At 34.9% G+C, this 144,179-nt stretch overlaps 7 protein-coding genes and 5 pseudogenes across 10 annotated transcripts; 8 read left to right on the top strand and 4 right to left on the bottom strand.

Annotated features, from left to right (window-relative positions):
* Positions 1 to 7,668: 7,668 nt before the first annotated feature.
* Positions 7,669 to 9,580, top strand: LOC120137141 (annotated as a pseudogene).
* A 1,394-nt stretch (positions 9,581 to 10,974) lies between these two features.
* Positions 10,975 to 11,663, top strand: LOC120137187. Of its 2 annotated transcripts, XR_005517416.1 has the most exons (3): positions 11,138 to 11,187; positions 11,279 to 11,321; positions 11,402 to 11,663. XR_005517416.1 is itself a non-coding variant. In XM_039153002.1 (2 exons), exons 1-2 carry the CDS (start codon positions 11,064 to 11,066, stop codon positions 11,323 to 11,325), a joined length of 171 nt encoding a protein of 56 aa, XP_039008933.1. In that variant the 5' UTR covers positions 10,975 to 11,063. The 2 variants fall into 2 exon arrangements, 1 of the variants encoding a protein (XP_039008933.1); XM_039153002.1 differs by lacking the exon at positions 11,402 to 11,663 and having other exon boundaries at positions 10,975 to 11,187; positions 11,279 to 11,325.
* Positions 11,664 to 11,913: 250 nt separating this feature from the next.
* Positions 11,914 to 15,725, bottom strand: LOC120137184 (UDP-glucuronic acid decarboxylase 5-like). Of its 2 annotated transcripts, none has more exons than XM_039152997.1 (13): positions 15,637 to 15,725; positions 15,112 to 15,231; positions 14,214 to 14,300; positions 14,012 to 14,099; positions 13,709 to 13,800; positions 13,568 to 13,632; positions 13,398 to 13,486; positions 13,051 to 13,128; positions 12,878 to 12,971; positions 12,595 to 12,661; positions 12,438 to 12,501; positions 12,307 to 12,347; positions 11,914 to 12,215 (listed from the first exon to the last, which is right to left on the bottom strand). In XM_039152997.1, the coding sequence occupies exons 2-13, from the start codon at positions 15,199 to 15,201 to the stop codon at positions 12,036 to 12,038; spliced, it is 1,035 nt and encodes a 344-aa protein (XP_039008928.1). In that variant the 5' UTR covers positions 15,202 to 15,231; positions 15,637 to 15,725; the 3' UTR covers positions 11,914 to 12,035. The 2 variants fall into 2 exon arrangements, with proteins under 2 accessions (XP_039008928.1, XP_039008929.1); XM_039152998.1 differs by lacking the exon at positions 15,637 to 15,725 and adding an exon at positions 15,356 to 15,463.
* An 809-nt stretch (positions 15,726 to 16,534) lies between these two features.
* LOC120137186 lies at positions 16,535 to 17,049 on the top strand. Its single transcript, XM_039153001.1, has 2 exons — positions 16,535 to 16,673; positions 16,758 to 17,049. Exons 1-2 carry the CDS (start codon positions 16,549 to 16,551, stop codon positions 17,047 to 17,049), a joined length of 417 nt encoding a protein of 138 aa, XP_039008932.1. The 5' UTR covers positions 16,535 to 16,548.
* Positions 17,050 to 24,912: 7,863 nt separating this feature from the next.
* Positions 24,913 to 25,919, top strand: LOC120137185. The gene has a single exon (XM_039152999.1). The coding sequence runs from the start codon at positions 25,012 to 25,014 to the stop codon at positions 25,891 to 25,893; it is 882 nt and encodes a 293-aa protein (XP_039008930.1). The 5' UTR covers positions 24,913 to 25,011; the 3' UTR covers positions 25,894 to 25,919.
* A 29,160-nt stretch (positions 25,920 to 55,079) lies between these two features.
* Positions 55,080 to 56,920, top strand: LOC120137170 (dof zinc finger protein DOF2.2-like). 2 transcript variants are annotated; one of them, XM_039152989.1, is made up of 3 exons: positions 55,083 to 55,363; positions 55,523 to 55,597; positions 55,717 to 56,920. In XM_039152989.1, exons 1-3 carry the CDS (start codon positions 55,313 to 55,315, stop codon positions 56,533 to 56,535), a joined length of 945 nt encoding a protein of 314 aa, XP_039008920.1. In that variant the 5' UTR covers positions 55,083 to 55,312; the 3' UTR covers positions 56,536 to 56,920. The 2 variants fall into 2 exon arrangements, 1 of the variants encoding a protein (XP_039008920.1); XR_005517415.1 differs by lacking the exon at positions 55,717 to 56,920 and having other exon boundaries at positions 55,080 to 55,363; positions 55,526 to 55,604.
* Positions 56,921 to 58,605: 1,685 nt separating this feature from the next.
* LOC120137140 lies at positions 58,606 to 61,102 on the bottom strand (annotated as a pseudogene).
* A 25,361-nt stretch (positions 61,103 to 86,463) lies between these two features.
* LOC120137155 (18.2 kDa class I heat shock protein-like) lies at positions 86,464 to 86,940 on the bottom strand. Its single transcript, XM_039152976.1, has one exon. The coding sequence runs from the start codon at positions 86,938 to 86,940 to the stop codon at positions 86,464 to 86,466; it is 477 nt and encodes a 158-aa protein (XP_039008907.1).
* Positions 86,941 to 110,538: 23,598 nt separating this feature from the next.
* On the top strand, positions 110,539 to 112,750 carry LOC120137160 (annotated as a pseudogene).
* A 1,732-nt stretch (positions 112,751 to 114,482) lies between these two features.
* LOC120137122 lies at positions 114,483 to 115,526 on the bottom strand (annotated as a pseudogene).
* A 5,535-nt stretch (positions 115,527 to 121,061) lies between these two features.
* LOC120137121 lies at positions 121,062 to 122,353 on the top strand. Its single transcript, XM_039152961.1, has 2 exons — positions 121,062 to 121,771; positions 121,880 to 122,353. Exons 1-2 carry the CDS (start codon positions 121,370 to 121,372, stop codon positions 121,883 to 121,885), a joined length of 408 nt encoding a protein of 135 aa, XP_039008892.1. The 5' UTR covers positions 121,062 to 121,369; the 3' UTR covers positions 121,886 to 122,353.
* A 487-nt stretch (positions 122,354 to 122,840) lies between these two features.
* LOC120137139 lies at positions 122,841 to 124,794 on the top strand (annotated as a pseudogene).
* Positions 124,795 to 144,179: the final 19,385 nt, after the last annotated feature.

Genomic DNA, 144,179 nt, shown 5'->3' with positions numbered 1-144,179 from the left:
AAAAAATAACAAATAAGTAATGAATTAGGAAGAATAAAATAATAAATAAATAAATGAATATAAATCAAATGGCAAGAATTTTTTTAAAAAAATACTAAAGTCAAAATAAATAAAAGAATAAAAAGATAAAAGGTGAAGAAAACGAGATAGGGAAAATAAAAATAAAAAATAATATTAAAATAATAATTAGAACGAATATTAAAAACGTTAACTTTTAAAAGTAATAAAATAAGAGGAAAAGTGAAAAGTGTAATATGGGAAAGAAATAACAATAGTAAAATAAAATAATAAAAATAGATAAAAAAAAGGGTTAAAGTTTGAAATTAGAAATGTTAGAAAAACAAATAAGGTAAATAAATAAAAGGATCAGAATGAATTAAATTGGACCTTGTGCACTGAAATTGATACTAAAACCAAACTGTAAAAAAAACAAATTAGAGGGTTAATTCACAAAATATAAAAAAGTGTAAAAGGTGACCAATTTGAATGAATTGAGAAACCAGAGACGAAATTACAAGTGATGGCCAGATTGAATGCGATTTAAACTACCAGGGACTGCGGAGAGAATTAAAGAATCTTCTATTTGCATAATGGTCCCTACTATATATATATACGAAAACACTCTTCTCCCTTCATATCTCCCATTTCTGATTTTCTCTCTCTCTCCTCAACGAGAGAACAATCTGTTCTCTCGCTACATCCTTGTTGGTTCTCTCTGAACCAAGCCTCATATCACGGCCATGTACTCCGCCGTTCGCCGCCACTCCGGCCACCGACTCCGGTGGCCGGAAAAAATCTAAATAACCTCAAGACGCTCCCCTCGTCTCCGTAGAACCAAAACCGTAGCCCAAATCACCAAGACCCCTATAGATCGACGTAGATCTAGGAAAATAGCCTCGACTTTTTACCTTCTCCGACGACCGTTCGCTTTCCTGAAGTTCTCTTGACGCGTACTGTTTTTGCTATTTTTGCGTGTGTGTGTTTGGTATTTGGCTATTGTGGTTTGGTTTGCCTTCGATATTTTGTTTTCGTTGGGTGTTTGGTTATTTGGTTATGATGATATTCTGATGGTCACTGTTTGGTTTCGTTTGTTGGCCGTATGTGGGTTCTGTTATTGGCTGATGGGTTTTCCTCTGTGTGGCTTTGGTTTACCGTTCACGTGTGGTTTCACTGTTTTGTTCTCGATCGTTCGATGGCTTTGTGTTTGGTTTCCCCCCTGACGATGGTGTTCTGGTGGTATTTATAGGCCTCCACCGGCCGTTGTGGTCCCGAAATAGGGGCGCTCGTGACCGGTCACCTCGGGATGGGTCAGTCCCGGGGATCTCGGCCGCGTTGGCACTGTTGCCCGTCTGTTTCGTGTGTCCTTTGGTTGCCCGGGTCGTGCGGCGCCTTGGTTGAGTAAACCCTAATTTTAGGGTTTAGGCTGGTTCAGGCCCCAAATCTATTGGACCCGAGTAGTGGACTCAGACCTGATCGTAGATCTGGACCACAAAACAAGATAAATAAAATTAAATGAATTTAAATTAACGAATAAATGAAAAAATAATAAATAATAATAATAATAATAATAATAATAATAGCGTATATAATATATAAAAATTTTTTTAAAACTATATATTATACTTAAAAACGTTTTCAAAGCTATATATTATATAGTTTTCAAAATGATTTAAAAAATAATATAAGTTTTTCAAAATGTTTTTTAAAACTATATATTATATAAATTTTTCAAAAATGTTTTTTTAAAAACTATACATTATTTTCAAAATGATTTCAAAAATATATATATAACTTTCAAAATGTTTTAAAACTTATATATTGTATATAAGTTTTCAAAAACATTAACTATATTATATATATATTTTCGGAAACCGTTTTTTTGAAAACTATATATTATATTTTTCAAAAACATTTTTTTAAAAAATATACCATATTACTATATATATATAGACGAAAATGAGTGTTTACAATATAAACACACACACACACACACACACACACACACACACACACACATATATATATATATATATATATATATATAATATATATATATATTACTTAATTTACTTACAGTGGATCATTATCATACCTAAATCATATAACACCCAATTATTCCTCATAAAGTTATACTATATATTCATATAATCTCATATTATCCTATAAGTAAATACTTATCTTATGGTTTGGTATCATCATTTATACTCAATTCCCTTCACTAATATATTATTTTCATATTACTCTATAGTCTAATCTTATTTAACTCATCACCTTTCTCATGTAGTCATATAAATCTATTATATTGATTCCTATAATTGATCATGTATACTATATAACATATATGGTCACCTATTACATAACCTATTTCACATTCCCATGTAATCATATAGATCATTCATATTAATTCTTATAATTTATCATAATACATATATTCACACAAATCATTTAATACATACTGTAATATATATCACATATACCCAAATCAAACATATGCATATGATCATAAATTCATGCATTCTAATATAGGAAATAGACTCGTCGCAAGTCTTATTTCCATTAAATATCATAAACTAACTTGTATACACTCACCTTGGCCTCACTAAGTTCCAATCCCCTTTTATCATTTCCTCTCTTTTGATCGAATCTTAACTTGATACTCGTTCTGGAACTTGTTCATGTTTAATATCTACATAATCATACATTGATACATATCAGTATTTAATTGATATACTCTAATCTATCATTTCTTAGACCAAAAGAAATGTCTATTTCAATTTCCCCTTGAAGTGCATCGATGCATTCTACAGTGCATCGATGCATTCTTTAACATGTGCATCGATGCACTACCCATGCATCGATACACCAATCACCTTCGATGTTTTCATTTTAAGGGGGTGCATCGATGCACTCCTAATGCATCGATGCACTAATTGCATTCGATGTTTCCATTTTTAAGGGATGCATCGATGCACTTCTTGTGCATCGATACACTCTGAAAAATTCTGGAAATTTACTCTTAATGCATTGGTGCACATTGAATGTGCATCGATGCACATAGCCCAGAATTCATTTTTAAGCCCGAAAATCTACTCAATTCAACTCAAATGCTTCATCTTTCATCCCCTTTCATGTTCTCAACTCATATACACATGTTTTAACTCATTTATGTTCATTTACCTCTTCTTGAACCTTAATATTCTCTCTTCTTTATTAACTTCTAGAAACATACCAGATTTTCAACATGTTTTAAAACTCATTTTATCACTTCATATCTCTTAATTTAACCCTTGACAAGTCAAATTCAACTTCAAAATCTATTAACTCCTTCTATTTCACTAATTCACTTAAAAACTCTTCATATTTAATCCTTCATAACTCATCCATTTTGAAGTTTCAACATACTTTAATCTCTAAATAATCTTTCTTAGCACCCCAAGAATCAAAACTAAGCTTAAAACTCAAGAATTAACCAACTGAAATTAAACTTACCTTTGTCATGAAGCTTACGGGAAGAGAGGAGGAAGGGGATAACCCAAGCTTCAGACTTTTCTTTTCTTCTCATCCTTTTCACGTGTTTTATAACCTTAAAAAAAAGATAAAAATCTTTATGGTCAAATGACCATTTTACCCTTTATTTCCTTTAATAATTACTAAAATAACATTCATTATATATTTCCAATAATCATTAAGCTATTTCATTCTTCTACTTTAGTCACCAAATTCTAAAACTTTACAATTTAGTCACTAACCCGATATTACGGATGTTACAAATTTAGCCACTAATTTTTTATTTTGAATGTGAGAATTTAATTATTGTTAATTTACATCTTAATGGGCGGTTTGATTTATTTATTTTAATTTCCCATTTTGTTATTAATCCTTTCATTTCTTATTTATCCTTTTTTGCAATTTTCTCAATTTATGTATCTTATTTTATTTTATTTTAATCCTAGATTTTTAACTTTGTAGATTGAACCTTTAGATTTAGGTTTCTCTTAATTTAATCATTAATTATAACCTTAGACTTCAAGTTTAGCCCTTTAGATCTAGATTCTTTTCACTTTAGCCCTTGGACTTTTTATTAGGTTTTCTCTTAACATAATTAATTAGGTTTTTAATTAGAACCTCCACATTAGGTTAGATTTCACTATATTTTTTTTTAATTTAGGGAGTAATCTGAGTTGGTCATCTCCTTCATGCTCAAAGGACCATCTCAGTTATTCGATTCAATAACTGGTTTAAATAAAAAAGGGATTAATATTAAAGCCTCCATTTCTTGGTTTAGTCCCTTAGGTTCTTTAAATCACATAAATTGACACTTTTAGTTAGAAAAAACCTTAATCAACCCTTAGTTTAATTAGGTTTAATAATAAATTGTTTGATTGCATCATGTTTTCAAACCCAAGGTAATGTTCACTTATTAATGAGTCAATAGTATATCTCCCGCAAGTATGTTCAGGGGGTGATTACTAGTGATCTCCGAAGTAGGTCGACATCCTTTTCGAAAATCCTGCATGTTTACAAAATTCCAAGGAAATGTTCGATTATTGGGCATAATAATTGATCACCCGCATTCAAGCTAGGGGCAAACAATATTGTCTTAAATAAACAAGCATCCTTTTTCAATTGTGCATCCATAGTGAATTTTTAAATTAAATAAAACCTTGAACTCAAAATTTTTCCCCACGCGTAACCGACTCTCGAACTTGATTTTTGGTTTTCACATACCCAAATTTTATATTTTTGATAAAAATAAAATATTTTATTAAAATTACCCGATTTTTGGTGTTCTAATCACACCTTAAAATGATTGGTAGTGACTTATCACATTTCAAATCTTTTCAAATAAAAACCCTAAGACATACTAGTTTTTTTCCCACCCGGGCGAAAAACGATGACGACAAAATCATATTTCTTATTCATTTTAAGTGTTCAAAGATATTTTTTGTACAAGAGGTATCAAATGTTTTTTTCATTATCTTTTTAGGTGTTTGGTCCATCATAGTCATTAAAAAAATCAACTACTCAAAATATGACACATGTATATTTATAAAATTTTGAAATTTTTATTTAAAAAATCTTAAAATTATTATAATTTTTTTAAAAATAAAGTTTTAAAAATATTAGAAAAATCTTAAAATCATTAAACTCAAAGCATTAACTCCGTCGTCGACAACCATCATTGCAACCGCTGTCATCGGTCGCCTACCCACCGATTGTCAAACTCTATGACTGACCAATTCTTTGCCGTCGTCCCAAAGTTCTAAATACACTTTCAATAATCAGATTAATCGACAATTAGAACAACCTCAGTCTTGCATGAATGAGATAAGTTATCCAGTCTCTCCTCAACTGTATCTGACTTTTCAATTAAAGGAATATTTCAATCATGTACATAATTGAAAGGGTTTTGGGATTTGGATATTTATGATTTAGAAAGATTTAGGGATATAGGACAGCGATAAAGGGATAGTAGTAGAGTTTAAGGATTAAAATGACTGATCAACATGGTTGTTTCACACTTGATCAATCATTTTAACGTGTCACGTCAATATTTTATCACTTTAATAACATCTTGATGGTGAATGACCGATTTATTATAAATAAATAACATTAATAACCAAATAAGTTCTTTTAAAATATCAATAAAAAATACTTAAACATCAATAAAATCCCCTAAAATTGAAATATCCTTTGAGAAATATCAACTTTTTAACATAAAACTTTTAATTGTACCTACATAAAATATAACCTAAAATCAAAATATCTTTTGAAAAATATCAACTTTTTAACATAAAACTTTTAGTTATACCTACATAAAATAAAGCATAAAGTTATTATTTTAGGGGATTTTGGGCTATTTCATTTACTTTTCTTTTAATCAAACCCTACCAATCCTAAGCATATGTAACATGAATTGTATGCTCAATAGTATACATAAATATAAAATATGCTATCCATATGATTTGTCCATTTGGATATATATAAATATGGGTTAGGATCCACTTACACAATGTAAAACTATATAGTTTGACACATATTTTAACATTGTAAATTGTAATATACCCTCTCTGTTAACTATTTAATTTTTACAGAAAAATATTAATATTTTTTTAATATTATGTTAAGATTTGATGATTTAAGGAAGGAATGGCATTTCATATTTTTTTTTGTCAGATATGTGATTTCAATACATAAATATAATATCAAAATTAATTAAAATATAAATCATGAATTAAAAATTAAAAGTTCATCAAACAATATCCAAATTCTATTATCTAATGTCTTCAACCAAGATCTAAAGCTCAATTATTAATGTATGGAGTCTAATGAACATTGTTCAAAAATGTAAAAGTATAAACATATGATATTATATGGATTTGATGTCATCAAAATTCATAAATAAGTTCAAATATTTATTGTGTCAATTTGTTCGTCTATAATAAATCTAGATTAATATAATCAAACATTTATGATGTCATTTATTGTCTTAATGACTCAAGATTCTTAGCTTACAAATATGATTATAAACCAATTATATATATGGGCAACTTCAATTTCATTGTTCATTTATTAATTTTATCAATCATATCACTTAATTATCTAAATAATATTAATTAAATCACATGCGGTTAATATTTATTTAAAAAGTAATATATCAATTTAAAAAATATTATAATTGCAAATTGGATCTTTATATTAGTTTAATCCTAATTTCAAATTGATTTAATAAATTTGATCATTCAATCATATAGTGACACATGTGAAAAAGATACAACAACTTTGATAATTGAATCAAGTCATTTTATTAGATAAAGTTTCACATCAATTTTTTTTGAAGTTAACTCAAGACCATTGGGTGTGAAACAAAAGGCATTATCATTGAGACAAATCCAATGTTTATAGAATAAACTGATAATAAATTATGTAGTTCAATAATATATTTTTTTCAAACTAATCTCAATACGTACTAAAATCTTCTTCAATCCACTCTAATCGCATAAACATAGAACACACTCCATAAAAAATAACTTTACGATAAAAAAACACTAAACATAAAGAAAATACAGAAAAAGAAAAATGTTCTTGGCTTTTGTCTAAAATTTAATTACAATAAAAATTTAAGATGGCTTACAAAGCGAAATTTTTTTGATTAAGCTAAGGTAATTATAAATAGTATTTATTCTAAATACTCTCAATCATTTGACAATGAACGCTCAATCACTCTTATAGTCGCTAGTGCTCGAACCCATGACCTCTAGGAACAACAATAGTTCTTTTAACTACACAGATAAGTTGGTTCATACTTTCAAAGCGGAAACTAAATTTGCAATATAATCTCTTATATATATATTTATATAATTAAAATTTATTATTTAAAATCTGTTATTTTAATTACACCACTACTTCATTGCGATTTAATCATTATTTGTAGATTACATCATTGTTAAAATTTATACAATATATATTTATGTAAAATGTTTTATTTCGACAAAGATAAATGCGGCACGTCTTTCTTTCAAATTATAAAATTTTTAATGAAAAAGTAACAAATAATTGGCTAAATTATAAGCAAAAAAGGAAATGAGTCTAATGGGCTGTAAAACTGGCCAAGAATATAAATAAGTTGCAAGCATTGATAGTTGGAAGGCCAATCAGGCAGCCCCGATGGATTTCTTCATTTTCATTGTCACCATCTTTTGTTTTTGCACCTTTATCGTCTATCTCTTTCATGTTCTCTGGCTCAACGGAGAGAATCGTCGACTGATTCTCCGAAAGCAAGGGATCAAAGGTCCAGTACCTACCTTCCTTTTGGGCAACGTTCCTCAAATGAAGCGAATGCTTCCCCCTGCTAAAGATCAGTCCCCAAACATGCAGGCGCAGGAGCCCTTGTCCTCTCGTCATTGTTTAATGAATCTCTTCCCTTATTTTATGCAGTGGACTAAACGATACGGTATCTGTTATATATATAGCCTAAATCCTTCTTCATTTGTCACAATGAATAATCCACTTATTAAACATGATTCTGGAATTCGAATCCCACAGGTCAGTCGTTCTTGTTTGCACTTGGGAGGTCACAGTTCATGTTTGTAGCTGACACTTATTTCGTAAGAGAAATAAACTGCTTCACGTCGTTGGATATGGGGAAACCTGCTTACCTACAGAAAGATCGTGGAGCTTTGCTAGGGAAGGGTCTTATCACCACAAATGGCCCAGTCTGGTATTATCAGAGAAAAACTATAGTTCCCCATCTTTTCATGGACAAGGTCAAGGTACAAATTAAAGTTCAAAGGCTTAAGCTTTCTGTTAATTATACAATACATTTCCACTTAAATGAATATCTTGTGGCTGTAGGATATGATGAAGCTAATGGTGGAGTCCGGCGGGAAACTGGTGAAATCATGGGGGAAATATAATTGAAGCTAATGGTGGGATTGCAGACATCAGAGTGGATGACTGTGTAAGAAGCTTCACTTCTTATGTCATTTCGAAGGTGGTTTTTGGAGATGAGTGGGAAAAGGGAATGGAAATATTTCCAAAATCACTAGCTCTCATTAATGCCATGAGCTCACCAACAATACTAAGTGGTATCCCTTTCTTCAGGTAGTTTGCTGGCATTTTGAGTTAAAAAATCTGTTACAATGCTCAATCTGATTATTTATCCCCCCCCCCCATATTAGATATCTTCCCACTAAGAACAATAGAGAGATTTGGAGGCTTGAGAAGGAGATTCATTCGATAATTATGGGGATAGTAAATAAGCACTCTGAGAGTGAGACCGCTTGTAAAGATTTGTTGCAAGTGATGATTGAAGGTTCAAAAGGTAATCTCGAGCCATATATAGCAGCCGACCAGTTCATAGTCGACAACTGCAAGGACATCTGCATCCCTGCCTCCGAAGTTACCGCAGTTTCCGCCATATGGGGACTAATGTTATTGGCTTCACATCCGGAATGGCAAACTCGTATTCGTGCTGAAGTTTCACAAGTGTGCAAGGATGGCGCGCTGAATTTCGACATGCTTCACAAGATGAAAGCGGTGCGTAATATGACTATATATGACTCGAAATTCTGGCCTCAAACTCTAAATTTCTACATGTTTATTGCAGTTAAAAATGGTGATTCTTGAGGTGTTGAGACTTTATCCAGCAACAGCATTTGTTTCAAGGCAGGCTTTGCAAAATCTGAAGCTGGGTGACGTAGAAATCCCAAAAGGGGTTAATATTTGGTTTATGGATGCTAGAATTGCACACCGATCCTAAATTCTGGGGACCAGATTCAGAAAAGTTCAATCCTGAGAGGTTCGGCAATGGCATTTCAAGAGCATGCAAAAGTTGTCAAGCCTACATTCCTTTCGGTTTAGGGGCTCGAGTGTGTCCTGGGCAGAGCCTTGCCATGACTGAACTTCAGGTGTTGTTTGCAATCATCGTGTCCAACTTCAGCCTCACCATAGCTCCAACCTATCGCCACTCGCCTCAATACGCATTGCTGATCCAGCCGGAATTTGGCGTAAATCTCCTTGTTCGAAGGATATGAGCGCGATTTGTTCCTCCTGTCGGTAATGTCTGTTAGAAAATAGAGAACTGTAAAACAAAATTGTTAGCATTGAATAACAAATAATAATAAAAGAAAAAAAGATAAATAAAATGATTTAATGTATTGTGGTAAAATGATTTAATTTTGTTTGGATTGATGTAATCCTGAAAATGGACGTTGCCTACCAAAATTAACACAATCTTTCAAACCTCGTACACTCGAAGTGAGGAAATGAAACTCACTTGTGCGGTTGTGATGCTCGCTTTGATAAGAAAATTCCAAGAAAGAAATACATAAATCATCAAAATGTATATATGATTAGGAAGTGAACAATCCCTTTTATGGGAGTGGTAGAGGGATAAATTTATCAAATGACAATTACCCACTCCACCCACTCACTAATAGTCAAATATAGGTAACACAACCCCTAAAAATAACCTCCCATTATTTGCTTTATAATCAATCCCACACTAATACAAATAACTAGACAATTTTAAATACAAGAAAAGAGTAACAATGAAGTTAGTCCCTTAAGAACTAGTAAATGTATCTGGAACTGATTCATAGTGGAATAAATATTTCTTTTCTTAATAAGTGAATGAATCTAGAACTTGTTAAAATAAGAGTAAATTCACAACACGCGAGTAACTTCTTCACCAAGTGAGTTCCGCGATAGATAAACAAATTTAGCCAATATACCTCGGGATGCTAGTAAGTGTTCTAGAAAGACCACCCAAAGTCTTTCATAAAATGTGGCTAATCTTTCACATTTACATAGGTGATTTCATCAAAGTTTGTCTCAGTATAAACCACCCAAATAAATGATACAAAATCATTAAGAGTACTCAGAAGCCTCAATCTCAATTTTTAAGGTGCATTGAATTCATGAAGTCTGTCTCACAAAGACCACCTGAAATATGAATTCAGTAAGAACATTTAATTGTTCATGTGATATCTATAACTATATCTAAAAATTATGCAATAAATTATATATATAATGTTAATTATATTATTCAAAATTGATTTGAATTGATATTTATTTACTTATTTCTAAATTCATACTTATATTTAGTTTAATATTTTAAATTAACATTTATATGTTTTTGTCCAAATTGATACTTAAATAATGAATTTACATTTTCCACACATCTTGATGCGTTGTTATCGTAGTCAAATAAATATATTCAAATACGTATTAAAAATGTGTGAAAATTAAATTAAATTTAAGTGTTAAGTTTTATTAAAAAATATAAATAACAAGTTGAATCATGAAACTAAATTCAAATGTTAATCAAGCCTGTACTGAAAAAACATCACTCTAAACTTTAATATCTTGATAAACATTAAATTTTAATCTAGTGTGACCTAGCCCATGAAATAATCACTCCTAAACCCAGCCAATCATCCAATGGCCGTGATAAATCATTGTTAACAAAAACCCCTTCTCCTCGTTCACACTTCACATCCACCAAAGCGAAGAGAAACAGCGCTAGAGTACGAATCAGAAGATAAAATAAGGAAAGGAAGATGAAGAGGTGGTTCGATCCTTGGCCTGTTTTCTTCAAGAGAGAGTTCAACCGGACCTGGCCATTCCTTGTCGATTTCGCTGTAACCGGAACCATCATCACCAAGTTCTCCCTAGGTCTCACTGGTAACATCATTTTATACGCTCTTTTTCGCTGTAAACGTGTTGTTCGTCTCTCTTATTAATCACCTTTTATTTATTTATTTTTTTTTTGCAGAGGAAGATGTGAAGAACTCACCTTTCGCCCAGAAGCACAAGAAGTAAATAAGCCCTAGATTCGGATTCCGTGCAGTTCATTTTTTTAAAATGAAAAATGATTGAATTCGCGTTTGGTATGCAGGTGATCTGCAGATTACAAATGCTCATCTGGTTTGACGCTTCCGGTTGTTTTCATTATCTTCGTTTTTCGACGAGCTCCGGTATAAGAATAACGTCAAGAAATCACCAGTTCCGAATACTCAAGTTGCGAATTGTGATTCTTGTGATATCATTAATGGTTGTCTTTGAACAATGTTGAAACGCCATCTGCGGTTAGTGTTTAAGCCTTTATTGTATTATCATTTTGAGAATAATAAAATGACAATGTTTGCCAGTTTTATCAACTTAGAGATGGTCAAAGATGCATAGCTTGCCGTTCAAGATCGTTGAAGTGCGTCATTTCACCCAATTTTGGGCGGAGGGGTTGTTGAAAAGAGCATAACTAAAAGTAGGGAGTTGTTTGAAGAAAGATACTTTTTTTTATTAACAGCAGCAGCAAACAAAATTCATGGCATTCAAGACCATCATCCGTAAGGACCGAAAATTAAAATAGCAGCACAAAATTCCCACGTTCAATGGTTATGGTTTTTCTTCTTCTTTCTGGTATGATATAATAAAGATCAATCTGAGGCGAAGGGAGAACACACAGATTGCAGATATGTTCTGGCCAGCAGTGAATATCATTCCTCTATTAGTATAATTCACTAATGGTTTGGTCACGCTTTGGAGATTCCTAGCCTTGATCGGAAGTTTTCCACCATGAGCGGAAGCCCATCCCACAACGTTACTTGTGGCTCCCAACCTAGCACTTCTTTTGCCTTTGTGATGTCGGGTTTTCTCTGTCGAGGATCATCTGGAGTGTTCACCATATTTATCTCCACTTCAGGATTAATAAGCTGTGCAATATATGCACGCCATAAAACAGGATCAAGATAAACAAGTGATGCATAGAGGGTAAAAATAAAACAGAGAGAATATGGAACTCACCTCCTTAACTGTCTCGGCAAGCTCTAGCATTGTAAATTCACCTAAAACGGTACAAAAAGAATCGAAAATCAGAAAATACATGACAATGGCCATACGCCAAAAAGATAATATCACAGTGATCGTTAGATAACCTGGGTTCCCAATATTGATAGGATCAGTGTTCTGCCCCTCCATGAGACGAATAAGGCCGTCAACCTATATATATACACAAATACTCTAAATTCTTTTCAGGTAGAGAGATATCCGAACGAATCAAAGCCAGTCAAGAGATTTACAGCTGTCACATACCATGTCCGAGACATAACAGAAGCTGCGAGTTTGTGACCCAGGTTTTTGAACTGTAAGTGGTTCACCACTACAAAGTGCAAAAGGGATGTCAAATGAGAGATTGTACTTGCTCAGTAGAAAATCAAGGAAAAGTGTTTAGATGATCGACTAAAAGGTGACAGAAGCTGTAGTGGATAAGCGAATGGTTATATCATTGGCAACAAACCAAGAAATAAGCTGTAGTGGATAGGCGAATGGTTATATCATTGACAACAATACAGCGCATTAAAAGAAAAAAAATTACCGAAGTGCTTGAGCAATGAAGTTGCTGACAACACGCCCATCATCGATGTTCATCCGTGGCCCATATGTGTTGAAGATTCTAGCAATGCGTATCTCTAGGTAAACAATAAAAGGACAATTTCAAGACTAATAATTATAGGATAACTTCGTATAGGCAAACCAAGAAATTTTTACCTATCCCATGTTGCCTATGATAATCAAACATTAGGGTCTCAGCCACACGTTTCCCTTCATCATAGCAGCTCCGAACCCCTATAAGACAAAGAAGGCATTCAGTGTCCGAGTAATGCATTCATAAGATTAAACATCCTGCGAAGCTAACTTCCAAAATCCAATTCGACATTATACAGTATCAACTAGCAGCAGATTTGTATGAAAACAAGCTAAATATATTAATGGCAAGAATTTATCTTCTAGAGAAGATATTATATCTTCACGAGTACAGAAGTTTCAAGCAAAAACTGTCCAGCAAGATGAGTGAATTCATAAACGTGGCTCAGATTTCAATTGAAGAAACTTACCGATTGGATTAACATTACCCCAGTATGTTTCCGGTTGTGGATGGGTCAGGGGATCTCCATATACCTCTGAAGTTGATGTGAGCAAGATCCTGTTCCACAAAATCTCAATCAAGTAAAGCCAGTGTAGAAGGGTAATGTAGATAAATTTATAATGAACAGCATTCCCTAACCTTGCTCCAACCCGCTTGGCAAGTCCCAGCATGTTTAGTGTGCCGATGACATTTGTATTTATTGTCTATGGAAATATGTAGTAAAATTAAAGAAGTGCTTACTAATATTTCAGAAAACAATCGAAACACACCAACACCGACCTTCACGGGATTGTATTTATAGAAAATTGGAGAAGCCGGGCATGCAAGGTGGTAAATCTGATCAACCTCAACCAACAACGGCTCAGTAACATCTGCCGAGAAGAAAAAGTCTGATTAAATTACCAGAAACCTTTTTTGTATCAGCCAATGAACTTATCTCATCATAATTAGGAATAATTCATAAAAACGCCAAATTTCTCAAAATTGTTTGTTCTAATATATAGTCTACTATCATCTCAGCAGTATTTAAGTTCAGTTCAACAGTTCAAGTCTAAGCGCAGATGGTTAGAAACCATAAGTTACCATGACGAATAAGCTCAAATCTGGGATGATCTATCCACTTTCTAAGATTGTCCTTTGATCCAGTGAAGTAATTATCAACAACAATCACCTGGTATAATTGTGTAGAACATAATAATCTTAGTACATGGGTCAAATACTCGTATCAACTCAGCTAATAATTTCATAACAAGGGAGGTTGGATGTGATAAGAAAATTTCCAAACCTCGTTTTTCTCATTTTCCATCAATTTGTCAACTAAGTGAGAACCGATAAAACCAGCTCCTCCGGTAACCAGGATCCTCATGTTGGCCTATCGATAACAGTAAAATATAACATTAGAGATAAAAATGAAACGTAAATGACAGAAGAAGTTAAACTGTAATCCAAACTTAACAACAAGAACTTTATGTAATAAATAAGCAATTAAATAAACAAGATATCGGGCAGTGTTCACAAAACTAAGCTGAATACTTAACCATAGTAAAGGATTCTAGAACCCTAGAGCTACTTGATCATGAGGTACAAGTACGTTAGGATTCGTTCAGGAATCATCTTGAACATGGTTATAAACAAATCTGGATGCATGGTTTCGAAGTATTAGTTACTTTTATGTTACTCTAAATTATCTCATGGCAATTATTCAGAAAAGACAGAAAATTACACATCGAGCAATCAAGAAACAAGAGAGGTCGCTTTTTCGAACATGGCCTGCCAATAATTTTCTTTGAACATTTTACAAGATTAACAATCATTGAACAGATACACTACTAAATAAGAATTTTAACACGCAATCAAACATATTAGTGAGAGTACAAATTCAGAAAGAGGAATGCCATTGTATCTTCACACCCGAATCGATCATTATATCTGCGGGCAGTTCGTAGTCTGCCCTACTTAAAATTAATCTAATTAAAGCATCGTCCTAAGCCATAAGGCCATAACCAAAGGCTAATGTCATTCAAGCATTTTAACAGGTTGTAATTCACAAAGAAAAGCTACCACCCAGCTCCAGAAAACATCACAGTCTCTAGCTATCAATTAACACAAAGAAACAAAAAGCTGCAATAACATGATAGAGAATAACAAGATTTTAGCATTAAATTAAATGGCAAAAAACACACCTGAAAAAACTTAGAAAAGCGCAATGGAGATGGCAAGGGTGGTGGCTTTGAGGATGTTTGTTGTTCCCCATTGGATGAATTTGTCGCCATTGTTCAGATCTTGGGTTTTACCTCAATAACCTGCCAAAGAAAGGGACATGATTGAGGGGAAAAAAGACAAAAGAACAACTGAAAGATAACTTTTTCATGGATTTGAAGGGGGAAAAAGAATTAGTTTTTCAGATCAGAGATTAAAATAGAAGACCCGATTAAGAATTCGAGGCAATGATCAAACAAAAGTATTGAAGTGAGATTGATCTCTTACATGCACAAAAATAGCCTTATTTTTAGCCTAAAGAATGGTTCCATAATTCGAAACGTAATCCCCAAAAAAGATTTCAAAATTTCAAAATTGGTTGAATCGAAAACCCTTTCAACATTACGAAAAGCGAAAGATTTCATTTATGTATACTCGATAATAATCATAAAAATACAGATCAAACTAAAAGCCCATATTCCAATCATTTAATTTTCCATCTTAATTACCTAAAACAAACACGATTGAAGGGTGGGGTTTTTTGAGATTAGAGAATGGAGAGATTAGGAATTGGTAAATCAATAGTTACTCTGCTCGGTAAGTGTGTTTAAGGGGGAAATGAAGGGAGGTTATTATACATTATAATTATGAGTGGTAATTAATGCGGATTCTTTGCGTTTGCGTTTACAAGACAGAAATAGATGTATTTTCCTTTTTCTTTTACCGTTTTACGTGAGTTGTCTCTTGTAAGTTGTACTTGAAAGCCTACGTACGTATCTGGTAGCTGCCACGTGTTTAAAGTCAACGTGAAAAAATATTCACCAATTCAATTGGTAGAGCACAAGGTTCTTAATTTTAAAGTCGTGGGATCGAGTCTCATGGAGAGTATTTTATAATTTGGAGGTCTCTCACGAAAACTGCTCTCAATCTAATATTGAGGACAATCTACTATCTTACCTCCCCTTACCACATTACATATGAAAACAAGGAACAACCATTTTTAATCACAGTTTAAATTTCTCTACAATAAAATTCTAATTCTAATAACTATATTCATATAAAATAAAAATAATAATATTGATACATTTTTAAAATTTAAAAATATAATAATGAAAATTTTCAGAGATCGGGTACAAAAACAAAAGTACTCCTTAAGCTTTTTTTCTTCTTCCAAGACTTGGATCCGGTGAATAACCGATAAACTGACGATCGCCATAAGCCAGGTGCTAGTTCTTGAATCAGACAACATTTGCATGCATGTCACGTGTAGCCAAATTACTGCACACGTGTTATAACCTAGTATCAACTCAAAGCAAACAAGTATAGAAGCCGAAAAAGAAACTGTGTTTAAATATTTTCTAACATCTAGCTGAGATCAAGAAAATCAATCATATTTTTGGATCAAAAGAAGAAAAAAAACAATGGCGTCTGGTCTTAACCCAGTTCTGGGTTACACCATATTTTACGTTAGGGACGTAGCCAAATCTGTTGATTTCTATGAAAAAGCCTTTGGTTACAATGTTCGTCGCTTGGACGAGTCTCACAGGTCTGTATATATATCTGCATGTGATTTTGGAAGTTCCAAATGGCTTTAATGAATTATTTTGTATTTGTGGGATTAAAATTGCAGATGGGGAGAGCTGGAGAGTGGACAGACCACCATTGCCTTTACCCCAAAGTATCAACACGAAACCAATGATCTAACTGGTGCAGTCCAACTGCCTAAATCTGATCTCCACCGCCCCCCAATGGAACTCTGCTTTATTTACTCTGATCTTGATGCTGCATTCAAGCGGGCGGTGGAGAATGGGGCCGTGCCAGTGAGCCAGCCGGAGGAGAAGAAGGAGTGGGGACAAAGGGTGGGGTATGTGCGTGACATTGATGGCATGGTGGTCAGGATGGGAAGTTATGTTAGGTCTTAAATTATGAATAAACTACCATAACCCATATCATATACCCTTTTCTTTTCATTAGACAACTCTGTAATAATATAGGCCGTCTCACCTTTTTATGGAATTCATACCTTCTCTCTTTCTCTCTCTCTCTGATTTGGATCTTTCCTGTGATTTTGAAACATCCTCTTACGCCGCTCTTCCAAAAAAAGGGAATATCCCTAAAGCTAAAGAACATAATACAGTTATTGGTTATGAAATGGGGAAACTGGCAAGAGATTTTCTGGTGATTTTCATGGTTAATTGTGAACATATATTCATCAAAACTTAAAATTTTATATGATGGATATATTATTCAGAAAAGAATTGGACTAATCTGTAAAGCCACTTTCAAATTTTCATTTTTGGGACCCAATCTCAAAATTTAAACTATTTTTAACTGTGCAAGCTTCAATCCTATGTATACACCTACAGCCACCGACGGCAATGCTCAAAGCACGCGCTCAACAAAAACTAATACTAGCATAGCATGTAGTAACAAATATTGGATGCAATGATCACCCAGAAATGATGACATAGAATAAGTCAATTCGCAATTAGCAGACACAGATTTCTCAATCGTATCAATCATGTAATGGCATAGGATTCCCTAGCACCTTTAACAAAACATTCCTACATCTATTTTCAAGTTTGGCTATGATTAAGGCAAATGTATCAGATAAATTTGCTCCTTCGCTGCAGCACATACCACCACCTGCATAAGATGAGAGACCAAATTCTAATCTATCTTCTACTACCATGCCTCATTCTTGCAGTTTCTCAGCTCCAGGACTCCCAAATTAATGTTCAAGCTATTGAATCAGGCAAACTTCTCTCTCTGTCCATCTCTTGCTTACAGCCAAATAAATTGCATGTGACTACATGAAGTAGGCTTTCACATATTGTTGTAGGTTCTAATGCATTTATCTTTTTCTTTCAGTGCTAACAGTTCACTTCAACTTCAGACCTATAAGCCCCATGCCAAGGTCACGTAACTGTGTAAGCACCGAGTACTCTCTTCAGCTAGAATTATTGTGTTTTATCCCACCTAGTACAAAAACACATTGACTAAAACCTTTTTTGCTACTGTAAAATAATGAGAAAACAGGTTGAAATGAAGAAGATTCATAAATCCCCATCTGGACCCAACCCAGTAGGCAATCACCGCCCACCGTCTAGGCAATAAAAAAGCGGATGCAACGGCCAGCACTAGAACGGAGTATACACGATTGGGATTGCAGATCAGATGTCCTCATGTAGGCCTTTTTTTTATGCTTGTACAAAAATGAATTTTACTTTTGAGATCATATTAGAAAGAAAGTGTTGGTGTACATATGCGCCTATTCTCACACGCATGTATTTAATGTGATTGAAGGTTTGTAAGAATTCTCATAAGGATACATATAACTTGACATGGTAAGTGGTAACCGGTAATCACCTTGAGTTCACATTTCATCAAATGAAAGTTGACAGTAGGCGACAAACAAAAGGGGAAAAAAAACTATTAACAGGGGAAAGGGGCTGGTCACTTGATCAAAATATTATAATTTGCAATCACTTTTATACTTCACATTACATAAATTATTCTTAGGCTATTATCCAGTTAAAGTTTACGTGGAGGCTACCGCGTGGGCTGATGCAATCACACTGCCTTTTGGCTACCAATTTTCTTTAATATTCTCTTTCTGACATCGTTTGACCAATATTTTCTGAAGTAGCACCCTTTCTGCTGAGCTGGCGAAAGGCGCGTCTCCGGGGACGCGTTTTACCCGTGTTTTCGCTGAGTTGGATGCCACGTGTGGAAGGCGCATCCCCGGGGACGCGCCTTTTGCCAGCTCGACTGCCACGTGTGGAAAGCGCATCCCCGGAGACGCGCCTTCCATTAAATGCCATAAATGCCCCCATCCATTTTCCCTAACTACCCCTCCTCCTCCCCTATATAACCCCCTCAACCCTCCCTCATTCTTCACACCAAATCATATTCTCCTCTCTTATATAACTCAAATTCTCCAACTATTTGAGTTTTAAATTTGTTATTAGTGGTAAGAAATTTATTTTTATGTTAGTATTTTTTTAAATAGTTATTATATTTTATATTAATATATTAATGTAAATATTATTTGTTATTAAAATAATATTTATATAATTATTATTTATTTAGAATTATTATTTTTTTTGCTAATTATATTGTTTTGTCTACAGTTATAATGGAAAACGAAATGCTGTTGCGATTGGATATTGATCATATCTCCAGACATTTTAGTGATATGGTAATATTTTTTATAATTAATGTTAATATTTAAATTTATTTTTATTTTAAAGTTATTATGAATTTATATTCATTTTTATTTTTTATAATGTATATTATTTAGGATACTGATCATATTTTAGAGACTTTTATTAAAAATCCACGTATACCGATACCAGAACGTATTTTGCCATATTTGGCTTCTGCTGGGTTCGGGTATATTGCAACAATTATAGGCGGTTGCAAACTCGAACCTGTCCTAATTTCTGCACTAATTGAGAGGTGGAGGCCCGAGACACACACTTTTCACCTTCCATGTGGAGAGGCCACAATTACATTGGAGGATGTCTCTATGCATCTGGGGCTTCCCGTCGACGGAAATATGATGTATGGTATGGCGGATGGTGATTGGCAATCAATGTGCATTGATTATCTTGGAGCTGCTCCGCCAGAGTTTAATGGAGGTAGAATAGCTTTATCTTGGTTGAAAGCAAATTTTGAGGTTTTAAATGAAAATGCTTCAGAGGATAAAGCAAAGGCATGTGCTCGGGCATATATTCTACGAATAATTGGAGGAATATTGATGCCCGACAAATCTCGCAACCAGATGCATTGTATGTGGTTGCGGCATTTGATCGATTTTGATGAAGCTGGAAGATATAGTTGGGGCGCTGCAGTTTTGGCATTTCTCTTTAGAGAAATGTGTCAGGCGACGAATTATAAGAAAACTGCTATCGGTGGATGTCTTCTGCTTCTACAATCATGAGGGTGGTTCCGCATGCCTTTCTTATGCCCGATCGTGAATGAACCATACGTATTCCCCTTATTGTTGAGGTAATTTTCGAACTAAATTTTGATTTAAATATTTTCAATTAAATAGGGTTATATTTAGTTTATATTATAATTCATAGGTGGTCGATGAAAGAAAGGACCATAAAAGTATACCTACTGGGTTAGAGGAAATTCGTTTACTTATTGATACGAAGCTGGGTCTGAGGTATGTTTTTAAATTTGTTTAATATTAATATTTTAATTTAAAATGCTAGATATAATTAGAATATTTTATTTATTTGAATTGTATATTTATATTTCAGTTTCAGTGGATACCTTATGCGAGCGATGAAGTGAAAGCTTGCATCTCACCCCACCTTAGTGGGTCATTAGAGGTATGGATATCGGTTATACCTCTTATATGTTATGCTATTATTGAGTGGCATCCAGTTGATCGCGTGCTCCGTCAGTATGGTTGTACGCAATATATTCCTGGAGCACCTAGGAATTTAGACGACGTGCATAACATAGATAGACGAAGAAAGAAAGATGTTAACTGGGTGGTGAGACACAGAGATTGGATTGCGCTTTGGGAGAACTGATATACACTGTTGGCCCCTCGACAATATTACGCTGAAACTGGTCATATGGTTACGGATAACTATATGGACTGGTTTAATGGAAATGGGAAGCCGTTTCTACTTTCGGCAGAAGCACGAGGGGTTAACATTCCTAGGCGCCGAGAAAGACGTCAACCAATATCATCGTCCCCCGACGCGTGGACGGAGAGAAGGCGCTACCGGTTCTGCATCAGTCCCACCACAACATCCTTATTCGTCGATGCCGCAGGGGTACATGCCCAGCCCTCCACTTCATATGCGAAGCCCACCAGTTTATATGCCATCTCCGCAGGGTTACATTCCGAGCCCGCAGGGTTACATTCCGAGCCCGCAGGGTTACATTCCTAGCCCGCCAGGTTACATGCCTAGCCTGCAGGGTTTTATACCATATGGAGGTGCATATACGACTATGTTTAATGATCCAACATATGGTTCATATGCATCTTATTTGGCTGGTGGTGCTTCTCCGCAGACACCTCAATCTCCATCTGGATCATAGACATCGATGCCAATGTTTCCACAGTTTTCACAGTTCCCTGGGAGCGGTGGGATTGTTACTAGCACTCCTCCAGGGTCGTTATTTTATACAGGGCCTTCAGCCCCTTCAGCGTCATCTACACCAAATGAAGAAAATGCTGCTGATGATGATAGTGAATATGAGGAGACTGAAGAACAAGTTCCACGAAGAAATCCTCCACGAAATAGACAACCACCTCCATGTGGAACTCATTCGAGAAGACGACATCGGTGATCCAGTTGTATTTAATGTTATTTAAATAATTATATTTCAGAATTTTATGTAATTTGGTTATGTTATTTAAATGTTTCATGGTTGTTACATACATATTTTTAATGTTATTTTTTATTCACATTTAACATTAAATGTTTGATAAATGTTTTTAAAATGCAAATTATATTATTCGAAATTTAAAATAAAAATAAAAATAATATTATTCAAAATTTAAATTTAAAATATAAATTATAGTATTCGAAATTTAACATTAAATTTCAACTTAATATTCCAATTGTATTCGAAATTAAAAGTTATATTACAATTATAGTTCACAATACTTAAATTGAAATTAAATTTATCCATACATATGATTTTATCATTAACATATATATTAAAACGTATACATTAAAATCAACTTATGTTGAGTTAATCGATCGACGGAATCGGCCAAGAGGGGGGTGAATTGGCAATTTATTCAATGTCACATTTCAATGCTCATTCCATACAATTTCAATGTCACAATCAACTTATCACTTCACATTTATTCAATTTATCCATAACATTTTATCTAATTTATTCAAACTTCACATAACGTTTTAATTTAAGTTATTCTTAACTTGCTGAACTTTCAAAAGAAGTTAAATTTTGGTTATAATTTACCTGATTTACTGATATATCTAGTGTCCCCGAGGGACATGAGTGACATAATAGGGCAATGATAACATATTCTCTGACAAAATAATGGAAGGCGCGCCCCCGGGAACGCGCCTTCATGTGAATAGTGAAATAATAGGTACTGATATATCTAGTGTCCCCGAGGGACATGAGTGACATAATAGGGCAATGATAACATATTCTCTGATAAAATAATGGAAGGCACGCCCCCGGGAACGCGCCTTCTTGTATGGGAAATAAAAGCAAGTTTTATTATTGGTTGTGGTCCAAGATGGAAATCGCAATATTCTTCCTGTTGCGTTTGCCCTCGTTCAAGGAGAAGACACTGAGTCTTGGGCTTTTTTCCTTAAAAATTTACGTTTACATGTTGTCACCAGGGAACGAGTATGCATTATTTTAGACCGAGGAGCCGGGATAAAAGCAGCAATGGACTCTTTGGGTACAATGTATAGACCTCCACATGTTCAACATCGTTATTGTGTCCGTCATATTGCTGCAAACTATTACGGAAAATACAAGAAGAACGATGAACGTCAGTTAGTCGTGTGGATGGGTATGTTACTTTTTCCCAATTTTTCTATCAATTTCTTATTACTTATTTATACTTCATATTAACTATTACATATTCCTAATGGCTTAGGTTACGAACTCTTACCTCAAAGGTTTGAGTCGATGCTACAAGAGCTGTTTGGCAAAAATAAGAAGGGGTGCGAGTACATTATGGACATCAGCAAAGAAATGTGGACAAATGCATACGACGGGGGGTATCGCTATGGTCATATGACAACAAACTTGGCTGAAGCAATAAATTCAACCTTAAAGGGGGCGCGCCATTTACCAGTCACGGCGTTGGTTAAAACGACTTATTTTCGTTTGGGTCAACTCTTTGCAAAGCTCGGTGGAAAAGCTCTTACTTGGATGCAAAACGGACATATTTACCACCCAAGACTAGTAGTCGATTTACAGAAAAAAGTGGCTGCATCAAATGGGATGTTAGTTACAAATTTTTCTCGCACCCGTGAATTGTTTCGTGTAACCGAAATGCCACGTCCGCTGCAAGGGATTGAAGCTAACTCTTTCAGAGTTAATCTGCAAGAGAGGTGGTGCGATTGTGGTTTCTTTCAAGCACTCAAATATCCATGCTCTCATGTCATTGCTGCTTGCTCACATTCGCATTTGGACTACAAAAATTATGTTGATCCCGTATACCAACTTTCACAAGTATTCAAGGTATATGAATTTGAGTTTCCGCCCATAGGAAACGAAAGAGACCCAAATGAGATTTAAACTTGGCTTACAATTGTACCAGATCCATTGCTATTGAGGGACTCAGGTCGTCCAAAATCTACTAGAATACATTGTGATACGGATATTCGGGAGAAGTCAACAGAACAAAAACGATGTGGGCATTGTAGAAACATTGGGCACAATAGAAAAAAATGTCCAGTTCTGTTATCATCATATAACCGTTAACTCTTATGTAATTAATATTGTATTTAAATGAATGTTTTTGTTTCTAATAATTAATGTTATTGCATTTATAATTTGTCAATGTATGTACACCTAAATAATTTTTTTAACTTTTAAATACATAAATATTTTTAATATATTTATTTAATATAATAATTAATATTATTAGTTATAATTTTTTTTAAATATAATAATAATTTCACCTTCTAAGTAGAGAAAAATATTAAATTAAATAAATTAAAAGTTATTAAAAAATTTATGTATACGATGACACATTTCATGTTCTGATTGGAGGATTAAATTTATTAAATTAAATTTTCAATAAGACTAATTTCATAAAAATATGTAAGTCTTGAAGATTAAATATGTAATTATACTAATTTATTAACTTATGCATCAATATTTTCGTTAAATATTGATATGAGATGACTACATTGATAACATTTAAATAATTAACTGATAAAATTAATAGATCGATAATCAAAATCAAAAATAATAATATAACCATATGTGTAATATTATAATTTCATACATTTTTCCTATAACTACAATAAAGTCAAAATTGGTTTTCATATATTGTTATATCATATTAATATAGATAATTCACTCCACATTTAACACACATTAACAAAATACATTTGATAATTCTTACATTATAATCGAAACATTTTACATAATATATTATTAATTTATAATAATAATAAAAAATAAAATATTTATTATTAAACAAAATATGTGGCAGTCGAGCTGGCGAAAGGCGCGTCTCCGGGGATGCGCCTTCCACACGTGGCATCCAACTCAACGAAAACATGGGTAAAGCGCGTCCCCGGGGACGCGCCTTTCGCCAGCTCAACAGAAAAAATGCTACTTCGAAAAATATTAATTAAACGGTGTTAGAAATAGAATATTAAAGAAAATTGGTGTATGTCAAATAGCCCTGCCTTTTTTATGATTTTCTTTTCAAAACCTTTTGGTTGTCCATCCCCAATCATACTACTTTTTTAATTTGCTTTCTCCTTTTTCCGCTTTTAACCGTTACAATCTGTCTTCAGCTTCCACTATATAATCATTTTTTTTTGTTTCAACCGGCTATAGTCAATACTGTTTTCAAATGTTTGCTGAGAAATTTTGGATATATAAGGTAATTTGATCCTTTCCTATTGATTTACCACAACGAATCTTAGCCCGTGAACTGCAGTAAAAGTGAAGCCTTCTTTCCTTTAGTTACTTCGATATTCCATTGTTGTTTCTGCCTAACTTCACATGAAAATTCTGGCATGATTTAAAGGTCCTTTTTTTCTTCTTTCTCCTTACAGTTTTCTATTATATATGATACAGACAACCCGAGAGGAAGGGAAATCTAGTGCAATTTGCCAAACCAAATTTAATATTTAGATTATATTTTCAGGAGATGTGAAGCGATTTTCGAAGCAAAGATGAAATCCTTCAGTGGCTTAGGGATTGGTTTAAGTTTGGTTTTTGGTTGTCTTTTATTGGCTCTTGTTGCGGAGCTTTACTATTTGCTTTGGTGGAAGAAGAAGAGAGTTGCTAGCTCTGATGTTGAATACGATTACACCAACTATGCGAAGGAGCTTGTTCAACTCTTCTGCTGGAAGAAATCATCAACTCCTCTACATGCACCCACCATCCCCAACCACCACCAAGATATTAATGGTGTCGAGCCAGACCTGGAACTTGGATCGACCAAGGGTTTACTGCTAAAGGGGGGCTTTGGAGAAGAGGGCGTTGAATCAGAGCTGATGAGGCTCCACAATCTGGCTGGTCCACCCAGATTCCTTTTCACCATCAAAGAGGAAACAAAGGAAGATTTGGAGTCTGAAGATAAAGGGTCAAGAAGAAGGAACTTGAATGATGTGATGCTACCTATGGACACTCCTTTCCATAGTCCTTTGTCTTCTCCGCCATTGAAGTCACCTTTGGGTTCTTATTATCAGCCCCAAGGGTTCAATACTCTCTTTGAATCATCGACGGATGGTGAGTTAAATAAGCTGAGACATTCACCTCCTCCTAAGTTCAAGTTCTTGAGGGATGCAGAAGAGAAACTTTTACAGAAATTGATGTTAGAAGCTGAGAAAAACGGTTCCTTTCAATATTCTGGTGTTAAAGCTGTTACTAGTGCTACAATTTCAACAGAAGGGACAATGATAGAAGGGTCTTTCCTTAAGTTCATTGTTGGTAAGAACAGGGAATCTCTCCAGTATTTACCACAGTATCCTTCAAGTTCTTCTCGGGTGCTGCCATTGGCTTATTCTCCTACAACACTCAGACCACCAGACAAGAAAGACAGTACGCATTAGTTTCATGCTACATGAGTTTATTTTTTTTACTTCTTTTTTCAATTTATTCTTTTAGTCTACCAATTCATCTTGAATTAAGAAAAATTGACATTTTCTAATATCAATGTTTAGGATGTTGGTTTGGTTAGTTCAAGGTGGGGGGCAATCTGGTTTTGCCCCCATCTTCCATGTCGCCTGAGTCTCACTTAAACTGCCATTCCTTCATTGTGCTACATTTCTTAGAATTGATTCTTAGCCAGCAATATGAAAGTGATTAAAGTTTCCAGACATTGTTAAAGGCATGTATTTTCAGGAGCTAGTGATATGTAGAAATGGTGTACAGCTAATTCTTTGTTGTTTTCCCCGATTCAAACAGTGGAACCCTGTCTGATTATACAGTTTGTCTTCTTGTCAATCAAAAGGCGGCAAACAATGCATGGTGTAAACTGACGCTTTCCCACTATCCTAAACCATCACTCCTGTCCAATGAATGATTAACAAGAATCTAAATATTGTATTAATTAAAATCACCCTTTGTTGTAAACAGTTTATACTGATTAGAAAATTCAATTAATATTCGACCAAAAGCTTGACATCTCCTTTTTTTCTATAACTTAAATACTAAGATTTATGTTTTTCAAAATTCGAATCCTTAAAAATGGATGGCAGCATCTGCTGCAACGGACAGCATTTTAAATGGATAAAGTGAAAAGATCCAAGCAATAGGTGCAGGGACCAAACCAGTGAAACCAGACATTAGTTAGAAAAGTGGCCCAGAATGTTTTTAGGTCAATTTTTGTTTGCTCTATTTCGGGTACTTATGCTGTGGGGGCACTTAAAAAAAAAAGTTAAAAGACTGCGTTACTAGTTAAAATTTAGACTAATTATGTTATATCATTTAATTGAAAATATTATCAAGTATAATAATATATTAAGTAGCGATTATATAATAAAATAGGCATTTAACTTAAAATATTATCAAGTACAATAACATATTAGGTAGCGCTTATATAATGTAATAGGTAACGGTTATATTGACATATTTTATAAGTAAACCGATATATTTATACCGGTAACATTGTAAATTTACCTATTACATTATAATTATCGGTTTCGATGTTTTTTGGATCGATACAATTTTAAATGTATCGACACTTTATGCGTGCACCTCGTTGGGCATTCATTCTGGAAACAAGTATCGACACAAACTTAAAGAGTGTCGATACATTATTTATACCTATTTTTTTTTTCATAAAATCGGTATATTTCTATCGGGTACATTGTAAATTTACCTATCACATTGTAATTATCGGTTTCGATGTTTTTGAGATCGATATTTTTAATAAATGTATCGATACTTTATGCGTACACCCGTTTGACATTCATTATGGACAAAATGTATCGACACAAATTTAATAAGTGTCGATATTTTATGATGACCTATTTTCTCATAAAACCCGTATATTTATATCGGTTACATTGTAAATTTACATATTACATTATAATTATCTATTTCGATTTTATTGAGATCGATACTTTTAATAATTGTATCGACACTTTATGTGTACACCTCATTTGGGCATTCATTCTGGACAATAAGTATCGACACAAATTACACAAGTGTCGATACATTATGTTGACATGTTTTCTAATTAACCGATATATTTATACCGGTTACATTGTTAATTTACCTATTACATTATAATTATTGGTTTCGATGTTTTTTGGGTCGATACTTTTAGAAAAAGTATCGACACATATTTAGGTAGTTATTGTACACACCTAAATATATTACGCGAATTTAATGTTGTACACACCTTCAACTACCACTACCAATACCACATCCTATTGAAAGCACGACTGAAACATGTTGAATGAACCTTTACTTACATCTCCATCAACTCTAGGACCACTGAACTTGCACAACAATATTTTTGCCATGGATCATACTGATGCAGACAATGTTAAGCCAACCGAGGAATGCCATGAAGTACATAATGTTGATGAATCTGACAGATTGGTTGGTCAGCTCTTCTCTTCACGTGATCAAGCTTGGTACTTTTATAAGGGATTCGTACAGGAACATGGGTTTAGTGCATGTAAGGGAACAACACGGCTTGATGTGGAAGAGAATCTGAAGACACAAGAATTTTGTTGTTCCAAAGAAGGGTTTCGAGTATCAAAAGGCAATAATGTTGATCGTCAACGTGCTTATACGCCAGTCACAAGAACAGGATGCAAGGCTAGAGTCGTAGTTACAGCAACAAATACAAACGATCACAGGGTTATATGTAAGTCTTATCAGAAACATAATAATGCATTGTGCACACCTGCTATGATACCATTTATGCGTTCTAATATAGCTGTAAGTAAGGCTGATATCGATGAGGCAACAGCATTGAAAGAGGTAGGTGTTGGCACGTCACAAGTAATGAACTATTTAACGCAACAGGCAGGGGGCTATCATAATGTTGGATTTACATATAAAGATCTCTACAATGCACTTCAAAGAGGTAAAGCAAAGGAAATCGTCGATGGGGATGTGAATGCGCTTATTGCTTACTTTGGTTATAAGAAACATGATGATCCCGAGTTTTATGAAATACTCGATAGACGAATCATGAGCATTGCATAATCTTATTTGGTCGGATTCTACATCGAGATCAGATTACACATGCTTCGGTGATGTAATTGCGTTCGACACAACGTAAAAATATAATTTGTACGGTCGACCAATTATGCCTATTGTCGATTCAATCATCGCCATAACAAAATTATGTTTGCCACTGCCATAATCGCTGATGAGACGTCCCAATCTTTCGAGTGTGTGCTACAGAATTGTTTAGAAGCCATGATGAATAAATCGCCTATTTTAGTTGTCACCGATGGGGATAGGGTAATGCAGAGGGCTATTAAATCTGTTATCCCTTATGCTAAACACATATTATGTTCTTGGCTTCTTTCTCGCAATGCATAAGCTAACATTGGTGACCCAAAATTTACAACAACATTCTCAAAATGCATAGCTTCCTGGTGGACAATCGAGGAATTCGATATTCAATGGCGTTCGGTTGTTTCAGAATTCAACGTCGAAAAACATCCATGGGTGATTGAGAAGGGAAATACTCGGCACGTATGGGCACAAGCATATATAACCGGTCATTTCTTTGCCAATATTCGTTCAACACAAAGGTGCGAGTCTATGAATGCTTCACTAACGATTGCACTGAAAAACAAGAAGACATATTTAGATGATGTTCGTGCAATTAAAGATGGAATTAGTAGAATGCGTATGAACGAGTTGAAAGCGGATTACTTAAGTTCCCAGATGAAGCCCTTCCAGATCACAAAACTGGTTGAACTTGAAAGCCATGCTGCTGAGATTTTTACCCGCGAATCTTTTCGTACGCAAGATGGAGACATTGTATCGGATTAAGGAAGAGATTCAGTCCTTATCAGATGAATGTCAACATTATATTTTGACAAAGTACAAAGAAAAAAATATAACATTTGAAATTGGTTTTGATTATCGTACGAAAACCCTAATTTGCTCCTACAAAAAATTCGAGACCGTTGGACTTCCGTGTCGCCATCAACTTCACATTTTGAAGCACTTAGATTACTCATATTTTTCCAGGACTTTAATTCAAAGTAGGTGGACTAAGGATGCGAAGGCTTCTGCACCCAGTTATGTTGACTTGAATGTACCTCCAGAAGTGATGTAAACGGCAAGGTTCGCTGCTCTACGTTCAACGTCAAGTAGGTTATGCTACATTGCATCAAAGATAAATACGCCTTTCAAAACCGCAAGAGATGAGATGAAAAGACTAATAGAAGAATTTGAAAACTCGTTTGGTTTGAAGGATTCAGTCAACCAGAGCAGTGTAGTAAACAACGTTCACGGCCCTCAACGAAAACAACGCAAGCGAAAAGAAGTACCGAAGAACAAGGTCGAGAAGAAAATTAGGCGATGTGGGTACTGCAACGGTGAGGGAAATAACAAACTAACATGTCATCAAGTCAAGCTTAGTTTGAATACAAGCACACAACCTACATCAACTGATTTTTTCGAAGACAGAATGGAATGGCCATTCAGTCCCGCACGTGATGACAACGATCTATATATATCGTAAGTATCAACATGACTCCTATTGTGTATAAGAAACATGTACAACAGCCTATTGCTAACTTTTCTCATCTCATACATAATTACATTCACATAAAAAATTATAAATCGTATGTAACTTATACAAAAGTAACCCTACATTAACAAAATTTCATCTCTTAGTCTATTTTGATTGTGGCTTACGAGACCGTTTAATATTTCATCCGCATCATCACATAAATGCCAAACAATCTGTAGACTATAGTCTCCCGCAATCATGGCCGGAATCAGTTCTGTAACTGGGATTATACAGGTTAATCATGTTGATTGCATAGCCAATAAAACCTGGTGGTAAGCTAGAAATTGGTAAGGCAAGCTTCATTTGAGGGTTTAGAGCCCTCCAACGTAAGGAGTGCATGATTGAACATTACGTATAATAGTTATATTCAGTTGTTGAAGAATTGTTCTTAATTTTATATAAGGATAGTTGTTATGATATACGTTCACGTTTCGGGACCAATTAGTTAGATGCGTGCAATAGCCTATATCCTCGAGGCAGAGCACATGAAATATGTCACTTAAAGATTTACCAAGAGCGGTAGCTTTTGCTCTGAATGAAGATAAACCTAGAATCAACTTTGCAATTATGCCTATCATGCTGAAGAGAACCTGCTGAAAAATAGGATTTGCATACAACTGCAAGCATTTTAAACGCTAAACCCGACTCCTCACATGGAAATTTTTCCATTAAATGATTGGCATCTCTGTTGCATAATTTTCAATGTGAGTAGTTGGGTTTAGGGTTTAAAATACTTGCAGTTGTGTGCAAATCCTATTATTCAACAGATTCTCTTCAGCATGATAGGCATAATTGCAAAGTTGATTCTAGGTTCGATCTTCATGCAGAGCAAAAGCTACAGCTCTTGGTAAATCTTTAAGTGCCAGATTTCTTGTGCTCTGCCTCGAGGATATAGGCTACTGCACGCATCTAACTAATTGGTCCCGAAACGTGAACATATATCATAACAACTATCCTTATATAAAATTAAAAACAATTCTTCAACAGCTGAATACAACTATTATACGTCATGTTCAATCATGCACTCTTTACGTTGGAGGGCTTTAAACCCTAAACCCTCAAAAAAAGCTTGTCTTACCAATTCCTAGCTTACCATTTGGACCCTGCAAGGGGTTTTATTGGCTATGTTGTCAACATGATGATGAGCTTTCTTTATCCTTTCGCATTGAGTAAGACTGTAGAGATTTGAAGGTCATCATCTTCGCGAACAAAGATTGAACTTGCAACCTATAACCATTCACAAACAACAAACTTTAAAATCTAACCCCTCTTTTTGAAGAATTTCTAAAAAATTAGGGTTTTGACAACATACCTATCGAACACAAGAAGGGAAAAATGTCCAATATGGAAATCAATACCATAATATCGAAAATTTTACATGAATAACTAATCGTAACTGTTATGAACGCTGGTATTCGTCACAGAGGAAGAGAAGAAAATTACCTTTAGGGTTTATCAATTTATAGTTTATATCATTACATATAAATAATGAAGGAAGAAAAAACGCGTTATTTACAAGCATCGACACAAATCTAAAACGTGTCGATACATTATGTTCACATATTTTCTCATAAAATCGATACATTTATACCAGTTACATTGTAAATTTACCTATTACATTATAATTATCGGTTTCGATGTTTTTGGGATCGATACTTTTTAAAAAATGTATCGAAACTTTATGCGTGCAACCCTTTTGGCATTCATTTTGGACAAAAAGTATCGACACAAATCTAAAACGTATCGATACATTATGTTTACCTATTTTAACATAAAACCGGTATATTTATACCGGTTACATTGTAAATTTACCTATTACATTATAATTATCGGTTTCGACGTTTTTGGGATCGATACTTTTTATAAATGTATTGACACTTTATTCGTTCACCCTTTTGGGCTTTCATTCTGGACAAAACGTATCGACACATCATTCAAAAGTGTCGACACATTATGTAGACCTATTCTGACATAAAACCGATATATTTATATCGGTTATATTACAAAATTACCTATTACATTATATTTATGGGTTTCGATGTTTTAAGGATCGATATTGTTTAAACATGTATCGACACTTTATGGGTTCACCCTTTTTGGATTTTCCGTGTGGACCAAAAGTATCGACACAAATTCCACAAGTGTCGATACATTATGTATATCTATTTTCTCAAAAAATCGATTTATTTATACCGATTACATTATAAATTTACCTATTATATTATAATTATCGGTTTTGGTGTTTTTGGGATCGATACTTTTTATAAATTTATCGACACTTTATGCGTTCACCTTTTTGGGCATTCATTCTAGACAAAAAGTATCGACACAACATTCAAAAGTGTCGACACATTATATAGACCTATTCTCACATAAAACCGGTATATTTATACCGGTTATATTACAAAATTACCTATTACACTATAATTATGGGTTTCGACGATTTTGGGATCGATATTTTTTAAAAAAAGTATCGAGACTTTATGGGTGCACCCTTTTTGGGCATTCCTTCTGGACAAACAATATCGACACAAATTCCAAAAGTGTCGATACATTATGTAGACCTATTCTCTCATAAAATTAGTTTAGTTATACTGGTTACATTATAAATTTAACTATTACATTATATTTATGGATTTCGATGTTTTTAGGATCGATACTTTTTAAAACTGTATCGACACTTTATGGGAAACTTTAAGTTTGGAAACTTTATGTATGAAAACTTTGTTGTGAAGATTATAGAAAACGATTCTTTAATAATGTGTTTTGATACATTTGCACGCATATGTAAAATACATTAATAACTAGTATTGATATTTCAATAATCCTCAAATGTATCTGTATACAGAGAAGCAAATATGGAATAATCAATGATAACATGCATATTAGCTAAGTCAATAAGTTTTGAAAAATGTAAGTTGTTACCTTATAAATGAAATTGCATAATTGATTCCTACTGTTCAAGTAACATACGTTATGAACCATCAAACGGGTAAAAGACAATATTGATTGAGTTCAAAGCTGAGTTGTGAGTTGATGGGGTTGCCACACTTGTCACATGGTGAAAATAAAGTACTCACATGGAAGAGATAGATAGATTATTTTGTTATGCACAGCGCATCCCATCCGAATGAAGATATACACACAATATAATCAAACCAAAACATACATACACAATAAATTTATACATAACAATGTTCAAATAATGTTTCAGATAATTTATCCACAACGAAATTAAATCGATGAAAAATGGTTATTTCTAACGAAGTCCGAAACATTAGGCGCCTTCAACAAATTTTCCAAATACTCTCGTATGTTACCGCATTTTTCTGAGGACATATATAAATAATTTCAATTATCAAACTAATGAGGTGCAATTTTACTACTAAATTCGTATAACCATGAATAAATTTGTGTCATACCTAGAGCATTGTCACCCGAATGGGAAACATCGTCAAAGGAATGTGGACATATGTAATTGTATTTCTTTATAAACATATAAATTGTTAATCAATCAATGTATGAACACTTGTTTAACTGGAAAAACATATTGCATAAATGTAACTTACCGGATTATAAATCATTTTTTCCGGTGAATCATCGACCAACAATGTATTTAGGTCGTTAAAATAAGGAAACGCGTTCCAAACATCATTGAGATCTTTATAGTAGGTAACATTATCGTATATTTTGCAATTTGCTTGATCCTGTTCACAAACAGTCGAACATAAATATGTAGGAATAATAGACAAATAAAAGTCAGCAAACTGTAATGAGATTCATTTTACCCAAGTGAATAAAAAATGGTCATACAACAAAGGTAGTTTCTCAAGTACAGGGTCGATGTTATGCCTGAGATTGAAATCAAGTTTGAATGTTAACATTTAATTGTATATTAACGATTTTGGCTACAGTAATTCAATTGCTCAACAATTCTAATCTCATCTTAGAAGACCAAATGGCAACAAAATAATTGTCTACACAAAAATGTATAAATTCATCTAATCCTCTTCTGAGGACAACATCTACAACATGAAGAAAATGAGATTAAAGTTTTACGCTTATATGTTAAAATAATAGATACAAAAGAACATAATTAAAACCTTTTGGCTGTCTTGTGATGTAGGCAAGGACACCATTGACATAAAAAATTATAAGTTTTCTTGCAGGCGGCGTTGTAGACACGATATACTTGTTTGGATCATCATAATCATCATCATCATCTTCATTGACCTCTTGGTTGTCCACATCTGTTAAAATAAAATAAAATGCATTTCAGAACATGTAAATGTTTAGAAACATAAATAATTAATTACCTAACTCATTTGATTTCGTTGACGTAATTCGTCACGTAACATGGAAACTTCATCACGCAATGATGAAATATCGGCTCGCATTCCACTCACAAGGGAATCAATATGCTCTCAAAAATTGACCATGTATTCCATCACCGTCTTAATTGTGACATCCTCTCCAACTGGAGCTTCTTCCATCATTGTGTCTCCAATTGGTTGGTCGTTTTTATGGCTAATGAGGTTCATTTCCTCCCTCTCTTGATCTAATATGACCTCCTTGACACGCTTCCAACTGACTTTTTCAACAAAATCATATCCCGCTTTTTTAATAAATAACATATCAATCTTGCAGGTTAATCGAACAGGGGAATCATGTGAAAAATCAACTTCTTTCTTATTCAACAGATGGGTGATGACACATCCATATAGTAGTGAAGTTGAAATTGTTGCTCCCTTTCTAACCATATATATAATTATATTAAATATCAGTTTAGCAATGTTTGGAGCCCTTTTGAATTTATACTTTGCTATCCACCAATAATCGTTGTCTCGAAGCGTTGAATGTTTTCCCCCAGTAGGCCGGATATACCAAGAGAGCATTTTGTGAAACACTCTCGACTCTATATCTAGGTGAATTGAGCTATTTCTAGCAACCTGTTGTATTGTAGTATCTAAATTATTTTCATCTGAATCCCCTTTATTCTCAACACCTAGACCCTCCGCAATAGTTTCCGGAGATATATATATATATATATATATATTATTCCCCATGACATGGGTATTAATTCATATTATATTAATCTTATTAGGCTCGTGCTGTAAGGAAGCATTGTTGCAGAAGACTCTAACTAGGTTGGGGGTAATATTTTGGTTATACACCAAGGAATTCAAGCCAACCCCAAGATGTAAATATGGATTTAAAACTAAATGCATATTTATCATCAAACAAGAAACCCAGGTCAATGACACGTTCGGGACGAATCTTCTTTACTTTAAATATCGTCTGCCATCTTTCTTTCTCCGTATCGGATCTAAAGTTCAGAGTTTTGAACGACCTGGTTTTCTCAGAAGAAGCGATTGTTTGAGAAGGAGGTTGTGGTTGAGAAGACCTAGGTTGAGAAGAGCTTTGAGAAAGACCACGCTTCTGACGCTGACGTTTTGGAGTCATTTTGGGTGTGGATGCTATTACATTGGAACACAAACACATTCAGAGAAAAAAACTCCAATGTGGAAATCAATCAAACCCATAAAATAATGATAAATTTACCTAAATATCTAATCATCATTGTTATAATAACGCTAGTATTCGTCGGAGAGAAAGAATTCTCTTTTGCCTTTAGGTTTAGGGTTTTTTGATAAGGAGTTTGTATCGATTATAATATATAAATAATGAAGGGAGAAAACACGCTATATTTAAAATGGTATCGACACAAATTTAACAATTTTTTATACTTTATGATGACTTATTTTATCTTAAAATCGGTATATTTATATCGGTTACGTTGGAAATTTACCTATTACATTATAATTATCGATTTCGATGTTTTTGGCATCAACACTTTTTAAAAATGTATTGACACTTTATGCGTGCAACCCTTTTGGCATTCCTTATGGAAAAAAAGAATCGACACAAATTACATAAGTGACGATACATGTTGTAAACCTATTCTCTCATAAAACCGATATAGTTATACCGGTTACATTTTAAATTTACCTATTACATTATATTTATGGGTTTCGATGTTTCTAGTATCGACACTTTTTATAAATATATCGACACTTTATGCATTCATCCTTTTGGGCATTCATTATGGACAAAAAGTATCGACACAAAATAAAAAAGCGTCGATACATTATGTAGACCTATTCTCACATAAAATTGGTATATTTATACCGGTTATATTACAAAATTACCTATTACATTATAATTATGGGTTTAGATGTTTTTGAGATCGACACTTAATGGTGCACCCTTTTTGGGCATTCCTTCTGGACCAAAAGTATCGACACAAATTACACAAGTGTCGATACATATTGTAGACCTATTCTATCATAAAACTGGTATATGTATACCAGTTACATTGAAAAATTACCTATTACATTATAATGATGAGTTTCGATGTTTCTGGGATCGATACTTGTTTATAAATGTATCGACACTTGTTGCGTGCACTCTTTTTGGGCATTCCTTCTGGACAAACAATATCGACACAAATTCCATAAGTGTCAATATATTATGTAGACCTATTCTTTCATAAAACCGATTTAGTTATACCGGTTACATTGTAAATTTACCTATTACATTATGTTTATGGGTTTCGATGTTTCTGGGATCGATACTTTCAATAAATGTATCGACACTTTATGCGTTCATCATTTTGGGCATTCATTCTGGACAAAAAGTATCGACAGATAATGAAAAAGTGTCGATATATTATGTAGACCTATTCTCACATAAACCGGTATATTTATACCGGTTATATAACAAAATTACATATTACATTATAATTATAGGTTTCAATATTTTTGGGATCGACACTTTTTATAACTGTATCGACACATATGCATACCTATTTTTTGGAAACTTAACGTTTGGAAACCAAACTGGATGAAATGTTGGAAACAAATCTTTGTGTTTATTAATTTTTCATTAAAAAAGTCTATTTTTACCAACTACATTGTAAATTTACCTTTTACTTTAAAGTTATTAAATTTTGTAGTTATTGTACATACCCTCTATATGGAATGGTCATTCAGTCCCGCACATGATGACAATTATAATGACATTTGGAATAATGCAGACAACGATCTCCATATATCGTAAGTATCAACATGACTCTTACTGTGTATAAGAAACATGTACAACAACCTACTGCTAACTTTTCTCATCTCATACATAATTACATCCACATACAAAATTATAAATCGTATACAAAATTATAAATCTTATACAAAATTAACTATACATTTACATCATCGCTTCCTTTTGTTATTCTTGTGTCTCATGCCATCTTTTTTTTATCTTCTGACTTCGTTGATTTTGATTGTAGCTTACGAAATCGTTTAATATTCGCGATCGATCCCACTCTCCAACATCCTATATTCAAATTGTCAGTACGTTAAGTATTGTAAACCACAATATTCAATCTACGACTTTTAACAATTTAATCGCAAACTAATTTTTAATTCCACTTACAAAATCACTGCCCCTGTAGAATCGATCGATTCCATCCACATCGTCGTATTTTTGCTCTACATAGCTCTTCATCTCTTTTATTTCACCCTTTAATTTTCCCCTTCATCCAAGTATTCGTCAACCACCCCCTTTACCCCCGTAAGTTCACTCCTCAATTCCACAACCTCTTTCATCACTCCATCAATTTTTTCACCCCTCACCATCTTAAGTTCACCCCTCAACACCTCAACTTCTTTCACCACTTCACCCCTCAACACCTCAACTTCTTTCACCACTCCATCTATTTTTCCTTCCACTTCCCCCTTATGTCTCTCAAGTGTGTCTTCGACTCTCTCAAATTTCTCTTAACCTCTTGATTGTCTTTGCATGATATCAAATTGAATTTTTTTGATATCAGCCAATTCAGACATAAAAATATCGAATTTACTCTGTTTTCCCTCACCGTCATCCCCTTCACCGTCATCCCCCAATACAACCATCTCTTATTCCTTCTCATCTATCTCCACTGCATCCTTGCCAATAACCTTCAAAATTAAATTACAATATTAAGACATTGATTATATTCTTAATATTATTTAATTACATTTATTACCCTTTCTTGCTTCCTCGGTCTATCCAACTTCAACTTCGCCATCACTCTAACCACCTTTTCCTTCCCCCATGCACGGATACGTGACACTTCGGTTCTTACATAAGCCGGCACTGCCTCACAGCCCGACCAAAAATCGAACAGTGCAACATGCATTTATAATAAAATTTATAATTTTATATAATAACTATTGTAACACCCCAACCCGTACCCGACCGAATACGAGTCTGAGGTGTCACATTGACTTTTCAAACTTTGACTCTTTTGAAAAACAGAGAAATTTAAAACTTTTTTTAAAGCAAAATACGTTAATTTACATAAAAATGATCACAAAATACAAACTCCATCAGAGTACCGTAATTAACGACTTATTACATGCCAACACTCTATACACCCCAAAATACATACTTTGTCGATTACTTCTGATCTGATCTTCTAGTAATAATACTGTCCTGGCCACTTCTATTCTTGCTCTTTTCGTTTCTTGGTACCTACGTGTAAATCACTTACACGCTAAGTCATAGACTTGGTGAGGCAATAAATAAACATTTAACAACCAATTTATGAATATGCATTCTTATCATTTGATCATGACATTTCAACATGCATGTATCTATTACACGATAACATATATATAAGCATGTCATGTACATGTAAAACTTACCTTCTTGTGCCACTTTCACTTTAATTTATCTTTCAATTGTATTGCCCATGTATATTATTGAGAATAGAGGTATGCGAGTATACTGAGGTTGTGCACACATATGCTGTCACCACAACTCGTACAAATGTCCCGAAGGACCTATCATCCCGAAGGATGTCATCTGTGTCCCGATGGACCTGTCATCCCGAAGGATGTAATCTGTTTCCCGTAGGACCTATCATATGTCTTATAAGACATATGTAACCCTCGACTCTTGGCATGCCAACTATACCTATAACTCCCGTATCATATACTATGGGCATTTATTATGAATACATTTCTCATCACTTGTTCTTTCTCTTCTATCACATACCACATGTATGTGTAACCATGTATTTCATATCATATCACATGTATCACGTATTACATATTCATATGTCATTTCATATCATATCACATGTATCACGTATTACATATTCATATGTCATTTCATATCATATCACATGTATCACGTATTGCATATTCATATATCATTTCATATAGTCACATAGCTTATCTTATTTCACATTGGTCATGTCTCATAATATATATCACATATGCATATTATGTAACATATATAATAACCTATACTCATTTCATGTATTCATGCACATATAAGAATCACCAATCAAATAACATTTTAGGAGTCACTTCTTACCATAGTAACTCCATCACTGACTCATCACAAGCCAATGTTCGTTCAATAATATAAGTACAATTAAAATTGCACTCACCTTAGCCTTGTTTGATTTGAATCAATTATAATCCTTTGATTATTCCAGAACTTGTTTAGGCTTAATATCTACATAAATATAACATTTCAAAACAACTATCAAAAGCCTAAACCTTAACCTTGATGTTAACAACTTAAACCGGTTTAATGAATCAAATTCCATTTTTATCATTAGGGGGAATCGATACCCCCCAGGGGGAATCTGTTCCCGGGGAATCGATACCCCCAGGGGGAATCTGTTCCCGGGGAATCGATACCCCCCAGGGGGAATCTGTTCCCCCTGCACATACTGGAATTTTCGTCCAAGAGGGGGAATCGGTTCCTTTCATAGGGTATCGGTTCCCTCTACCCAGAAATTGTATTTTAACCCCGAAAATCATCAATTCTTCACTTAATTCTTCTATTTTAAACCCCTATCATGTCATTAAACTCAACTACCATTACTTAAACCAACTTATATCCATGAAAATCATCTATAACTTCAAAATCCTATCATTCATATGTAATTCAAGAATCATACTCAAATTTCAATATGTTCTAAATACAATTCTAGCACTTCATATTCCTTAATTAGCATGATGACAAGTCAAATTTTACTTCAAATTCAACTTATCAACTCTTTTCCATGATTTCATATAAAAACTCATTTTCTTAAATCTCTTATAACTTCTTCATCTTTTGATTATAAGACAACTTAAGCTTTCCTTAAGCTTAGTTATCATCTAATGATCAAAACCTAACCTTTAATTTAACAAATAATCAACAAATCAGAAAACCCTTACCTTTGCCTAGCTTCCACGGTTGGGAGAAGAAGAAACGAAGAAGAAAGAGTTTTCAGATAACTCTTTCCCCCACCCCACGTGATTCATTCATATTATTAGGGGAAAAATATCTTTCATGTTAAATTACCATTTTGCCCTTTAATTCTTTGGATAATTACTATAAACTTTTAGGAAATATTTTCGAACAAATCATTAAACTATTCAAATATCCTACTTCGATCACCAAACTCTGAAGTTTTATAATTTAATCACTAACCCGTATTTTGGGATGTTACAAATCTCTCCCCCTTAAGAAAATTCGTCCTCGAATTTTCATTGTACAAATAGATGGGAACTGTCTGATACCACACCTCTTTTAAAGATCCATAAGGTCCAATGAATGTAGGACTGAGCTATACTATACAGAGAATCTTATTCGGAACAAGACATTAATAAATACTTTATCACTTATCTAGAAATTCCATTTTTTTCTTTAAATATATATATAGAACTTCTGTTAACTATACACTATCTTAAATTTTTTTTTCACTTTTCTTCCACTTCTTTAATCCAATCCGTCCATACAAAATCTCAATATTTATATTCAACTAACTTAATAGTTTCCAGCATTTCTTTTACACAATGTCACAAAAAAAACTATTTTGATATCTTTCTTTACTTGCGAACCTATTACTCATTAAAAAAACTCAATAATAACTCTTCCTATGACAACATTATCTGACCTTAAGTCTTTAACTTTCCCTTCTTGGTTGCAATTACTAAACTTATTTTCAATCAACAAGGAATTACATTCATTCCTATCTTTTCACTCATTCGATTCTACACCTTTTAATCTTTATAAATTCGTATAAATATAATGTTGCTCATCATGGAAATAATAAGGTTCCATCCATACGTTAATCTCAATGCTTATCACTCAACATCATGAGTCCGTTGATTTCTTTCATCAATCTCTAATGACTTACAACATAAACCAAACATTTATTCTTATACAATCTTCATCCAAATTATTATACACCTTTCTTTCTAAATTTTACTCATATCAATCTTGAAATTGATGTCAATACTCTTTTTATCATCTCAAAAGTAACATGCTTATCTTTAACAACTTGATTAGAGAGAATACTATCATTCAAATATATCTCAAGTTTCCTTCATACATATAAATAAATCCTTATCTCTTTTACTATATTTACATGGTTAAGAAACACAACCTTAAACCAATACATGTTACACTTGGTTAACTTAGTCCGACATTCTTTTTCGGATCTTTTAAACTCTATTATACTCTCCCCTTTGCATGATTTTTTTTTCTAATACGATACTTTAAGAAAAATTTATCGTCTTCATAAAATTCAATTTATTTCTGCCTCAAGTCTGCCTAATACTTCTGTCGATTAGATGTCATCTTGAAATTATCTTTACTTTATCCTCAACCACTTTCAATAAATCATGGAAAATAAAATTCTGATCCTTTAACTTGAACCAAATTAATGATGTCCGACATTTTCTCCCAAATAAAACTTCATACAGAGTCATCTTAATGCTCAATTGATAATTATTATTATAGACAAATTCTACTAAAGGTAAATAATTTTCCCATGATTCTTTGAACTCAATCATACATACCCATTTTAAAGTATGAATAATATGTTAAACTCACTATTTGTCTATGCATAGATATCAATTCTACAATTAATTTAAATTCCTAAGACCTTTTCAAAGATTTCCACAACTTTGAGATAATCTTAAATCTTCATCAGATATAATTAAGACATACAATTTATAAAATCTAACAATCTTTTCATATAACCTTACATACTTATCCAATAAATATTTACCTCAGTATGATAAAGGATACTAACTTAATCAGTTTCTTCATAAACCTCCAAATTTAGTCTCTACTGAAATTCTGATACAAAATTCATAACTCTTTATCCTTTCCACTTAGAATTGAAAAATTCTTACTTTTATACCAAACTTATACTTTACACCTCATCATAACCCTTTTCATTCTTAAACCTTTAAACTCTATCATTTAATTTCCTTATCTCTTTATTCCTTCACAAATCAAAATCTCCTTGCAATCTAAATCATTTCATTCATATTTTTACTCCATTACGTTTTTCATATCTATATGAAAAACATCATAATAACACTTGTACTTATATCTGATTAATAATATATATCACATTTTCATAATCTTAATATTTAACATTATTTTCACATAACTTTATTCTTTATCATTTCTTATACTTGCATTATTTTTATTCCTCAAAGCGCCTTTTAAAACCTGTAAATACTCTTCTCATTGCCTTAATCATATATATATATATATAGGATCCAAATACCTAACCATATTCAAATCCATATCATACTTGATTAATTCACTTTATATTTTCTTCCAATCTTTTAACTCTATCACCTTTACTCTTACGAATAGTCAATAACAACTATTTAATCTAGTGCACAATTTCCAATTAATTAATCATATACCCTTTTTTTCCCAATCAGAATTATCTCAACAATAGTTTACTTAACTTATCAAATCCACATTCATTCTCATGTATCATGAAATTTTATTTGTTCACTCTTAACATTTCAACATCTTCCATCTTATACAATAATTACTGACATATCTATTTCTTAAACTTTTTCCGAAACAATATTCACATCAATAAATCTTCCATTATTCACATTACAACATTTATTTACCATATTTTAGCTCAACTGCATAGCAACTAAATTATCTCATTTAAATTCTCCACTTTATAATAGTGGATATCCTTTAACATTATTTAATAGCACCTCAATTTTTAAACGAAATCTTTAATTTTTAATCTAGGGTACAACCCTTATCCACTCAATCATATACCATATTTTCAATCAAATTATTATTATTTATATATATTTTCCAATGATATCTTACTCAACTTTTCAAACTTGGACTTTTACTCACACGCAATATTATTTCTCTGATTAAAATCAAACGTTATAACTTCTTTTATCTTATAAATTGTTCACCGACTTACTTATTCTAAAACTTTTCTATTACTCTATATCTTCTCTTGAACATTCAAATCATTATCTCACATACACATACTTAAACTCATTTATATCTCTTTAAAATAAAATTTTCTTGCTTCAATTTTCATAACTCCTAACAGAGCTTTTAACCCAATTCACAAAGGTTGTCTTTAACTCTGACTTGTCATCAATTAACTCCTTATTTAATCTCCAAATATCAGACCCTACTGCTTTAGTCTGTCTGACTCTCATCTGATTTGATTCTCTGGCAGAGAATACAACTAATTCATATCTGGTTTGAAGTTGAAAGCTAGAATCTCTATCTTTCTTTAATGGTGCTTAATTCTATTAAACACTAATTCTCTTAATTGTCTGAATTTTTTTTCCCAATCCTTCACTGAACACTATAACACAACAATAAATATGTTTAACTTATTAAACTTATACTCATACACATGCATGTGTAACTTCTTTGTTAATCTCATATATTCGAGCTTCATTTGTTTTATGAACTGATCATTCATGTACTTATTCATAAATTCTTCGACAAATGATAACCACGTCACTTAATATTTTAACATTCTTATGGTGACATTTTTCAACATACTTCTAGCTTACCTATGTAGCAATAAAACTACTCAATTTAACTTCTCCACTTTGGAGAAATGAAAATTTTCTAATATTATCTTCCTACCATTTAATCAAATTTCCATAATAATGGAACATTTCTCAAATTCACCCTTAAACTTAGGTGTTCTCAACTCTTTTCAATACATTAATTCTATGAATTATAGAAGTATAAAATTAAAACACATCATAATATCATTCAACATCATGAATCACTATCTAATCTTATACAGGCATTCCCTGAGGTTTTCGCTATTCTCCCTGCCTGGCCAGGGCAGGTGAATGCTATTACCTTCAGGTCTATCACCTTGCATTTCACTTTAGAAACTCTTATGATCATATATCTAATATAACATAGTATTTTAATTCTATTAGCAAGACAATACACTTACTATTCCATCAGATCAGAAGTTTTCACTATTTTGTTAGCATGTATACCTTATAAAACGCTCTAGACTCCGGTTTATGCCGAGAATCGACTAAACCTTAGTTCTGATGCCATTAAATGTAACACCCCAACCCGTACCCGACCCGAATACGAGTCTAAGGTATCACATTGACTTTTCAAACTTTGACTCTTTTGAAAAATAGAGAAATTTAAAACTTTGTTTAAAGCAAAATACGTTAATTTACATAAAAATGACCACAAAATACAAACTCCATCAGAGTACTCGTAATTAACGACTTATTACATGCCAACACTTTATACACCCCAAAATACATACTTTGTCGATTATTTCTGATATGATCTTCTAGTAATAATACTGTCCTGACCACTTCTATTCTTGCTCTTTTCGTTTCTTGGTACCTACGTGTAAATCACTTACACGCTAAGTCATAGACTTAGTGAGGCAATAAATAAACATTTAACAACCAATTCATGAATATGCATTCTTATCATTTGATCATGACATTTCAACATGCATGTATCTATTACACGATAACATATATATAATCATGTCATGTACATGTAAAACTTACCTTCTTGTGCCACTTTCACTTTAATTTATCTTTCAATTGTATTGCCCATGTATATTATTGAGAATAGAGGTATGCGAGTACACTGAGGTTGTGCACACATATGTTGTCACCACAGCTCGTACAAATGTCCCGGAGGACCTATCATCCCGAAGGATGTCATCTGTGTCCTAAAGGACTTGTCATCCCTAAGGATGTAATCTGTGTCCCGTATGACCTATCATATGTCTTATAGGACATATGTAACCCTCGACTCTTGGCATGCCAACTATACATATAACTCTCGTATCATATACTATGGGCATTTATTATGAATACATTTCTCATCACTTGTTCTTTCTCTTTTATCACATACCACATGTATGTGTAACCATGTATTTCATATCATATCACATGTATCACGTATTACATATTCATATGTCATTTCATATCATATCACATGTATCACGTATTACATATTCATATGTCATTTCATATCATATCACATGTATCACGTATTGCATATTCATATATCATTTCATATAGTCACATAGCTTATCTCATTTCACATTGGTCATGTCTCATAACATATATCACATATGCATATTATGTAACATATATAATAACCTATACTCATTTCATGTATTCATGCACATATAAGAATCACCAATCAAATAACATTTTAGGAGTCACTTCTTACCATAGTAACTCCATCACTGACTCATCGCAAGCCAATGTTCGTTCAATAATATAAGTACAATTAAAATTGCACTCACCTTAGCCTTGCTTGATTTGAATCAATTCTAATCCTTTGATTATTCCAGAACTTGTTTAGGCTCAATATCTACATAAATATAACATTTCAAAACAACTATCAGAAGCCTAAACCTTAACCTTGATGTTAACAACTTAAACCGATTTAATGAATCAAATTCCATTTTTTTCATTAGGGGGAATCGATACCCCCGCAGGGGGGAATCTGTTCCCCTTGCACATACTGGAATTTTCGTCCAAGAGGGGGAATCGATTCCCTTCATAGGGTATCGGTTCCCTCTACCCAGAAATTATATTTTAACCCCGAAAATCATCAATTCTTCACTTAATTCTTTTATTTTAAACCCCTATCATGTCATTAAACTCAACTACCATTACTTAAACTAACTTATATCCATAAAAATAATCTATAACTTCAAAATCCTATCATTCATATTTAATTCAAGAATCATACTCAAATTTCAATATGTTCTAAATACAATTCTAACACTTCATATTCCTTAATTAGCATGATGACAAGTCATATTTAACTTCAAATTCAACTTATCAACTCTTTTCCATGATTTCATATAAAAACTCGTTTTCTTAAATCTCTTATAACTTCTTCATCTTTTGATTATAAGACAACTTAAGCTTTCCTTAAGCTTAGTTATCATCTAATGATCAAAACCTAACCTTTAATTTAACAAATAATCAACAAATCAGAAAACCCTTACCTTTGCCTAGCTTCCACGGTTGGGAGAAGAAGAAAGGAAGAAGAAAGAGTTTTCAGATAACTCTTTCCCCCACCCCCCACGTGATTCATTCATATTATTGGGGGAAAAATATCTTTCATGCTAAATGACCATTTTGCCCTTTAATTCTTTGGATAATTACTATAAACTTTTAGGAAATATTTCCGAACAAATCATTAAACTATTCAAATATCCTACTTCGATCACCAAACTCTGAAGTTTTATAATTTAATCACTAACCCGTATTTTGGGATGTTACAACTATATTATCATTTTATATAAAAAAACAAAAACGTTCTTCAACTCATTTACCTCTAAGATTGTTATGCACCCTTTGAGGTATCTCTAGTTGTCCTTTTTAAAGGTGATTATTGATTCAATCAATCTCGAATTGACATATTCAACCCAATTGAATTCACCCTTCAAGCCTTCATCGCAAATGAGCTTCATATAGTCCTTGTTCGTTGACGTATCACCCGTTAGACAAAGAAAGATCCCGACAAGGTACAATAGAACTCAGGCCTTCAGCTCATCCCCCCCGTAAGATCCACTTTTGATTTCATCTTCAAGTTCAGCATATGTCACCTTCTGCTTCAAACCATATTTAGAGGCAAGTGCTTTCCAGTTCTTACTCTTAGAGACTTCTACAACACTTTTGCCTTTATTTCTTACCCCCAAGACGGCTATAACACATGGGATCCCGAGAGGAAATGAAAAATTACCATATTTAGCAATACATTGTTTGACATCGAATTGCGCCATCAAGGATCGACACAATTCCCTCCGAATAGGTTGATCCCTTACTCCTACCAATGATCCAAACCCTATTTCTCCCAGCACATTCAACTGACCCTTCTCCTTAAGGTGTATAATTAATGAATTCACCCTTTTAATGTTGCACCTTGTCGATACTTCCTACATTTTTTATCAATATATAATGTTACAGTTTTTATATATTTTGTATCAACGTATTTACAAGTTTAATGAATACCTTCTTTTCATGTGCTTTCATCCATTCTTTGTATTCTTCACTATCCATCTTTGACTGTGCGATGTAAGGTTCCTTCTCAGCATCAGTCATCGAATTCCATTTCTCCAACACATCATTTCTCACCTAATATTAAACATAAACATTTTTTAATTAATACATTAACGCTAAATAATACTCAATGTCAATTTCAATTTACATACCGAACCGATGTGTTGGCCACCTTCCTTCATCCTTTTGCATTCGGTCATACTGTCAACATTTAAAATTTGTCATCAATTTAAAGTTCTTAAATACTTTAATCCAATTACCATTTCAACAATAATAACAAAAAGACATTGATACTTACTAGAAATACATATATCCACCCTTTGGCTGCTTTCGAGTCTCGGCCTCAATTTCAAAGTCATCTGCGCCACCAACAATATTTCCACCCATTGACTCCATTTTTCCTTCATATATCAGTTTACGCAAATCAAATCAAATACTTGTTTCATACACTTTATTCAATATACAAATATAGATAACTACTCTTGTGGTAAAACAATTTTCTTCAAAAGAATTTGAATGGTCACTACAAAATGTTTCGGCACATTTATACAACCTAAAATATCATTTTCTACCTATAATATTATATACAGGTATCCATATTTATTTTCTACCTATAATATTATATAATCGGTCCCAAATCCTTCTTGGCTTCGATTCGAAATCCCCAAACCAAACCCAAAAACCATAATCCCTATTTCCTTCAAACGAATGAGAACACTCAATACTCCAAGTATCGGCACATTTATACAACCTATAATATCATTTTCTACCTATAATATTTAATAAAAATATCGATATTTATATTTTACCTAGAATATCACTTTCTACCTGTAATCGGTCTCAAATGATTCTTTAATCCAAAACCTCAAATAACACATAAAAACCCTATTTCCAATTACTGTAATAATAAAAAACTAGGGTTTCGACAACGTACTTTTCAATTCGACTGTAGCAACAAGCAAACCAACTTCGCTTTAGAAACGCCTTCTGAAATGCAGCAACAATTACGCTTCGATTTCAAAAACTCGTCCGTTCTATCTATTTTTCAGAGGATATTTAACTATGCCCTTTATATTTTCACCGGATATGTTATTTATATTTAATCGATACAACTACAAAAGTGTCGATACTTTTATGTCATGTGTCGATACTTTCGATAGTATAATTACCTATTTCTTTGAAAATCTCAATAATTTATTACGCGTACTTATTAAAGTATGGACACTTTCATTATATCTGGTAGCGCTTTACCGGTTTTGTCATTTCGAGACTGGTTTTGTCATATTTTTACTTGTTATATCGTTGTGGACCGATACATTGTTATAAAGTATCGTCACTTTATAGGTACTAAAACTGCTTCTCTTTTAAATTCACAAAGTGTCGATACTTATATTAATGTATCGACACTTTAAATATATCTGGTCGCTTTATACCGGTTTTGTCCTTTAGATACCGGTTTTGTCATATTTTTACCTGTTATATCGTTATGGATCGATACATTTTTATAAAGTATCAACACTTTATAGGCGCTAAAACTGCTTCTCTTTTAAATTCACAAAGTGTCGGTACTTATATTAAAGTATCGACACTTTCAATATATCCGGTCGCTCTATAACGGTTTTGTCCTTTATATATTGGTTTTGTCATATTTTTACCTGTTATATCGTTGTGGATTAATACATTGTTATAAAATATTGACACTTTATATAAGCTAAAACTGCTTCTCTTTTAAATTCACAAAGTGTCGATACTTATATTAAAGTATTGATACTTTTAATATATCCGGTAGCGCTTTACCGGTTTTGTCTTTTCGAGACCGGTTTTGTCATATTTTTACCTGTTATATCGTTGTGGATCGATGTATATATTTATAAAGAATCGACATTTTATAGGCGCTAAAACTGCTTCTCCTTTAAATTCACAATGTGTCGATACTTATATTAAAGTATCGACACTTTCAATATATCTGGTAGCGCTTTACCGGTTTTGTCTTTTCGTGACCGGTTTTATCATATTTTTTTCCTATTATATTGATGTGGATCGATACATTTTTATAAAGTATCGACATAAATTGACAAGCTAAGTTTGTCGGTTGTCAATTTTTTTTAATATTTCTTCATGATTTAGACCTACTACATTATTATTACTCAACATTTCCGGTAGCGCTAAATCGAATTTATTAAATATCTTTTAATATATCCAGTAACACCGTATATTAACTCGCCTTTCCTGAGACATGCCCCTCTATTTCCCTTAAAACCTTGAATGAATGACTTGTTTTGTTTTGTGGGTCTTCACTGCAATGTGGAACGGAGAAATCTATGATCTAGGTTTTCCCCATTCCAGCAAACCAGTTTGGTTCATTGATACAAGCTTCCACACTATTGTAGGACCAGGACCAGCCTACTGCGGAACCTAGCTGGAAAAGGGGGGGGGGAATGTTATTCCCTAGTTATTTGCTCCATCAAAACCGGAATAGTATATATCTAGGATTGATCTTCACCGGCCTACAGCAGCTAATAAGATTGCACACACAACAAAAAGCAGAAAAAAAAGTTAAATGAAGATTCGTGGTAAATTTTAACAGAGAAATGATGATTGTATTCTGACAAGCTACGGCCATCTTAGCTTTGGCTGTTCCATCATCAAACTAAAACGGCTGTCGCTACAGGTATATATATAATTGTGATTTAATAACGGTGATCCGTGATTTCCTTTAACAAATTCATCATAGTTGTTGGGCAAATTTAGCATAATAATCCACGCTCTAAAATTATTTTAGGGTATACATACGGTCGATTGGTGAGAAATTATTTAGGGAATTACAACATTTGTTACAGTGAATTAAAAACTTCTCATTAATATGATGAGTTCTACAAAATATAAATTTTTATTAGGATTCATAGTAAGGATTTGATAAGTTTTAATAAAAAAATTATATTTTTATGAAACTCATTAAATCTACTTGACAAGTTCCAATAAAAATATGATAAAGTACATAAATGGTCCATTGATTATAGAATGTTATTTTGTTGAGTCTCCTAATTGTTAAAAGTTACAAAATGGTGGAGTTGTTTTGTTGAGTCTCTCGACTATTAATAGTTATAAAATGATCACCCGACTATTAATTATGTTTCGAACTCATCTTTTTTCATTAAAAATTTAACGATAGTCTGAGCTGGATCTCAATATGCTTATTGAGATATGATAAAATTTGTTCTCATAATCGCAAACGATTATCATATCTCAATCAACATATTAACGTCCAACTCAGGCGATTGTTAATTTTTTTAACGGAAAAGGATGATTTTGGAACATAATAAATAGTCGGGTAATCATTTTGTAACTTTTAATAATTGAAGGACTCAACAAAGCAACTCTCTATAGTTTAGGGACTATTTTATAGTTTTTAATAATCGATGAACTCAACAAAGCAGTATTCTATAGTCGAGTGATCATTTGTGTACTTTACCCTAGAAAATATATTTTACAAAACTCATCCTACTCGTATGATAAGTTCTTAATTTACTATAATAAATACCACATATCCTTAAATAATTTATCATCAATCGTATTTCTCTAATTCTTTTCCTACCCATAATATTTCCCTATAGAAAAACCTAGTTCTTGAGCTTACCGATGAAAGTACTTTCAGGATAAGGACTAAGAATTCTAGTAATTCATATACAAGTATATTTTTAAATTGAACTATTAAGAATGATCTATTTTGATTACCAAATTAATAAGAGTGAATTATTATAAATCTTATTTTCTTTTCATACCACTAACAATATAAGTTTGAACAAGAAAAGGGTATGTTTAAAAATCTAAATAAATTAAAATAAATTATAATTTAAGTATAAACTTAAACCAAGTTGAAGCTGTAATATATAGGCCGGATATTATGAAAGTAACCATCCTTTGAAGCATATGGTATTAGGTAGTTGATATATCAATGTTTAAGAAACAGTTGAAAACAAACCGTATAAAGATAAGTTTAAATACGAAAGAAAACAAAGCAGAAGGAATCGTTTTCGAGAATGGGCAATTGGGATGCACTTGGACTCATTAATTTGATATATCATCTTTTTCAAACACCATTTTCTCGTTCACCTAAGCTGGGCAAACCATTTAATCATAATAAGGATTACCCATTTATGATTTGAATGGTACGATAGTCTATAAAAAATGAATGGATTGATTTTAAATTCTGTAGAAATATTTATTTTTTGAGTTCAAATTTTAGATTTTAAGGTCTAAAATTAAAATAAATATCATGTGTAAAATCAAATGTATCAGATTAATAATATCAGTGTAGCCCATAAAGGCTATTGTTATGGGCTACACAAACTGAAATAATTGACCCAGCTCTCACACAGTTGATGGATTATTCTTTTTGCTACTCTGATTTGTGCACTATTAATGCATTTTCATTGATTGTTTAGAAATCTTTTTGGTGTTGCAAATAGGAACATTAATGACGTTGAGAAGAACAAGTAGAAGAAAAGTTTACATAAAAGGTATAGACTTTGACTCGTATGGTTGACCTCTATCAAAAATGTGCTTAACATTAACCATGCACCTTGTTCTAGATGTAAATCGATCTTAATAACAGTTGGTAATGATCTTTTGACTGCGTCATAGGATCGGAAAGTGAACAATTTTGACTATCCGTTTACAAGATTACAAGGTAATATATGTTTGAAATTTTTTATTAATCATTGACAACACATATTCCGTCTTTAGATACAACTATTTGAATCCAATGCTTATGAGAAAAATAACATTTTTTTGTCATTGAGGCCACTCAAAGGAATCTTAAATTTCGTTATAAGATTCGGAGTGCAAGGTTGATTTGATAAAACTAATTGATCAGTTGAATCCCAAAGTCGCATTCTAATGTTAGCAGCTGAATGGGTTTGAAGAATGCAATTTTTTGTTTAGCAATGTTGTGATTAAAGCTGGGCTTTTCTGCTTTTGCTAGTTTAATAAATATATGCAATTTGGGTTATTATTGTTTATGCGTCTTCAATCAAAACAAGTATACACATGGTCTGTCTTTACTTTTCAATCAAAATGAACATATAAGAAATAGATTGAGTTTTACCATTTTAGTTTGTAAGGAGAATAATTTTAATTTAAAAGATGTTTTTATTTGAAAGAAAGAAAGAAAGAAAAGAAGTAGGGACAAATGATGTTAAAAGCAGAAAGCCGAAACTTAGTTTTCTTTAGGCGTAGGGAGTGGGGGAAAGCAGACTTCCCCCTCATAGTCCCTTTTACTTTTTCGGAATAGATTGGAGTTTGAATGAAATACTCAATTCCAGCCCAACTTTCATTACCTAATTATAAACAGATGATATGACAGGCCACTATAAGCTCAACCAAGGAGATCATTAAGATTTTGGACTCAAATTCAAACACAAAGTTGAGCCAACCGATAAATACAAAAAAAAATGACCATGTTTTTGGCTGACGTCCTTAGCCATGAATGATTGCAAGAGTGTTTTCTGCATGTATCCACAACCATTGAAACCTACATAGGAGCTGAGTTTATGGGGAAAGTTAACCAAATGGAGACCAAGGATCCTCATCATCTGTAGATTGCATCTTTCTACATTACTGTATGTTCAAAAACCCTAGAACTCGTCTCTTTCAACAACACTGGGAACTGTATGTATCTTGGCTTCTCTTTCGGAGCTAAAAGACGGTTTGCCTTAAAAGTGATAGTTTGAGTGTAGAATCTTCTTCTTGCTGTCAGATTTTTCATGTGCAATTATTATGAGGTAAAAGTTTCGGTCAATGAAATGGAATGTTCAATCTATTTTATTTTCTCGATTACGATTTACTTTGTGCAAAAAAGGGAGGGAGCTGGTGTCTTTGCGAGGAGTCGAAATCCAAAACTAAACGCGCTGCCACATATATTTCAGTGTTTTTGGAGTTTTGACAGAGCAGATAAGGTTCTATATCCCTCTTTTCTGCACCGTGGGAACCCATTGTCGTACGACCTCATCCTCCACTGGTGCGAATATTTCGTGTCTAGTATTTTTATTTTAATATGTGTCTAGTAATTCCAATTTCATATATGGTTTAGGATTATACTAAACTCCAATCAATTTAAACCTTCAAGAAAGGGTAAGGATTTCTTAATGTTAGTTTTATCATCCGTAACACTTGCAAAAATCATTTAAGAAATATCAAACTTGTACATATAGATTGCATCTGTTATAAAAGGGAGGATTTGATTAATTAATTCAGATACTTGAGGTATATATATGTATACGCAGATTTGCATTTTTTTAACGAGGAAATGTGTTAAAGCTGCAAAATTGCTTCCTTTCCAACCATAAAACCAGTGGGACAGAAGGGGAAGCCTTCGCCTCAGCTTTTGAGTATGGAAATTGAGCGTAGTCTGTTCAGAATTCGATAGGGAATTGGATTCCAGGGCCATCAAATTCCATTTTAGATCAAATAATGCACCTTTCTACATGCATGCAAAGCAAAAAAATAAAAATAAAAAACAAAAAGCTAAAGTGATTGAATAATTAATAGCAATCAAACAAAACTACATGCACGTGGGAGATAAACTATAATCCCACTCAAGAACTATACCTATAAAGCAATGATCATTTTAGATGTTTACCTTGGCAGGCTACCCTTGCTCATATTTGAGTAATAATATATATAATCATGAGTCTTGTTTTTGCATTTCTAAATATGACGAGTGTAAAGAAACTGAGATTCCTTGTTGGAGAAGAAAATTATTGAAACTGGCCAAGCTACAGCTTAAACAAGGGCGAGGGGAAATAGGTTAAGTGTCGGTGCTTAATTATGAATGCTTTTATGTTATTGTTTATAAACATAAGCTGCCCAAAAGTAGAGATGAAATATATAATTAAGGCATTTTGTTAAAGAGTTGATCATGTTTTCAAGGAAAAAGGGCAAGTTCATGGGGGAACTCGAGAATGTACAACTGTAATCAAAGATTAATATATTATTAGCCAATGTTTAAGTAATTAAACACAGATAAGTATGATTTGAGAATTTGGTTCCTTAAACGAAATCAAGTGCATTTTCATTTCTATATGAGATTTAAAAACCTCACCAGAATGTTCATGATGTAAAATAACTTTAAAAGGGCACATTATATATTTTTAATAAAAAGTCAAATTCTAATAATAGTATTAAAAATAGTTTAAATCTAAAATATGAATAACAAATTAAACCTAAAGAATATAAAAATAATAATATAATTTTACCAAGAAATAACAAGTGTTGGTTATAGTGAGAGACTAATTATATTTCTTGAATTTAAATTCAAAGATGATATTGTTAGAATGGTAATTCTGAATATAAATACAAAATAGATATAAAAAATATCAAAAGTTTAATCAATTTTTTATCTTAGATTTATTCTTGGCGATCCCATCATATAACTATGAAATGGTGATAGTCTTCTTTTTTTAGTAAACTAAATGGTGATAATCTTTTCTTACTCGTATGGATAGGTCTCTTTTTGAGCACTAAAACCTTTAATAAATGAGAGAATAATGAAGAAAGGAAGCTTATTAGAGAAGAGAAAGCATCATCCACTCGAAACCCTAATAATATAATAAAACAAAAAGGAGAGATGAGAGAATAATGAAGGAATAATAAATAAATAAACAAACAAAAACCATCTCCTTCTCCCCACCTCCATCTCTTTAATTCTCTTTTCTCTTTGCTTTCTTGACCTCTGGTATTCTCCTCTATGATTCTCCACCTTGTGTTTGCTAAAGAACCTATCAACCTTTGGTAAAAAAAAAAAAAAGCAAAAAATTAACTATGGTTTTCCCATCTGTTTCAGTTTATTTAGATCCTCCAAATTGGCAGCAGGTAAGGGTTTTTTTTTCTTCTCTTTTCTTTTTATTCATCAATTTCTATCCACAGCTTATGCACCCAAGATAAAGCTAATTGAAAAAAAGATTAATATTCGTATCCCTTTTGAGATATTTTCCTGAATATACCTAGTGGTTTCATTGTTGTGTTTTTCAGCAGCTTAATCATCAACTAGTAGCTGGCAGTGAAAATCCTCAGCTTCCACCTCTTCGCACTCCTCCTAATCATCATGTTGGAGCTTCAGAATCCACCAACACCAAGTTTTGTTACTTCAATAACTACAGCCTAACACAGCCACGCCACTTTTGCAAGACTTGTCGACGGTATTGGACTAGAGGAGGGGCTCTTAGGAATGTCCCTGTGGGTGGAAGCGGCCGAAGAAACAAGAAGAAGAAAAACAGGAGTTCAAGGTTCCACAACCAGAAGCACCTCTGAAATGTCCACGGTGTGAATCCACCAACACCAAGTTTTGTTACTTCAATAACTACAGCCTAACACAGCCACGCCACTTTTGCAAGACTTGTCGACGGTATTGGACTAGAGGAGGGGCTCTTAGGAATGTCCCTGTGGGTGGAAGCGGCCGAAGAAACAAGAAGAAGAAAAACAGGAGTAGTAGCTCAAAACCCACAGCTTCTTCCGAGAGGCAAAGTGGTCCAAATTCAACCAATGATGTTATTCCCTCTGAAATCACTGCTCATCTGCCGCATCAAACACCTCATTTACCTTTTATGGCGTCACTGCAAAGCTTTTATCAGTATGGTATAGGAAATGTCGGCTTAAACTATGGTGGAACTCAAGGCCAGATAGGGCGAACGAGTGGCGCTATTGGGCAAGCTGATACGGGAATTCATATAGGAACCAACTCAGACATGAGCAATGCTATTTTATCAGTAGGATCAGGGAATCATCAGCAGTTCCCGTTCTTCGAGCCAACTAATAGTTTATATCCGTTACAGACTGACTATATGGAAGCATCACCTTTGATGGTGGGAGAAACCCAGCTTCTTCGTTCCACGAGTTCAAGTTCTAGGGTTTCTCAGCGAGCTCCAGTGAAAATGGAAAACAACAGTCAAGGGCTAAATCTATCAAGATCATTGTTGGGTATCTCGGATCCGAATAATCAGTATTGGGGAGGCAACAGTTGGACAGATTTATCAGGTCTCAAGTAATCATCTCTTATAGCTATAGTTTCAATCTTTCTTGATAAACAGCAGCTAAAAGCTGATCTTGATGCTTCAGCGCCTTCATTCCAGCTTTAACAACAGATGATAGTTGACATAAAGTAGCATTGTTCTTTTATCACACTGAGTCCTTCACGATCCTCAAGTCTCCAACATCGAAAGCTAAATAATGGATGGTAAAATTGCATGTTCGTTGTGGAACTTATCTCGCAACCTCATCATCATCATCTTCCTGTCTAAGAAACAACAAATATTCGTAGAATTAATGTTGTTTCATACTATATAGTTTTGGGTTTTCTTAAATTATGTGTTCGGTTTTTCTGCTTGTTTGGGCTTGTTTACAGATTTGTTTCTATGTTTGCTGTGTTTGAAGTCGTGGGATTCTTTGTCTGACATGAATGATGTAACCTAATTCCTCTTAATTTGAATATCCTTTATGTTAACTTTTTTGTTTTTCTTATTTCATTACTATTTTTACAATGGATGCAATACCATGAAAATTGAAGGAAAAAATTCTAATAACAATGTAAGTAAGCTGCATAAAATCATGGTACTATATATATATATATATATATATATATTTCAAAAAAAAGTTGATGAAGTCATAATATTCATTTTATCAGAGTGAAATTGAAACATGATATTGACACGATACATTAACAGACGCAAGCACTTGTAAATCCCTTTGATTTCGGTCCTAATTTATGAATTTTTCAGTTTACTATTTGAGATTAAAAATATATGTGGCATGTTTATTGGCTTAGCTGCTTAGGATCGATATTTCATGTTGCATCTTGCACTTTGTTGATTGTCCAATATTGATTCCATCTTTCATTCTTTTTATATAAGCATGTGCATGGATAAAGCTTGAAGCCTTAAACTAAAACAATAAGTTTCGCAATTTTTACTAAGTTTTTATCGATCAAATCAAGTTTGTACGTAGCTTTATATGAACCCTTGTTGTCTTTTTATTAATAATTTTGCTAGCATAAGCTAACGGTAGCTAAGATTTCAAATTAAGACAAAGAATCCAAGAAAACCCTAAAATCTCCCGCTAAAAAACAAGCAATTTCATGTTCAACCAAAGCTGATTCAAGTATTCTAGCTTTATAGAAAGAATAATAGTAATTTCTTTTTCTTTTTCTTTTTGTGTATTTGGGATGGTCAAAAGAAGTGTATCTGTTTCGTTTCTCCTCCTTTTCTTTTCTTTTCTTTTCAATATGGGTAAGCTTCAAATGAGGTCCTCGAGGTGCAAGATCTTCCACTAATAATGATTACACAGCAAAACACAAAATATTATAGAATTAGATTTAGAACTCAAAGACTGGGGACACTTTGCTTTTTGCAAGAACCGAGACATTTTCATGCAACAACGAATAAAGCAAACATGTCTTTGTCTTCATGATAGTCAGTTAGGACATAGAAAATAGAAAATTTAAGGAAAACAACAAGTAAAATCTCTTTGATGACGAAAATGTGAGGAAGAAAGGAACGATATTTGACCATATTTAGGTGGGAAATGAGAGATTATTCGGTGGGGATTTGTGATACGATGAATAATATTCAGAGGAAGAGGGCAGTCCCAAGTTCCGAGGTTAAATATAGTGATAACCATAAAATATAATTCAGATCTGGATCTTTAAATCGATATTTTTTAAAAAGATAATCACTAATTTTAAATATAAATGACAAAACAATACGAATCATACCAAAAATAATATTTGCAATTCTAAATTGCCATCGCAATTTTTAAGAATTTATTGGAATTTAAGCATAATGATAATTATTATATTTTATTAGTTTAAGATTCTGTTGAGATCCAACGTTTCCATTTTTGTCTTCGATTTACCAAAGGAATGTTATAAATAAAGTTCTAATCCAACCTAAATCGAAGCGTCGGAAAAGAACATAGCTGCTTCGAGCAAACCGACGAACATGAATGTGGCAAAACATAGAATGAAGTTCAAGGTTGACAAGTTTGCACTTGACCAAGCACATGACATCCCTTTTTTGGTTACATATATATCACTAACGACCAAGGCTGACAACGTTACACTTGAATACTACGAACATCTATCATATAAAAATTGAGGATGATTACAGTCGTAACATATATTATAACAGTACAAGTTCACATACATGTCAAAGTACAACTTGGCCCTTATTTCCTTTGCTTTCCTTTTTTTTCTTTTCAGAACTTTGATGGTTCTATGAATAATGTATTCTTCCACACAAACAAATGAATAAGTTACAGGTATGATAGGCGATCTTTCATCTCTGAAGCAAAGCCGCCTCCTTCAATACAGAAAATGAAATAATGTGAAAAAAAAGGGGAACAAAAATCAAGGCAAAGCGAAACTCATCTATCAATGGAATATGCCACAGAGGATGGCTGTGGATGTTGAGTCTCAGACGGAGTATGGGCCTCAGCTTGCGCCTGCACCAGCTTTTGCTGCTCAAGGAACCTGCTCATGCGCTCAAGCAACTGAGCAGCCTTCCGCTTTTCCCCTATCTGTACCATTTTGTGCCAGGTCCAACAAAGGGCCCATCACTCCTAGTTCCTGGGCCTCTACTAAATGTTGTTGATATCCGGCACAGAGGTGAACCAAAATTGCAGCTGCATTCTCTCTATTCCTTGGAGATCCATTACCGATAACATCTACCAAAACTGGCACTGCCTCTGTTGCTACTATGGAAGGCTTACCTTCTGGATGGCTAGAGAGTATTGCAAGTATGGCCAATGCCTCATCCACCATTCCACCTCCAGGTTCTGTCAACAAACGCGTTAAAGTTGGCACAACTCCGGCTCTCACTGCTTTTCCCTTGTTCCCTTGCTAAATGCACAAATTGAAGAGTGCTGTAGCTGCATCCTTTTTGCCCCTTTGCGTGCCTTCGCTTAACAGTGTCACTAACGGAGGGATTGCTCCCGAGGCACCGATTGTCACCTTATTTTCATCCACAACTGAAAGGCTGAAGAGAGCAGCTGCTGCATTCTCTCTAGCTTCCATGCTACCCTTCTTAAGTACCTGCACTATACCGGGAACTGCTCCAAAGGACATGATACTTCCTTTGTTATCTTCACAAATGGAAAGGTTAAGAAGTGCTGTTACAGCATGTTCTTGGGTCCGTGAATCAGGCGTTGACAGGAGGGTCACAAGGAGAGGTATGGCCCCAGCTTCAGCAATGGCCACACGATTATCTGCATTTTGTTTGGCAAGAAGACGGATTTCACCTGCAGCCATTCTTTGGTCTTCAGGACTGCAGGATGCAAGCTTACGGAGGAGAATTTCAATCTTGGTACGCTCTGCAGGTGAGCAGGCAGATGTGGTTTTATTGGGTTGAGAACTACTGGGTCTTTTGGGTGGTTCAATACCATTGGCCTCACACCATTGAGCTATTAGACTACACAGTACATAATTGGGTGTAAGGGCACAGCTACTGAGAGTCTGCTTCGTCTTTCAACAAGTTCCGTTACCTTGCTCCAGCCATTTCTCAATACAAGAACGTTCATAAGTCTAAAGAAGAGAGTAATAAACCTGTTAAAAATATAGCACAAAGGTAATGGTAAACGAGACTTAGGGCACTGCATATATGTGCAATTGTACAAGGCATGTATTTTCAAAAAGAAGGTTCTTATAAAAGCCTTTTAGTCATCATTCAATGTTGCATCTTAAAGTCCAGTTACTCCAAGCAATTTAAATAGAGAACAAATATATGACTAGGACCCTTTTAAGAACTAGCCTTTGGCAAAATAAATTAATGGCATGACAATGTGATATGATGCAATATCAAGCAAATCTGAGCCAGACAAACAAAGCAGGGAGAGTCCAAGGCTGAAGAGGGTTAAAATTTTAAAAGAAAAAATATTTCTCGATCATGAGAAAGAAATCTACAAAAAAATATACCTGCCCTGTTGAAACAATGATAGGATCCTTCATCAACTCCAAGGATATTGGACAGCAGAAATCATCTGGTATAACTGGAGTCTTGTGATCTCCATCAGTGGTCGCTTGACCACTTCTACTAGGAGGAAGATTCTTTTCCCTCGCAAAAGCATCCAAATTAGGGTTTTCGGTTTCTACAAAATCCTTGATTTTCTTTAATAAGTTTGACATCTTCTCAAATGTTTCCCCAGGATCTCCACCACTAGCAGAAACCATCTCATGTAGAGCTAGTGATTCTTGCGTAAGTTCAGCTACCCCCACCAATTGTAACTTCTCAGCTAATCTCCTTAGTCCATCTGGATCTGCTGCTGCATCACTACTCCTACTGTGGAGTGATAATAGATCCTCACATAGTTCAACATCTGCGGCATCAACCCTTGCTCTCCTGAACTGAGCTAGAAAGCTCCACCTAAAGATAGAAATATTCAACACATAAAGCCTTTTCAAATAAACAAAATGATGTAAGAAATTCAGTAACGTTAAGTTGCTTTAGTAATTTCAAACTCTAGTTTAATAGTGTTGAGAGCAGGGTAGTTTTGGTTGCTCTATTTGAGCATCTCCATGCTTATTTCTATCCATACCATGGTTCCCTAAATCATATGCAACTCCATTAAAACTCAATCATGATTATAGAGATAGCTTGAGGAACTTTCATCCTGGTAAGGTTGCTGGAATTCAAGTAAGACAAAGCCAGATGAAGAATGTACAGTGGAATTCTTTGAAGAATGTTTTTACTGAAAGAGCTATACCTGTTCCTTAACTCCATCTGATATGTCAAGATTCTCATAGGGAATTCCACTCAAAGCTTGCTCTACCCGAGCTGTCACTTCATGAAATTTATGCATAATCTGATCTCTCTCTAAAACCTTTAAACAGAATAAAAAGATTTTATTAGTCAATAGCCAAATGCAGCCAACATATTACCACTTTGGGCTAGAAATTGTTTCTTAAAGCAGAACTTGAGTTTCAAACAGTTATTTTAGAAATAAATAGATCTAGCAAAAATTAGCAATGTACAATAATACTGATTCAAACAAATATTATAGAAATGCCTTCCACAATAAGCTCATGGCCGCCATCCATCTCTAATTATACAGTAAGCAAAGATTATAATAATACAATCATTGACCATTTTGAAAGATTGTTTTTGAGACTGTAATTTCTTTAACCACAACCTAAAGTACACATAGTGTTGTAATACAATTCCACACCGGATGAACAAAGAGAGAGACAGTAGCATTCAATATGGCATAAAGCTTGAAAATACAATGACTATGACAACCCAATTAAGTACAATTGCTTGTGTCGAAACACTAAAATATTTTAGCACTAAAACAAGAAACTTAGGGGTCATATATCAGGGATGCTACTAACCACCACCTCCCAGCTACCGTCCCCTTCTATCTCTCCCTCCTCCATCACTCACTCTCAATTTTACAACCCCAAAGGAACCCCCTGAAATGAAGCAGGTAGCACTATGGATAGGGAAACAAATCACAATCAGAATGGATAGGCAAAGCATGTTGGCAATTACAGTTAGGATGACGACACTACTTAGGTTCAAAACCTTATACTATAATCATAAAAACAGAGGCTGAGTTGAGCATGTAAAACAGGACATAATGTAGTCCCTAAATGATATACCACGGTTAGAACTAATGGGAAACAAAAAGAGGATCAAGAAGGTTAAATTAAACGAATGGTTCAGATTTGACAACAATCCATCCTAAAATTTTATCAACAACGTTGTGTCTTTTTTTTTATATAAAATCTGTCGCAGGAGTAAGTATGCTGCTTTAGCCTTGTATTTACCGATGACTACGACGCTTGAATATCTTTGAGATGAGAACTTGTCGTATAATTTGAAAGCGCGAAAGGACCTTAAAAAATAAGAAATTGGATGAAGTTGTCGCTAAAATATCTATTGAATAGGCTTGAGTGGTTTTTTCCTTTAGAATTTCAACAAAGAAAAATGTAGCACTAAATATCATATTAGAATTTCAACAATATTCAATTACCTTCAGCTGGATTAAGCTAAATGTAAGCCCAATATTTTATCAATAGATTTTAGATAATGTTATGGTGAGAAATATTTTGATTAAGTGATTATCTGCATGCACTTGACAAACTAGTTTTCCATCAACAGATCCAAAATGTTCAAGCATGACTACATGCTTATGTGCATATGTGTGAATGTGTGCAGTATGGCTTGGAGTGTGTGTGCGCAAGCAATTAGTGTGCAGTTGGCTAATTAGTTAGAGTGGTTAGAAGCAGTTATGAGGTTTTTAAGATTGTAAGCTTGTGTATAAATGGACTGAGTAGTATTGGCTAATAATATACCTTTTGTATCTTCTTGTTAATCTTCAAGACTCTTGTGCATAAACTTCAACATGGTATCAGATGCTGGTGATCTCGTGGTGTAGGAAGAGCTACTTCGGGTTCTTGCTGAGTGCACGGTGGCTTTATGGCGCTTTCGGCCTCTCCTATTTCCGGCGGTGTTGTAAGCAGTTCTGAGCATTCGGTAACTGCTTCCAAAAGCTTTACTAATAAACGGTTGAGTGTTGTGCTTGATGAACGGAATATTTTGCTGTGGAAACAACAGGTGCTGCTAACAGTCAGGAGTCATTAGTTGGAGAAATTGCTTTATGGGACGACTATTTCTCCACCTGCGACGGTTGTGCTGGAGGATGGCACGGTCGCTGAAAATGAAGGTCATGATATCTTTGTAGCCCAAGATAGTGCCTTGGCCTCGTGGCTACTGTCTACGATCAGTTCGTCCTTGTTGCCACATTTAGTGGGGGCTGAAACTGCTGCGTAAGTATGGAACATTGTAAATAAGATCTCCACCTGGAAGTCTGCGATGGCGATAATGAACCTGCATTATCAGCTTAAAGCAGCTCATCATGGAGAACTAGGAATGTGGGGCTATATATCTCAAGTTAAAGAGATATGTGATGCCTTAGCGTCGTGCGGCAGTCTAGTGTCGGAGCTGGAGCACATTGCAACAGTACTGAATGGACTATCAACTAAATACAGGCCGGTGGTTACTGTACTTTCAGCTATTTGTGATGCCTTAACCCTGGAAAGGGTTGTGTCTGTCCTTGTTGATGTTGAGACTCAACAAAAGAACTTTAGTAGGTTTGACAACATTACAACTGCAACCAATGTTGCTCAAGTAAAAACGTCCATGGATGAAAGAACCGCTCGATTTGCTAGACAAGATCACGCTGCGTCAGAAAGGCAAATTACCTATAATGGTCATGCTGGTCGTGATCGATGGCGTGTCAAGATACAGTGCCAGTTGTGTGGCAAGAATGGTCACCTTGTGAATAGGTGCTGGTACAGGTTCGATAAGTCGTTCTCAAGTGTGGATGAATCTGACCTGAGGAGTTCTGACTCAAAGAGCTCGTTTAAAGAATGAGTACCCACAGCTAATGTTTTTCATTATAATTCTAATAAGTGCTCATGTGCAAGTAGACCGAATGGAGGTGCAACTGGGCTCAACGATCAAGAACGATTCAAGCCTATTGCAAATGTGACTGTTACAAGTTCAACTCCTGGTTCATGGTTTATCGATTCAGGGGGAACACGCCATATTACGCATGATGCCATAGAACTAGTAGATGGCTCAGATTATACAGGGGCTGGTAAGCTGACTGTAGGCAACGGTAGTGGTTTGTCTATTACTAAAATTGGTCAAGCTTCTATTTGTAATGCATTGTGTGCTTTAATATTAAGTGACTTATTGCATGTGCCTTCAATTACTAAGAAATTAGTGTCGGTTTCCAAGCTTGCTAAGGATAATGCAGTATTCTTGGAGTTTCATACTGATTACTGTGTGGTTCGGGATGAGAAGCCTGGTGCTATGTTGCTGCGAGGAAGAGAGGTTGGTGGCTTGTATGAGTTCGGTGCTGCTTTGTCTACTCAAGGTCGAGCTGCTGAAGCAAATGTAGTTTTTATCCCTAGTAATAACTATGTACTATGGCATGATCATCTAGGCCATCCATCTTATAAAATCTTACTGCAAGTTTGTAAGCTGTGTAATATTATTGTCCGCTCTTTGTGAGTACTATAAATGGTGCGGATATGTGTGCAAGTATACACAATCGAACAAGTAATAAAGTGACGAGTGAGTATCGTTCTCCACAGGGATTGGGGGAAATCAAATAAGTTTGTCATGGCACTTTACTCTGTCACCTAAGTAAAGTTAGAGATAGTATATATACAAATGATAATGATGTGGCAAAATGAATTGATGGTATGAAAATGGAACGATGGCAATGTGGTAGCAAATGGATATGTTGTGGAAAAATGAATTGTGTGTAGTGCAATCAAATAAAAATGTAAAGGCAAAATAAACTGTAAATACTGGATTTGCTTATAAGAACTTTAGACTCCTCACACGACAAGCTACTATGGGGAATGAGTGATGGGAGTCACTAAGGAAAATCTAAGTCTACTTTTCAGAATGGTTTTACTTCTATGCCTTAACTGTCCGACAGAGTTTACTAAGGGTGCCCTATGCTATCTCTAGTTAAGGGACTCAACAGATTGAAGATGCCTTGGCAAAACCGATTGGCGTTAGATACTGCAGGGATCCTATTGGTTCAGATAACATGATATGTCTTGGCAATACCTTTTTGCGGCAGCATTAACATATAACCTATCGCTCATGCACAACTCCTTTTACTCGAATAAAATCCTAGCCTTATCTCTAAGGTGGATTAGGCCTAATTACTATCTAGAACCCCTTGCTTATGTGGTTCCTCCCTAGTTTCTCTCGAATACTATCTCGAACACTAAATAATCACTTAAGGAATGGCTACTCTCATAGCTCCTACAACCTTAAGGCATTAAAATTCATAAGAAAAACAGATTATAACATAGAAAAACAAGCATTCATTAAAACAAATCTTAAATATCCAAAATAGACTCCCACCAAATAGGATTAGTTCATGGTGGGATTCGAAATAAGCAAGCACAAAGCAAGTTAACCCGTTCCTTATAATCCAAATAATAAATAACGAAAGCAAAGAGCAAAGGGAATGAGGAAAAGCCTTCGACGTGCACTGTCGGAGCTTCCCTCGGCCACCACGAACAGTCCCAGCGATCTAGCTCCTCTCGGACGCCTAGTTCGCCACTCCCTATAGCCTGTCAATGGAGGAATGCCACGGCAAAAATGATTGACGGAAAAAGAGAGAACTTTTTCTCCAAATTTTTAGACTCTTGGCGGGCTGTCTAAAAATCTCTAAGTCTTTGTGGTCTCATCTTCTATTTATAGGGAGAGAATGAAACTAGGGATTTATGATAAAATTACCCTAGTACCCTAAAGTTCATTTCTTTTATATGAGAGTCAGTGCAAAGATGGTAATTGGCCCCTCTTTTATGACTGATTACAGAAAGCACTTTTTATGCCATGTCAGCTGGCTCTTACTAAAAATATTTTCTTTGACTTTTTTTGCCCAGAAAAGTCGTCCAAGATGTTGTGGCAATCACATTTTTCTCAATAGTCTCATCATGTCATGGCAATTCCATTTTGCTTATATTTGCTCTCAAATCCTGCACATCATTAAACAAAACACCTTCCCATAACGCAACACTGATTACAAAATAAAATGTCACGGCAAACAAAATTTCACCACATGCAACTATATGCTCCTAAATGCATCTATATGATCCTATATGAGCTCTTAGACAGTCAATAACTTATGCGAAAAGGTCTCAAATATGACATTTTTACGGAGTTATCACACCCCCAAAGTTAAGTTATTGCTTGTCCTCAAGCAATGGATAGTATTAAGCAAAATAAAAATACCAAGGCAAGTTCAGAAGCAGAATAGTTATATGGGATAAAATTTCAGCCCTCAGAACATTTGGCTTCAACATGCTAGACTGGTTTGAGAAATCAAGTATTGTCGCCTAGGGCAAGATTCTTTGTATGGGTGTGTGCGTGTTTGTATCCAGTCCATGCGTAACAAACCTAAAATTTTTCTACACAAGCTTTCTTGTTTTGCCACAACATTTACAATTTTTACTCCCACATTGTTTTCTTTTCCTTTTTGCTTTTTTAACACTGCTACAAGGGGAGTCAGCCCATCACACCTACCATCCCACACTCTAGGTAAAAATGAGCATACATTCCACCCCCGAGCTAGTCAGGTAGAGTCATCTCGTGACTACTTTCATTCACTCGTATACCATAGTTGCCATTTATTTATTTGTAGTTTCCAGGAAATGCCATGGCATAGCGGAGTGTCCCTCTACAGATATGCTGAAGCATTTATTCACAACTTCATTTTTTTTACAAAGTGGGGTTTTCATCGTTTATGCTAAGACATGCAAGAATTCTCTTATAAAAAAATTCTAAGTTCCTTAAGCATGAAAAACATACAATTGTGTATTCAAGGGTTTCAAAGAAGCAAGTCCTAGAGTTGGTTCTATCATCCTCAACAGTCAAGTACATTCAATCCTAGCCATCAAGAGTTCATCATTATCGGGCATCATTAATTTATTCTAGAAAACTAATTCTAACACTTACTAATGTCATGGCATATTCGTTCTACTAATATTATCATGCAATGATTTAAGAATCCTACCTCCCCCAAACTTGAGAGAAGAATTGTCCTCAATGCTAAATAAAAACTAATCTACATTCTATGAAATGCAATAAGGAAACTGAATAAAAACAGTAACAAAATAACCATTTATTTATGCACATGAGTAAAACTAAAATGTCACGGTATCCTTAAGATGCTTGGCCAGCCTCGATATAGTGCAAGAGAAGTGCAGACTTGTCACTCATGGGTGGAACAGAAATTGGTGGGGATAGCTTCTCGATCACCTCGATCTTGGCTTCGTACACTTCAATACCTTTTCCAGAAATTTTATGGCCTAGAACAATGCATTCGGTCACCATGAAATGGAATTTTTCCCAGTTCAGCACGAGATCGGCCTCCTTGCATCGCTTCAGTACCTTTTCCAGATTGTCGAGGCATTTTTGAAAGTCATCTCCAGAAACAGAGAAATCATCCATGAAAATTTCAGGACAATCCTCAACCATGTCAGAAAATATGGCTTGCATGCAAAGCTGAAAAGTTGCCAGGGCATTACAGAGTCCAAAAGGCATTCTTCGAAAAGCATGCGTGCCATAAGGCACGTGAATGTGGTCTTCTCTTAACTGTCCAAGAAATAATAAAATGCCTTGTCAGTAAGTCGATCCAGCATTTGATCGATGAACGACAAAGGGAAGTGATCCTTCTTTGTGGCCTTGTTGAGCTTGCAGTAGTCCATGCAAATCTGTCACCCTGTGACCGTGCGAGTAGGTATCAACTCGTTGTCTTCACTCATCACCACGGTCATGCCTCCATTCTTTGGCACATATTGAACTGGACTTACCTACGAACTATCCGAGATGGGGTATATTACTCCAGCATCAAGCCATTTGAGAATCTCTTTCATCACAACTTGTTTCATGTTTGGGTTTAATCTTCGTTGTGGCTCTATGGATTTTCCGTGGCATTCTTCGTTGGACTTATTCCCTTCAGATCTGCCATAGTCCATCCTAACGCTTTCTTATGCTGTGACAAAACACTTAATAAACTAGATTCTTGGTTAGGAGTAAGGGCAGAGGAAATAATCACAGAAAAAGTTTCATTACTACCCAGTTAACCATATTTAAGATGTTGTGGCAAATTCTTAAGTTATAGGGTAGGAGTATATTGTAATGAGGGCTTGGGAGGAACAAACTCTTTAAAATTCAAAGGTTCAAAGCGCGTACCTGGGCTAGCTTTGAGGAAGCTAGACTTATGTTCCTTGGATAAAAAATCATTAGGTTCTCCAGCCTTTAAGTCTTCGATTAGCCCTTCATCATGTCCCAGCTGAATGAAATTATCCTGGCAAAATTGATCTACTTCTTTCTTGATTACTGTATCCACTTCTAAAATGCTCTGGCATTATTCAGAATCATCCATGTACTTGAGAGATCGGAAGACATTCACAATGACATGTTGATCGGCCACTCGCATGGTCAGCTCGCCCCTCTCACATTCGATGAGAATACGACGATCGATAGCTAGGAAGGGTCTCCCCAAGATGATGGGTGCTGTGGCGTCAACCTCACAGTCTAGAATCAGAAAATCGACAGGAAAAACGAATTTATCAACCCGCACGATGACATCTTCAATTCGCCCTTCAGGACGCACATGTGAACGATCGGCTAATTATAAAATGAAAGATGTGGGTCTCGCATTTCCTATCCCAAGCTTTACGAAAATTGACTTAGGCATCAAGTTTACACTCGAGCCAAGGTCACATAGTGTCTTTCCAACAAATTTGTCTCCTATCAAACATGGGATGATAAAACTGCCCTGATCATGTCTCTTTGGTGGGAGCTTGCTTAAGGAAGAGCAAAATTCTTTTGCCATGGCAATTATCTCGTACTGCTCAGCCTTTCTTTTCTTGGTCACAATCTTCTTGAGGAACTTAGCATATGTAGGCATTTGTTCCATAGCCTCCAGAAAAGGAACATTGATTTAAAGTTGACTCAGAATGTCAACAAACTTTCTGAATTAAATATCCTCGTTATGCTTTTTCAGTCTTTGCGGAAAAAGAGGTGGGGGTCTGGCTTCTTGTACTGACGGGGTGGGAACAGAATTTACCTTTGTATTTTTGTTTGCCCCCTCAGTTTCTTTACTTGACAAATCCTCAGCCTTGTCCTCTTCCTTTGGTGCTTCTTCCAGCACTTCTTGCTCAGCTTGCACGATTACAGGGGGTGAATCATCCTTTGGTCTTCCCCCAAACTTGTCTTCAACATTAATTTGTGTACCACTTCGAAGAATTAGGACACTGTAGCTCTCCTTTCGATGAGGTTTGGTAATTTCAGTGTCACTCGAAAAATGTCCTGATCTGTGTACTTGTAATACCGTGGTAATTTGACCAACCTGACTCTCCAGCGCCCTTAATGACGAACTATGGCTCTAAAGTAGGGCTCTTTGATTTTTGATAGAGGTCGCATGATCTTGTAGCATTGTCTTCGTTGTTGCAATAAACTCTTGCATTGTGGCCTCCAAAGAACTAGTGTTTGATGAAGATGACCCTCCCTTGTTAGAATTATGCCATGTCATATTCGATTGAAATCCCTGGGAGTCATTGAAATTCTGCTGCCGAGCTGGTTGATGAGCAGTGTTGGTTCCTTGATTTTCCCATGAAAAGTTTGGATGTTGACGACATCCAGGATTATATGTATTAGAATAGGGGTTGTTGTTACCTCGATTAAAGTTGCCTAAAAAGTTGATGGATTCTTGATTGGTCGGTCAGTCACTCTCATTGTGATTGTTGTGGCATAATAAACATGCTGAATGGGTTGCCTTTACTTCTCTCACCTCACTTGGCCTTTGTAAATTCTTTAACATATTGGTAATAGCAACAAGTTGGGTGGACACGGTATCTTTAGAATCTAGCTCGAAAGCTCCATGTGATTTGTGCTCAAATCCAAGCCTTGTGGATGGAAACTGATAATCATTGGTAGGAATCCTATCTAGAATGTTAAATGTTTATGCTGGTGATTTGTCAAGTAACGTCCCATTTGCCTAGGCATCTAACATCATACTCGTGGGTGCATTTACTCCATTATAGAACATCACCACTTGCGTCCAATCTTCAAAACCATGATTCGAACATTTGCGAAGCAATGCCTTGTATCGATCCCAGCATTCATACATTGACTCGTCATCAGCCTGACAAAATGAAGCAATTTCGTTCCTCAGTTGGGTGTTCATATTCGGAGGATTATACCGTAGTAAATTTTTTTTGCACAGATCAGTCCACAACTCCATTGAACCCGCTGGAACGCCACTCAACCAAGCCCTTGCTCGGTCACACAGAGAATAAGGAAATAACTTCAGTTTCAAAACATCTTCATACACTCCTTGTTGGCGAAAGGAATCACAAACCTCCAAGAAGTTACGAATGTGCTGCCTGGCATCTTCATTTGGCATGCCCCCAAATTGCCCTATAGAGTTCAGCATATTGAACATGACAGGTTTGAGCTCGAAGTGGGCTGCCTGAATTTCTGGTGCCACAATTCCAGGATTTAAATCATCTAAGATCGGGTTTAAGTGATCACGAATGGCACGAGGTCTGGCTGCATTCCAAGCATTTGGAATTTCCCCGACATTTTGATCATCCTCATGACCAATGCCTTGATTTCCGATTTGATACATATTTGCACGTTGATCTCGTCTTCTTCTCCTAAAAAGCCTCTCGATCTCAGGTTCAACCGGTTCTAATAGCTTGTTCGAACGTCTTCTAGTCATACACCAAGAAAAACCTGAAATAGATAAAGAAAACAAAAAGTAAAGATATCTAAAAAAAATAAACAAGTAAAATAAAAATGCTTTAACAAAACAAATTAACTTCCAGTTGACAATCCCCGGCAACGGCGCCAAAAACTTGTCCGCTCTTTGTGAGTACTATAAATGGTGTGGATATGTGTGCAAGTATACACAATCAAACAAGTAATAAAGTGATGAGTGAGTATCGTTCTCCACAGGGATTGAGGGAAATCAATAAGTTTGTCACGGTACTTTACTCTGTCACCTAAGTAAAGTTAGAGATAGTATATATACAAATGATAATGTTGTGGCAAAATGAATGGATGGTATGGAAATGGAACGATGGCAATATGGTAGCAAATGGATATGTTGTGGCAAAATGAATTGTGTGTAGTGCAATCAAATAAAAATGTAAAGGCAAAATAAATTGTAAATACTATATTTGCTTATAAGAACTTTAGACTCCTCACACGATAAACTACTATGGGAATGAGTGATGTGAGTCACTAAGGAAAATCTAAGTCTACTTTTCAGAATGGTCTTACTTCTATCCCTTAACTGTCCGACAGAGTTTACTAAGGGTGCCCTATGCTATCTCTAGTTAAGGGACTCGACAGATTGAAGATGCCTTGGCAAAACCGATTGGCGTTAGCTACTACAGGGATCCTATTAGACCAGATAACAAGATATGTCTCGACAATACCTTTTTGCGGCAACATTAACATCTAACTTATCGCTCATGCACAACTCCTTTTAGTCGAATGAAATCCTAACCTTATCTCTAAGGTGGATTAGGCCTAGTTACTATCTAGAACCCCTTGCTTATGTGGTTCCTCCCTAGTTTCTCTCGAATACTAAGGATATGCTACTTAGGCATTCTCTCGAACACTAAATAATCACTTAAGGAATAGATACTCTCATAGCTCCTACAACCTTAAGGTATTAAAATTCATAAGTAAAACATATTATAACATAGAAAAACAATAATTTATTAAAGAAAATCTTAAATATCCAAAATAGACTCCCATAAAATAGGATTAATTCATGGTGGGGTTCGAAATAAGCAAGCACAAAGCAAGTTAATCCGTTCCTTACAACCCAAATAATAAATAACGAATGCAAGGAGCAAAGGGAAGGAGGAAAAGCCTTCGACGTGCACTGCTGGAGCTTCCCTCAGCCACCACGAACAGTCCCAGCGATTTAGCTCCTCTCGGACTCCTAGTTCGCCACTCCCTATAGCTTGTCAACGGAGGAATTCCACGGCAAAAACGATTGACGGAACAAGAGAGAACTTTTTCTCTGAATTTTTAGGCTCTTGGCGGCTGTCTAAAAATCTCCAAGTCTTTGTGGTCTCATCTTCTATTTATAGGGATAGAATGAACCTAGGGCTTTATGATAAAAATTACCCTAGTACCCTAAAGTTCATTCCTTTTATATAAGAGTCAGTGCAAAGATGGTAACTGGCCTCTCCTTTATGGCTGATTGCATAAAGCACTTTTTATATCATGACAGCTGGCTCTTAGTAAAAATATTTTCTTTGACTTTTTCTACCCAGAAATATCGTCTGAGATGTCGCGGCAATTGGATTTTTCTCAATAGTCTCATCATGTCATGGCAATTCCCTTTTGCTTATCTTTGCTCTCAAATCCTGCACATCATTAAACAAAACACATTCCCATAACGCATCACTGATTACAAAATAAAATGTCACGACAAACAAAATTTCACCACATGCAACTATATGCTCCTAAATGCATCTATATGATCCTATATGAGCTCTTAGACAGTCAATAACTTAAGTGAAAATGTCTCAAATATGACATTTTTTCGGAGTTATCAATTACTTTGCTAAGCAATTTGAATAAAGATATGCTTCCAGTATGCGTTTCATGTCATATGGGTAAAAGTCATAGGCTGCCATTTTATGCGTCTGAAACTCAATATGAATGACTGTTTCAACTGGTTTTCTCTGATTTGTGGGTCTGAGTCATATTGAATCGAATGGCTTCAGGTACTCTGTATCATTTGTAGATGCTTTTTCGAGGCATTCTTGGGTATATTTATTGAAGAACAAAGGGCAGGCAGTTCACGCCTTTCAACTGTTTCAAAAGCTAGTTCGGACTCAATTTGGACAGGAGGTTAAGGCTGTGCAGACTGATTGGGGAGGTGAGTATTGATCTTTGTTAGTTGTGCTTCCACAAGGTGGGATTCAACATCGAGTGACATGTCCTCATACGTCTCAATAGAATGGGGTTGTCGAGAGGAAACACAAGCAATTATTTGGAATGGTGTTAACCTTATTAGCTCAAGCTTCATTACCTTTGAAATATTGGTCCTTTGTAATTGTTACAACATCTCACTTAATTAACATGTTGCCAAATAAGGTCCTTCAAGGTTTTACTCCGTTTGAAAAATTGTTTGGGAAGCCCCCTACGTATGATCATTTAAGGGTATTTGACTGTAGGTGTTTTCCTCATCTGCGGTTATTTCAACCCCATAAGATCACATACAGGTCATAACCGTGCGTGTTTTTGGGTTATAGCATGAACCATCGAGGGTACCAATGCTTAGCAACCGATGGACGAGTGTATGTGTCTCGGCATGTCATTTTCGATGAACGTGAGTTTCCGTTTGCTAAGTATGGAGCTGTAACGAATGTAATTACTGTAGAGAGTCTGTGTAATGGCAATTCATTGGTTATGGTTCCTGGTGCTCGGGTTATGTGGAACAACAGATGATGCGTCAATGTTTGTTCGTAGAGTGGGTGGTGTTCGTGTGATGGTGCTTGTTTATATCGATGATATTATTATCACTGGTGAGTCTAATGTTACTGTTAATGAGGTTGTTAGCTTGCTTGGTAAAACGTTTTCGTTGAAAGATTTAGGAGAGTTGGGGTATTTTCTTGGTGTTGAAGTCCATAGGACTTATGAGAAGTTAGTACTGAGCCAATGTAAGTTCATTCGGGGGCTGCTGGAACAGACTGTATGCTTGCTGCTAAGCCTGCACCTATGGGTGTAAACGAGCCGAGTCGAGCTCGAGTATTACTGAGCTCGACTCGACTCGAAAACTCTGAAATAGAGCTTGACTCGAAAACTCGCGAGCTTAAAATTTTCAAGCTTGACTCGAACTCGAAATCCTGAACTGAAGCTCGTGAGCAGCTCGAAAAGGCTCAAAATGAAAAAAAAAATTCTTAAACTTAACTCGATTGAAGTTTCAAACTCAAACTCGAACATGAACCTTAAATACATAAAAATCTTACTGTATTTTTAAAAAAATCATTACATAAATATTAATATTATTAATAATTTATTTTCTAAAAAATTAAAATCTTAATATTATATTTTTGAGCTGCTCACGCGCTTTTTGAGTCGAATATCGAGTAGCTCGTTTCGGCTCGTTAAGAACTCGAGTCGAGCTCGAGCTCGAGTCGAATCCATTCGATCTGAGTATTTATCGAGCCTTAATTGAGTCTATCTCGAGTAGCTTGCGATCTTTCTCGTCTCACTTACAGTCCTACCTGCACCTACGCCAATGGTTGTTTCGCCAAAATTAACTATTGATGCTGGGAAGCCACTCTCAGATGCGTGGTTGTATCGAAGCATAGTTGGCTCTTTATTATACTTGAGCCATACGAGGCCAGATATCGCATTTAACGTTAATCGTGTGACCTTGTTATGGCCATTGGTTGGCTGTTAAGAGAATATTGCGTTATTTGAATGGAACGCTTGACTGTGGCTTGGTGTTTAGACGTTATTCTTCGTCTGAAGTTTGTTGTGTAACTGCGTTTGCGGATGCTGACTGGGCTAGTAACGTCGATGATTTTTGGTCGGTTTCTGGCTCATGCGTATTTCTTGGCTGCAATATGATCTCATGGAGTGCAAAGAGACAAAAAACCTGTGGCTTGTTCGATAACAGAAGTTGAATACCGTAGTATTGCAGATACTGTTGTTGAGGTGGTTTGGCTTAAGTCCCTATTAACAGACATGGGTGAAGCAGTCGGTACAGTCTCAATTATGTGGAGTGATAATACGAGCGCTATTGTCATGAGTGTGAATCCAGTGTTTCATGCACGATCGAAGAATATAGAGTTGGATATTCACTTTGTACGTGAGAAAGTAAAGAGTGTGGTTGTTCGTGTGAATTACGTACCAGCAGAGCATCAAGTTGCGGATGGCATGACCAAACCATTGGCTAAGTCGGCACACATGATGTTTAATCAGAAAGTTTAGATAGCAGAAAAGAGAACAGCTAAGAAGAACAGGCAGAATGTTGAAGCATGACTATATGTTTATGTGTATATATGTGTGTGTGTACAGTATGGTTTGGAGTGTGTGTATGTGCAAGCAATTAGTGTGCAGTTGGTTAATTAGTTAGAGTTGTTAGAAGCAGTTATGAGGTTGTTAAAATTATAAGCTTGTGTATAAATGGATTGAGTAGTCTTGGCTAATAATATACCTTTTGTATCTTCTTGTTAATCTTCAAGACTTTGTGCATAAACTTCAACACAAAAGAAATCGAAAAACAATACTCACATATCAGGTAAATCTTGTTTCCTTCTTTGCCGAGTCTGAGCAACTCCTTAGCCGAAATCAAAGCTTCTTTCAACAAGACCAACACTTTAACAATTTCTTCAGGGATTTGCTCTTTACTCTCTCTAATCTCCTCGAACATTGGCGTCAGCAGCTTCAGTCTCCTAGCGAGATTGGAAATCTCTTTCTTCACAACGCATCTGTAATCTCCGGTAGGAGCTATTTGGTTCACCTCATCGATCAAGCTCCGTACAAGCTCACCTTTCTCTTCTTACATTCTGAAATCTAGATCTTGCTAAACCGCAGCGTTTTCAAACTTGAAGGCTCTGATTCGAAGGCAGATTCAGCTAAGTTTTCGAAAGCTAAAACGAGGGAGTACTCATCTCCATTAGAGAGAAGACTCTGACGGGAGGGGAAAGATGTTTTGCGTTTTCAAACTTGAAGGCTCTGATTCGAAGGCAGATTCAGCTAAGTTTTCGAAAGCTAAAACGAGGGAGTACTCATCTCCATTAGAGAGAAGACTCTGACGGGAGGGGAAAGATAGTTTTTATGCATGCTACTTGGACCTTTTTCTTCACCTAGGTCAGTAGTGAACTGAACCGGGCCGGTTTGAAAAAGGAAATCGAATAACGGATATGAATTAGAATTATTTATTTATTTATTTATTTTGATTAATTTATGATAAGTACTTTTAGATTATATATAGTGTTTGGTATTGTTGTCAAAAGTGTTTTTGAAATTGTAAATGACCATTTAGATATAATGTTGTAAGTTAAAAATATATATTTAAAAAAATTAAATTCTTTAATATTATAATATATAAAATATATCAATTTAAATTTTGATAAATAAAATGATAGTTATAGTACTAAACATGTAGTTTATCCTTTTTTCAACAAAATTCATTTCAAGGTTTGCAATTTGTTTTTAGTGGTCTGGTATAGTAATTAGTGTTTAATTATAGAGTTTAGTGTTTAAATATATTCACTTTGTATAACATTGTAAATAAATATATATATATATATATATATATATATGTAAATTTAGATTTTAATGCTTGAATCATGTGTTAGTTTAATAGCTAAACTTTCATCTAAGAAATTTAGATTTTAAATTATTTTTCTAATATAGATTATATATTTATTTAATTATTTAATTAATAAAATGATGCCACATATTATCATCTTGATCAAATAAAAATATTAAAAATAACATATAGATTATAAATAATGAGAGAAAAAACATTTTGAAAAATAAAAATACCACATGTATATCATTATTAAAGTGTTAACGTCCCATGCTTAAAATAAAACAAATTACATTAGTAATATTTTATTAAAAAAATTCGATGAAGAAAGTATATAAAAACATCAATAATTTAGTTTATTTTTGTCATTTTAATTAATAACAAAATAAAATGAAATTTTAATTTAAAAACAAAGACAAAGAAAAACAACTATAATCGGGATTTTGGATAAATAGTAAGCTCTAAAACTACTATTTAGTCGTCAATAATTTATCTCATAAAACCTTATTCAACGTAAGGTTGAGTTTGTAAAATTTATAAATTGTAGGTTAAAGTTAAAAGGTTATGTGTAAATTAATTACGATACAAGTTTATTTATATATTAGTTATTGTTATTATATATGATATTGTATTATAATCGTAGTTGTAACAACCCAGGGACAAGGCGATAAGCAAGGGGGAAAAGTTCGGCCAAATTGGCCCATTATGGTAAGATAAAAAAATATTTAACCCATTAGGGCACCCAAACATTTAATTTGAGATCTACGGTAAATTGAACAGTCTCCATGAAACTCATCATGTCGGCGTGACGAGTTTCATGAGATATAATTTTTTTAATGGGTCGTGTCAGGTGGGCCCGACAACCTGATTAAAAAAATTCTTGAGGGACTTGGTCCTAAAAAAAATATTTTTTATTTTTTAAAAGAAAATTTTCAAAACAATAATATTTTAATGCCATGGAACTCGTCACGCCGGCTTGGCGAGTTCCAACAGGTATAATTATAAAATATTTGACCGTTGGATTTACCGTTGTTAAACGGTCGAATTAAAAAAAAATCAATGGAACTCGTCACGCCGGTGTGACAAGTTCCAATGACTATTTTCAGTTTGAAAAAAACTAGCCGTTGGGTAGAGTAGTATAAATAGAGGTTTGAGTTGATAAATTTTTCATTTGTAATCAAACATTCTACTGAGAGCAAAAACTTTTGTGTTGAAATGGCCTCAAGAGAAAAAATGTTACGTCTTGATGAAGTTCATATTTCGTCGATCAAGTTGACAACAGTAAGTTTAATTTGTTTTATTTCATTTTAGTTTTGACAAAATTATAGTATTAATAATAATTATTTATGTAATTGTATTAAATAATTTATTTTCAAATTGTAGTGAGAGGAACGAACCATTCGTCATCGAGAACTGACTAATGAAGAGCCATATCAGCGGATTGTGATATATCTTTCACAATCCAGATTATATGGAGCGACGTTTCTTCGCGGATTTAAGGTGATGATGGCACTGATATCGGCGTTGATTAAGCGTTGGAGGCCCGAAACGCATACGTTTTATTTACCTTGTGGTGAAGTGGCGATAACTTTGGAAGATGTCGCGTATCAACTTGGCGTTCCAATTAATGGTATGTCATTGGTGCTTCGCAACACTTATAAGGTAAATAATGTTATTTTAAATTTATTGGAAATGAGGCTCCAACCGATGTCATTGATGGTTTGTGGGTACAGATGACGTGGTTGGAAAGAGAATTTAGAGTAGATGAACAATCAACGGAATAAGAGGTGATATATGCAGCTCGAGTATATCTTTTGATGTTCATTGGAGGGATCTTGCTACTGGATAAATCGGGCAATTTGGTGCACACACAATATCTTCTGGTAATGGAGGATTTCGTTGTATGTCGTCAATATAGTTGGGGTTATGCAATTTTGGCGTTTTTGTATTGTGAACTATGTAAGGCGACAGAAGTCGTTAGAGGAAAAAAAGCGGATGTAGCAGGTTGTTTAGTTTTGCTCCAATCATGGGCGTGGTATCGTCTTCCATTTATGACGACTATTACATCCGCTCCTATAGAGTTTCCTCTCGCTGCAAGGTAAATTCATATATTTAAAGTTTTCATATTTTATAATATTTATTTAAATATTTTGAAAATGACAATAAATTTTGTAATTTTTTTAGATGGTGACACCGAATAATCGATACAAAGTTGTCGGGTGCAACCAAAGTAGATATTCATATGAGAATTGATATTGTCATTAGACATTCAGTAAATTTTCGTATTTTTTGCATTAACTTTGAAATTGTAATATTAATTGTTTAATTATACTAACATAATACTTTTGACAGTTTAATTAGATGCCTTATTATGAGTCAGATATCCAATGGTGTCTACCGCCAATATTATTTGAAGGAGCGGACACATGGTGTGCCATAACACGATTGCTCCATTTCACATTTGCTGAGATCCATGCCGCCGATAGAGTTTTGCGACAATTTGGGTTTCACCAACCGATAGAAATGTCAGTATATAACATTGACGATTTGTATAAAGTTGATGCCCGTGGAAAACATAACGAAGATTGGCCAAGGAAGCATGCTACATTCATATATGATTGGCAAAATAGACATTTACAATTGCCTAATTGTTCCAAGGTACAACCCGGAGATTTTGATTTCAATGTTTCTCTGTACCTCCAAAATTATGAAGCAAATGGGAAACCATACTTGACAACGCAGGAGGAGCGGTTCGAGTAGGAAATAATGAAGGGAAAATATGGGGAAAATCATCATCTTCATCTTATGCTTCCGTCAATTATTATCCATCGTAAGAAAGTTATGGTGGATATGGTGCATATCAACCATCGATGGAGAGTCAAGCGGCGTGAGAAGGAAGTGGGTGGGATCAAGTGTCACCTTCATAACAATTTTTCTCAAAACCGAAAGAAAGAGGTCCATGGGATCATCTTCTTCATCACAGACAAATCTCTGGAGTAGTGTTGAGAACACCGGAACTAGAAGAATAGGAAAATGAAGAAAGTGGACGACCACGACAAAATCGACGAGCACCATGTCATTACCATTCTACCACGCCTCGATATCGGCAAGAATTGCGCAAATACAAGTAATAAATTTGTTTATGTAAGTTTTTGTAGTCAATATTTAATTGTATCAAAAATTAATTTTTAAGTAATAAATTTGTTTTTTAATTATAATTAAATAAAGTGTATTTTTGCAAAATTATAAAAACTGTAGAATTGTTTAAATTTGTTCTTTCTTTTTTAAATAAACTTTACAATTGCGCAAATTAAGTTGTGGTCGTTTCTAGTTGTTTGGGGATGAAAATCCTGCAAAATAAAACTACTTTGAATTTGTGTTTAAAGTAACTTTTGCACTTTTATGTTTAAAGAAAAATGCATTCAAAATGACCTCTTTAATGCCTTATATGCTATTAGTTAAGGGGAGTTTACGATTTTTCATGAAAATTAACAATATGTTCAAATTATGCTTAAGTGTATTTTTGTTTACTTGAACATACTTGATTTTCCCATTAGAGTTGCTATACCACTATTTATGCTTTGAAATTTGCATCCTATGTGTTTTTGTTGCAATTTTTGAACCATTATGTGCACTTAGTACCGATACTATTCATCCAGTATCGATATTGTTCATCCAGTGCCGATATTGTTCTTGATCAGTATCGATACTATTCATTAAGTACTGATATTGTTATTGCAGCCTCGATAGGGTATCGATACTCGGTATCGATACCATCCATTTTTTTCCTTGAGGTATCGATACTCAAACTGGAGTACCGATACTACCTGTCAGGCTCAGCTTATAAAACCCTAAAATATCACATTTTTTCCTAACTCTAAAACACTCAGCCGCATCACTCATAACCCCCTCTTAAAATCGCCTCATTGCAACTTTTTGGAGTCAAATTTGCGTTGTTTTTTTAACTTTCCAGCCTGCTAGCATCATCAAATTCCATCTCAATCCTAATTTTCAATATAATTTATTTTTTTAAACCCTAATTTTTTCTTTTCAAATTTAGGGCTAGTTTTAGTTAGTTTTTGCTTAAATTAGTGAATGGGATTTACTTATTTTACATTTTTACACTAGAATATACAATTTTTTTATGGACTCATATTGAGTTTTGGGATTAATTGAGTGCATACATATGTATTGTCTTTCTTTGCAGGTATAATCTTTATTCCGATTCTCTTTAACATGTCTCACAAACGTCCTAGATCCTCCTCCTCTCGTGCTAATCCACCTCCCAACCCTTCGCCAAATCCTCCTCCCGATCCAATTGAAATGACCATAGTAAACTCGTGTTTTAATGAACCAAATCGTCGAAATCTATATTCACTATATCTAAACTATTTTGAGTCTTATGCTATTAGGGGTGAGCGTCTCCACTTTCTTTTAGCAATGCAAAAAATGAACTTTAAATACCCACCCCTTCTACAAACTTGGAAATTTGATAACACTTTCAAAGTTAAACCCGTTGTCTTTCACCAACTAGTCTGCATTTTCTATTCTAACTCGGTTTGCATCCAAAATGAAACTCGTACACAAACTGAAAGTATTTGTTCCTATCTCTTGGGCGAATACATTACCATTGATTCTGACTCTATTGCCCGTGCTTTTGGTCTCGAAAACAATGGGATTGATAATGAGCGAGATACCGTCCCTTCTTCCTTAGAAGTAGGAAAAAGCGCTAGTATCATTGACTTCCACAATCGATTTCTTCACTTGATTATCTCTTGGTGGTTTCAACCATCTGGAGGAAAGTACTCCTCTTTTTAAAGTATCGACATTTGGCAGATCCATTATTTTCAAAACAATAAAAGAATTAATCTTGCTCAAATAATCTTCGGTGATCTATTGGACACTGTTAACCATATTCCCTCTAAGAGAGTCGAGTTTTTGGTTTATGGTTGTCTTCTTAGTAATTTCTTTATCAAAGTCGGTCTTAAAGTCGACCTAGATGTTGTCATCCCCTTGGGTACCCCAATAGATTTTACCTCTCTCCGCAAGTTAGGATGGACTCAAGTTGGGACAAATTGGAAACATACACCTAAAAAGACGCCTGATGCTAGTTTTTCTCGAGCTGTTCCAGCTCCGGCTCCTCCTCAGGCCGATGATGTTTTACAAGATGTTGATGATCCTATAAATCGTATCCCTGACGAGCCTCCGAGGGCTAGTAATGTTATGCATCCCTATTTTCATTCTCTGATGGAGACTTTAGATATGATGTTTGCATCTATGGAGTCCCATTTTACTGCCTTGGGAACTCAACTGAAGAAGCTGCAAAGCGACACCCTAGCTCGATTCGACGCCGTGACGGATATGCTCGATGCTCTTTCACAAGACTTTTCCACTTTTCGTATATCTCGTTTGGATCCCGATCCTCCATCGAATGATTGATCATGCTATTGCTATGCTAGTTGTTCTTTGTTGGTGTTTCAAATGTCATACTTTGAACTTTTAATTTCCTTGAATTTCTTCACATTTGATATTTTGGATTTGGTTATACTATTATGTTTTGGATGATCGAATTTATATTTATCATATTTCACATATTTTTATTACCATGTTACCTCTTATTATGTTTATCACCATGCCCACTATATTTTGGATATTATTTTTGTTGACTGACCTCTTATTATTAATGTTTTGGATGATCGAACTTTAATCGAGTCAAAAATGATTTTTAAATATAGTAGTACTGATATTGTTACAGAAGTATCGATACATATATCGATACTGAAACCCAAAATAATGAAGTAGTATCGATACTGATGAGGCAGTACTGATACTGTCAAAATAGAATGCTAAAATGGTACCGATACTTATGAGGCAGTACTGATACTGTCAAAACAAAATGCTAAAATGGTATTGATATCATATATGATATCGATATTACTAAGAGTAGTAGTACCGATACTCTAAGTTATGACATCGATATTACTCCTTTAGTTTTGAGTTAGTGAAATTCCAGTATACTGAAATAGTATCGATACTCTTAGTTATGGTATCAATACTACTCCTTTAGCAACGGTCAATCCAACGATCAAATATTTGAAAATTATACCTATCGGAACTCGTCATATCAGCGTGACGAGTTTCATGGCATTAAAATATTTTTTTTAATTTTCTTTTAAAAAATTAAAAAATAAAAAAAATATTTTTTAATTGGGACGAGTCCCTCAAGAACTTTTTTTAATCAGGTTGTGGAGCCCACCTGACACGACCCATTAAAATAATTATATCCCATTGAACTCGTCACGCTTGTTTGACGAGTTCCATGGGGACTGTTCAATTTGTCGTAGATCCCAAATTAAATGTTTGGGTGCCCTAATGGGCTAAATAATTTTTCAACTTGCCGTAATGGGCCAATTTGGCCGAAAAGTTCCTGTCCCTTTTGTTAGTAGGTCCCACCGAATGGGGATACAAAACCGCGGCACCGAGGCAATAACGGTGGATCGGTGTGGCATGATTCGATTATCAAGTTAGTTAATATATTAGATTTACGGGTAAATTACTTGTTTAATATCAAAACAATCACTTTTGGTCCGTTTTAGTACCTAATCTTTCAATTTTTTCAAAATCATACCTAACGTTTAGTTTTTGTTTAATTTTAATACCCGTCATTAAAAACTTAACGCGTTTAGTACAAAAACTGTCAGTTTTGATCCGTTTTAGAATCTAAATTTTCATTATTTTTTTTCAAAACTTAAGTATGGTTTAGGTATTGAACGTGTTTTGGTACCTCAACTTTCAATTTTTTCAACACTTAAGGTTTGGTACTAAAAATGAAACAAAAACTAAACTTTAAGTATGATATTTAAAAAAAATAAATGTTTAGATACTAAAACGGATAAAATTGATAGTTTAGATACTAAATGCATAATTTATCCTAAATTTGTTGATTGATTAATTTAAATTTTATTATTATAAAATAATTTTTATATTTTTATATTTTATTTATAATATTAAAATTTAAAAAAAAATTAATGTACATTCTTTAATTAACTAGTAGTTAATATTTATTTTACAGAAATAATAAATCAATTCTCAGCCTGATAATTAATCAAATTAGGATCTCATCAGACACGTTAAATCCAAGCATCCACCGTCCATTCGAGCGTGGGTTACGCTGGAAGATGGGGCTGAAGACAGTGACGGGTGTTCACAAAGGAATGCATAGGTTGACAACAGTTGCATAAAGGTAAGAGGATTAAAAAACTACCTAATCTCATAAAGCTCGTTCCAAGTTTAGAAAAGAGAAAATAATCTCAGTGACAAAAAATATCTTATAATATACGATTTTAACTAATTTTTTTTGGATTTGCCAAAATGACCAACTAAATCGCAATATGATCGATAATTCGCAACGCGATCTCCGGTATCGCAAATCAGTTTCCAGATTGCGATAGTCGAAGTTCGCGTTGCTATTTTTCAAATTCGTTTCGATAGTTGAAGTTCGCGTTGCGATTTATTTCAAGTTCGTTGCGATAGTCCAAGTTCGCGTTGTGATTTATTCCAAATTCGTTGCGATAGTCGAAGTTCGTGTTGCGATAGTCGAAGTTCGCGTTGCGATTTATTCCAAATTCGTAACGACTGGTGGTATGGTATTGCATTTGTTTCTTAAGAATTTTCTCTAAAAATATAATATTCGCGCGGACGTGTCGAAAACACGTATGACCACGACCACGACCACGAGACAGACGGCGGAGGCGGCGGCGCGCGAGAGTCCCCATTGTTCTCTATCACTCAACAAGGAAGTGGGAAAGCCAAGCCTTAAATACCATTCCTAATAGTGTTTCCAATACTATGTGGGATTGAGCATTACCAACACTTGTTCCCAATACTATGTGGGATTGAGCCTTAAATAGTGATATTATTTTTGAATATTTTGCTTAAAATTGCAATAATCGCGATTGATTGTAGATTGACTTTTAATTATGACATATTTAATCGTATAATACTAATGCAATTGGTTGCTAATTCAGTTGTTTTAAGGTGCATAATTGTTAATTGTTTCCTGAATAATCACATTGTATTGAAAACAAGTGTTGGTAATGCTCAATCCCACATAGTATTGGAAACACTATTGGGAATGGTATTTAAGGTTTGACTTTCCTACTTCCTTGTTGAGTGATAGAGAACAAGGGGGACTCTCGCGCCGCCGCCGCCGCCGCCGTCTCGTCTCGTCTCGTCTCGTCTCGTGGTCGTGGTCGTGGTGGTCGTGGTCGTGGTCGTGGTCATACGTGTCTTCGACACGTCCACACGAATACTATATTTTTAGAGAAAATTCTTAAGAAACAAATGTAATACCACCAGTCGTTGCGATTTTGGACTATCGAACTTCGACTATCGTAACGAATTTGGAATAAATCGCAACGCGAACTTCGACTATCGCAACAAATTTGGAAAATCGCAACGCGAACTTCGACTATCGCAACGAATTTGGAAAATCGCAACGCGAACTTCGACTATCGCAACGCGAACTTGGACTATCGCAATGCGATTTACATATTCTCATTGCGATAGTCCAAGTTCGCGTTGCGATAGTCGAAGTTCGCGTTGCGAATCTGGAAACTGATTTGCGATACCGGAGATCGCGTTGCGAATTATCGATCGCATTGCGATTTAGTTGGTCATTTTGGCAAATCCAAAAAAAATTGGTTAAAATCATATATTATAAGGCATTTTTGGTCACTGAGGTTATTTTCTCTTTAGAAAATAGTTAACTGAAATATGAGCTACACTTCATTTCGATGTTAACTTTCCATAATAAATATATATATAGTAGTTTTGTTAAAAATATAGCAAGTTATTGGTTTGACTCGGTGGTTAAAGATTTCGAAAGTGGGTTAGGGTTTAAGATTTTTGGCCAGAAACTTAAAACGGTGCCGTTCATGGTAAGAGATATCGATTCGGTTCAGTTTGGATTGGTTCTGGATTTTTAAATCGAAACCGAATCGAATCGATCGGTTTTTAAAAAAAAACCAAACACACTAAATTGGTTTCGGTTTTTTTCGGTTATCGGTTTTTAGATCGTTTTCGGTTATTTTTTTAGATCGGATTAGTAGTACACATGAACTATTAATAAAAAACAAAATAATATAATTTTTTATACATTCTTAATCAGAAAAAAGTTAATCTGGTCGTTTTTATTAATAAAATTAAACCTGACGATATTAATTTGGTAGTCTAATGTAAATGATAGCATAATAGAGAGACTAAATTGGTTTTTAACTGAATTTGATAGCCAAATTATTTTTTAAAATTTTGAAGGCTTATTTAAGTTTATTGAAAAATATTTTATATTTTAAAAAAATATTCAAATATTTAAAAAATTAAAAATTAAAATACTAAAAAATATTAAATATATTATTAAACATTTAAAATATATCATAAGCTATAAAATAATAAATCATAAATTATTAGAAATAAAAATTCAAAAAGTATATATTATACGTAATATATACCTCTAACGTATTGACAAAAAGTCAAATTGATTATATTCACATAGTCGAATTAATATGTTTTTTATTTTATATACATATCAATCATCATTAAAAATATCATATATTTTTACATGATTTCATCACCATATAGTTATACCATCAACACTTATACGTAATATTAACTTATTATATACGATATATGTGACTTACTAATAATTTAAGCACCCTACTTTATATATTAACTTATTATATGATATACGTGACTTATTAATAATTCTTAAAATTATTTAAAATATGATTAGATGTGTACATGAATTTAAATAAAGTAGGGTTTTTTAGTAATATTTAGAAGTAAAATTAAATTTCAAGTAATGTAATAAAAATATTTTGTTATAAGTGTTCATCGTTCACACGAGGCATTGGCAACTAAAACACTAATTTATTCCAAACTCAAAAAACCTTGGACAGACACATCTTACATCATTTTATAAGGAAAATACTAAGAAAGGTTCGACACACGAACAAAATACTGAAACGCCATTTGCTTATTTAAACCTCCATGATTGTCGCCTTTGAAAATGTTTTAAAGCAGTGTTATTAGCCAGAAATGTGAATGGTCTTGACCTCAGGTTTCTTCTCTTCTCCCTTGGGGACAGTCACAGTTAAGACCCCATTTTCCATGGTAGCCTTAACCTCATCCATCTTTGCATTCTCAGGCAACCTGAACCTCCTCAGGAACTTGCCACTGCCAAGCTCAATGCGACGCCATTTCTCATTCTTCTCTTCTTTCTCTTTGCTTCTTTCTCCACTTATCTGAAGAATCCTCCCGTCTTCCACCTCCACTTTCACTTCCTTTTTCTTCACCCCCGGAAGGTCAGCTTTGAAGACGTGGGCTTGGGGCGTTTCTTTCCAGTCAACCCTTGCATTAACAAAGGCTGAAGTTTCACGCGGTACATTGGTAGGCATTGTAGAGTTGAAGAAGAACCCGTCCAAAGGGTCCCATATGTCTAGAGAAAATGGATCGAAGACATTGGTTGTTCGACCACTGAACAGGCTGGGAATGAGTTGAGACATCTCTGAACAAGAAATTAACACAAATTGGAAATGTATAAGAATTGCTGAGGAAGATTTTGAAGCTTCACCATGAATTGTGGTTGAGACCAGAAATGCTATATATACAAGTGATTCAAAGTGAAAGAGGTTTCTAGTTTTTTTATATTTGGAAGCGAGAATAATTATAGTTTATGAGTTGCAAGAGTTTTCTGGCAGTTTCATGGCCTTTCTCCCACCATATTTATTCGTGCCTAACTTTAGCAAAAGAATAATAATTCAAATAAATGTTCTCTATTCTTTAATGATATTGTTGAAATGCCATATTTATTCCCACCATATTGTTGGTGGCCTTTCTCCCACCAGATTTTGACGTGGAAAATTGAATAGTTTTAAGGCTATTGCTTCAACTTTGTATGAATTGGGTCGTAGTAGTCATTCGAAGTTTATTCATGATTGAATTACTATATGAATATATATTTTTTTTAAAAGAAAAAATATGAACCAATAATATCCCATTTCCATTACCATTCTACTTCTTTTAAAAAATTGTTTGTTGATTTTTGGTTATATTCTCCTGGGTTGTTGGGTGGCCCAAATAGAAAGACTAGGTAAGGTAACGGCCTTATGAGATAACAAATGGGATGTGGTGGAAGGTGTTTCAGTTAGAATTCAGGCCTTAGATCACTATGCAAGGCTCAAGGTTTTCAAGGCTTTAGCCCACGTTCAAGGTCTCGATCAGACTGAGTTATGAATACGGAAACTGCGTCTAAATATAGATTAATGGGTGCATAGCGGTAAACACCGTTACCATAGTATGTACCAACAACATCATCAATTTTGGAAAATTTAGCACGACAGTAGTCAAAACCAAACACTCGAGTTATTTGTGAAAATTAATACTAAAATTCAGCCAAAGGCTGCTTAAACTTTCACCAAATAAACTTCAAAACCAACAATAAATCAAACTCTTTTACTCTTCAAAGTTGTAACCATATTGATTTCTACAACTGCTCCAGCGCAAAGTTGCTGCAACGTCGGCCCTTTTAATAGTGTTGCACACTTGGATTGTTCAAACCATCAATAATGCACTTAAGTTTTCCTAAACGCATGATCAAAGCTTAAATCTATCTTAATCGCTAGTCTTTTCCGTGGAAAATATTAAATAGTTTTAAATAATAAAACCGTTTGCTTGAAGAGACGGTGCATGTATCATATGAACCCCCTTGATGAATCATGGGTTATAATCCGGAAACATTCAATTGGAATCCAAAGTCACAGCAATGGTTAGGAGTTGCGATATCTTAAAAAAATAGGTTGGATAAGCAAAATATCTGCAGATATTAGGAATTAATGATTTTATTTTCTGTCAGCAAACTTATAGATAATATTTTGAATTTAAAATAATGTATCTTTGAATAGATAAAGCTGGTTAACTCTAAAATATTGAATCAATCAATGTAAACAAGATTGAACAGGGTAGCCGTGATATAAATAGTTCGATGGCAGCCATTGACAATATGACATATTTTCTGTTTAATCTTTATTGTACGCATATAATAGGCCAATTAAATGTATATAGTCTCTTGTCTTCTTTGATGGTAGGCCAAAGGTCACCGTCTCTTCTGTATCCTCATTTTCAAGCCCAAAAGAAACGCATCAAACAACATACAAGGGCACCCAAAAAAATATCTTAAATTGTTATTTTCTTTCTTTCTTTAATCTCAGTTAGGCTAAGGATCAGTGTAGTGCAATTAATTCACCTTTAATCTTGATTGCAACACATACGAGAGCACGAATTGAGTTGAACAACACCGTCAGTATATGTGTGAATTTTGTTTAATTTGATTTATACTCATGCTAATATATATCTTTAATATATACATATGCACATTTTTTTTTCAGAATAGCATAGGCATTTGCAGTTGGCAGTGTCGTGTGGTGGACAGAAAATGCACGGTCCCAATAGATAGGTTTGTATCCTAATTTAGAGGCTTATAAAGAAATACATATATATTATTAGTGTGTGAGCAGGATTTCCAATAACAGATAAAATTCTACAATGAATGTCATGTATTAAAAATCACTACTAATTTTATAGTGCAAAACTAATAAATTGTTATTAAATCATATTAAAAATGATATTTTTAGATACTAAGCTTTTAAAATTTTATAATGGACATTAAACTTTAGATTTTGATACAGAATGAACATAATATCAATATATGCCATTAAATAGGTGATTTAAAATGCTAAATTAATGGGGGAATCTCATTTGATCCTTTGATTGTAAGTAAAATTAACATTATAAATTTTATTTTATTGTTAATTTTAATTAAAATAATTTTATTAAGTTCGTTGAATTGAAAATAAAATATATGTAAATAAAGTAAATATTATTTTTATTATTATTTTATAGATATTGAGTTTATATCATATAAATTATTTAATATGTAATTAAAAGTTAAGAACTATTTCAAGTATTTATTTAAGTTTATATGTATTTGATGAACTAAAAAATGTTACAAAATTATAATAAAAAATTGAATAAATAAATTATTATCATATATTAAAAAAAATCAAATTTTCTATTTTTTAGAATTATTACTTAAAAATATTAAATATATATATCAAAATGATATTTTATTTATAATTGAGAGATTAAATGAGATATATTTGTTTATTAGTTTAGCATGCTACATAACCCCTTAACAGCATTTAATGTTCGGTGTTTAACAAAATCAAAAATTAAATATCTATTTTTGTAACTTTTAAAAACTTAATAATAAATAAAATTATTTTAATTAAATTTAATGATCATTTATGAATTTTATCCTAAACAATATTCATTTATGAATTTTATCTTAAAAAATATTAGTGATATGTGTCATGCATTATAGACGGGAATGTCTCAGGAACGACGGGTTAATATACGGCTAATATACGACGTTACCGGATATATTAAAATATATTTAACAAATTCGGTTTAGCGCTATCGGAAATGTTGACTAATAATAATGTAGTAGGTCTAAGTCATGAAGAAATATTAAAAAATTGTGCAACCGGCAAACTTAACTTGTCGGTTCGTGTTGATCCAAATTAAAAATGTATCGATCCACAAAGATATAACAGGTAAAACTATGACAAAACCAGTATTGAAATGATAAAACCGGTAAAGCAGTACCGAATATATTTAAAGTGTCGGTACTTTAATATAAGGATCGACACTTCGTTAATTTAAAAGAGAAGCAGTTTTAGCGCCTATAAAGTGTCGATACTTTCAAAAAATATATCGATCAACAACGATATAACAGGTAAAAATATGATAAAACTGCTATCAAAATGATGAAACCGATAAAACGCTACCGGATATATTGAAAGTGTCGAAACTTTATATAAGGATCGACACTTTGTGAATTTAAAAGAGAAGCAGTTTTAATGCCTATAAAGTGTCGATACTTTAAAAAAATGTATTGATCAAACAACGATATAACAGGTAAAAATATGATAAAACCGGTATCAAAATGATAAAACCGGTAAAATGATACTGGATATATTAAAAGTGTCGATACTTTCGTAAGTACGTGTAATAAATTATCGATACTTTCAAAGAAATACGTAATTATCCTTTTGAAAGTATCTACACCTGACATAAAAGTATCGATACTTTTGTATTTGTATCGATTAAATATAAATAACATATCCGATGAAAATATAAAGGTCATAGCTAAATATCCTCTGAAAATAGATAGAACGGACGAGTTTTTGAAATCGAAGCGTAATTGTTATTGCATTTCAGAAGGCGTTTCTAAAGCGAAGTTTGTTTGTTTGTTGCTGCAGTCGAATCGAAAAGTATGTTGTCGAAACCCTACTTTTTTAATATTACAGTAATCGCGATAGGGTTTTTATGTGTTTTTGGGGTTTTGGAGTAAAGAAACATTTGGGACCGATTGCATGTAGAAAGTGATATTCAAGGAAAAAAATAAATGTCGATACTTTTATTAAATATTATAGGTTGTATAAATGTGCCGACACATTTTGTAGTGGCCATTCAAATTCTTTTGAAGAAAACCGTTTTACCACAAGAGTAATTATCTATATTTGTATATTGAATAAAGTGTATGTAACAAAATAATTTGATTTGCGTAAACTGATATATAAAGGCCAGGAAAAAATGGAGTCAATGGGTTGGAAAATTGTTGGTGGCGCATATGACTTTGAAATTGAGGCCGAGACTCGAAAGCAACCAAAGGGTAGATATATGTACTTCTAGTAAGTATCAATGTCTTTTTGTTATTATTGTTGAAATGGTAATTGGATTAAAGTATCGATAAAATTTAAATTGATTACAAATTTTAAATGTTGACAGTATGGTCGAATGCAAAAGGATGAAGGAAGATGGCACACAGAGCGGTTCGATATGTAAAATTAAATTGACATTGAGTATTATTCAGTGTTAATGTATTGATTAAGAAATGTTTATGTTTAATATTAGGTGACAAAAGATGTGAGGTCCAAATGGAATTCGATGAGTGATGCTGAAAAGGAACCTTACATCACACAGTCAAGGAATGATAGTAAAGAATACAAAGAACGGAGGAAAGCACATGAAAATAAGGTATTCATTAAACTTGTAAATACGTTGATACAAAATATATAAGAACTATAACATTATATATTGTTAAAAAATGTAGGAAGTGTCGACAAGATGCAGCATTAAAAGGGTGAATTCATTAATTAAACACCTTAAGGAGAAGGGTCAGTTGAATGTGCAAGGAGAAATAGGTTTTGGATCGTTGGTAGGGGTAAGGGATCGACCTATTCGGAGGGAATTGTGTCAATCCTTGATGGCGCAATTTGATGTCAGACAATGTATTGCTAAGTATGGTGATTTTTCATTTCCTCTCGGGATCCCATATGCTGCAGCCGTATTGGGGGTAGAAAATGAAGGCAAAAGTGTTGTAGAAGTCTGTAAGAGTAAGGACTGGAAAACACTTGCCTCCAAATATGGTTTGAAGCAGAAGGTGAGATATGCTGAAATTGAAGAGGAAATAAAAAGTGGATCTTACGGTGGGGATGAGCTGAAGGACAGAGTTCTATTATACCTTGTCGGTATCTTTCTTTGTCCAACGGGTGATACGTCAATGAACAAGGAATATATGAAGCTCATTTGTGATGAAGGCTTGAAGGGTGAATTCAATTGGGCTGAATATATCCATTCGAGATTGATTGAATCAATAATCACCTTTAAAAAGGGCAGCCAGAGATACCTCAAAGGGTGCATAACAATCTTAGAGGTAAATGAGTTGAATAACTTTTTTGTGTTTTTATATAAAATGATAGTATAATTATTATATAAAAATATAAATTTTATTATAAATGCAGGTTGCACTGTTCGATTTTTAGTCGGGCTGTGAGGCAGTGCCGGCTTATGAAAGAACCGGAGTGGCACGCATCCGTGCATGGGGGAAGGAAGAGGTGGTTAGAGTGATGGTGAAGTTGAAGTTGGATAGAGCGAAGAAGCAAGAAAGGGTAATAAATGTAATTAAATAATATTAAGAATATAATCAATGTATTAATATTGTAATTTAATTTTGAAGGTTATTGGCAAGGATGTAGAGGAGGTAGTGGAGGCAGAGGAGAAGAAATGAGAGATGGTTGTATTGGGGGATGACGGTGAGGGGGACGACGGTGAGGGAAAATAGAGTAACTTCGACATTTTGATGTCTGAATTGGCTGATATAAAAAAAATCCAATTTTATATCATGCAAAGACAATCAAGAGTCAAAGAGAAACTTGATAGAGTCGAAGATACACTTGAAAAGGCATAAGGGGGTAGTGAAAGGAAAAATAGATGGAGTGGTGAAAGAAGTAGAGGTGTTGAGGGGTGAAGTGGTGAAAGAAGTTGAGGTGTTAAGGGGTGATCTTAAGATGGTGACGGGTGAAAAATTTAAGGGAGTGGTGAAGGAGGTTGTGGAATTGAGGAGTGAACTTACGGGGGTGAAGGGGGTGGTTGATAAATACTTGGATGAAGGAGATCAATTGAAGGGTGAAATAAAAGAGATGAAGAGCTATGTAGAGAAAAAATACGATGAACTGAAAAAATATGAAGAAGAAAAGAGGGAGGAGGAAGAAGAAGAGATGGAAGAAATGAGGAGGAAGGAAGTCGATGTCATTTATACACCGGAGAGTGTTATGGCAGCAGATTTGGATTCGGAATGTCCTGCACCCCAGAAGAAGAAGCAGAAGGTAAGTTGAATAAAATAAAACTTAATTTGATCTTTATTATACTGTTATGACAAAAATTTGTATGCAAAATTATAGGTTGAAAAAGCGGATATTCCAAGCGGAATTGATGACATCGAAGCTGCAATTTTTGATTATTTATGGAATAGTGAGTTAGAATCGGGGTAAGTGAAATATATTGCTTTGTGAGTGATATTTAAATATTTCATGACAACATATTAATCCTAATGATTCATACAGATATTCTGTAATCTCAATGGGAAATCAATTCGCTACTGTATACGACGTTGCAACGTTGAAGCCTACGGAATGAGTTGGCGGTATGGTAAGTAGAAAGTATAAAATGTTAAAACTTATTGAATATGTTCTGATTGTGTAATTAATTTTGTTAGGTTATTGATTTGCTCGCCTGGACAGTATGCTACGATTCTCAAAAGTCCCGGGCAAATATGTGTAATCCAAGTGCTTCAAAATGTGAAGTTGATGGCGACACGGAAGTCCAACGGTCTCGAATTTTTTGCAGGAGCAAATTAGAGTTTTCGTACGAGAATCAAAACTAATTTCAAATTTCCTTTTTTTTGCGTACTTTGACAAAATATAATGTTGACATTCATCTGATAAGGACTTAATATTTGCCTCAATCCTGTACAATGTCTCCCGTATAAGTTCATCTTGGAACGCACGAAAAGATTCACGGGTAAAAATCGCAGCGGCATGGCTTTCAAGGTCGACCAGTTTTGTGATCTGGAAGGGCTTCGTTTGGGAACTTAAGTAATCTGCTTTCAACTCGTTCATACGTATTATACTAATTCCATCTTCAATTGCACGAACAACATCTAAATATGTCTTCTTGTGTTTCAGTGCAATCGCTAGTGAAGCATTCATAGACTCACACCTTTGTGTTGAGCGAATATTGGCAAAGAAATGACCCGATAGGTATGCTTGTGCCCATAAGTGTCGTGTATTTCCCTTCTCAATCACCCATGGATGCTTTTGGACGTTGAATTCTGAAACAACCGAACGCCATTGAATATCAAATTCCTCGATTGTCCACCAAGAAGCCATGCATTTTGAGAATGCTGCTGTAAACTTTGGGTCACCAATGTTAGCTTGTGCATTGCGAGAAAGATGCCAAGAACATAATTTGTGCTTAGCATAAGGGATAACAGATCTGATAGCCCTCTGCATTGCCCTATCCCCATCGGTGACAACTGAAATAGGTGATTTATTCATCATGGCTTCTAAAAAATTCTGTAGCACCCACTCGAAAGATTGAGACGTCTCGTCAGCGATTATGGCAGTGGCAAACGCAATTGTGTTATGGTGATGATTGACACCGACAATAGGCATAATTGGTCGACCATACAAATTATCTTTGTATGTTGTGTCGAACACAATTACATCACCGAAGCATGTGTAATCCGATCTCGATGTAGAATCCGACCAAATAAGATTATACAATGCCCCCGATTCATCTACCGAGTATGTCATAAAAAACTCAGGATCATCATGCTTCTTATAATCAAAGTAGGCAATAAGCGCATTCATATCCCCATCGACGATTTCCTTTGCTTTACCTCTTTGAAGTGCATTGTAGAGGTCTTTATGTGTAAATCCAACATTATGATAGCCCCCTGCCTGCTGCGTTAAATAGTTCATTACTTGTGACGTGCCAACACCGACCTCTTTCAATGTTGTTGCCTCATCGATATCAGCCTTACTTACAGCTCTATTAGAACGCATAAATGGTGTCATAGCAGGTGTGCACAATGCATGATTATGTTTCTGATCAGACTTACTTATAACCCACTGATCGTTTGTATTTGTTGCTGTAACTAAGACTCTAGCCTTACATCCTGTTCATGTGACTGGCGTATGAGCACGTTGACGATCAACAATATTGACTTTCGATCCTCGAAACCCTTCTTTGGAACAACAAAATTCTTGTGTCTTCACATTCCCTTCCACGTCAAGTCGTGTTGTTCCCTTACGTGCACCCATGTTCCCGTGCGAATCCCTTGTAAAAGTACCAAGCTTGATCACGTGAACAGAAGAGCCGACCAACCAATCTGTCATATTCATCAACATTATGTACTTCATGGCATTCCTCGGTTGGCTTAACATTGTCTACATCAGTATGATCCATGGCAAAAATTTTGTTGTGCAAGTTCAGTGGTCCCGGAGTTGATGGAGATGTAAGCAAAGGTTCATTTTGAACATGTTTCAGTCGTGCTGCTTTCAATAGGATGTGGTATTGGTAATGGTAGTTAAAGGGTGGGTGCAACATTAAATTCGCAGTTCATATTTAGGTATGTACAATAACTACCTAAATATGTGTCAATACATTTTCTACCTAAACATATTGTTAAATTTAAATTCTAAATAATATTTTATAAAATATCAAAACAATCAAATAATTTTTTGTGCAAATGAAATTATTAAATTAATATTATTGGTGGAAAACATGAAACACTATTAAAAAAAATTGAAACATAAATTACATAACTTTAAAAAAAGAATGGATCTTTTTTATAAAAAGTATGAACACTTTCAATATATCAGGTAAATTTTACCTTTTTTAAAAGAGAAGAAGTTATATCGTCAATAAAGTGTCGATACTTTATAAAAATGTATCGATCCATAACAATATAACAGGCAAAAATATGATAAAACCGGTCTCGAAATGACAAAACAGGTAAAGCGCTACTGGTTATGTTGAAAGTGTCGATAATTTATTATACGTATCGACACTTTTGGAATTTAAAAGAGAAGAGTTATAGCGCCAATAAAGTGTCGATACTTTATAAAAATGTATCGATCCATAACAATATAACATGTAAAAATATGACAAAACCGGTCTCGAAATGACAAAACAGGTAAAGCGCTACCGGTTATGTTGAAAGTGTCGATAATTTATTATAAGTATCGACTTTTGGAATTAATAAGAGAAGAAGTTATAGCACCAATAACGTGTCGATACTTTATAAAAATGTATCGATCCATAACAATATAACATGTAAAAATATGACAAAACCGGTCACGAAATCACAAAACAGGTAAAGCGCTACCGGTTATGTTGAAAGTATCGATAATTTATTATAAGTATCGACACTTTTGGAATTTAAAAGAGAAGAAGTTATAGCGCCAATAAAGTGTCGATATTTTATAAAAATGTATCGATCCATAACAATATAATAGGTAAAAATATGACAAAACCGGTCTTGAAATGACAAAACATGTAAAGCGCTACCGGATATGTTGAAAGTGTCGATAATTTATTATAAGTAACGACACTTTTGGAATTTAAAAGAGAAGAAGTTATAGCGCCAATAAAGTGTCGATACTTTATAAAAATGTATCGACCCATAACAATATAACAGGTAAAAATATGACAAAACCGGTCTCGAAATGACAAAACAGGTAAAGCGCTACCGGTTATGTTGAAAGTGTCGATAATTTATTATACGTATCGACACTTTTGGAATTTAAAAGAGAAGAGTTATAGCGCCAATAAAGTGTCGATACTTTATAAAAATGTATCGATCCATAACAATATAACATGTAAAAATATGACAAAACCGGTCTCGAAATGACAAAACATGTAAAGCGCTACCGGTTATGTTGAAAATATCGATAATTTATTATAAGTATCGACTTTTGAAATTAATAAGAGAAGAAGTTATAGCGCCAATAACGTGTCGATACTTTATAAAAATGTATCGATCCATAACAATATAACATGTAAAAATATGACAAAACCGGTCTCGAAATGACAAAACAGGTAAAGCGCTACTGGTTATGTTGAAAGTGTCGATAATTTATTATAAGTATCGACACTTTTGGAATTTAAAAGAGAAGAAGTTATAGCGCCAATAAAGTGTCGATACTTTATAAAAATGTATCGATCCATAACAATATAACAGGTAATAATATGACAAAACCGGTCTCGAAATGACAAAACAGGTAAAGCGCTACCGGTTATTTTGAAAGTGTCGATAATTTATTATAAGTATCGACACTTTTGGAATTTAAAAGAGAAGAAGTTATAGCACCAATAAAGTGTCGATACTTTATAAAAATGTATCGATCCATAACAATATAACAGGTAAAAATATGACAAAACCGATCTCGAAATGACAAAGCAGGTAAAGTGCTACCGGATATGTTGAAAGTGTAGATAATTTATTATAAGTATCGACACTTTTGGAATTAATAAGATAAGAAGTTATAGCGCCAATAAAGTGTCGATACTTTATAAAAATGTATTGATCCATAAGTAAAAATATGATAAAACCGGTCTATAAATGACAAAAGGTGAACGCATATAGTGTTGATACATTTATAAAAAGTATCGACCCAAAAAATATCGAAACCGATAATTATAATGTAATAGGTAAATTTGCAATGTTACCGGTATAAATATACCGATTTACTTATAAAATAGGTCAATATAAGCGCTACCTATTACATTATATAAGCGCTATCTAATATGTTATTGTACTTGATAATATTTCCAGTTAAATACCTATTTTATTATATAAGCGTTATCTATTACATTATATAAGCGTTACCTAATATGTTATTGTACTTGATAATATTTCCGGTTAAATATATAACATAATCGATCTAAATTTTAACCGGTCACTTGTTTAACCGATCACGCCGTATATTAGCCGTTTTTTAAGCGCCACACAGCAGAACTACCCATTATAGACTATCTCGAGATTAGTGATTATATTTGGCACGTTCTGACATTTTTGCATTTGTTTTCATAAGAAAGCTGTAAGGAAAACTTGTAAAGACAGTTAAATGGTAAGTAGACATGTACAAAGTCGGATAAAAATTGATCCAATTTTTATACCTAATCAAAAAATTGGATTTTTAAAAAATCGGTTTGGATCTTAATCGATTTAGAGGGTCGGATGGTATAACCGGTGTAACCGATTTCGGTTTGAAAAAAATCGATTTTTTAAAAAACTGGATATAAAAAAACCGATGGTGGTGAAGAGCACTACTCTTGTGCAATCTGTCTCTACTCCTCCTCTTGAAGGCTTTGAGAGTAATATTGAGCAGCACTACACTTGTCCTGTTTTCTTTGTTCTTCCTTCTTAAACACTCACATCAAAGCACATTCATCACCATTTCTTGCAACCTTTCATTATCTTCCACTTAATCGCATTAGATCCTCATTTAAGCTCCATTTCACGCACACCTATCACAAACCAAAAACTAATCAAAGCACAACTATTCTAGATAAATTAGGTGTATTTATAAACATTTTATGTATGCAAAGAACATATACACATGACACTCATCAACGATAAATTAAAATACTTAAATATTACAATGTTAAAATTACATCGTCATCAATTACAACAAAGTTTACGATAATTGAAATACTTAAATACTTCCAAGTTCGATAAATTCAAATACTTAAAAACTTCCAAGTTCAATAATTGAAACGAAGTTTACGATAATTGAAACAAAGTTTAAAATAAACTACATCGCCATCTCTTCTTCATCATCTTCGCCTTCTTCGTTTGGAGGGGATATTCCAAGTTCGACTTCTTCAATGTGTAAGTTTGCTTCCAAATTGGCATCAATTGCATCTTCTAGGGTGGTGATATATTGCTTTCGAGCCGCTCCATCCAAATAATCCTTCAAACAAATGCATACTTCCACCGACTCGGGACTTAGTCTTGATCTCCGTTGCGATATAACCCTGCCACTAACAGAAAAAGTGGATTCCAAAGCTACTGTAGAAGCTTGGACGGTTAGTAAATCACGGGCCATGGCGGCTAGAATCAGAAATTGTGCTTCATTTTCTTTCCACCCAGCCAAAATATCCAAACTTTCAAACTCTTCAAATGTCATTTTTGATAGAAAATCGCATGACATATAATTTCCCAACTCGCTACTTGGGGTGGTAGTACGTGATCGTTTGGATTGGGAATTTACTAGAGTGTTAAAAAGTGACAAATTTATGTTACTTGGACGCCTACTAGATGATTCCGCATTCGTTCTCATTTGATCATGTATTACACTACTTGATCTGTATTTAGTTAAATAAATTGCAAACATGTCTCGAAAACATTTGTTAAAATAATTTATTTGGTTTTGAACAAAGTTGGGTTCATCATCGGTTAGATTAAAAGCAAACACAATTTGTTCAATTAGTGTTTCAACCCTGCCAACATTTAACGTTGGGTTTAAAGCGGTGACACAAGTAAAAATGGGGGGAATCTCCTTAAAATATTTTAAAAGTTTTTCCTTCATTGCAAAGTCAATTTCTTAAAAAACTTCAGTTTCAAATTCAAAGTCATTTAGTCGGTTAGCCAACAAAATATTTGATTAAGAACCAACGGGCTAGTAGGCTAATAAACATCGGATAAAAATTGTTGCATTTTTAAAAACCCCAAGCAAATCGGTTATTTTGGTTATAGTTTCCCAACTCAAATTTGGATAAATGTTTGGGACATGACCCCTCTTGAAAAGCCGATCGTGAAATGTTTGCAATGTTTCCCTTTGCCTTAAGGCGGTATGCATCATCGTCCAAGTTGAGTTCCAACGAGTTGGACAATCCAAATTAGGACTCAAAGCTTTTTTATTAACCGACTTACAAAATCGTTTATAATCATTTAGTCTTTTGTTGTTGTTAAAAAGAACCGATTTTATCATTTCTTTAAATTCTATCTAATCGGCTCAATAACCTCCAAACCGACTTGCACGGATAAATTAATTATGTGTGCAACACAACGGGTATGAAAATATGCACCGTCTAAAATCGGTGAAAGTAATATTTTCAATCTTGGAACCGCTTTTGTATTATTCGATGCATTATCAAAGGATATAGAAAAACTTTATTTTCTAATTTATAAAGACAAATTACCCTTTTTAAAAGTGTAAATAAATTAGCACCGGTATGCGGCTCACCGAATAATTCAAACGCGGTTGCTCTTTTCATCATTTGCCAATTATCTTGATCTAACCAATGTGTCGTAACGGCTAAAGAAGAATTTCCGGTATTATGAGGGGAACTCCAAACGTCACATGTAAGCGATAAACCATAACTGTGTTCTTGGAATCCTAAAATCATTTTCCCTCGTCGTACGTCATATTTTTATAGCATCTCTTCTAATGGTAGTACGACTTACTTGAGTATAACGTGGTTGCATTAGTTGTTGAATTGTTGTCGTGAAATCTTCATCATCAAAGTGATCGAACGACAATGCTTTTGTAATCACAAACTTTGTAAACGTTTCTCGTAATATTTCGCTGTCGTAAATAAAAACACCACCTTGCAGTGTAAGATTCGATTGACTTGGATCCGATCTTGAGCGAAGTGTCTTGCATGATTTTGTAAAATGGTTCTTCAACATTGTGTTTCCTTCTGGTGCAAAAAACTTTAGACAAAGTTTATAATGCGCCCTCCTCGAGCCATTTGACATCTCACATAAATCGTAATGATCCCAATTATCTTTGTTTCGAGTGTGTTTGATCACTCTCACGACTTTAAAGTTTCTCCTTCAGTCGTGTTAGGGTCGGTATTTGTAGCTATGATGAACAAAAAATTACAAAAATAAGATTTGAGAGATGTTCAGGTGTTGTGTAATAAGATTTGAGAAAGTTGTAATCAACCAAATACATCTCCAACCTATTTATACATGTTTAGGGTGGTAAAATGACAATTTTTTTTAGAAAAAAGGGTAAAAAAGGGTCACAAAACCCCGTCAACAGCTAGTTTTTAAAACCCCAGATTTCAAACCGGTTTTTAATTTGGTAAAAAAACTGATCGTCCAATTTTTTTCCAAACCGGTTATACTAGCCGGTTTTTAAATATTCGATCCGGTTTTAAAAAATCGGTTTTTCCCAAATCCAATTTCGGATATTTTTTACGTAAAATCGGATATTCGGATTTTTTGTGCAACTCTAGTGGTAAGAAACCCCCCAATTTTATCTACCATATCACTCAAGCTTATAATCAAATAGAATCTGATACCATTTTCGTTAATAAGTTGGCTTCATTACTAATTATCTTAAGCATCACAACGTTTTGAGATTAGTTCCAAACGCCTTGATCAATACAAGGTTAATACTTTGCTTCGGCTTTGACATCAACCCCAAGGTTCTAAATGCTTGGTTCTATTAAACATGTTTATGCCTTAAAAATGTTTGGTTAATTCTATACTTTCAATTCTCTCCTAAAAAACTAGGATTTAAATATATTTTTTTAAAATAATTTTCATCTTTATTTAAAAGTTTATGTCGAAAATTAAGACAATTATTGTAAAATTAATACTTTTAAATTTTAGATCTAATTCATCTTTTTTTTTAAATATGTCTTATCGTTATCTCAATATTTATTGGTATTAACCAATATATTAATATTATAAATATTGATATCATGTCTCCTTTTACGATACTTGTTAAAACTATAAATGCTAGATTGAATAATACCTCTTCATTAATATGAATGGGAATACTACAAATATATACAACTCCAATCTAACTACTTAACTGATAATTAGTTACAACTGAAAAAACAGAAATAACAAACTTAACTTCAACACTCCCCCTCAAGTTGGTGGATGGAAGATATCCTTCATCCCCAACTTGGATACAAGATATTCATGTTGTTGTGCTCCCAAAGCTTTAGTAAAAATGTATGCTAATTGTTCTGAAGAAGATACAAACTCTGTCTTGATAAGCCCCTCTTGTATTTTCTCCCTTACAAAGTGACAATCAATTTATATGTGTTTTGTGCGCTCATGATAAACTGGATTTGCTGCAATCTGAAGAGCAACCTTGTTATCACAATATAACTTGACTGGACACTTTCTTTCTAGACCAAGCTCATTGGCCAAACCATTCAACCATGTCAATTCTGCAGTTGAAACAACCATGCTTCTATATTCCGCTTCAGCAGATGATCTGGCTATGACATTTTGTTTCTTAGATTTCCATGAAATCAATGAATTTCCAAAGCTTAATGCAAAAGCCAGAAACAGATCTCCTTAAAACAGGACACGCAGCCCAGTCTGAATCACAGTATGCTCTGAGTTCACAGCTGTCATTTGAGTCCATTAGAATCCCTTGACCAGGATTCCCTTTAATATACCTCACTATCCTTAACGTAGAATGTAAATGAGACTCCTTAGGCTGTTGCATAATCTGGCTCAAGTAATGCACAGCAAAGGTTATATCAAGTCTAGTATGTGTGAGGTAAATGAGTCTTCCAACAAGTCTTTGATAAACACTCTTGTCAACCAACAACTTATCATTTTCATTACACCCTTTTGTGCATAATTCATCATATTCTGATGTAGTAAGCCTAACATTTTATTCAAAATGAGTTCTTGCAGGCTTTGAACCACTCATTCCTGATTCCTCGATTAATTCAAGAGCATACTTGCGCTGATTAATTAAGATCCCTTCTTTTGATCTCATAACCTCAAACCCCCAAAAATACTTCAACTCACCAAGATCCTTCATTTTAAACTTTTTGTTTAACAAACTCTTCAAATCATTAATCAAACAACTATCTTTTCCAGAAATCAACAAGTCACCAACATAAATCAACAAGTCATCAACATAAATCAACAAAACTACAATCTTCTTACCCTTTCTCATTGTGAACAGAGAATAATCAAACTTACTCTATTCATAACCAGCCCCTAAAGAGCCTCAGTCAACTTTAAATTCCATTTCCTAGATGCTTATTTTAGGCCATAAAGGGATTTTTGCAGTCTACACACCATATTCTCCCCCTGACTACAAAAACCAGGAAGAAGTTCCATATATACCTCCTCAGACAAATCACCTTGTAAAAAGGCATTATATACATCAAGTTGAAACAGAGGCCAATCAAAAACAGAAGCAATGGCAAGAAGAAAACGAACAGTAACCAATTTAACTACTGGTGAGAAAGTATCCACATAATCCACACCCTTTTTCTGACTATAGCACTTGGCCACCAAACGAGCTTTATATCTTTCTATTGTACCAGCAGCATTGTACTTAATCCGATAAACCCATTTACAACCAATGAGAACTTTTCTAGAAGGTAAAGAAGCAACTGACCAGGTTTTATTTGTCTCAAGAGCAAGAATTTCATCCTTCATAGCTTGTACCCATTCAGGATGTTGAATGGCCTCATGATAGGACTTAGGTTCAACAGAATTTGAAATGAAGGAAACAAAAGATTGTGTACCACAGGGAAGATGAAAGTAATAAATGAAATCTGAAATGGGATAGTTGGAGGTAGAAACAGAGTTGCAAATAAAATCATTTAACCATTGAGGTTGCTTAGGAACCCTAGTAGATTTTCTAACCAAGACTGGAGCTACTGGAACCATAGGAGTTTCTAACTGTTGCGATGATTTCCCAAGTTCAACATTGGAAGGAGAAATATGTGGGACAGCAGAAAGAGGTTGTTGACCAAAGGAAATGTCCAAAAAGTCAGAATCAAGAACAGAAGGAGTGGAAGGAAAGAAAGAATCTGTTTGAACAGGAAAATGAAATGGAAACACTTCTTCATGAAAAATAACATCTCTATTGACAAAAAACTTTTTAGAAGTAAGATCAAACAAGAGATAGCCTTTTTGAGTACTAGAATAACCCATGAAGACAGAAGGGAAAGCTCTAGGGGAAAATTTGTCAGTTGGTTTAGGGTCAGTTGCATAGCACAAACAACCAAAAACTTTCAGAATAGTCATGTTAGGAGCTTTGTGATAAAGAAGTTCATAAGGAGTTTTCCATTGCAAAACTGAAGAAAGAAGTCTGTTGATAATGAAACAAGCTGTTAATACACATTCACCCCAGAATTTAATAGGTATTTTTGACTGAAACGCAAAGCTCTAGCTACCTCTAAAAGATGTCTATATTTTCTTTCAGCAACTCCATTTTGTTGTGGAGTCTGAACACTTGAACTTTGGTGCAAAATACCAAGAGAAGAGAAAATAGGAGACCAATGAGAGTTAAAAAATTATGTACCATTGTCACTTCTAATAACTTTAGTGACAGAAGAAAATTGAGTAGAGGTAAAGGAAAGAAATTGTTTAAGGAACAACACAGTATCAGTTTTAACCCTCAAGAGATAAACCCAAGTCATTATTGTGCAATCATCAACAATAGTCAAGAAATACCTATGAACACTATGAGTAGATATTCTATAATGACCCCATATATCTATGTGAATTAATTCAAAAGGTATTGAGGACCTAGTACTGCTAAGAGGAAACAACAACCTAGTTTGTTTTGATAAAGGACAAACATTACAAGTGTGAACAAATTGCACATCAAACTGATCAGAAACATAAGAAGAGAGTTTTCTCATAGTAGAAGCAGAAGCATGCCCAAGTCTAGCATGCCAAAGACTAGTTTTATTAGAAACAGAGATATCATGTACAGAATGAACACAAGATACATTCCCAGTACTAGCCAAAGAATTGGAAAACAAACCAGTAGCTCCTTTAGACTCAAAAATGTAAAGGCCATTAAACCTTCTACCAATCCCCTTGATCATGCCACTGTAGAGATCATGCAGTATGCAAATGTCAGGATGGAAAGAAATTATACAATCATGATCTTTAACAAGACGAGAAAAGAAAGTAAATTGTGAGAAAAGTTGGGAACAAACAGGACATTGGAAAGAACAATTTCAGAATTTAACCTATAAGAACCTATATTAGTAACAGTTTCAGTATGACCATTAGGTAGATGAAAAAACCGATGGGCAGAACATAAAACAAGAAATTGCAAGCCCTTGAAAACTGACAAAATGTGATCAGTTGCACCAGTATCAATTATCCAATGAGCACAAGAGTTACTCGAAGCAGGTAAATTAAAAGCAACAGTACCTGCAAGATTCGCACTGGAATCTAAGCTTGAACTTTTGCTCAGCAAATTTAATATTTGATGATACTGCTCAGAGGTAAAGGAAGGCACTGCTGATGTAACACCCCCAACCCGTACCTGATCCGGCTACGAGTCCGAGGTGTCACATTGACTTTTCAAAACCTTTACTTGAACAAAATAGTAAATAATTTTAAAACTTTTACTAAATACAATTAACTAATTTACTTAAAAGTATTATCATATGATTTTACAAACCAATTAGAGCATATCAAATTCCAAAACTTTATTTACATGCCAACTACCTCTATATACCAATTACATATATTTTCTAATCTGAACTTTGTAAAGGAGATACTGACCTGTCTAGCTCCCCATTGCTCTCTATATTCTTTTCGAACCTACGTATGAAACAATCACACATCTTTTTATATAAAAAATACACTCATGTGCATATAACATCATCTACTTTCTTAGCATTATCATTTATATTATTATCATTATTTATATCATTATCATCAATTATTTATCACATGATCTTGTATTTATCATTTCTGCATATCATATAAGACATATATCATTTCACCTAGAAACACCCATAACATCATACAATTCATATAACGCATTTCGTATAATCAAAACATATCCATCATATATATATATATATTGTATTTGTTATTGTTTCTTTATTAGCTCATGATACTAGTGAGAACTAAATATATTTGAGTGCATTGAGGTTGTGCACAAATGTTGTCACCACAGCTCGTATAAATGCACCGAAGTGCCGCGTAGAATTGCACTGTAGTGCCACGTAGAATTGCACCGTAGTGCCACGTAGAATTACACCGTAGTGCTATATAATAATGTCCATAAGGACCACATATCATTCCTTAAGAATCATATACATATGCCAAATATCACATAGGTGTCTCAACAGACCCCATACATGTTCCAAAGAATACATATATGTCCCAAAGGACAGCGTAGACCCTCGACTCTTGGCATGCCAACTATACCCCTAGCTCTCATGACACATAACATGGGTATTATCATTTATTTCATTTCATATTCACATATTCATATTACTTTTCTCTTATCGCATGTTTGATCTCTTATCATGTAATCACATAGCTCATGTCATTTCTTGTGAAATCACACATATCATGTAATACATATAACTCCTATACTTTCTCATATATTCACATAGGTAGTATCATAGGACTTATATCTTTTCATATGGTTTATGTTCTATTCTCTTATATTCACATACATGTAATATATATCAACATGTTTACATAAATCATTTCTATATAATTCACATGTACTTATATTCTTTTTCATATACTCACATAGTCATATAATATAATATTTCATATGACCTCATATATCACATCGCTTATATACATATCCAAATATATATATATATCACTTAAAGTATTCCTATTTACATAATTTATGGTCATATAGTTCCTATCACAAGTCACTTATCTTATCTCTTCTTCTCATATGTTCATATTTATCATACAACACATAAGTTTTATTACATATTTATATCACATTCATATATCACTAATTCATAATATAATTTACATCGCATCATCTATCTTATTCATTATTTCTTAGTATGCACTTATATTACATAACCTATATATACTGATAAACATATATATTACTTCTATTATTCTTTTATATACAAATTAATCAATTTACTTAATTCAATTTCATATAACTCCTATAAGTTTTTCATATAACTCTATATTCAAGTTTCCTAATTGATACATTATCCTCATTTCATTCTATAACTCAATCTTATTTAGTTTCTTCGTTTCTCGTGGATTCACTTTCATCATATTCTTTTATTTTACATATTTTATTTCATAATCCTATACTCCCTTTATCATATGATTTATGTAGGTTCTCTTATAACTCTTCATAAACATATTTTCCATTCTATATATTACGTAGATCTTATTATATGACTTATTCTTTATACTTACATAATTATAACACATACAAGAACATATCAGCTCATATAATCAATCATACCTACATTTCATGTCATTCGCCTACTTATAATCAACACTTCGTGCATAATAAAACAACTATCAGAAATAGACTTATCACAAGTCCAATTTCCTTATAATCCTATAAAATAAGATGCACTCACCTGGGCCTCACTAAGTTAATACCGATCTCTCATATTTCCCTTGATCGATCTTATTTTCCAAATGTTCCGGAACTGATTTATGCTCGGTATCTACACAAATATACAATTTAAGGCAATCTATCAAAATCTAACCTTATAACTTGATACTAATAGCTTAAACGACTTTAAGAAATCAACATTTCCATTTTCCTTTAGGGGGTATCGATACCCTACTGGGGATATCGATACCCTCATGACATTCTGGAATTCTGCTCGTTTGAGAGGGTATCGGTACCCCTTTGAATGGGTATCGATTCCCCTAGCCCATAAATCATTTTTGAGCTCGAAAATCCTCTTGATTCAATTCAAACGCTTCATCTTTCATCCATTTCATATTCCTAACTTACATACATACTTAAACTCATTATATTCATTTATCTCATCTATAACCTTAAAATTCCATCTTTCTTATGGAAATCAATAATCATACCAAAGTTTCCATGTTATTTAAACTTAATTATAACACTTCTAACTTCTTATTCTTATAGATGACAAGTCAAATTCATCCTCCAAATTCGTTTAAACCTTCTTATTCAAAATTTCACTTAAAATCCCATATTCTTTAATCTCTTTTAACATCTTCATCTTTGAGTTTTTACTTATCTTTAGACTTCCTTAAGCTTTCTTACTTTCCAAAGAATCAAAACCAACTTAGAATTCAAATAATAATCAACTAATAAAATTCTCACCTTAGCTCTTGGCTTCCATGCGTGAAGAAGAAAGGAGAAGAAAAACTCTGGAAACTCATTTCCCTCATTTCCCACGTTTTATATCCCTTAAAAGAGAAATAAAAATATTCTCTTGGAAAAGACCATAATACCTTTATTACTTTCAAACTTTACTATTAAATCCAACCTCAAATTCTCCAATTAGAATTCTGAACTTTTTAACTTATTCGAAATTGAACACATACTTTTAAAATTCACCTTTAAGTCACTAGCTCGATATTGAGGATGTTCAAGCTGAAATATTAGAGGACACAATCGAGCCATTCTCAATTTCTCCATTAACAGCAGGCATAGAGGTAACAGCCATGGCAGCCTGAGGAACCTTTTTCTTGTTGAATTTAAAATCTGCTGGAAAGCTAATAAGCCTGTAACACCGATCATGGCTATGGCCCTTAATTTTACAGTAATCACACGTCCCGCTGAAACATCTTCTGTTATTTCCTTTGGAAGCAGTTGTAAACATCACCAAAGCTTCAATGTGAGGCAGACAGTTGAGTTTCGATGCAACTCCTCTTGAATAATCATGGAGTAAGCTTGATTAACAGTAGGCAGGGGCTTCATGAGGATTAGTTGACTTCGAATTGCAGAAAGGTCTCATTGAGACCATGAGAAACTGGAACAACCGTTGTTGAGCCACATGAAGCGTATTTTGCTGAGCAGCCTCGCAGTCACAAGAGGAGAAAAGAACAAGCGTCGTGTACTCGTCCCACAAAAGTTTGAGACGAGTGAAATATGCGGAAACAGACAAGTCACCTTGAACGAGCGAAGCAATGGATCGATATAGGGAAAATTCTAGAGCTATCGATTTTATCGAATCGCTCTTTGAGGTCTCTCCAAATAGCTTCAACATTCGAAGCAAACACAATACCAACGGAAAGATCCTGACTAACAGAGTTCAGGATCCATAAGAACCAAAGCTTGTAGCGCTCCCACTGAGACCGCATCAGACCCTCATATCGTCCCTTCGACAGGTTACATCGATAAATCCGAGTTTGTTCTTGGCCAGATGGACCTGTTCTTGGCCAGATGGACCTGCTCCACATATTATAGGTTCGACACCGGTAAGTTGTTGCGATACCAATTAAACGCCCGGCGTGTCCGAAGGATGCAAGAAGAGAGGATGAGACAGATCGATTGTTTGAGCCATGAACCCTAAATGATATCAATTTAGGAAAAACAGAAGCAAAAAATGCTCAAGGAAACGAGCCACAATACTTAGAGATGTTTGGGCCAAACAGGAAACCCAAGGAAAAATGGCCTGGATTCATTATATGAATGGGAATACTACAAATATATTACAACTCCAATCTAACTAATTAACTGATAATTAGTTACAATTGAAAAAACAAAATAACAAACTTAACTTCAACATACTTGATAAAAAAATCGAAGGGATAAGGAAAATCAAATCCTTTCTTAGAATATTTCTGTAGACTGCTTTTTCTTTTTAGGCAAAAAAGAAATTAAACTATACACAAAATAGGCATTCCGCCAATATTTTAAAATAATGGGTTTTAAACTTTATTTACTATTACGCAATTTTACCTCCTTTTAATTTATAAGGAAACAATTACGTAATGAAGTTTCTTTTGAGGGGTAAACGAGTCGTTTCTATAGTATTTAGACACTGTCACTGTCTCATTGGTATACGATAATAGGAGGAAATTGACTTGACTGTGATCAGTAGACCAAAGTGGAGGGAAGAAAACCTCAACTCTGATTTACTCGCTGCAATTTTATTGGATAAACTTTCACTTTGTTGATCAACCGCTTTATCCTCTCCATTTACCCTTTACAATCGTACGGCTAATGCCTGCTGACAAAAGCAATCCACGGCTGAGATCTTCATTTGGATTTCTATACAAGATCTAATTTGCTCCGAAAAAAGCATGTTATATCTGACGATTGCGTCACGGTAGCTGAAACGGGCAGACAGAAGCTCCAACATTTATAAATAGGAAAAAGATTAACTAAAAATTGAAGTAACTCGTTTTTAAAGACAACTGCCTGAATATGAATATTTTGGTGCTAAATAAGCGAGAGGACAGACAACCACCTACCACCGCCACCAGCGGAGGGCGTCGCCGCCGACGGTGGTAAAAGGGAGAAGAAAGTGCAAGGCCTTTTTCTATCTGAAAGATGGGTCAAGGGCTGAGTTGTAGAGCGAGTACAGAGAATATAGTTTAGGGCAGTTCAAGTTGGAGACCTTGAAACTGGGAGCTTATTGGAGAGAGAATCAAATCTTTTACATCATAGAGCTGTAATGTCGCCACTCTGCTGTTCATATAGCTGCTGCTTATGGCCAGATCGAGGTGGGTATTCATTTTCAAGTTTTGAGATAACTTTTTGGATTAAGTTTCTTCTTTTTAACTTCATTTATTACCATGGTTTTGAGTTGTTGGATCCATATTTTGTTTCATTCGCTGGATGGAAGATGATTTCCTTTCATTTTGTTAGATTGGCTATGCTTTTGGAGAAATGGTGAACCCGGATGTAGTGAATCGTCAAAAGCAGGTCATTTTTATTTTTAAGTTTTGATCCTTTTTTTTTGTTTATATTTCTTTACATGTTTTTTTTAACCTTTTTTTGTTTTAGACTCCACTTATGTTGGCTGCAATGCATGGGAATCTCCTGCGTGAAGAAGCTCATTGAAGCTGAGCAAATGTGAGCCATTTTCCCATTTTTATTATTTTAAGGTTACAATTTAATGCATTATCCGTTTGGAAATATAATTTGATTGAATGATCTTTTATATGCTTTTCAGATCTTAAAGTTCGATTCCATTCATGAAGAACTTGCTTGCACTATGCAGCCTATTATGGTCACTCTGACTGCCTTCAAGCGATCCTCTCTGCCGCTCAACTAGCCCTGTTGCCGTTTCATGGTGTGTGTTTTTTTTCCTTAATCAAGATCGTATAACTATTTTGAATTAATTCAGGCCATTGATATCGGTTCTTAGTTAATCTTATATGTTTGGATCGGTTTTGATATCGGGGATATGCACGTTTTGTGAATATAAGAGATGCCAAGGGAGCTACTCCCTTGCACTTAGCAGCTCGTCAAAGGCGGCCTGAGTGCGTACATATCCTGTTAGACAATGGTGCTCTCGTTTGTGCCTCAACCGGCGGATACGTGTAATAATTCCTGCAAAGTTCTTGTTATAATTGATATTGTTATTATGTTTGTCAGTCTTTTAAAGATATAAATCATTGATTTTTGTTTTCTTCAGTTTTCCTGGGAGCACACCTCTTCACTTAGCTGCTAGAGGAGGATCTCTCGATTGTGTCCGCAAGTTGTTGGCATGGGGTGCGGATCGTCTTCAAAGAGATGCAGCCGGGTATAGTTTGATTTCATTTTATGCATATAGATTCCTGAGTTATTTTCTTATTGTACCCAATCTATTTGTTCTACATGGTTTGTGTTCATGTATGGTGGGGATCCGTTTTCTTACCATGTATGATATCATTGATGTCTAATTATTTCGGCCCTAAACTTCAGTTTCTGTATGTTTACAGGCGAATACCATATGTAGTTGCTTTAAAGCACAAACTTAGAGCTTGTGCAGCCCTGCTAAATCCTTCATCGGCAGAACTATTGTCTGGCCAGCACCTTTAAAGTTCATCAGCGAGCTTAACGGGGAGGCGAAAACACTATTAGAACAAGCCTTAATGGAGGCAAACCGGGAAAGGGAAAAGAGCATCCTGAAGGGAACAACGTACATATTTCTATCACCCTCACATTCCGACTCCGGGTTTGATGACAGTATTTCCGAGGTAAAATATCCGATGCCGTCAAAAAAAATTCCCTTTGCTTTTTATTTACATTTCTAACTTCAACCAAATCCAGTTCACAATAGTCCGGTTTTCCCTGTCATTAGTTAAGACTACGATGATGAGTAATATGTGTATACAATTAAATCGTTTCTTTGTTCGATATCCCTGTGATTTAACTCGTTCCGGCATCAATTCCGATCTTGGGAGCCTAGTTTTCTTTATGATCATATCTGTACTCTGTAGACTTGCCCTTGACCCTTGGTTTCAGTTGTGGAGCTCGCGCCAAGTAGTTCGGTCCCCGTCAGACCGAGATGCTATACAAAGTCACGAGTTTCATGGCCTAGAAATTCACAGCCTAAACTTTTTTGCTTTAGAATGCTCTAAAACCTATATTAGGTCACGGTAATCTTTTTGGTATGACCCTAATAATTCCAGTTGGCTTCTAGGTTTTTGTTATGTGAATAATTTGTGAAGGACTGTATTTTCTTTTAGTAGGTGAACTATTTATAAGAAATATTTGATGTAGGCTAGTGATGCCGAACTATGCTGCATATGCTTTGAACAAATCTGCAATATTGAAGTTGAAGATTGCGGTCACCAGATGTGTGCACAATGCACACTGGCACTGTGTTGCCACAACAAGCCAAACCCCACAACCGCAAGTCTAACACCCCCTGTATGCCTTTTGTCGGAGCACCATCGTCCGATTGGTGGTAGCCAAGATAAAGAATCACGATGAAGCAGGTCACGACATCGGAGATGTTAGTACATCGAAGCTGAGAAAGGGGAGGAAATCTAGGAATTTCAGCGAAGGAAGCAGCAGCTTCAAGAGTTTATCTGCGGTCGGTTCGTTTAACAAGATCGGTGGGCGTGGGTCCGGAAGGATTGCTACTGAAAACGAATGGGTGGATAAACCTTGAAAAAAACATGGCAGTTGGAAGTATGAAGTATCCGTATTTGTTATATAGATTTTGAGGGAAAATAAGTAAAGAAATGAGTTGCAGGTTGAAGTTGGAAAGTTCGATAAAAGCATCACTGGCTCCTATTTGTTGTGATTTTTAAATAACTTGACCATCACACTAATACATATTCTATTATTATTGTATTATCAGATCAAACGGCTGCCTATGATGAAAAATTTGTTAGTGTAATGTTGAAAAAATTTTAAATTAAAGATAATAACCTTAATTTATGACCCATTAATGAATTTTGGATGCGAAGAAGTGGAAGTAGATAATAGTAGCAGGGTCGATGTGGGACAGAAACCTAATTAAGAGAAAGGGTCCATTTGTTGTTGGTATTCTGGTGGATATTTTGTTTTTATTCTTGTGTCTTGTCCGGACAAGTACCAATGTACCAACTTGTCTATATGGGTCATGGTCTCATGGTGATGATAGAAGACATCTCATGGCCAGTCAACCAAACTATTCAGTGATTTTCTTTCTTTTTAAGCTCTAATCACCCAAAAAAAAACTCTCTTAGAAATAAAATAAAAAACATGTTTAACCTATAAGTTTTTGGTTTTGCAATGTATATTTTAATTATAACTTACAATTATATTAAATGCTAGAATGTAACAAAAATAAAAAATTGAAAAGATAAAAAAAACTCCGAGTTTAAAAAATAAATTCTAAAGAATTTATGGACAAAGTGAAAATGAATGGGAGAGAATGTTATATTTTTCCTAAATAAAATTTGAAAATGCGGTCTGTAAAGTAAGAATAATTGAAATTGGAAAGTCAATAAGATTAAAATATCAAACCTCACAAAAATAAATGTATTGGGAAAGATAATATCCAAGTCATTGTCATTGCCACCTCCATACCTTTGATAATTAAAGTCTTATAATTCTGAAACATATTTCAGTTAATTGTTGAGTGTTTAATATCACTACGTTTCCCAGGCCTTCTCTCCTATAGAAAACTGGGCACGTCAGGATTGAAACATGCGGGGGTCCAATTAAGCAATATTGGACAATATTTCATTTTTATAAGGTAAGTATTTCATTATTATTATCATAGGAAAAATAAATGAGAATATGATGACCAAAATTGTGGTTGATCTAGCCAAATGCACTATTTACGATTAGCCACGTTCGAGTGTTTGATTGTCAATTATTTATAACAAGTATGGAACATTAATCTATCTTATTATCCTTCACCCACTGTCCTCTCAGACTTTGAATGAAACAGATGTGTTTTTTTTCTTCAAAAAGATATTGTAGTTTGAACATAGATTTTTTGTTACAAATGGCATGTTTTGAATAATGATTTAGTTTAATTTGAATTAATATTTTAAGTTTATAAGATGATAAAATAAAAAAACTAATACTTTTTTATATTTAATTTTTACATTGATATATAATTTAGTATCTAACTTTTTAATGATGTAATTAGATGTCTTTTTTCTATAATTAGGTACTTAAGTTTCATTTGTGCAATCCGATACCTTTTTAATTAAACATGTTAATTGAATGCCTAATTGTTCGTTTAGTTAAAAATGTTAATATGTATTATAAATTCAAAAGTATGAACAACATAATCTAAAATTATATATTAAATTCTTAATTGAAAAAAGAGTTAAATACCTAATTGCACTAAAAAATAGATTCAAGTATATAGGTCATGGGGCTTGGGCCAAGCAGAGGATGTCGTTGGGAAACAGTAACATGAAATTTAATCAAGATTCAAGTAACTCAAAAAGGAAAGAAGAATAAAATTAAGAAATAGAGGGAGGGCTGTCCACTTCTATTCTAAAAACTGATACGAGAAATAAAATGAAGAAGTCACAAAGGAAAAAAACATTAATCATTCCTAAAACATATACGAAAACTGGATCAGAATACATGAGACCAACAAGTTTGATGCCAATGCAAGACACATGATTAGAGGGAGGGCTGTCCGCACATGCACGAAAACAGCACTGGAACTCCATGATTGTTATCATCAGCTGCATCATGAGAAGAACTTGTTCGAGGAGGAGCGACGCTGCCATTAACAAATAACGAATTCGGTTCTAAATCAGGCCGAGTCAAGGCAAACTCATTCGGTCCATAGAAAGTTGTAGTAGGACTCTGATTCTTCCTTCTATATTCATCGACCACCCTCTTTTCCTCCTCGAAGAAGTAGCCGAGTGATGCCACATTGTTGCTTTAACATTCTCACCACCACTACAATTCCTTGAGCATAAAGAAAGAGCCAAACTTTTGACCTCCTGTTGCATCTTTTTTCTCTTGGTGCTTCAATTTTCCTTCCTTTAACAGATCTTTTAGACAGTTCCAAGATGCTAGAAACACCAATTAGGCTCCCAAGTGAAATACTCTTGTCATGGAAACGACCCGTCGACTGAAATCCAGCAACCCAAAATGTACCAAATCTAAAGAAAAAATATTTTAACCAAACTTGCTGTAGTTACCGACTATGTCACTGACCTGTGTGTTCTACATCTGAAGAGGAATCTGCAGAGGAAGTTGGAGAACCAGTGAGTGAAGTGTTGAATGATATGGATCCTGTAATCATGGTTTCTTGCCAGCCCGAGTCTCACATTCAGTGGCTGCAATCCCCAGCGGCCAACCTTCTTCCTTTAATCAAATCAGAAATTCAATAAAACGAACTTATCATAACTGTAGTACTGTAATGACAAACAAAAGCCAACATGACAAACAAGAAACTGGACACATTATCAGAGACATTATAAGAAAACAAAGTGACCCACAATTATAAGATAAGAAAGAATATTAAAAAAAAATCCGAAAAAACCAATGAGAGAATAAATCCAAGAACTAGTAGAGACCTGTCGAGCCATGTATCTGCCAAGCCAAAGTACTTTTGATGTTAATTGATTCTTCTTAAGCAAAACTGGTGGTTGAGAACTTGAGCAAATGAAGTAAATTAGTTAAAGATTGGACATTGATTGAAGAAGAAATGTGGGTTACATGTTATGAAATAGAGTGAAGGTCAGATTAAAAGCAAGGTGAAGATGGTCAGAAGAAAGGAAATTAATGAGTAAAGGGTCTAATCAAATGGAAACATTCGTTTTTTTATTACTTTGCTTGTTTTCATACGTTTTGTTGACTGAGAAAAATATCAACGAAATCATTACGAGCTTTGAGGAAAAATAAACTAATCAAAAGCAAAGGTGCAGAACAAGTTCAGATGCTGTCTTTCGAAAATTACTTTTGTACCCAATTTGCAATTTATATGTTCTTAAAGACGGTAAAGATTTTGGTCGTTGACAGGATGCTTTGTAAACTTGGATGGAAAAAATATGTAACAAAAATATCAAGGTAAAATAGTAAGGTAAGAAGTTGATGATGAGGCGAGACAAGGAGGATCCAAGGATAACTTTTGCCTTGGTGGATAATAATTACAAGCGTATGACAGAAGATTTGATTGTCTGAATATCAGTCCTCCATAACTAGAGAAAGTAGAAAAATAATTTAAACACAACCTACCATTACAAAAAATGATAATATGAATTCGCCAAAAAAAAAGGGTTATAACAAATAATACGAATACTGAGTCGTCCCTTTTATTTTGGTCTGCAAACAGGCTTTAACTTGAAGGGGCCACAAGATACGGGCCTCAAGGAACCCAATGAAGTGCCGCTTTCACTGTCATGACCCAAAAAAACCCATATCTTCATATAAGTTCCCCCAGTCTGTTGGTCTGATTAAAAACATAAATTGTGATGTAGAGGGACAAATATCAGGGTCCACCCACAGAATTACACCAAAAAGGTGGACAACCCCGTAATAAACTCCTTTCCTCAATTCAGAATTTAAACCCTTTGATTGAATCAGTCCAGTCCTGCCCCTGAAACTATCTCAAAACTTAGACTGAAGAGACGACGTCAACTTTACACCAAACCTTTAGAAATGCTCTACACCAACATTCAACATCATCTTTTTTTAACGTCAGATTTTTGTTTTTCGCAGCCACACGATTTATATATGCATCTCCTATAACTTTAAAAATATCTTCTTTTTCTGTTAATGCCTATATAATCTGATCAGGGCCGGCCAATACATGTGCCACATGGATGACGGCCCAGGGAAACATGTAGGGGCATCAGTAGAATTGATACGCACTCGGCCATTGATGACAACTGCAGTGAATGGGCGGCCTTTGTAATCCTCACCTCCTTTCTGTAGGTTATTCCCAGCATGTAAGGGCAACGAGTGCCACAACCACAACACCTCTTTCGCCGTCCTCCGTACCTATCGCAAGCTTGACCTTGCCACTAAGCTCATGATCGCTGCCCAAACCGCCATGGAACGTGTCTTTCCATTATTTATTTTTCTTTTCATTTTCCTTTTTAGTCATTTATCTGCTCATATATGGACTGTAGTACTTTTAAATTAGTTAGTATTAGTTTTTGCTTGATTACATTTTGGATTCGAATGGAAAAAAATATTTTAAGAGAAGTTGAACTTGAAATTCCAACTTTGCTTTACGAAATACTGAATAGTTTACTTTTATAGAATGCTTATGTTAGAGTTACTTTTACTTTTATTGATTCTATATTTAGCAATTCTTGAACAGTTTAACTGCAAAAAATCAATCGGCAAGGAAGAAAAGGCATTTGTTTTCTTCAATACTAATATGCGAAGTGATGCAGGTGTTCGGAGCAGAGTATGTCTCGCTCCATGTGAGAAAGAGTAACAGGGCAACATTTAATATGTATGCTCAGACGTTGGGTTATAAGATACATGATGTGGAGGTGATAATATGATGGGGAGGATGCATACGACATGCGGAAGTAGTTAAAAGGTAAGAGTATTCATCATCACAACCATCAAAACCACCACCACCACCACCCATGATGGTGTGGATTTTTGTTCGGGTGATGCAAGAAGCGCGGAAACAAACTAATACGAGAGGAGATTCTAAATCAGAATCAAAAGCTCGCACAGAATCTGGTTCAAAAGCTGGATGATTACTTGGAGGTAAACATAAGTATCTGAAGAACTATAAGTGGCATTGGTTTATATTCTCTAGGCTATTATTTCTTGCTCATGATATTTTCAGTTTGTTTATTGAAGTAATAATCTGACTGTAGATTTCGAAACTTGTCGGTTTCCTACATGAGATATTGTATGATCCCAGCTAAATGCAATGGTTTCTTTACTATCTCTTTTGCAATGCGTCTTGTTTCAATTCCAGTAAGATGTCTTCCTTGTCACTTTCTGCATTCATGGTTTATGATATGTTGACGTCTCGACTTCCTGCACTCCCTTTGTAATCTTTGCTTGTTCAGATCCTTTTCTTGCAGTTTGCTTTCAATGTTTTCCCTTGTTCATGCAACATAACTTCCCGTCATTGTTTGGGGCCCAAACGAAGTGTTAGTTGGCAGTCTGTTATTGTGGAACAAAGTGATATTTAGTTGGCAATCTGCCAGTCCTGTTGGTATTTGTATCATGCCATTGCTAATATGATGTAAGCTGCCTTGATCGAACATTCTTAACCTGGGGAGAGTAGTGGAAATGGATATGTTTGTAAGACAAACACAAACAGGACAGACAGTGGCTGCAAAGTCAGAGGCAATGATCATGTTGGTCGAGTTTCAATGGACATTTCCCATAATATATACTACTATATAATTTGGATGGATTTCAAACTTCATAGAAAATGTATGAATTTTTAAGCATAAAGCATGTTCTGGGAATAACCTACAGAAATTACATTTGTTTATTATACGGTACAAGTATAGGGGCATAAAATTATTATCTCGCTCAGGGTATTAAAATTTATTGGACCGGCACTGAATCTGATGAATATCAAAAAGCTTTGAACCAGTCATACATTGATAATTACACCACATTTTTTTTCTTGGTATCTTCACAAAAACAAAACTGTTGTTCGGTATCACACCACCTTATTTTTTTTCTTTTAAACATATTAAAAAAATGAATATTGCTTGCTTTTGAGAACAAGAGGGATTTACTCTTCATCCGGATCATTCTTTACCAGCTTACAACTGGTAAACAATTGATTATCCAATTTATTACGTATAAGTTCAGCGCGTTCTTGATTTAATTCTCTTATTAATCGTCCACCTAACTTTATGTGTGCTGCATTGAAAGCATCGTTCTAGACATATAACCTTAATCAACCACCAAAACAGTTAACCTACCATCTCGGTCCCTTTCTTCTTCCTACTATAGTTGGTGAAATACGCTGCTTTTTGTAGGATTGGTAACCTGCAGAAAGTGGGAATTCAACATCTTGGTTTTAATATTCATTAATATGGTTTGGTCAGCTGATGTTAGCCCCATTGCTTACCTCGTAGACGTAACCTCTTCTGTTTGCCGATGACTTGTCCTTCCCTAAAACCATAACTGGGCCAGTCTTGTCGGGTAGAATGAACCTTCATTTAACCAACTTTGGATTCTAAACACTATTTTCCTCCTTTTTGTCTTCTTAGTTTGTACTGCGACTAACAACCTTCTTCGTCTTCTTTCCCTTGCTTTTTCTGGAGATTAAAGAAACCCTATTTTCTGCCTTCATTTCTATAGAAAAACTATTTTTGCATTAGATTTTTTAATATCTATTTGGGTTTTTTTTCTTTTCTGTTTCACTTTCTAGCTTTGCTTCAGAGCTTTGAGCTCTCTCGTGCTTCAAGAAAATCTTGAGTTCTCTGTGTTTGAGGTAAGCTTTTTACGGCTCTAATGTTTTTTCCCCCTCTTCCCTCGGTTACTCTTTTCATCTCTTTCCCTCTCTGTTATTTGATGCATAATTAATTTTGTTTAATGTTTCAAAATCCATTGAAGGCCGCTGTTTTTCTTTGCTGTAAAATTTTTCTGATGCTCCAACGTAAACTTTCTGGTTTTAAGCCGACCTTGAACTTCCTCTAATGAAGCTGACCCTCTCTTTGTCAAAGAATCCCAAAACAGCAATAAATATCAGGCAAATAATGATAACTATCTCAAAAAAAAATCCCAAATTTTCATAAACTTTTCAAACAATATGAGTCCTCTCTGCTGATTAATCAGCAGATTAAACAGTCAAGACATTTTTTTTCATCAGAAGTTTAATTCCTTTTTTCCCCCGTGAGTTTTTCAGATTTTACAGGAGAGTTGGCATATATGTTGAAATCAAGCATTGTTCTAGTGGAAAAATCAGAGTTTTAAGGAATCAATTTGTAGTTGTCGTGTGTTCACATGGGAAGGGAATTTCATGAACAGTCCGATGATGCTGAATTCGAGAATTATCATCCAGGTTGCATGGGGGCTTATTTAATGTACTCGACAACCATCATTGGTATAATGTCAAAAAGATGCTCCCGCACAGGAAGTTCAACAGAGGAAGACGTGCCAGATGTAAGGAACTCTCAATTTCATCATAAAATATTTCATACTACCAATATTTTAGGAATTCTATATTTTGATTAAATGCATGGTGAAAGCACCAGTTTTGTCTTTCTTTCTTATTGCAGCTGTTCAAATCCACAAACTATTTCCATGGAACGTGAACATGTTGAATATCAAAGATTATTAATGCAGAGGCTGAACAAATCCAAGTAAGCTGACACTAAATTCATTGATTTCCACGTATAAATATTGGATATGGTGATCTTCAAAATACCAAATGATTGGCCTGATTTAACGGGTTCAACAGCAAACAAGGAAAAAGGATCAACTAACAAAAGGTCCGGCAAAGTGCCCACAAAAGGTTTAACAAGTAAAGAGAGGGTAAGGAAGAGAGCGATAACATTGGGTTTTAGGGCATTCGGCAAGATCAAAGTGCAGCAAACTGATTCAACTCATCATCTGGAACCTTCAGGTTTCGGTCTAGGTTGGATGAATCCGATCATTCCTTGTCCGCAAGCGAGGTGACACCTCCAACATGAGCTCAACAAAGAGTAAAAAGCCTGATATTCATGAAAGAATAATGGGACCAACAATTTGAACATGTTTTCATACAATCAGGTCGAGGCTGTGGATGTTTTGGAGATATTCAAGGTTAACAAAGATTTATTCCTACACATTCTCCAGGATCCTGAGGTGGTATTTCACAACATTTTCCTGGAAGCCGAACTTCCAAGGCAGTAAAATAACAAAATCAGGCTCATTTCCGATGCCTCATTCGCCTCGCACCGGGTATCTTAGGTCTACTACACTTGACACAGCAGAAGGAAGTATGGTCATTCCGAAGGGGAGAAAAATCTGTTCCGGATGCTCAATTATCCAAGTCAATGGCCGTAACGAGAACCAACAATTGTTTTCAGAGCATCATAAAGAAGCAAACTCTTCATCTCAGGGATCTGATTCCCAAGGTGGAACCATTTAGTTATGAATCGTCTCAAGGATATTAAGCAGAGTAAAGCAGGCCCTCCAGGAAAGAAAGACTATTAACCATACAAGGGCCAATGAGCTCTCCCTCCAGGTTTCCTCAAGAGATACATTGTCCGCAAATGACAGAGACACGTCGGAATGCTCGGAAAGACTTCCAATAGTTGTCTGCCAAACAATGCTGATGATCATGACATCGGCAATGGTAGATTGAAAAGGATAAACAAAGTCTATAAATGAGTCCCTAGATAGATACACTCAATTGTTTCAGCATAGTGGGAGCAAAGAAGTCAATTTGAATCACTCAAGGAGCTTAAAGTTGAGGAAGAAGATAAAGTTCCATCAAGAGGGAATAATGCTCCCAAGTTTTTCAGAAGGATTTCATCCCTATTTGATCTTCAATCCTTTTGCTCTCTTCTATGAGGTGTCTTGCCACGCTCTTTCTTCAGAGATCCTAAACAGGAACATCCAAAATAATGATGCAGACAAGGAAACCGATACGCATAATGAGCCAAAACCAACTAGTTTCTGTGAAGAAACAGAAAAAGTTGAACTAGCAGTAGCTTTTATAGAGTCTGAATTGCAGGAAAACACAAGAGAAGGATCGAAGAACCGTGGTTCAACCGATTTATCAGTGGATAAAAGTGGCGAACAAGTTGCTAGGCCATGTGAGTTCAATGAAAAAGCAGTTGAGCTTATGCAACGAACTTCAGATTTAAGTGATATAACCAGCACAGCGAACCTTTCAATGTCAAAGGTAAATATGTCTTGCAACTTGAACTTGCACGTTAATGCGATTAAGATTGAACCGATGAACAATTAATAAAGTTTTTTCATCTGTTCTTGATGGCTAAACTTTTACGAGGTTTAGGGTTGAAGCACTCGAACTTTCCCGACGGTGAAACAGAGTTCTCAGGTTACGAAACCATGGGAGACAGCAGTCGGATCCTATTTGGGGAGGCTGATCCTTGGTACAATTACGTCAAAGACATTTTCGAGCTCTCAGGTTTCACAGAAGATGAGGGGAGCCAAACATGGTTCTCACCGGACCAACCATTGGACCCTTCAATGTTCATGGAATTAGAGATCCTATTGCACCCTGAACTGGAATCCACCATTGATGAAGTTGGAAGCAACTGTAATCACCAACTGGTTTTCGATCTCGTTAACGAGTCATTATTTGAGATCAATGAAAAATCATCTGTGGTATTTCCCCGAGCACTTCTCTTTCAACTGCGGCATTAGCTTGAAGCTTAAGAGAAACAATGTTGTTGAAGAAGTGTGGACCGAAGTTTGCAAAAACCTGGTATCCCAACCAGAACAAGACCAGTCATTCGATGACATTGTAGCCCGAGATATGGACAAAAATGCATGGATGAACCTTCATGTCGAATCAGAAGTCGTGACACTTGACCTAGAAAATAGTCTTTGATGAGCTTTAGATGAAGTTATTTGTTTTGACACAAGAAATTTGGCCAAATAAAACATGGGTTCTTGCTGAAATCTGTGTTCATGTATGAATAAACAAGATTTCATGGTTGTAGGACATATGGTGCCTTTGAAATTGAATTAGTCAGACGTGTACATACAGAATTTGTGTGTATTCTTTTTTATTTTTTTATAGTAATGATATTAATGTTTAAGATACGTTGTTAAACTTAGGGATAAGTTAATCAAAATTTATTTTTCAGATATGAATTAATTGTAACTTAATATTAGAAATTGAGTTTTAGAGGTAAACCATTTTTCTTAAAACTCAATTAATAGACAACAAAATTTAAATATTAAAATTTTTTAAAAAACAAATAAAATCTGCGATAAGCTTAATGACTGACACTAACGGCACTGATCTCACGCCGTCGTATCCTAAATCAAATCCATCTCGTGCCGTCTCGTTTTGTTATTCTTCGCTGTTTTTTTTTTCAAAGGTCGAAAAGTACTTCCTGCTCCTTCCTCTTCTCAATGTCAAACCCGGTTCAACCTCTACAACCGATTTACCATCCGATCCGCTCCTCAAACCCGGAGCTTTCATCGACGCCAGCGGCCAAATCCAATCGGCTGAGTCATCAGAGGCTCCAAATGGTTCGACTCCGAATGGCGCTCAGTTCGAGACGCCGGTACAAGGTCGGATATCTCGCCGTCCCCGGCGGAGTCTAAGGGAAGCAGCGCGTGGTGCCTCCGGAGACTTGGTTGCCAGCTGGATGGTTGATCGAAGATAGGGTTCGGAGCTCCGGTGCAACAGCTGGACTGGTTGATAAGGTTAGATCTCAGTTCTAACATGATTTCTTTTGCTCACAAGTTTAATCTTAGTGCATTGATTATAATTTTATCGAGTTTCCTCTTTGTGAGTCGATGATTATTTGGTAACAAGTTACGTGTACATCACATATGTAGTTCTCATTTGGTGGATTAAGCTATATCCATATTTTGCAGCCTGAAGACTGAAGTGTCAGTCTTAACCATCAAATCTATACACGAGTAGAGAAAATCAGTGTGTTCTTAGGTTTGACAAATTTGATTTAAAAAGAAACTCAACTTTGTTGTTCATTGCTTCTATTCTCAAGCCTTGGAAAACTAAATGATATATTAGTTGTAAAATGCAATCCATTTCCTGCTTATATAAATCTGCTTAGTATCAGAAAAACAATGATCCTTATGATTATGGATCTTTTGAACTCTAATTTAGGTAGCCATGGACTAAAATTTAACCTGCACATTGAAAGGCTAAAAGTTGCATAAACACTCATATAATAGATTTTGTCTTTTGTTCTATCACTGAAACAAGATGCATTGCATATATTTGGTGAATGAATGTAGCAAATATGGTTCAGTTGGTTTAGAAAACTATGGAAATAAGAAATTTTCATCTCATTTATATTGATTTTTGGGTTGAGATTAGTTCATTTTGACATATCTGTAATACATTTCTTGTTTACGTTGGTTGTTAGAATGTAATTGGTAACCTGTTGTTGTATTTTCTATAGTGAGATAATTGACAATGTGATGATAATATAACATACATGATCGCATTTCTTGTGCAGTATTATGTTGATCCATCCACGGGTCGAAAATTCAGATCGAAGAAAGAAGTTCTGTACTATCTAGAAACTGGAACGCCCCCCACCTAAAAGAAGAAAGGAACAGAGACTTCTGGCAGTGAAGATGTTGTAAGACTGAAATAAAAAACTTGTTGTTTGAAGATGCTGAACATTTACCCAATTCTTGACTTCTTAGTTCTTAATCCACTGGCTGTTGGTGTATTCTTGAATTTTGTTTTGCAGGGTACAGGGAACTCGGGGCAAAAAACAGAAGAAACCTGATAAAAAGTTGAAGCCTTTGAACTTTGATTTCATTAACATACCGCAGAAAGTAGATTGGTTGTTGACGAATGCCTCTGAAGACTTCTGGACTCCCTTCTTTGGGGATGACCAAGTGGCTGAACCAACTAGACAAGATTGGGCTGGTGCATTTGCATTCGTAACTTCCCGCAAAAACAGTCAAACAATGTATTGAAGATGTTCTATGTCTGATTATTAAGACGGTTTCATCCTGACCATCAGTAGGCCTTTTTTTGTTTCGTCTCCAATACTTTTTGTTTCAGCTCTAATTCACTCATGTCTAGTCATCTTTGATTGAACAAACAGGCAAGCTTGACACGAGTTGAGACGTTCTTGTTCTAGGTTATAAGTTTGTTACACACTATTGTATTCATTTTTTGTCATCTTTCCTCTGTTCATATGTAACATGTAGCTAGACCACGTTCTTACTAGTTTTGTTGTTTGAAAATTATAGCATATGGTTTTCTGTAGTTTTTAGATAATCACATACCGAGCTTTGTTTTTTGAGATTTCATGGATTCCATTTCCTCTTTGTTTCAGCAATGCATTTCTCAATAGAAGTAAACGTGAGCATATATTTTCCTTTCAGCAACCAGGCCGATAAAAACAATTTGATTGCGAAATCAAATGCTGTAAGCCAAAGTTGGTTGAAATCTTTTAAAACTTTGATGATTATTCCCCCACAAGGTGCAAACACAGTAGTCCATGTTCAAAAGTTATTCCTGTTTTGCTAGGGGGGGGGGGGGTAAATAAAATCAACTTGGTTTGCACCGAGTTCAAGATCTTTGACAAATGGAATTGGAGGTTTGATTGAGTTGGCTGCTCAACCCGCTATGATTCTAAACTCGCAACGGAGAAAAAGAATTGGAAGTTCAGAGGCATGTAAAATGTTAACCTGTGTCTATTGGGGGGGGGGGACAAAGGTTATTGAAATGTATGTTCGGGTGAATTTAATGAAAATAGTATATTAAATCTAAAATTATAGTTAAAATCTTCTATTCATGATTAAGGCTTTCTCAGTCCCTACTAAAAGACCCTTATTAACCAAATTGAAAATCTTCTATTCATGATTAAGGCTTTCTCAGTCCCTACGAATATTAATATACTGGAACACTGAACTGTCCACAGTATATCCCGTAATCGCAACTCATAACCTAAAACCTAAAATCACAACTCAGTCCCATCTCCATCTCTCACTCTCTCACCCATCTCCGACGAAATCCGTCCCCATCTCCGGCGAAATCCGTCTATCTCCATCTCTCAGAGCCACCCTCACAATCAGAAATGGAAAATCAACCAAATCAACCAACGAGGGTTAATTTTTTTAATTATTTTCTTTTAGAAATTTTTGCATTATTATTAGGTTTTTCATATTGAAATTGATGATAAGTTTACTGGTAATTTCAATAATAGATTAATCATTTCACTTAGATTGCTTATTAAATCAACCGAGAATCGCAACGCGATTTTAGTTTCGCGTTGCGATTCTCTCGTTGCGATAGTCGAATTCGCGTTGCGATAGTCATTTTCGTGTTGCGATTTTCATTTTTAGAAACTATTCTTCTTCTGCAAATTGAAACTTGAATGAATTGCATTACTTCAACCAAAAAACAAAGACAAATACGAAATTCACAGTGTTGCAAATTTAAGTTTGAAGAATAAACTACTACTCTTTATGTTTATGATTGTTTTTGGTATATCTTCACAGTGTAGTTTTTGGTATATCTAATTTAGTATGTTTATTGTTTTTGTAGAACTTTTATTCGGCTCAATTGACCTTGAGAAATAAAGTCAGCCTGGCCAAAACAATTGCGTCGAAGCTTTCACATGCACAAAGAAAAATGTTTGAGGATACATGCTTTGGGCCATGGCTGAAAGTACAACATCCCGGTGGAGATGCAATGTTGACACACATGTTTCTTCAAACCATGACTAGCGATCTACCAGAGACTATACAACGTCGTGATGAAGAGATATGGTTTGATTTTCCACCGGCGTATACGTGTTTTGGGCGGGAGGAGTTTTGCTTAATCACCGGTCTACGCTTCGGACACGATGATGTAGGTCGGTACACTAGACACATTACTCGCCCATCATGGCTATCCCGGGTTTTTCCTGAGCTGGAGAGGCCGAGTCTACACGTAGAAGACCTGACAAGATTTTTGAATAATAAAGATGGTTTTACTCGGATGGATGACGTCGACGTTGTCCGAGTATGCCTTCTAATTCTTTTGCATGCCGGCTTTTTAGGCAGAGAGGCCATACAACCTATTCCAAATGATCTAATCAAATTGGTAGAAGACCTAAATGCGTGGAACCTGTTTCCGTGGGGCTCGTATTTATGGAAAGCTACATGGAATAAGTTATCGTCTGCCTTGGATGATCGAAAAAGTTTGCATGGCGATGGTTCCAAATACACTTTGACAGGCTTTATTTGGGCCTTTAAGGTAAGAATTTTATATGATGTTTCCAAAATTATAAGTAATTATTTAACAATTACTAATGTTATTATATTGTTTGTAGATTTGGATATTTGAGGCCTTTCCCGCCATGAAGACATATGCAATAAACACTTCAAATGATATTCCCAGGGCTATTTCCTGGAAGAGGAAACGGACCTTGCAATGGGAAGATTTACTACGGTATACGACAATAAATAATGTAAGTTAACATAAATACTACCATATGTTTATAAACAAGTTATTAATAGTACACGTTTAACTTTGTTTGAGCTTTTATATTGTTAGGAGGCCAACACTCCTCTACAGAGGCTGACACCCACGGAAGCTGAGCTTGCCACTGATGGTGGCAAGCTAGTAAGCGTTTTTTTGATGGAACGGTTGATGAGCAGCCTCCACTTCGGGAGCCATCACCTCGCCCAGAGCTATCACCTCACCCAGAGCCATCATCTGATCGACCCGGCTATACACCTCCACAACGACAGCCATCACCTATTCTGTCATATCATCGAGCCTCTTCTCCACCATCACCGCAAGATAGGCGACCGGCAAAGATGCCACGACGTTTATCTCCCTATTCTCCACCTCCACCTCAACGGGATAAGTTAGGGGAGTTACGTGATGAGGTCAATGCCTTGCGTGAGGAGGTCGGTACTTTACACAAAGACGATGGTGCATGGCGTGTTGAGGTGTCTACATTACGCGGTGAGGTAGCCGCTCTACGTGAGATGGTAGCATCGTTGTAGAATGAGGTTCATACTCTACGCAACGAGGTAAGTTTAAGATTTTTCATACTCGTAATTCATTCGGTTGCTGCCAATACTGCTAAACTGTTTTTGTTAGTATTTGTTTTTGGTTTTGTTTTGTCTTTTGGTTGAAGTAATGCAATCCATTCAAGTTTCAATTTGCAGAAGAAGAATAGTTTACTTTCGCAACACGAAAATGACTATCGCAACGCGGAAATGGCTATCGCAATGCGAAATGAAAATCGCAACGACAATTTCGCAATGCGAAATGAAATCGCAACGACAAAATCGCAACGCGAAATAAAAATCGCAATGCGATTTGTGTTTCGCGTTGCGATTTTGTCGTTGCGATTTCATTTTGCGTTGCGATTTTGTCGTTGCGATTTTCATTTCGCATTGCGATAGCCATTTCCGCGTTGCGATAGTCATTTCGCGTTGCGATTTTAAGTTTCGTGTTGCGAAAGTAAACTATTCTTCTTCTGAAATGTTTATATATGTTATTCTTTTAAATGTTTTATATAAGTGCTTACTTTTGGAATGTTATCTGAGCATTTTGTGAACTATGGTAGAATAATGATTTGGGTGAATACAATGCTAGTTTGAAACATATTTGTCTTTGTTTAATATCATGTCTGTTTATTTACTGATTTATGTATTAATTTTTTTTAGCGGCCCGATAAGGTGGATGCTTTACGTCGGGTTTTCCTTGCACGACGGAGTTCACGCATCAGACGGCGTGGACGTGCTATTATGTCTCCGTTCACCCCAATGGTGCGAAGACTCCGCAAGAAGAAGCCCGACTCATCGGTCATCCCTCAAGAGTCCCCTCCAATCGTTCAAGAGGCCCCTATTCTCCATCAAGATTCCCCCCCCACCGTTCAAGAGGCCACTGTCATCGTTGAAGAGGTCTCTCCCACCATTCCAGAGCCCGATTCACATGGGGTAATATATCGAAGTATTGAGAACCCCCACCGGTTCGGACATGATGGATGAGAGTTGGCTCTCGTATGAGTTACCGGCTAGTACCCTTCCGGTATCTGAAGTGGAGAGGAGACAACTACCGGAAACAATTGTGGATAATACCCTTTGGGCTAAGACCGCAGTTGATTTTTATCTACATGAGCGGAGCCAAGGGTGTTACACTGACATCAGCAAACTCAACGATGAAATGTTTTTGTTGCTTGATCGGTCTTGGTGGGTGTGCTATTAGGGGTTGAAGACAGTGGCTATTTGGATGGGGAGGTAAGTCTTATATTTGTCTTATATATGATTTGATTAATTTGTTTAAAAATTAATGTAATTCACTAATATGTATTTTTTTGTAAAACAGCATATCGATACGTGGGTGTCACGTCTACTAATAATAAGGAAGCTTAGGAAAAATAAAAAAATTCGCTATATACAATAATGCCGACGGCTTTTCACGCAGTTCACTTGAAGAATCAACGAGATGAATCATTTGTTGGGCAATGGACAAGCTAAACTTTATCCTGCATGGTGGGAGGTCGATAAGGTTAGTGTTATTTTTAAATTTTTTAAAGGTGTTCATAAATAAGTGCGCAAATAAATGAATTATTACTTATGATCGCAGGTGTTAATCCCTGTTTTGGAACGTCGTCACTGGCTTCTCGTCCAACTTCAGCTCCCATCCCAGAAGATAATAGTGTATGACAGCATGATCAATTACATATCACTGTCTGATTTGAGAGATATTTTCAAGGGATGGAGCTCTCATTTGGCTAAATTCTTGGATGGGATTAAGTATTGGAGTCATTCTGGACACAAGAAGCCAAAGAAGTTCAATGTCACAGTTGTCAGAGACGAGAGACCGCGCCACAGCAATCGCCGGGAGCCAGAGGGGATTGTGGTCCTCTCGTATGCCTTTGCTTGGCGCGTTTGACGACGGGAAGCACAGAGTTTTTACCTCTCACCGATAGAGATAGAGCTGCAGTAGGCTTGTGGTTTCGGCATTATATGGCTAGAGCAATATATTCGAGACGCTGCCTACCTGCATCCGCGTTATGAAAGTGTCCATTGTTAATTGGTAAGTCAAATGCAAGTTTTGTTAACATATATACTCCTTTTGGTTTGAAAATGTTTGGTTAAGTACCTAGAATTCAATAATTTGTTGTTTGTAGGTTTTAGATGTGTAGGAAGTCTTGTTTGAGCAAATGTTTGGTTTCTGCAGGTTAATCCTTAAGTGAGCTGCGTGAAATGGATGTACGGGGTCACAAAGTGTTGATTCATTGATTCAATAATTGATGAAGAAATAAGATTATTATTATTTTTTGATTGTTTAATTGATTTGTAAAAGATGATTTGTAAATGTTGATTTGTTTAATTGATGTGTACATAATTTGTGTTGAAATGTAATAGTTGATTTGTTGATTTTCAATCTGCTTTATGTTGAAGGCAAAACAGACTATCGCAACGCGAAATGGCTATCGTAACGAGAAAATCGCAATGCGATTTTCATTTCGCATTGCGATTTTCTCGTTGCGATAGCCATTTTCGCGTTGCGATAACCATTTTCGCATTGCGATAGTCAAATGAATGTCTAATACTTAGATAGCAACTGAACAGATCATAGCAATGTTCAAACTCAAGTTACTAATACATGCCTAACTGAAAATGTTAAAAGTGCACACATAAAATACACATAATGCAAGTTTTGTTAACATATATACTCCTTTTGGTTTGAAAATGTTTGGTTAAGTACCTAGAATTCAATAATTGTTAAAAGTTTATGCATGTTAATCCTCGTTGCCTTTTTCATTTCGCATTGCGATTCTATCGTTGCGATTTGCATTTCGCATTGCGATGGTAAAATGATTGCCTTTCGCAACGCGATTCTGACTTTCGCAACGAGATAATACAGAATCGCAATGCGAGTTTCAAAGTTCGCAACAGGTTTTAGTTTCGCAAGCCAAATTTTGTGTGTATATATATACGCAGCAGCAACAACTCATAACCTAAATCCCTAAATCGCAATCATTCCATCTCCATCTATCACTCTCTCCGGCGACATCCGTTCCTATATCCAACGACATCCTTCCCCATCCGGCAACAGGTCTTAGTTTCGCATCTCGTTTGTTTAGTTACAACCATGAAATCATCTAATGTTGATCATGTTTGGATATATTTGTGTTTTGGAGGGTCATGGGAGAATGTTCATGGTGTTTTACAATATATGCCTTTACCCATGAATCTTCAACTAAAACTGTCATTAAAGAAGTTAACTTATGAAACCCTAATGTTACGTGTTTCAAAGAAATTGAATTTAGAGCCCCTAAGTGGATTTAGGTTATCTTATCAGAGAAATGGTAAAGTTTATTTGTTAACCGACAATGAAGATGTTGAACGATTCATTGCTTACATTAATGTTTCAAAGTAATGATGTTACATTGTATGTTGTTGAACCTAGAAGTAGTATTGTTGGGTCAGTAGCGGGTAGTAATCAACTAAGTGGGTCTCAAAACCCACAACCTTTCTCTAATCCAAATCCAAATCAACTTTCAGCACCAAATTCCGGTTTTCGTATTGACCAATTAGACGATGATGAGCCAAGAGAAAAAATTGTGAGTACTAGTCAGTATTCGAAATTTGATCTTGGTCAATACCCGGACTTTGATATTGGTCAATACACGGATTTTGATGATGTTTCAGAAGAAGAAACAGACCCTGCGTGTAATGATTTTGATATTGGTCAATACCCGAATTTTTGATGATGAAACACCCGTTGCCGAGGAAGATGTTGTTGATGATAATGAGGAGGAAGTTACGACTGTGAATGAACATGTTGAACATCCATTCTGTAATTCATATAATCCTGAAGAAGAAAAAGAAGAAGAAAAAGTCCCCGAAGAAAAGAAAATGCCACGGGAGTATAACTGGAATATACCAGAATTACTTCAGTTACCGGAAGAAGAGTTGGCAAAGAAAGCAGTTGATTGTTATACAAAAGTTATTCGTATCAAGAAAGATGATTGTTGTGATTTTCATTTCGCATTGCGATTTTCATTTCGCATTGCGATTTCATTTCGCATTGCGATTTCATTTCGCATTGCGATTCTCTCGTTGCGATTTTCATTTTGCATTGCGATTCACTCGTTGCGATTTTCATTTCGCATTGCGATTCTCTCATTGCGATTTTCATTTCGCATTGCGATTCTCTCGTTGCTATAGTCATTTCCGCGTTGCGATAGTCAATTCCGCATTGCGATAGTCAAATGAATGTCTAATAAGTGATAACAACTGAACTTATCATAGCAATGTTCAAACTCAAGTTACTAATACATGCCTAACTGAAAATGTTAAAAGTTCACACATAATACAACGTTTGCATTTAAAAATCACCTAAGTTAACAGTCCCAAAAGGTGAAGCCGGTTGTGATTGGGATTTTGATGAGGATCCATATTTTGGTAGAGGAAAAGATGATTGTGATGGAACTGGTGATCCACATGTCAACCTTGTATGACCACTTTCCTTGCACCGACTACATGTCGATCTCTTCTTCTCTTCACCCTTAGACGGTATACGATCGTGACTTTTTGGTCGGCCAGGTAGCCTTCTGTCCATGGCTGGTGGCAAAACTGTTTGTAAGTCATCTGGTATGTCCCACTCAGAAGGATGTGGAATAGGGTAGACAATCTCGCTATAAGTCTGTCGATATACTTCTGTAGTGTAGCAATCCATAGCGTATGCGCTTGAATCATCTTGGTTTAGATGAAGAGAAACTTTTATAACATGGCCACACGGATAACCAGATGTTTGCCATTTCATACAACTACACGTCTTTGCATTTAGATCGACAAGATCATTTAAGTTATTATCCAGTACTTCAAACAAAGTGTTTGAACATGGTTCAACTCTCCATGATGTTGACTTCACAACACGTCTCGTTATCTTTTTTCTGTCCATAGTGTAACACGATGTTCCAATGTTCCTGTAAATTTAAATAAATAATACTTAGTAAAATATATGATAAGTTACGAATTTAAAGAAATAATACCTGCATGGTTTCTTTTCTTGTAGTACCACTGTTGAATAGAGGCTCGAAAAAACTCCATTAACATAGTAATGGGTAATTTTCGGGAATGACGACTTAGAGCGTTGATTGATTCTGCACTATTAGACGTCATGAAACCATATCTTGCTCCAAGTTGATGTACTCTTGACCATCTTTCAAACCCGACATCTTCTAGTGTTTGAGCACATTGAGGCAAAACATGTCTTAAACAGTTTATATGCTATTAAAATCCACTTCCCGATAAGCTTTTACAGCCTTCCAGTATGTCCATTTGTGATTTTTTATACCAGCAGACCTTGATTTTAGATTTCTATACAAATGAACACCACAAAGTCCATGAAAAGCATCTGGGAAACACCTTCTAACAGTGTTGTCATTTGAGTTTGCCCTATCGGATATGATTGTCAGATTGCTAATAGGACCTATGTAATCCCTAAGATGCCCCATAAACCATGTCCATGAATCAGAGGTTTCAGATATGCCAACCCCGTAAGCTATTGGCAGTATCCCATTGTTAGCATCCATGGCTACTGCTAATAAGTTTACTCCAAGGTATCGACCTTTTAAATGTGCTCCGTCAACTATAATAACTGGGCGCATGCAATTAATAAACGAACAAATCTACAAAATCATATACACAAGAAATATAATCATTTACATGTGAAATGCATGTAACTAACAAAAATGAGTCAACAAAATTATATTGATTTACTAACCGCACCACCAATGGCGATAAACAGCAACTCAAAGCGTCCATCTCTATCTGTTTTGATATGAGTTACCGACCCAGGATTTATCAGCTTTAAATTGTGACAATAAGCCGGCAGTTGGGCAAACGATGCTTCTGGCGACCCCCTCAACAATTTCAAGGCATGACATTTGGCTCTCCAAGCTTGAGAATATGAGATACTAATCTTGAACCGAGCATTCATGTCAGTCATAATTTCATGTCCCTGATATACCCTACCATTCAAAAACATTAACTCAGCCAGAAAACCACCAAACACCTTTTTGTTTACTTGTCTATGGTGAGGAAAAACTTGGGTTCTTGAACATGTATGTTTATCAATAAAAGTCCTAACTTGAAACATTTCGCAATCTTTTGTCCTCTTTGCAATCATACGCCACATACATTTTTTGTCAATCATACACTTTGTTTCGAAACGATCTTTGCTTGATTTGTTAACTTTTAGTTGATAGCCATCTTCCACACATTTCGTATACAAAGCTATCTTCAAGTCTTCCTTTGTATCAAAACAATCATCTTTCTTGATACGAATAATTTTTGTGTAGCAATCAACTGCTATCTTTACCAACTCTTCTTCCGGTATCTGAAGTAATTCTGGCATAGTCCAGTTATAATCCCGTGGCATTTTCTTCGTGGACTTTTCTTTGGGGATTTCTTCTTCTTCTTTTTCTTCTTCAGTGTTATATGAATTACAGAATGGATTTTCAACATGTTCATTTACAGTCGTAACTTCCTCCTCATTATCATCAACAACATCTTCCTCGGCAACGACTGTTTCATCATCAAAATTCGGGTATTGACCAATATCAAAATCATTACACGCAGGGTCTGTTTCTTCTTCTGAAAAATCATCAAAATCCGAGTATTGACCAAGATCAAAGTCTGGGTTTTGACCAAGATCAAATTTCGAATACTGACTAGTACTCACAATTTTTTCTGTTGGCTCATCATCGTCTAACTGGTCAATACGAAAATCGAAATTAGGTGCTGAAAGTTGATTGGGATTTGGATTAGGGAAATGTTGTGGGTTTTGAGATTGTGTTTGGTATTGGAAATGTGGTGAAACAATATTTGCTTGGTGATAAAATTGTGGTGGAACCATTAAATTTTGAGCACCATAAACTGGGGTTGAAAAACTTAGTTGATTACTACCCGCTACTGATCCAACTTCACTACTTCTAGGTTTAACAACATACAATGTAACATCATCACTTGAAACACTAATGTAAGCAATGAATCGTTCAACATCTTCATTGTCGGTTAACAAATAAACTTTACCATTTCTCTGATAAGATAGCCTAAATCCACTTAGGGGCTCTAAATTCAATTTATTTGCAACACGTAACATTAGAGTTTCATAAGTTAATTTTTTTAATGACAATTTTAGTTGAAGATTCATGGGAAAAGACATATATTGTAAAACACCATGAACATTCTCCCATGACCCTCCAAAACACAAATCTATCCAAACATGATCAACATTAGATGATTTCATTATTGTAAATTAATTTACTAAACAAACGAGCTGCGAAACTAAAACCTGTTGCCGGATAGGGAAGGATGTCGTTGGATATAGGAACGGATGTCGCCGGAGAGAGTGATAGATGGAGATGGAATGAGTTGCGATTTAGGGATTTAGGTTATGAGTTGATGATGCTGCGTAGTTATATACCAAAAACATTTGTGTTACGAAATTAAAACCTGTTGCGAATTCAGAAATCGAGTTGCGAATTTGAAATTCAGTATTGCGATAGTCAGAATCTCGTTGCAATTTACAGATTCGCATTGCGATTTATGTATTCGCATTGCGATTTACGTATTCGCATTGCGATTTACGGATACTCATTGCGATTTACGTATTCTCGTTGCGATTTATAGATACGCGTTGCGATTTACGTATTCTCGTTGCGATTTACGGATACGCGTTGCGATTTTACGTATTGTCGTTGCGATTTACGGATACGCGTTACAATTTTACGGATACTCGTTGCGATAGTCAGAATCGCATTGCGATTTATATGTTCGCGTTGCGATTTTCATATCCGCGTTGCGATTATGGAAAATCGCAATGCGAATTTGTACTATCGCATTGCGATTCTTCATAATCGTGTTGCGATTCTTCATAATCGTGTTGCGATTATGGGAACTGATTTGCGATTCTGGAGATCGCGTTGCGATTTTTATTTCGCATTGCGATTTTGTTGGTCATTTTGGCAAATCCAAAAAAAGTTGGTTAAAATCGTATATTTTAAGGTATTTTTGGTCGCTGAAGCGATTTTCTCTAAATACAATAGGTCAAAAAGATTAAAGAGCCCAAAATATATTCTTATAGAATAAAGCTATTAATTTAATAAAAAAAATATAATTATTTTCTATAAGAGAAAATGTATCATTTTGTACGAACAATCCTCGAGAATGCACTTCCTTTGTAGTTAAGAGACTTTCCCATAGATTTCACTCACAAAAAGACATTACTCCACATTTTCCACATATCAAAGTTAAAAATAAAATAAAACAAAGTAGAAATAAAACGAAGTAAAAAAATAATCAAAATAAAAATGTAAAACAAAGAAGACTATTGAATAAAAAAAACTTTTGTGTAAAAAATCTTCGAAAAGACATTTTCTCTTATAGTTGAGAGATGTCTAAGTAAATTTCCCTCAATATTTTTTTTTCTTATTTACATATATAGGGAAAAATGATGATTTATATATATATATATATACACACATAAATAAGGAACCAACATGCAAGTTTTCTATACCAACCACCAAAATAAAAAATACCAGCTAAATAAGAAGGTAAATAAATAAGGTTCAAACATAAATATTGAAAAGTATAGTCAGCAAATATAAATTTACCGCAAGCAAGATCAATGACTAAAACAAAATAAAGTGTAAGTTAAGATGTTAAAAGGTAAATACAGAAAATAAAAATGTTGGAAATAAAAAAGAGAAAATCACCTCAGTGACCAAAAATGCCTTATAATATACGATTTTAATCAACTTTTTTTGGATTTGTCAAAATGACCAACAAAATCGCAATGCGAAATAAAAATCGCAACGCGATCTCCAAAATCGCAAATCAGTTCCCAGAATCGCAATGTGATAGTACAAATTCGTATTGCGATTTTCCATAATCGCAACGCGAATATGAAAATCACAACGCGAACATATAAATCGCAACGCGATTCTGACTATCGCAACGAGTATCCGTAAAATCGCAACGCGTATCCGTAAATCGCAACGACAATACGTAAAATCGCAACGCGTATCCGTAAATCGCAACGAGAATACGTAAATCGCAACGCCTATCTGTAAATCGCAACGAGAATACGTAAATCACAATGTGTATCCGTAAATCGCAACGACAATACGTAAACCGTAACGCGTATCCGTAAATCGCAACGCGCTTTTTAAAGCGCCATTATAATTGCTACGCGTATTTTATTTTCAAATTCCAAACACGAATATTAATTATCGGAACACTGAACCGTCCACAGTATATCCCGTAATCGCAACTCATAACCTAAAACCTAAAAAAATCACAACTCAATCCCATCTCCATCTCTCACTCTCTACGGTGAAATCCGTCCCCATCTCCGAAGATTTCCGTCCCCATCTCCGGCGAAATCCCTCACAACCATTCACGGTCAGAAATCCCTCACAATCATTCAGAAATGGAAAATCAACCTCCGAGGGTTAGTTTTTTTAATTATTTTTATTTTGAAAATTTTGCATTATTTTAGGTTTTTCATATTGAAATTGATGATAAGTTTACTGGTAATTTCAATAATAGATTAACCATTTCACTTAGATTTCTTATTAAATTCATTTGATTGCTGCCAATACTGCTAAACTGTTTAGTCTTTAACCCTGTGAAGTTAGTATTTGTCTTTGTTTTGTCTTTTGGTTGAAGTAATGCAATCCATGAAAGTTTCAATTTGCAGAAGAAGAATAGTTTCTAAACTTAAAATCTCAACATGAAAATGAAAATCGCAACACGAAAATGACTATCGCAACGAGAGAATCGCAACGCGAAACCAAAATTGCATTGCGATTTTTATTTCGCGTTGCGATTTTCATTTCAACCAAAAGACAAAACAGTGTTACAAATTTTAGTTTCAAGAATAAACTACTACTCTTTATGTTTATTGTTTTTGGTATATCTTCACAGTGTAGTTTTTGGTATATCTAACTTGGTATGTTTATTGTTTTTGTAGAAATTTTTTTCGGCTTCATTGACATTAAGGAATAAAGTTAGCCTAGCCACTACAATTGCTTCGAAGCTTTCACCTGCACAAAGAAAATTGTTTGAGGAAACCTGCTTCGGGCCATGGCTGAGAGTACATCATCCGGGTGGAGATGCTAATTTGACCCATTTGTGGCTTCAGACCATGACTAGCAATCTACCCGACAGTATACAACGTGGTGAGGAAGAGATATGGTTTCATTTTCCACCGGCGTATACTTGTTTTGGGCGGAAGGAGTTCTGCTTAATCACTGATCTATGATTCGGACACGATGATGTAGGCCGATACACTCGTCATATCACCCGCCCATCATGGTTATCCCGGGTTTTTTCCTGATGAGTCAATAGAGAAACCGAACTTACACGTCGAAGACCTGAAGAAATTGTTTAATAAGAAAGATGGTTTTACTCGGATGAATGACGTCGATGTTGTCCGAGTATGCCTTCTAGTACTTTTGTATGCCGGCTTTTTAGGCAGAGAGGCCAGACAACCTATTCCTCAGGAGCTAATATTATTGGTAGAGGACCTAAATGCATGGAATCTGGTTCCGTGGGGTTCATATATATGGAAAGCTACCTGGACTAAGTTGTCGTCTGCCTTTAATGACCGCAAAAGTTTACGTGGCGATGGGTCGAAATACACTTTGTCAGGATTTTTTTGGGCCTTTAAGGTAAGAATTTCTATATAATGTTTTCAAAATTATAATTAATTATTTAACAATTACTAATGTTTGTTATTATATTGTTTGTAGATTTGGATATTCGAGGCTTTCCCCAGCATGCGGACATATGCATTAAAAACTTCAAATGATATTCCTAGGGCTATTTCCTGGAAGAGGAAACGTCTGTTGGATTGGGAAGACTTAATACCATATGCGACAATAAATAATGTAAGTTAACACAAATACTATCATATATAAACAAGTTATTAATAGTAGACGTTTAACTTTGTTTGAGTTTTTATATTTTTAGGAGGCCAACACTCCATTACAGAGACTGACACCCACGGAGACTGAGCTTGCCACTGATTGGTGGTAATCTAGTCAGCGTTTTTTTGATGGCACGAATGATGAGCAACCTCCACTTCCTCCACTTCGAGAGCCATCACCTCACCCAGAGCCATCACTTTGATCGACCCGACTATACACCTCTACAACGAGAGCCATAACCTATCCTGTCACATCATCGAGCCTCTTCTCCACCATCACCTCATGATAGGCGACCAACAAAGATGCCACGACTTCTATCTCCCTGTTCTCCACCTCCACCTCCACGGGATGAGTCAAGGGAGTTACGTGGTGAGGTCAATGCCTTGCGTGAGGAGATCTGTACTCTACGCGATAACGATGGTGCATGGCGTGTGGAGGTGTCTACTTTACGTGGTGAGGTTGCCGCTCTACGTGAGATGGTAGTATCGTTGCAGAATGAGGTTCATACTCTACGCAACGAGGAAAGTTTAAGATTTTCCATATTTAACTTGATGATAAATTTACTCGTAATTTAACTTAGATTAACCATTTCACTTAGATTGCTTAGTAAATTTATTTGGTTGCTGCCAATACTGCTAAATTGTTTATTCTTTAACACTGTGAAGTCAGTATTTGTTTTTGTTTTCACTATTTAAATATCATGTCTGTTTATTTACTGATTTTTGTATTTAATTATTTAGCGGCCCGATAAGGTGGATGCTTTACGTCGGGTTTTTCTTACACGATGGAGTTCATGCATCAGACGGCGTGCACATGCTATTAAGTCTCTGTACACCCCAATAGTGCGAAGACACCGCAAGAAGAAGCCCGACTCGCCTGTCATCCCTCAAGAGTCCACTCCTATCGTTGAATAGGCCCCTATCATTCCACGAGAGTCCCCTCCCACCGTTCAAGAGGCCACTGTCATCGTTGAAGAGGTCCCTCCCACCATTCAAGAGCCCGATTCACATGGCGTCATATGTAAGATTCTTGAGAAACCCTCTAACGTGCCGGACATGATGGATGAGAGTTGGCTCTCATATGAGTTACCGACCAGTACCATTCTGGTATCTGAAGTGGAGAGAAGACAACTACCGGACACAATTCTGGATAACACCCTTTGGGCTAAGACCGCAGTTGATTTTTATCTACATGAGTGGAGCCAGGGGTGTTTCACTGACATATGCAAGCTCAACGATGATATCTATTTGTTTCTTGATCGGTCTTGGTTGGGCGTATTATTAGGGGTCGAAGACAATGGCTATTTCGATGGAGGGGTAAGTCTTATATTTTTCTTATATTTCAATTTGATTTTTTTTTAAATTTATGTAAGTCACTAATATATGTCGTTTTTTGTAAAACAGCATATCGATGCGTGGGTGTCACGTCTTCTAATAATTAGGAAACTTAAGAAAAATAAAAGAAATACACGATATGCAATTATGCCGACGTCTTTTAACGCCGTTCACTTGAAGAATCAACGAGATGAATCATTTGCGTTGGGCAATGGATAAGCTAAACTTTATCCTGCATGGTGGGAGGTCGATAAGGTTAGTATTTATTTTAGATTGACTTTAAAGGTATTCATAAATAAGTGCGCAAATGAATGAATTATTACTTATGATTGCAAGTGTTTATCCCTGTTTTGGAAAGTAAACACTGGCTTCTCGTCGAGCTTCAGCTCCCATCCCTTAAGGCAATAGTATATGACAACATGATAAATTACATATCATTGGCTGATTTAAGAGATATTATTAAGGGATGGAGCTCTCATTTGGCTAAATTCTTGGATGCGATAAATTATTGGACTCGTTCTGGAAATAAGAAGCCAAAGAAGCTCAATATTACAGTTAGCAGAGATGAGACCGCACCACAACAAACGAAGGAAGCCAGATGGGATTGTGGTCCTCTCGTATGCATGTGCTTGGAGCGTTTGATGACAGGAAATACACAATTTCTACCTCCCACCGATAGAGATAGAGGTGCAGTAGGCTTGTGGTTTCGGCATTTTATGTTTAGAGCGATATATGCGAGACGCTGCCTACCTGCATCCGTATTATGAAAGTGTCCATAAACAATTTGTATGTCAAATGCAAGTGTTGTTAAACATATTTACTCTTTTTGGTTTGAAAATGTTTGGTTAAGTAGCTAGATTTCAATAATTTGTTGTTTGTAGGTTTTAGATGTGTAGAAAGTGTTGTTGATTCAATGTTTGGTTTCTGCAGGTTAATCCTGAAGTGAGCTACGTGAAATTGATGTATGGGTGCAAAAGTTGATTTCATTATTATTTTTTGATTGTTTAATTGATTTGTAAAAGATGATTTGTAAATGTTGATTTGTTTAATTGATGTGTACAATAATATTTGTGCTTGTTTAATTGATTGAAATGTAATAGTTGATTTGTTGATTTCAATCTGCATTATGTTGAATGCAAAACAGACTATCGCAACGCGGAAATGAAAATCGCAATGCGAAATGAAAATCGCACTGCGAAATGAAAATCGCACTGCGAAATGAAAATCGCAACGAGTGAATCGCAATGCGAAAAATGAAAATCGCAACGCGAAACTAATTTCGCATTGCGATTTTCATTTTCGCATTACGATTCACTCGTTGCGATTTTCATTTCGCATTGCAATTTTCATTTCGCATTGCGATTTTCATTTCGCATTGCGATTTTCATTTCGCATTGCGATTCTCTCGTTGCAATTTTCATTTTGCATTGCGATTCACTCGTTGCGATTTTCATTTCGCATTGCGATTCTCTCGTTGCGATTTTCATTTCGCATTGCGATTCTCTCGTTGCGATAGTCATTTCCGCGTTGCGATAGTCAATTCCGCATTGCGATAGTCAAATGAATGTCTAATAAGTGATAACAACTGAACTTATCATAGCAATGTTCAAACTCAAGTTACTAATACATGCCTAACTAAAAATGTTAAAAGTTCACACATAATACAACGTTTGCATTTAAAAATCACCTAAGTTAACAGTCCCAAAAGGTGAAGCCGGTTGTGATTGGGATTTTGATGAGGATCCATATTTTGGTAGAGGAAAAGATGATTGTGATGGAACTGGTGATCCACATGTCAACCTTGTATGACCACTTTCCTTGCACCGACTACATGTCGATCTCTTCTTCTCTTCACCCTTAGACGGTATACGATCGTGACTTTTTTGGTCGGCCAGGTAGCCTTCTGTCCATAGCTGGTGGCAAAACTGTTTGTAAGTCATCTGGTATGTCCCACTCAGAAGGATGTGGAATAGGGTAGACAATCTCGCCATAAGTCTGTCGATATACTTCTGTAGTGTAGCAATCCATAGCGTATGCGCTTGAATCATCTTGGTTTAGATGAAGAGAAACTTTTATAACATGGCCACACGGATAACCAGATGTTTGCCATTTCATACAACTACACGTCTTTGCATTTAGATCGACAAGCTCATTTAAGTTATTATCCAGTACTTCAAACAAAGTGTTTGAACATGGTTCAACTCTCCATGACGTTGACTTCACAACACGTCTCGTTATCTTTTTTTCTGTCCATGGTGTAACACGATGTTCCAATGTTCCTGTAAATTTAAATAAATAATACTTAGTAAAATATATGATAAGTTACGAATTTAAAGAAATAATACCTGCATGGTTTCTTTTCTTGTAGTACCACTGTTGAATAGAGGCTCGAAAAAACTCCATTAACATAGTAATAGGTAATTTTCGGGAATGACGACTTAGAGCGTTGATTGATTCTGCACTATTAGACGTCATGAAACCATATCTTGCTCCAAGTTGATGTACTCTTGACCATCTTTCAAACCCGACATCTTCTAGTGTTTGAGCACATTGAGGCAAAACACGTCTTAAACAGTTTATATGCTTATTAAAATCCACTTCCCGATAAGCTTTTACAGCCTTCCAGTATGTCCATTTGTGATTTTTTATACCAGCAGACCTTGATTTTAGATTTCTATACAAATGAACACCACAAAGTCCATGAAAAGCATCTGGGAAACACCTTCTAACAGTGTTGTCAATTGAGTTTGCCCTATCGGATATGATTGTCAGATTGCTAATAGGACCTATGTAATCCCTAAGATGCCCCATAAACCATGTCCATGAATCAGAGGTTTCAGATATGCCAACCCCGTAAGCTATTGGCAGTATCCCATTGTTAGCATCCATGGCTACTGCTAATAAGTTTACTCCAAGGTATCGACCTTTTAAATGTGCTCCGTCAACTATAATAACTGGGCGCATGCAATTAATAAACGAACAAATCTACAAAATCATATACACAAGAAATATAATCATTTACATGTGAAATGCATGTAACTAACAAAAATGAGTCAACAAAATTATATTGATTTACTAACCGCACCACCAATGGCGATAAACAGCAACTCAAAGCGTCCATCTCTATCTGTTTTGATATGAGTTACCGACCCAGGATTTTTCAGCTTTAAATTGTGATAATAAGCCGGCAGTTGGGCAAACGATGCTTCTGGCGACCCCCTCAACAATTTCAAGGCATGACATTTGGCTCTCCAAGCTTGAGAATATGAGATACTAATCTTGAACCGAGCATTCATGTCAGTCATAATTTCATGTCCCCGATATACCCTACCATTCAAAAACATTAACTCAGCCAGAAAACCACCCAACACCTTTTTGTTTGCCTGTCTATGGTGAGGAAAAACTTGGGTTCTTGAACATGCATGTTTATCAATAAAAGTCCTAACTTGAAACATTTCGCAATCTTTTGTCCTCTTTGCAATCATACGCCACATACAGTTTTTGTCAATCATACACTTTGTTTCGAAACGATCTTTGCTTGATTTGTTAACTTTTAGTTGATAGCCATCTTCCACACATTTCGTATACAAAGCTATCTTCAAGTCTTCTTTTGTATCAAAACAATCATCTTTCTTGATACGAATAATTTTTGTGTAACAATCAACTGCTATCTTTACCAACTCTTCTTCCGGTATCTAAAGTAATTCTGGCATATTCCAGTTATACTCCCGTGGCATTTTCTTCGGGGACTTTTCTTTGGGGATTTCTTCTTCTTCTTTTTCTTCTTCAGTGTTATATGAATTACAGAATGGATTTTCAACATGTTCATTTACAGTCGTAACTTCCTCCTCATTATCATCAACAACATCTTCCTCGGCAACGACTGTTTCATCATTAAAATTCGGGTATTGACCAATATCAAAATCATTACACGCAGGGTCTATTTCTTCTTCTGAAAAATCATCAAAATCCGAGTATTGACCAAGATCAAAGTTCATGTATTGACCAAGATCAAATTTCGAATACTGACTAGTACTCACAATTTTTTCTGTTGGCTCATCATCGTCTAACTGGTCAATACGAAAATCAGAATTTGGTGCTGAAAGTTGATTGGGATTTGGATTAGGGAAATGTTGTGGGTTTTGAGATTGTGTTTGGTATTGGAAATGTGGTGAAACAATATTTGCTTGGTGATGAAATTGTGGTGGAACCATTAAATTTTGAGCACCATAAACTGGGGTTGAAAAACTTAGTTGATTACTACCCGCTACTGACCCAACTTCACTACTTCTATGTTTAACAACATACAATGTAACATCATCACTTGAAA

This window comes from Hibiscus syriacus, unplaced genomic scaffold (assembly GCF_006381635.1).
Source record: "Hibiscus syriacus cultivar Baekdansim isolate YM2019G1 unplaced genomic scaffold, ASM638163v2 tig00110652_pilon, whole genome shotgun sequence".
NCBI lineage: Eukaryota > Viridiplantae > Streptophyta > Magnoliopsida > Malvales > Malvaceae > Hibiscus > Hibiscus syriacus.
Note: the sequence above shows the minus strand (reverse complement) of the source record. Positions and strands in the feature narration are given on the sequence as shown.

Bases quoted from the DNA above. Each gene is read 5' to 3' on its own strand.
- LOC120137187 (XM_039153002.1), top strand. From the start codon at position 11,064: ATGAAGAGGTGGTTCGATCCTTGGCCTGTTTTCTTCAAGAGAGAGTTC. The intron at 11,188-11,278 runs GTAACATCATTT...TTTTTTTTGCAG, and splicing joins GTTCTCCCTAGGTCTCACTG to AGGAAGATGTGAAGAACTCA.
- LOC120137184 (XM_039152997.1), bottom strand. From the start codon at position 15,201: ATGGCGACAAATTCATCCAATGGGGAACAACAAACATCCTCAAAGCCA. The intron at 13,633-13,708 runs GTCGGTGTTGGT...ATATTTCCATAG, and splicing joins ATAAATACAATCCCGTGAAG to ACAATAAATACAAATGTCAT. The intron at 12,502-12,594 runs GTATGTGACAGC...GTATATATATAG, and splicing joins TCTGTTATGTCTCGGACATG to GTTGACGGCCTTATTCGTCT.
- LOC120137186 (XM_039153001.1), top strand. From the start codon at position 16,549: ATGGCGTCTGGTCTTAACCCAGTTCTGGGTTACACCATATTTTACGTT. The intron at 16,674-16,757 runs GTCTGTATATAT...TTAAAATTGCAG, and splicing joins CGCTTGGACGAGTCTCACAG to ATGGGGAGAGCTGGAGAGTG.
- LOC120137185 (XM_039152999.1), top strand. From the start codon at position 25,012: ATGAAATCCTTCAGTGGCTTAGGGATTGGTTTAAGTTTGGTTTTTGGT.
- LOC120137170 (XM_039152989.1), top strand. From the start codon at position 55,313: ATGGTTTTCCCATCTGTTTCAGTTTATTTAGATCCTCCAAATTGGCAG. The intron at 55,364-55,522 runs GTAAGGGTTTTT...TGTGTTTTTCAG, and splicing joins ATCCTCCAAATTGGCAGCAG to CAGCTTAATCATCAACTAGT. The intron at 55,598-55,716 runs GTTGGAGCTTCA...AGGGGCTCTTAG, and splicing joins GCACTCCTCCTAATCATCAT to GAATGTCCCTGTGGGTGGAA.
- LOC120137155 (XM_039152976.1), bottom strand. From the start codon at position 86,940: ATGTCTCAACTCATTCCCAGCCTGTTCAGTGGTCGAACAACCAATGTC.
- LOC120137121 (XM_039152961.1), top strand. From the start codon at position 121,370: ATGCTCCCAAGTTTTTCAGAAGGATTTCATCCCTATTTGATCTTCAAT.